The sequence below is a fragment of the Peromyscus eremicus genome, chromosome 5 (assembly GCF_949786415.1).
Source record: "Peromyscus eremicus chromosome 5, PerEre_H2_v1, whole genome shotgun sequence".
NCBI classification, from domain to species: domain Eukaryota; kingdom Metazoa; phylum Chordata; class Mammalia; order Rodentia; family Cricetidae; genus Peromyscus; species Peromyscus eremicus.
Genome location: NC_081420.1, coordinates 76299814 through 76443992, shown reverse-complemented (window position 1 = coordinate 76443992; position 144179 = coordinate 76299814). Strand labels below are relative to the sequence as shown.

Here is a 144179-nt window from a genome sequence, read left to right as displayed (position 1 = left end):
TGAGTTCAATTCCCAGCAACCACATGGTGGCTCACAACCACTTGTAATGAGATCTGGTGCCCTCTTCTGGCCTGCAGGGACACATGCAGGCAGAATACTGTATACATAATAGATAAATAAATAAATCTTTTAAAAAAAAAAAAAAAAAAAAAAAAAAAAAGAAAAGAAAAGAAAGAGAAAGCTGTCACTTAAAATTAGATTGGCACGAATATTCTTGCCATTAAAATACATCATATCTAAATTTCTTCAAAGGAATTAAGCTTCTTTGTAATTAATGGCATTCTTGTCTTCCTCATCATGTGGAATTCCTGCTCACTGAGCCACACATAATTCTTCTGGCTCTGCAGGTGATGAGTTACATAATCTTGGGCAAGCTGTTTATCCACTCAAGGCCTCAGTTTCTCCATCTGCCAGAGGGAAATGGTTATAGCATCTGCTTCTGCCTGTGTCATCAGAGTTCAAAGAGTTTCTGCAAGTGCTCAGAGCAGTGACTGTCACTCAGGGAACGCTCAATGCATGTCAACATTTACTATTAACATTTGCCAGCGTGCAGTCTGTGTTTAACACCAAATGACCCATTCTTACACTTCCCTCTCACACATTGCTTTTTGGGTAATCCAGTCTGTTAAATGATACTAAGAAAAGTAAACTAAATTCAGGATTATCCTCTACAGTACATAATCAGTGGTACATAGTTTCCCAGATTATTAACAATCTCTGCTAATATAAATGGGAAGTCGAAGATTTATGACAAAAGAGCAACAATAACTTTTCAAAATACATTATTTTTTTGGAGACAGGGTCTCACTGTGTAGCTTTGGCTATATAAATCAGATTGGCCTCAAAGTTAAAGATCCACCTGGCCTCTGCTTCCTGAATGCTGGGATTAAAGGCGTGTGCCACCATGCTTGGCTCAAAATAAATTCTTAAAATTTCTTCCCCAGATATAAATAAGTTTTTTAGGCTAAATGTGGTGGTGCATGCCTATAATCCCAACCTTTGGGAGACAGAGGCTGGAGGATCAGGAGCTGAAGCCATATTTGGCTACCCAGCAAGTCTGAAGCCGGCTTGGGTTACGTTAGATTCTGTTTCAAAAAGCAAAAGAAAATAAGCTCTCTTTTCAATTGATGATTGGAGTAATAAGTATTTTTTTCTATGTGAATTCTAACAACAACCTGTACATGGATAACATATACTCTGCCAGGAACTACCTTAAGGAAGTTGTTAAATCCTCAGATAACCCATGAGATCAGAACTGTATTATCCACACCTTAAAGATCAGGCCACAGCTGGCTAAACAATGGAAGAGCTGAAATAAGAGCTTTTGTCTGGAACCAGCGTCTGTCCTCCCGAGACTCCACGAGCATAAATAAACAACAGCCGGACAAAGACACAGGCATCCTGCTTAAAGGTTTGCTCCCTTGGGATTCCTTCACGTTTATTTAACACCGAAACTATCATTTTCATTATTACTGTGAACTTGCTGGTAATATCCCAGTTCAGCGATTTATTGGTAACTGAGATAGTTAAGTTCTCAGTTGCATCCAAGTTAGCAACATATGCTCTTTCTAAAAGAACATGTTGCACCAAATTTAAAAATCATGATATAAAGAGTGGGATATCAGTGAAAGAGTGGAATGGGAAGCCTGAAATACTGCTCACCCATGGAGACACTGTCTTCAGATATACGGAAACCCCAGAAATCAGTCAAGAGCCAAAAGCATCTAGGTTAGAGTGCAAAGCCACAGATAACTCCATCAACTGAGGAAGAAGCCTAGCTGTGCTATTAGATGCTTATATCCCAGCATCCAGGAGGACACAGCGCCAGCCATCTTCGTCGGCATGGCAAGTTTGAGGTCAGCCCAGGCTATTTCAGACCCTATCTCAAACAATACAAACAAAATGAAAAAAGCAGGTAGGAAAGTGTATGGAATTTTGTCCCCACTAACTTCTGGAATGATCCAGAGAAAATCCTTACTCCTGGCTTCTCCCTCAGAGGGAAGAAAAGACTGGAAAATGCGCATGTGATGGTAAGGTACCCAGAGGAGTGGCGCCCATCTGACTCAGATGCTGATGGAGACAGCGGCACAGTTTGGGTGCTCACTGAAGGGCTCGTGAAAACAAAGGTGCCACCAGGGAGACTAAAGCACCATGGAGAGACATCAGGGGAAGGAAGGACTCTCATGCTCAGGACAGAAAAGAGAGGCAAACAACGTCTTTAACTTGAAAATTGAACACACAAACCCAGAAAACAGCTGGGCTTGGTGGTACCTACTTGTAAAGCCCACACTCAAGAGGTGGAAGCTGGAGCATGGAGAGTTCAAGTCCACCCTTGGCTATGTAGTGAGTTCAGGGCCAGCTTGGGCTACATAAGAGCCTATCTCAAAGTACAAACAAACAAACAGAACACTATAGAAAACATGCATCCCAAGAAAAAAGTTTAAAATGCCACAGACAGACAGACAGGCAGGCAGGCAGGCAATAGTACGCTGCATCTCTGAAGAGAGAAATCAGGGTCCTGTGGCAGCAGTGGGGATCTGTTGTCACACTTTCTCAGGATGAGTAGGTTTTACAGCGGCAGCCTATAGCCGGTTCCCCGGTTCCCAGGCAGGAGGCGGGGAAGGGGTGGGAACTGGAAGTGTGGCTTTGGTGAGAGTTTCTGGCACTGAACAGTCAGTTCACAGGGCCTCACAGTGTCTTAGTGTGGTTCCTGTCAGGGATCTGTGGTTGGAGGCTGCAGGTACCATGACCTGCGTGGCTGGATCCCAACACTACGCTCTTCCAAAGGATTACTGCATGAAGCCAATCTCTAGAGACCCAAAGAGACAGTGAAATCCATGTGCCCAGATTTCAGCGGAAGATTACAAGGCATACAAAGACAGCCAGACACAGAGAAACCCAAGAAACAGAGAAATCTCCAGAAGTCATTGCTAAGGAAATAGAGATTTCTGAATTAACTCAACGAAGAATTAAAAATACCCATAATGTTGATGGACAGTCAGCTGAAGGAGAATGCTGTCCATAGAAGTCAACAAAATGATTCATGAGGGTGGCAAAATGGCTCAGTGGGTAGTGCTTGTAGTACTAGCTGGACAGCATGTGTTCAGGTCCCCAGAACCCATGTAGCGCCAGACAACCCTCTGACCTCTAGCATGACCCTGTCTGTTTGTCTGAGACATCAGACGGCTGACAGTCTGTTGTAGTTCCAGCACCAGAGAATCAAACATCCTTCCTGTCCACAGCTCCATGCACAAGGGCATACTCACACACAGACACATAGATTAAAAAAAAAAAAAGCTTGATGGGCTGGAGAAATGGCTCAGCCATTAAGAGCAGTGGCTGCTCTTCCAGGGGACCCGGGTTCAATTCCCGGCACCCACACGGCAACTCATAACTGTGGGTAACTCCAGTTTCAGGGCATCCAACACCTTCACACAGACATACATGCAGGCAAAATACAAATGTGCATGAAGTAAAAATAAATAAATTATTTTAAAAAATATGGTTTGAGGTTTTTTTGTTTTTGTTTTGTTTTGTTTTGTGTGTGTGTGTGTGTGTGTGTGTGTGTGTGTGTGTGTGTGGTTTTTGATTTTTGGTTTGTTTGGGTTTTTTGTTGGCTTGTTTGTTTTTTAAGATGTTAAATGGCACACACACTTAATTCCAGCAGTTGGGAGGCAGAGCCAGGCAGATCTCTGAGTTTGAGGCCAACCTGGTCTATAGTTGATTTCAGGACAACCAGGGCTACACAGAGAAATCTTTTCTCACCTATCCACCACCACTACCAAAAAAGAAAAAAAAGAAAAAAAAAAAAGAAAGAAAGTAAAGTGGCATTCTTTAAATTGAAATGCAAAACTTTGGGTCCTATTCAAGACACTCTCAAATGGGATCTTGCCAATCCCTGGAGTGCAGGCTGGGTCTTAAACTTTTGTTAAAGCCCTGTCAATGCTCAGGTCACTAACAGTGCCCTAGAGAGTTGGCTCAGAGCTTAAGAACACCCGCTGCTCTTGCAGAGGACCTGGTTTCAGTCTCCAGTACTCACATAGTGGCTCACAACCATCTGGAACATCAGTTCCAGGGAGTCTGATGATATGTTTCTGGCTTTAGTGGACACCTGCGCATATGCATGTGGTACACATCATACACTCAGGACACACACATACACAGAAAATGAATGAACAAATAAGTAAGTCTTTAAAACATCATTAATGTGTTGATGATGAGTAAGTTTTTAAAGTCAGCACTCCTAATGTTCTGTAAATAAAAAATGATTTTGAGGGCTGGAGAGATGGCTCAGAGGTTAAGAGCACCAACTGCTCTTCCAGAGGTCCTGAGTTCAATTCCCAGCAAACACATGGTGGCTCACAGCCACCTGTAATGAGATCTGGCACCCTCTTCTGTATACATAATAAATAAATAAATCTTAAAAAAAATGATGTTGGGAGAGCAATTTGACTCCCTAATTGGCAACTGCTGGACTCTCCTTTGCTGTACTGACTGCTTTAAAGGCCCTGCAGTTGAACAGCCAGTGAGACCACCCTTGGACCAATACAGCCACTCCAAACACGCCGCAGATGCCTTGAAAAAGTACACAATGGTCAAAGCCTATTGGTGCGGGCACTGCATGCACGGTCACACATGCAGGCAAAGTCCTCATAAGCAAAAGGAAAAGATGAATCTTCACAAATGAGTGTTTAATAAAGGAATACCATGTGTGGTGGTGAATGCCTTTAATCCCAGCACTTCAGGCAGCAGAGGTAGGAGGGTCTCTGAGTTTGAGGCCAGCCTGGTCTACATAGTAAGTTCCAGGACAGCCAGATCTACCCAGTGAGACTTTGACTTTGAAAAAAATTATCTATATCTATATCTATCTATCTATCTATCTATATCTATCTCTCTCTCTCTCTCTCTCTCTCTATATATATATATATATATATATAGAGAGAGAGAGAGAGAGAGACAGAGACAGAGAGACAGAGAGTCAGAAAAAGAAAGACAGAGAGGCCTTTCATTACAAAGGAAAATAACCAATGAGCAACATTCTCATCAGAAGACTGCTAGCTTACTATACATTATCAGGGTACAAAAATTCAAAGGCATACCCAAGGAAGCTAGGAAGAATTAGTCAGTCAAATCCCAAGAGCATTTTCAGGCAGAGGAGCATGGCAGATGTCAATCCTTGTGACCCCACTTCCTGCATTTGCTCCACCTATATGGAGCTTCCACAGGATAACAGCATCGTGGCTCTCCCTGTGGTCTCTTTGGAAAAGCGTGGCTGTGGTGTATCCAGTCCTCTCTAAATTCACGCTGAAATTTAACCTTTGGTGCAGCGACACTGACATCCGGCCTTCAGTAGGAGAGTAGTAGCTGGGCTCTATCTTGTGGATAAGATACAAAGGACACCCTTATGAAGGGGCTTGAGGCTGGCTGGAATGCTCTCTTCTGTCCCTTCTCTCAGGTGAGAGGAGAGCATTCCTCCTTTCCAAAGGGTACAACAGCAAAGTGTCATCATGGAAGCCAGAGAGCAGCCCTTAGCAAATACCAAAGATGCCAGCGCTCTGATATCGGACTCCCAGCTACCTTAACTAGAGAAATAAATTTCTATCATTTATAAACTAGCCAGTCTACAGTGTTCTGTGATAGTAACGCACAGGGATTAAGAAAAGTACTAATCTGATTCACAAGGGCATGAATCTTGAATTTGGGGTAATTATAATACCTTGAAATAAAGCTTGCCATTTCACATTCCTCACTGAACTACATGGATCTTGTAGGCAGATGATGTTCATCAAGTGTGGGAATCTAGGGTCATTATATTGAGTGTCATTCCTCTCCTAGAACTCTGCTCACACATACACTGTAGTGCTGTTGTTGCCCTGAATTCTGCTCAATTCTGTCTTGAAGTCTTTCTTCTCCATGTGCTTTATTTTGGGTGACTTATTGTGATGGACTCGAATTCACTCTCTTCTCTGCTGTGGTAGCCATCTGCCGTTGATCCTATCCAATGAGGTTTTTGTTTTTAAATTTGCCATATTCAGGAGTTTATTGTGGACCAGTAGCATCTCTGTATCTGTGTCATGGTTCTGTAATTATGTGGAGTGCATCTGTAACAACTACATTGATGCCTTCATCTACCCGTTCTATCACGTGTCATTTCCATGTCTGTTTCTATGGACTAACTTTTCTTGTCACTATGGGATATAGCCCCGTGCTTCTTTGAATGCTATGGTTCATTTGGATACTGAACCTTATGAGTTTTGTATTTCCAGGTAGACTGTTGTTTGGTATTCCTACATGTTATGACCTTTGTCCTAAGTACAATTAACTAACTTTGCTATAACTTTATCTTTTTATTAAAAAAAAAAAAATAGGTCCAGTGAGATGGCTCAGAGAGTAAAGGGGCTTGCCATCAGGTCTTACAACCCGAGTTCAAACACTAGGACCCATATGGAGGAGGGAGAGAACTGACTCCCACAAGTTGTCCTCCGAACTTCATGCTCACTCCATGGCATTTGTGTGCACATACACACACACACACGTAAACAAACAAATATAAACGTAAAATACAATTTTCAATTACACTCATTGTGTGTATGCTCACACATGCCATGGTGCACACGTGGAGGTCCAGAGGGCAACTTTTAGAAATCAGTTCTCTTCTTCTATCATGGGGGTTCAGGGATTGGACTGAGGTTGTCAAGCTTGGTGGCAAGAGCCTTAACACACTGAGCCATCTTGTTGGCCCTAATTTTATCTTTTCCAGGCTCATGGTTAATGTTCATTGGGACCCATCAGTAGTTAGCTGGTACTAATCTAGTCTCTTTAAATGGCAATACCCAGAGCTGGAGAGATGGCTCAGAGGTGAAGAACACTGGCTGATCTTGCGGAAGACCCAGATTCAATTCATGACACCCACATGATGACTCACAACCATCTGTAGCTCTAGTTCCAAGGGATCCTGTGGGAGGCCAGCTGGGAGACAGCTCCCACATTTTGCCCCAGGGTACTCTTGAGGAGAAAGGGATAAGAGATTTAGATAAAAGGAGACAGGGGAGAGAAACAGATAGAAACACAGGATAGCCTCAGGAAGGCCTAGATCCTTATCCACCAGTCCCTTCTGTCTCTTCTAAAGGGCTATTTATAGGAATGCCAAGGGGTGGAGCAAAAGACCTCCCCATAGCTCAGCCAAGTGTAGACCTTTCCAATCACTTTGTAACCATGCACATGGTCAAGCAATCATCTAATGCAGCTCTGCTGGGTAAAGCAATCTCAGATCTCACTAGGAAACCTTTGTGGGCCTCCACAGGATCCAACACCCTCTTCCGGCCTCTGTGGGCACTGCACACATGCTGTGTACATACATATTTATACGCTTAAAATACATTGAATAAAAATAAAAATTTAAAAAGCTATTGAATGGGAATACCATTCTAAGTACTTTATTCAATGTTCCATAGTTATGAGGTCTTTCGTTCAGAGAACACAAGTTATTCCTCGCTGTTAAGGTTTGAAAATAAAATGCTCCCACTGGCTAAGGATTTAAACACTTGTTTCCCAGAGAGGGATCTACTACGGAAGGCCATGAAACCTTCAGGAGGAAGGGTCTAGCTATCTGGTGAAGTACTTCCCAAGGGGCACACCTTTGAAAGTTCAGTGTTTCCCTCTGCTTCCTGTTCTCCAGGGATGTGACCAACCTCCTGCGGATGCTCCTGTCACCACTGAGATGCTTTCCTGTTGTGGCTTCCTGCCAAAATGGAACAAAACCCTCTAAAACCATGAATCAAAATAAATCTTCCTTCCCAAAGATGTTTCTGCCAAAAATTATGATCACAGAGACTGGAAAACTAATATAAGAGAAGTGGGGCCTCTTCCCCAAGCCACACTTGATCCTGTGGCTCTTTGGCCTTTGGAACTAGTTTGGGAAGGGAGTTTGGATTAGTAGGCTGAAAAGCCCTAAACAGAGCTTAAAGGGCAAAAGACCAGAAAGTCAATAGAAATATTGACCATAAAGAGAGCGATCAAAAGGTTTCAGGTGGAAAGAAGAACTCTAGTGGGCACTGAACTACAGCCCAGTTGTGTCACAATCTGGCAAATAATTTGGCTACATTTTGCCTGTGTCCTTAAAAATGGAGTGAGACTGAATTCACAAGTCACAGACTAGGCAATTTGCTAATTTCTTTTCTTTTTTAAAAGATTTATTTATTATGTATACAGCATGTATGACTGCAGGTCAGAAGAGGGCCCAAGATCTCATTACCGAGATTTGTGAGCCACCATGTGGTTGTTGGGAACTGAACTCAGGACCTCTGGAAGAGCAGCCAGTGCTCTTAACCTCTGAGCCATCTCTCCAGCCCCACAATTTGCTAATTTCCAGAGAGGAAATTTCAAGAGAGAATAGAATCCAGGCCGGGGCATGGTTATTGCTGGCGGCCTTTAGCCAGGTTTACTGTGAGAAAGATGGGAAAACACAATTTGGTCAGAAAAGAAGTACATTTAAAGTTGTGAGCAGTAAATAAGAAGAAAGTACAATATCACAGATGTATGAGAATGCCATAAGGAAACATTAGTTGGTGCGCTGTGGCAGTTTGAATGAGAAATGTCCCCAATAGGTTCAGGCTTTTGAACACGTGATCGCCAGCTGGCAGTGCTGTTTGGGGGGTTATGGAATTTCAGGATGTGTGTGGGCTTTGAGAATTTGTAGCTTTGCCCCACCCTCTCCACTTCCTGTGTGTGGTTGACGTGTAAACTTTTGGCTTTCTGCCGCCAGGAATTTTCCCACCATTATCAACATCCAGTCTCTGGACACACAAGCCAAAACAAACTCTTTTTCAAGTTGTCTTTGGACATGGTATTTTATCACAGCAACAAAGTAATGAATACACATGCTAACTGAAGAACTAAATAAAAAAGCTGGAGAGAAAGAAAGTAGAGTTGTCTAAAGAGATTATTTGGGGGCTCATAAGATGGCTCAGTGGCTAAGGTACTGACTGTCAGGCCCGACAATCTGAGTTTAATGTCCAGAGCCTGAATGGTAGAAAGAGAGAAAACTGACATATACACACAACAAATAAATACATTTGAAAGGGGCGGAGGAAGATTATTAGCTCCATTAAAGGAAAGCCATGCACTTTGCAATGGGACAACAGGAAAGGTACCTTGAAGACATTTTAAGAATTAACAAGGGGCTGGAGAGATGGCTCAGCAGTTAAGAGCACTGGCTGTTCTTCCAGAGGTCATGAGTTCAATTCCCAGCAACCACATGGTGGCTCACAACCATCTGTAATGAGATCTGGCGTCCTCTTCTGGCATGCAGGCAGAACACTGTATACATAATAAATAAATAAATCTTTAAAAAAAAAAAAAGAATTAACAAGATCCCATCTATTGCCGGCTGTAAAGTGTAAAGCTATAAACCCATTTAAGGGGTAGTCTTTTAAAGAGAGGGTGCTCCCCCTGCATTCTGCTGTGTCTTCACAGGTTCAGCCACCCTGGCACTCAGAAGGCACTGCAGATATTGTCCAAGAGGGCCCCAGCAGGAGTTGGCATCACCTATGTGGTACTGTTTTTGCGGTTGTGAAAAATACAAGAGTCACAGGATCCTGAAGGCTTCTTCCGAGATTCCAGAGAAGCGCCTATGAGAACAGGCATTGTGTGGCAATGTTGGATTCCCAGCAGGGAGCTCCTGACAGGCAGTGCAAAATTGCAAGAGTGAGGCCTAAATTGTACTGGAGAATCTATAATGTTGGAGATGCCTGCTAAGAAAAGCCAGGCCAGAAAAGGAGTCCTGTGGGCTACAATCGGCAAGGCCAAGGAGGTGAAACTGCCCGTGTCTGTTGGAGCTCCGATGATGCCATACCGGCTCAAATATCAGGTATGAGCTACAGAGTTAAATGTATATCTGTTAGTTTCCGTCACATTTTGGTTTCCTCCCTTTTATAGTAGGGATGTTTAGTCAGCCCATTGTATATCAGATGTATTCAGCTTTTAAAATTATTTTATAGAGATTCAAAATTTAAAGACTGCCTTGTGCCTCCAGGCATGGTGGAACACAACTTTAATCCCAGCACTCGGGAGGCAGAGGCAGGCCTGTGAGTTTGGGGCTAGCCTAGTCTACAACTATATAGTGAGTTCCAGGACAGCCAGTGCTATGTAGAGAGACTGTCTTTAAAAAAAAAAAAAAGCCTTGTCTATTAATATAGACTTTGCCCTTAGTCTTTTGAACAACACTAGACTGTTAAGACTTTGAGACTTTTAAAGTTGGATTAAATGCTTTCTGCATTATTTGATGCCCCATGAATCTTTGGAGTTCAGGGGTAGATTTTGTGGTTTAAATCTGAAATACGGGGGCTGGAAAGATGGCTCAGCACTGGCTGATCTTCCAGACTTCCTGAGTTCGCTTCCCAACAACCACATGGTGGCTCACTACCATCTGTAATGAGATCTGGTGCCGCCTTCTGGAATTCAAGTGTACATGCAGGCAGAACACTGTATACATAATAAATAAATCTTTAAAAAAAAATCTGAAATATACACCCCAACATACCTTGTGTTTTGAATAGCTGACCTTCCCCTGGTGATGTTTGGGAGTCTGTGGAGCCTTTGGGAACATCTTGGGATTTCCACTGGCGATCAAATTTAGTCCTCACGGCTTCACATCTCATCTTATCAGGGGCTCCCGGAGGGAATCCAGCACCACCTCACAATGCCTCATCTCACAGGCTTTTCTCTGCATCTGCGTGGATGCCTCCATGATCCTTCAGGAAATGGGACCTAGCTGATACCAGTAGGTCACTGGGGTGGGCCTCTGGAGGTTATACCTGGCCCTCCTGGTCCACTGTGATGTGAACAGCCTTTGCCACATGTTCCTGCAGCCATGAACTGATGCACTTCTTCTGTGCCTGCCCCACCATGAGGGACTGAAAGCCTTTCAAAGTGTGAGCCAGAGTAAATAAAGCTCTTCCTCTCTCGGTTGCTTCTGTCAGGCATTTGGTCACAGCGATACAAGGAGGACACCTGCCCAAGGCAGTCTCCAGTGACGGTGTCGCTTCCTCTCTCCTGGTGGGACACTTCCCACTCTCAGCTGATTACTTCACAGGTGTGTGCTGATCTGTACTCAGGTGAAGACCTGAGAGAAAGTTCCATGAAGTTGTCTTTCTATACAATTCTTTCCTCTCCAGTACTACAAATTCTACTTTTTCGTTTGTTTCTGAGACAGGGTCTCATTATGTAGCCCTGGCTGGCCAGGAACTCACAATGTAGACTAGATTAGTCCTGAAGTTACAGAGATCCACCTGCCTCTGCTTCCTTCGTGTTGGGATTACAGGAATGTGCCTGGTTTTGTACTACAGTTTCTCATTGTGTTCACTCCAACTCAGTCATTTTCGACTCCATCTTCTCAACCCAGGGGATCCAGGAGAGCCTGTTTGTGTTTGCCTCTCCAGGAGCCAAACAAAGCCCAGATGCTCCTCTTCAGAGAGTAAGCTGGGACCAGGGGAGGTCTCGGCCCGTTTGCTTTTCTTCTTCCGGGGATCACTGTCCGGAGTGAATGCTGGTCACTGTGTGGAAACCTGTGCTTCATTCATGTTCAGTCTCTTGGTTAAAAGTCAGACAGTAACCTCAAGTCTTGTCTCACCATGGATGGAAGCAGAAACTACTTAATGCTTTCTGGTCCCACTAAGTGACCTCCTTATGGACTGCCAACTGGCAATACAGTAATGGGTCTACAATTAGAGCAAAAGTTGAGCCCATTTTCATCCTCATTAGTGATAGTTTTTCGGATTCTAAGGACTGAAACCAGACCTCATTTTTGGTAAGTACTCTAGCACCTAACTGCACCCCCAGCCCAGTGATAACTGCAATATGTGTGAGGAACCACACCCACTCTTGAGAACTTTGTGAAGACCCCTAAGTTACCTATCTTTTCCTCTCCCTTTTTTGTCTTTTTTGTCCCCTTCTTTTCTTTTCTTTCTTTTTTTTTTTTTTTTTTTTTTTTGGTTTTTTCGAGACAGGGTTTCTCTGTGTAGCTTTGCGCCTTTCCTGGGACTCACTTGGTAGCCCAGGCTGGCCTTGAACTCACAGACATCCGCCTGCCTCTGCCTCCCGAGTGCTGGGATTAAAGGCGTGCACCACCACCGCCCGGCTCCCTTCTTTTCTTTTTGAGGCAAGGTCTTCCTAAGTAGTCTAGGCTAGCATCCACTTGGTTCCTATGCATTGGGATTTTAGGCATGTGCTTCGAAGCTCGGTCCTCACAACCTTTTATTTAGGAAAAAAATGTGAAGATTATGTGAAATTGTATTTTATTTATTTTTGTTTGTTTTGAGATAGAGTCTCACAATATAAAGCTCTGGCTAGCCTGAAACTGACTAGGTAGACTAGGCTGGCCTCAAAACCACAAAGATCCAACTGCCTCTGTTTCTTGAGTGCTGGAATTAAACACAGGTACCACCACACCTGGCCTTACGTCAACTTTTAAAACACTGACCAGTGAATACGCGCATAGTCTTTGGATTCACTAACTTTTAGTATTTTACCACAAATACTTTATGTCCTTTAAAAATTTTTCAGTCAGTTGAAAGAAAGATTATCCTGCATCTTCAAGAAGAGAACGTTCTCTTATAAAGTCACAACATTAGTCTACCTAAGAAACATTACAATATACACCTTCATATAATACAGACACAACAGTACTAGCCAGTACAGGACTGAGTGATAGCTCAGTCAATGTAGTGCTTGCCTTGCAAGCATAAGGGGCCAAGTTCGATTCCCAGTGTCTACATAAAAGTGCTAGGGGTGATGGCACATGCTTGTGATCCCAGGGCTGGGGATGCAGACACGGGCCGTTCCCCGGGGCTTTCCGGCTAGCTAGGATAGACTAATTGGTGAGTTCACGACCAGGCGAGAGATCTTGTCTCAGAAAACAAGATGGACAGTGCCTGAAACAACAGCCGAGGCTCCACACGCACTCACAACTGTCCACACCCTACCTCCAAGCACACGTGTACACGTGAAAACCACCAGCTACTATGTCGTTCATGTGCAAATTTTCCCAGCTCTCTCTTAGAGTTTTGCTTTTTTAATAGATTACAGTCCAACCAAGAATCATTCACTGTGTTTAGTAACTACCTATCTTATCTTTTAAAACAGGGTCTGGATATTTAGTCTAGGCTGACTTCCAACTCCCGATTCTCCAGCCTTAGTCTCGGGAGTGCTGGAATTATAGGCAGGTACCACCCTGCCAAGCTCACTCGACTGTATTTTTTTATAGCAGCCTGAACATTCCGTCCTGTTTCTAGTGGAACAATCTTGAGCAACTCACACCTGCTATCTTGTTGCTGTTGATTGTGAAGAACTGTGACAGCGCTAGCAAATTCTGTGACAACTCAGGAAAGAGAAATTCCTCATTGCATTAGACTAACATTTATCTTGTCACTCTGAAAAATGTTAAATGCTGAACACAAATAAACGTCAATTTACAAACCACTGTGCCCTAGAATTGCTCAGGGACTCAAGTGTGCTATTATAGAATTTAGCAGCAGGATTTTTCCCCCCCTCAGCAAAAGGCGAGGTAGCAGAAGGATTTCAGCTCTGTTTTATTTTGTCATTTTGTTTTAGGATCACAGTTACATAAAAACATGGTCCAACTTTTTCGTAAGTATTACTCTTCTGTGGAAAATACATCTGTCATCTGTTCGGCCACCGAACCTGCTAATACTTCCCTATGTGAAATAGAGCAAAAGATCTCTTACTTTGGAACTCCAGGACATCCAGGAGAGAAATAAACACGTTTTTTCCCTCAGGAAGGACTACTTGCTACATAAATTTCAAAACTACCTTCTGGTGGCCAACCCTGTTTTTCCAGCAGATGGCAACAATCCACAAAGGGTGAGCAGGGTGAATGGACAGCACACAACATGCAGGGTATGCATATTACCGGGGCATGAGCTCCAAGTGAGAGGGCAATGATGAGCACCAAGGCAAGACAGGATACAACGCACAGTTGCACCCAGCATGCTTGCAACACGTCTCATGAAAAGGGGCCGCGCCTTTCATTTTTGATCTATAAGTTAAGAGCAAGAAGTGCTGTACCATTTTGTCACTTTGTTTGTTTGTTTGTTTTGTTTTGTTTCTCGAGACAGGGTTTCTCTGTGTAACAATCCTGGCTGTCATGGAACTTGCTTTGTAGACCAGGCTGGCCTTGAACTCACTGAGATCGGCCTGCCTCTACCTCCCAAGTGCTGGGATTAAAGGCGTGCACCACTACCCGCCCGGCCCATTTTGTCAGTTTTAAACTTTTGTTTTCCGAACCACATATTACAGAACAGCTGTTAAAGGGTGGAGGAGCGGTTGATATTCAAATTGAACTAATTACATTCAGTACCCAAAAGATAGTGTGTGTTCCTACCAGAAGCAGCGAATTCCGAGAGGAAGTGCTTGGGGACAGAAGAGGAGAAAAGCAAAGCTGAGGTGCCGCTCGCTCATGGAAGTGTGGGCTCTGCCTGCCAGGAGCTGACACTTGACATTTCTCTTTCAGAATGTGTTGTGAGTGGCCTACCATGGTGGCACCGGCCGGGCCTGCAGTATCAGCACGCAAGGAAAGGCAGGACTTGAAGTTCCGGGCTAGCCTGGGGTATGGGGCGGTGGAACAAGTATAGAAAGAGATATGAATGACTCCCTGGCTTGAAGTGAATGCGGGTCAACTGGGCTGTTCTCACTGTGTGCTAGGGAATGTCCTGACCCAGGCTTGTTGGCTTGGCAGGGTTTGAGACCAGGAAGTAGGCCTCAAATGCTGACAGGGATTCTATAACACCCATCATCCTACTTGTCAAGCAACTTCCCTGAATTTCTAGAGGAAATATAAAAAAAATAGGGATAATAATCGTTCTTCTCACCCAGTGATTTTTTTTTTGCAGTATTTTAATTCCTCCACTGCTATGAAAACTACCTGACCAAAGCAACTTAAGGAAGACAGGGTTTATTTCAGCTTACTATTGGAAAAGAAGTCTTAGTCATGCAGAAGGCACTGGTCATATTGTATTTGTGTCAGGAGACACAAAGTCACAAATGTGGGTGCTCAGCTAGCTTTTTTGTTTTATGAATCTGGAATGTAATGGTGCTGCCCACATTCTTGATGGGTTTACCTACCTCAAGGAACCTAATCTAGAAATCCCTCAAAGATATGCCCTGAGAACCATTTCCAAAGTGGATTTAGATCCTATAAAGTTGACCATTGATATAAACCATCACACAGTGTTAGTGACTGAACCCAAGGCGTTTCACATGCTGGGCCAAGAGCTTTACTACTGAGTCACATCTCCAGTCCCCAAAGGTTATGTTATAATGATGCTCAAGTATGACAGCAAACACTCATGCAACTGAAGTACTATTAGGTAAAGGATTCCATATTATTTTTCCTCCTCTCTCTATAGCTCTGACTAGCCTGAAATTTCTGCCTCAGCTTCCTTGAGTCTGGGATTATAGGCATGCAGTACCATGCTTTCTCTCTCTTTCCTATGAAACATTTAAGAAAGATAGGAAACCAATAAAAGCAATCTCTACTAAAGATGGGAAGGATCTGTGTGCATGGTGGCATTGGGAGTCTGTGGTAGAAGACCTCTGAGTTCAGGACCAGCCTGGACTACATAGGGAATCCCAGGACAGCCTGGGCTATAGTCTTAAAAGGAAAAAAAATCTACTTCAAATAGGCTAAAAAAATATAGATATAAGATTTTCTGACAATAAAATGTGAATGTACGTTAACAAAATGTCATATGTCTAAAACTTTGAGAAATAAGTATCAAAGAGCAGATGTTAATCAAGCCAAGCCTCTCCAGAGTCATATTTCAGGCTAATACCATTCTCTATCAGCCAGCGTATACTGCAAACACGCAGGACGAAGGTCACTGAAATGAGGTGGAACCAGTTTGACAGAGAGTGTGCAATCTTGTTTCAACAGATTGGCTAATATGAGAAAAAAATAATAAAATGGATAACACCAAGGAGGCAAGCTCTGGGGTGACTTCAGAGGAGTGGCTAATATGAGAAAAAAATAATAAAATGGATAACACCGAGGAGGCAAGCTCTGGGGTGACTTCAGAGGAGTACTTCTTCTCAGGCCTGTCAGTGGGAGCGACTCCAGAGATACATGGGTTGGAAAGGAGCTTCAGAGTCAATAGATGGAGGCACTATTGACAAAAGATAGGGAGAGGGTGAGCAAGGTGCTTTATTTGAATGGAATTGTGGGAAATTGTACATTAGTAGATACTTTTAAGCATCTGATTGGGACCTTATAGGCAGATGGAGAGCTGCCAGAGAACTTAGCGAAACCAAGAGTGAAGGTTTTCTTCTTTTCCTCATTTTCTTCTACTAGTTCACAATTTCTATGTTCCTTCATATATTTCACCCAATCTAAATAATATATAATAAATATTGAGCTGTACAAAATTCTTCCTTTCACCGCAAACACACATTCAAGAAATGTAAAAATGTACTGAATAGAAAAATAGAGCTGGGTGTGGGATACAGGCCCGGAGCCCGAGTACCTGGGGGGACAGGAGGGTTGCCTCCACTGTGACAAAAAGTCAACAGAGAAGTCAGTGAGCAAGTTCTACGCTTCAGTAACTTTCCTGGCACGTTTCCAACACAGCCAAATTATTTGCCTACTTTTATTTCTTCTGTTAAAATGAATCTTTTGAGTGTGGTGTGGGAGTGCATGCCTGTAATTCCAATGCTTGGGAGAGTTACTAAAGCAGAACCACTGCTGTGAGTGAGTTCAAGGCCAGCCTGAGCTACATAGTAAGTACCAGGCCCGTGGCAACACAGCAAAAGTCCAAACAAAACAAAACAATTAAACAATCAATAAACGCAAAGCAGACTGGAGAGAGGGCTCCATGGGTAAGAGTGTGCTGCTCTTGAATCCAGCACACTGCGGAGAATAATGTCCAAACCGCAGTTCCTGCTGATTTCTCTCATTGTGGGGAACACACAAGTCCCAGGAGCTGTCCCACACTCCCGCTGTGAATCTGGTGGTCCTGGGGATTCCGGTCTATGATGTAGTACCAGGAAATGAACACCAACAACATCTCACTTTAGCCATTACTTTCAATCTCTTTTCTCACTTGCCTTCAAGTAAAAGCAGAAAGGCAGTAACAGAGCTGTTTTACATCCCTACCAACCTTGTCCCGAAAAGGAAAGCGACATGTTGTGATTTGACCGAAAGATCTAAGACAGGAAATAAAGACCCTGTGTCAGGATAAAGTGTAAACTCAACCAGTGGGGCTTACTTTAGAGGCAGATGATCGAAGTGAGCACTTGGCTCTTGTGCAAAGTGTCATGGATCACACAGTGGCTTCATTTTATACCCCCTGAAAGGGTGCCTCTGGCAATGCTGAGGGAGGACGCGGGTGCCTTCCTGACTCAGAGGCAGGAGTGTGCCACCCGCTGACTCACCCTCCTCACTTCCTGGGATGCCTGGGTGTTCCAAGACACTCATGGAGGATTAAATGAAGGTTGCCATGACAGCTATGTAAATGCTCTCAGGATAATATCCACAGACTTTGCTCCGTCTGCCCTGGAAGTTGAATTCTCTCACTTCTGAAACACTTATCACCTTTAGTTGTATTTCTTCAATTACTAAACAACATTGATTTACAGAATGATAAATTCTGCGGCCCCACCCTCCACCCCCGCTTTTTTTTTTAACCTAACTGAAAAAAAAAACCCCTCTAAGATTAGCAAACAGAGCACTAACATTTATCTTCTTGACTGTGGCTCCTCGTTCCCTTAAATACTCAGAAGAGACTTGCTAGGACAGGAGATACCTATTAGCCAAATCCTTTATGTTCAACCGAGGTCTTCGTTAACTTCATTTGTCTGCCAGATTCACTTTACTCTACCCCTTTGTGCTATTGTTAATACTAATCTTTGTTTTTCTTCCATGTCTATAATACATTCTAATCACTTTACTCCTACCCACTAGTCATCAGTGGGGATACAACTGAAGCCAGCGAGCACCTCCTTCTCTGAATCTGTCCGTAGCAAATGCTTCAGCAGGAGGTGACCCCTGAACCCTCCTCCACTGGTGCCCCCTGACTACCGACGGCCCATTCTTATGCAGATCCAGTAGAGGCCTGCGGAGCGGCTGTGAATTCCGGGATGCAGAAGATGACCCTTCGCATCTCTTCCTCCTTTCTCTAGTCTAGTTCCCTCCTTTCTCTAGTCTAGTTCCCTCTTCTGCAATGGTCCCTGAGCCTCAGAGGGATGCACAATCCTAATCTCTTGTTTTAATCTTGCCAAAGTTTTACCTAAAAATGAGACCCTAAATTTCGAGAATATGTCTAGGCTAATGTGCACCCCGCCCCCATGACTGCTTAAATTGCTGGCAAATGGGAGGGCAGAGCTTGTTGGGGAGCGGGCCTCCCCGATTTCATTCTCCAAGTAACGGCTCAGGTGCTACCTCCTGGCAATCTCCATCCTAATCAGAGGGACCATTCCAGGCACTGATGACAACTCCCCAGATAATGAGGATGAGAGCCAAGGGCATTCCCAAGGGTGTGGCTTTTTTTTTTTTTTTTAATTATTATTAAAGGAATTCTGGTTGTTGGAGAGTTAAAAGAAGGTTGGGTCCTAGCTAGAAACTGGCATAGCCTGCAGTGAGTACTTCAACAACCTTCCCATGCTCAGGCTGTTGGAGGCCAACCAGAGTCCCTTGCTTAATGTGACTTCACTGCATTGGGTCCCCCTCTGGTGTGCAGGGCAGTGTCTGTGCTGTGACAGTTCCACACGGTGTACTTGGGTAAATATTTCCAGCGGAGAGGAAGAGGAAGCTTTCAAACTTTCAAACCGGCTAATTTCCATAGAGGGGGTAACTTCAAATGGTCCTTTCAGATGAGGAAGCGCCAATGTCTCAGCTGTTTTCAGCTGGCTGCGCCCCTCTTCCACGGTTCTTCCCTGCTCTTTCCTTCCCTCACTGGGGCTAAGCCTCTGGCTTCTCTTTAAGACTATTCTGTGCTGTTTTAACATTTGCGGATATGACACATCCTCCAGAATGTTAAGACCTCAAGAGTCTGGGCTGAGCTAACCAGGAGTCAGAACCAATGTAATCCAAGAGACTTTGGTTTAGAACAAACAGGTACTTGGTGCCCCCTCATTAGCAAGTGACTTCAGTTTCTCAAATGGTACCAGCATCAAGGATCATTTCTTTCTTTAAATTCTTTTAAACATTTTTTTGGATGTGTGTTTTGTGGGCATGTATGTCTGTGTACCACTTGCAAGCCCGATGCTTCAGGAAACCAGAAGAGGGCATCGAATTCCCTGGAACTGGAGGTACAGACAACTGTGAATAGCCATGTGGAATGGAACCTGGGTCCTCTGGAAGATCAGCCAGTGCTTTTAATCAGAGTCATCTCCCCAGCCCTCCCGGCTTAAAAACATTGTTCCATTTGTTCATTCATTTTGTGGGGTGAGGGGCCCCATGTGCTATGTAGCTCTTGTGAGGAGGTCGAAGGACAGTTTGTGGGACCGGCTCTCTTTTTATCACATGGATCTCAAGGACTGAACTCCCTGTCAAGCTTGGTGACAAGTGCCTTTACCTGCTGAACCATTTCACTAGCCCTTGGCATCCAAAGCTCTGATACAGCATCAGATGAGCCAGCCACTCTGATGCTGTCATGGTACATAACTGCCTTGACCACCAATGCTATCTGCCAAAAGGCTCCCAGCAAAAGGGGAAGTGCGGGGGGCTCAGCGGTTAAGAACACTTGCTGTTCTTCCAGAGAATCCAAATTCAGTCTCCAGCACCCACATCAGGCAACTTGTAATTGCATGTAACTCCCAATTTCAGGGGATCTGATGCACTCTTTTGACATCTGCAGGCACCTGCACACATGGAGTTCACACCACACACACACACACACACACACACACACACACACTATAATACAAAACATTTTAAAACAATAGAAAAAGCCAGGCAGTGGTGGCACATGCCTTTAATCCCAGCACTAGGGAGGCAGAGGCAGGCGGATCTCTGTGAGTTCGAGGCCAGCTGGAGGCAGGAGGCTCAGGAAATCATTGTCACCTGTTGCTATCTAGAGAATTCAAAGCTTGCCTGGCCTACATAAGATAGAAAGAGGGAGATGGAAAGGAAGAGAAAAAAGCAGACTGATCCCAAGAAAGGTTTCAAGTGGAAATGACCCTAAATTCATAATGGAGACAGGCAGGCATTTTTCTGGGGTGTGTGGTGTATGACATTCTATTCCAGGAAGAACCACAAAGCTTTGGGGGCCTTTCTCTGGGCACTTTCATGTTTTAGCTGTGTGATCCACAGCATGGTCTCCCTCAGTCTCACCTCACCATACTCTCTCATTTTGCTACCAAGCACTGGCTAGCAAGCTGTGATCTGCAATCCACAGTCAGGACCTGCACCCTTCATAAGTCTGGAATTTTCTGTGTGCAAGCCTCCTCTTCCCACCATTCAGGGTGCACTTCTCTTCATGGTGTGCAAACTGTTCTCTCCTCTCTTCGATCCCCCGACACCCCTCCACCAATTTTTGTTGACACTGATAATTTTCAGTTGCACAAACACGTATCAAAGACTTGTTCTGTCTTAAAATGCTTCTTGTTCGGAAAACACTGAAGTCAGGCTGTTGATCAGGATGTTGTCAGGAAAAAGCCCTCTCAAGTGGACTTAATAGGAACTAATGTAAGGGGGCTGAGAGATGGCTCAGTGGTTAAGAGCTGGCTGCTCTTCCAGAGGACCCAGGTTCAATTCCTAGCAACCCCATGGTAGCTCACAACTGTCTGAAACTCCTGTTCCAGGGGATCTGACACCTTCACATCAATGTACATAAAACAAATTAAAAAAAAAGAAACTAATGTAAGGATTGAACCATGCAAAGAGGGTTGGCTAAGGCCAAATGGAACAGGTGAGGGGATAATGAGGCATCCTGAGACCACGGCGGTCTGAACCCATCTCCATCCACTCCAGGCCTCTAGGCACGAGTGGAAGGGGGAGTAGACAGCATGAAAGAATGACTGTCCAGTGCAAATGGCCTTTGTAGAGGTGAACAGCTACTTCTAGAAGCTGAGCAAGGCAGAGCACAAAGGGAGATGAAAAATTGGCTTTTCTGTCTTCTCACTGCTGCTGGCTATAAATGACTTTCCATGAACGGCAGAACAAGGAAACCTTCTTTTATTGATATAGTTCCTAGGAATGAGCCTCCAGGACACAGAGGGGTAGAGAAAGAATCTGAAAATTGGTAAAGCAAATGGAGAATAATTAGACTATGAAACATATGAGAATTTAAATTGCATACACCATAGCAACCCACCTTTTTTCTTATATTTTCTTATCCAGCTATTTGGGCAGTTGATATTGTCTTGTATCTCACTTATAGTTTTGTAATCATATTACTATATCTTTGTTTGGTTGTTTTTAAGATAGGGTTTCTCTGTGTAGCCCTGGCTGTCTTGGAACTCTCTCTGTAGACCAGGCTGGTCTTGAACCCAGAGATCCTCTTGCCTCTGCCTCTGGAGTGCTGGGACCAAAGGCACGCATGACCACACCTGGCTGATCATTACACCTTCTTATTTCTAGTTTTTGTTTGTATGTAGTACCGGGGGGGGGGGGGGCATGTGCATCTAAGACAGGGCTTTACCAGAGACAACACCTGCAGATCATATCATTATTGACACTGGGAAATGACAAGGTTATGCTTTTGTAGCAATAAAGATAACAACATGCATTTTAGTATTCTAATACTTTCACAGGACAGAGGTGGCTCAGCAGTTAAGAACACTGACTGATGTTCCAGAGGAACCATGTTTAATTCCTACCTCGTCCGGAGTCCGATCATGCCAGGATATAAATAAATAAATGAATATTTTTTAACAACTCAAAAACAATTTTTCTAAGTCTGTAATAAAAATTGCCTGAGACTGATTTCTCAACCCAATCCTGTGCACAATGGTAGGGGTGAATTGTCAGTACAAACTTTCACACAATGGAAATCTCACATCATCATCTCAAAGTAGCCCAGATCCAACTAGGATAGCTGGCTGTATCCTTTGCTCTGCATTGAAAATCCCCCACAAAGCCAAGTTCAATTTGAGCTGAGCAGGAAGCTCTAGGTTTGATCCGTGGAACCCTTCCCTTTCACCAACAAAAGAGTTAAAAAAAGGTTTCTTTCACATTTCCTGTCCTCTACCATTTGCCCATGTTTATTTCTGAAACTATTTTCTGGATCTGCTTCTGAGATTGCTGTCCTGTATTCCTCTTATCTCTTTCTCAAACCAAACCAAGGACAGATAACAAAAAGGAAGCTGTACCGGGATAAGAATGTGCTGATCTGTTATTTGGTTTGGTCCTTTACACATCCCGATATACTGATTAGACATTTAACAATGTGCTGTTTGGATGTTTTATCTATTGGGCCAAATGACAAAACTTTCCTAAAGTCTTCTCTTCAGATGGACGTATTGCTGGATATCTACTAGAGCTTCCAGGGCGATGCTGGCTAGAATTGGCAAAGGCAGATGGCCTTGCTTTGTTCCTGTATCAAGGAAACAAACCATGCTATTTCTCTCTGAGCTGTGACCCAACTGTGACAAACAGTGACAGTTTTACCTGCCATGTGAAGAGGCTTAAACAACTTTTGTTTGTTTGTAGACAGGCTCTCACTGTGTAGCTCTGGCTGTCCTGGAATTCACTGTGTACACCAGGCTGACCTCTCACAGAGATCCACCTGCTTTTGTCTCCCCATTGCTGGGATTAAAGGCGTGCTCCATTAAGCCTGGCTTTATAAAGCAAAATTTTAATGGCTGTTTAGTGCCTTTATCTGAGTTATATGTAAAACTAAAATAAGTTCACTTTTACTATAAAGAGCACAGCAGAACAATTTACCAACGAATGTATTGGAAAATTATTGACTGGCTAAGAACTGCTTAAAGTTGAAGGCCAATTACTGGTTTTCTTTTTCATTTTTGTGTGTTATTTGATTTGAGAAAGGCTGACTTGCAATCCTCCTGCTTCAGCTCCCAAGTGCTAGGATTACAGGTTACGTCCTTCTACATTGATTTTCTTTCATTAGGCAGCCCAGGCTATGTAATTTTGGAAACAAAGCTCCATATGGCAATTTACAAAGCCAATCATGTGAGTAAAAACAGTGATATTTCATAAGAAAATATTAATGTTGAAAGAAATGATGTTCTGTTAATTTAGTTACTATTGTACCCACAATTACATCTGAGGTTTTTAGAAATAAGCAGAATCAAATATGAAACATCTCAGCTAGCACTGCTTACAGGGCATCTGTGGTAACCCACGGACACAAAAGGCAGTCGATGTTACTAAGTGGGCGAGAGAACAGACTCACAAAGAAATACACGGCCTTGGAGTTTTTCCTAAAGTAGTTTTTTCTTGACCTTAATTAGCAGACCAAAAAATGGTCTGTGAAATTTTAATTTTAATGTTTACACTAGAGGAGCCAAGCAATTAAAACTTGTTTAAACAAGGATCTACTTAAAACACTTCTGAAAATGTACAGGGGCCAGAATCGTAGCACAATGCCAGTGTCCTGGCCTTCCTTGCATGGAGTCTTGTGCTCAATCCCCCAGTAGTGGGAAGGAAACCAAGAAAGGGACAGACCTGGAGTTAAGCCAACTCTCTGGTAGGCAGACAGTTAGGGAGAGGGACCATGGCTGGGTAAGAAGGGGGACAGTTCCCAAGACGGCCAGCTTCTTCCTCAACCTCTGTCTTAGATAGGGTTTCTATTGTTGTGGCTATGAAACACTATGACCGAAAGCAAGCTGGGGAGGAAAGCTTATACTTCCACACCTTAGTCCCTTACTGAAGGAAGCCGGGACAGGAACTCAAACAGGGCTGGAACCTGGAGGCAGGAGCTGATGCAGAGCCCATGGAGGAGTGCTGCCTATTGGCTTGTTGGTCTTTATGCTTGCTCAGCCTGCTTTCTTATAGATCCCAAGACCAGCAGCCCAGGGATGGCACCATCCACAATGGGCTGGGCCCTCCCCATCCATCGCTGATTAAGAAAATGCCCTACAGCTGGATCTCATGGAGGCATTTTCTCAGTTGAGGTCCCTCCTCTCTGATGACTTAGTTTGTGTCAAGTTGATACAAAACTAGCCTGTACAACCTCCTCTCAGCTTTTGTTCCTCCACTAGCAGGCCCCTGCTGACAGACTCACTCAACAAGTTCAAGGCCTGATCAGGACAGATCACACATAGTTGGACCATCAACAATCCTGTCTTCAAACTGACCAACCCTATATTAGGGGAGAAAGATTCTTCAGAGGTTGTAAAACCCCCAGGCCTCAAGAAAAGACTGGAGTTTCGGTTTTCTGAGTCCCCCCTCTGCCTTGTAGAGGGTCTTCTCTGGGTGTCTGCTGTGTGCATGTTTCCTCACCCCAATAAATGGCTTCCTTCAACTGCTGATTCTGTTTGCGGTGCTTGAGATTTCTCTGTAGCCACCTGTTGCACTTCAGAGTTTTCCTGCCTTTTGATTCTTTTTTTTCCCCGTTTTTCGAGACAGGGTTTCTTCTTCTTCTTTCTTCTTCTTCTCCTTCTCCTTCTCCTCCTCCTCCTCCTCCTCCTCCTCCTCCTCCTCCTCCTCCTCCTCCTCCTCCTCCTCCTTCTCCTTCTTCTTCTTCTTTGACAGGGTTTCTCTGTGGAGCTTTGCGCCTTTCCTGGAACTCACTCTGTAGACCAGGCTGGTCTTGAACTCACAGAGATCTGCCTGCCTCTGCCTCCTGAGTGCAGGGATTTAAGGCGTGCGCCACCACCGCCCGGCGCGCCTTTTAAATCTTTTTTTTTTTTTTTTTTTTTTTTTGGTTTTTCAAGACAGGGTTTCTCTGTGTAGCTTTGTGCCTTTCCTGGAACTCACTTTGGAGACCAGGCTGGCCTCGAACTCACAGAGATCCGCCTGGCTCTGCCTCCCGAGTGCTGGGATTAAAGGCGTGCGCCACCACCGCCCGGCTGCCTTTTAAATCTTTAACTGGCAGAAAAAAACAAACCTTATCAAGACCCCTAGACTCCATCATTTCTAGACTGTATTAGAAGGAAGATAAAATTACATTTATTTGTTAAAGAACATACCTAGTCTCAAAACTAATTGTAGTTTGTTTTCTGTTTACTCAGTTAGCATACCCCAAATAAGCTAATTCATAAACTAGATTATTTCTGCATTTTCACTCAAAAACTTAAAATCTTAATATTGAACCAGAAAGAGCTTTCTCTTTCAGTTCCTAGTTACACAACATAAAGCAGTATCATAACTGATTTAGTGTTCTACTGATGTACATCTATGTTGTAGCCAATATTTTGCTATTCTCTACAATAGTACATGTCAGTTTTTCATTACTATAACAAAATACAAGAGACAAGTAACCTTCGAATCAAAAAGGTTTGTTTTTGTTGCCAGTGTTGAAGATGAGTGCATGATTGATTTGGTCCTGCTGCTTTGAACTTGTGATCAGGCAGCACATCCTGGTTGGAATGTGTGTTGGTGCAAAAAGCTGTTTGTTCTTATGTATAGAAATGTGTCTTTCCAAATTCATGTGCATTTGTAATTTTGATTCTGCCAGTTCCTGTTTTGCTCTAGCCTCGCCAAAGTAGCGATGCTACATATATGTTAATGCTTTTCAGTTAGAAATATGCCAAGTAAGTAGGTTTCTCATTAAAGAACTAGAAAGTAGGACAAGTATATTCAGCAATGCACAGTTAATTTTCACTCAAAAATACATTCAACAGGAATTTCTTTTGAACCTATCCCATGTCAAGAGCTTTTAGGCTATATATATATATATATATATATATATATATATATATATATATATACAGCCCAACAATTCAAACTCATATCTCTGTCTGTGTATGGAACTTACACTTGAGTTCTACAGTTTGAAACTCTTCGTTGCTTCCTAAGAAGCCAGTTAAATGTCAAAATCCTGAAAAGGATCTGTTGAGATTCTCCACATGGGAGCCAGACATATGCTACAAAGTGTTATTTAAAAACCAACTAGGGGCAATGTTGCCCATGATTTCACCACTCTGTCAGGTACTCTTCCAACAACATACCAACCAGAGAGCTCTTTTTATCCGCCTCCATCTGCTGTTGGTAGTGATCAGCATACTGTGGGCACTGTGGTATCAGCTGAGATTAGGTTGTGAAATAGGAAGTGGAGTTACAAGCAGATTTGCAAGTGTATGCAAACTGTTCCCTGCTATCACTTGCTGAAACTCTGGGTACCCACTTCAGGCTTGGGAGGAGGCAAGACAGGGCCATCAGCACATTCTTATCAAGGCACAGTTTCCTTTTTGCACACTGTCCTTGTTTTGGTTTTTGGAAAGAGATCAAAAGGGAATTCTGTGGAAAGTAGTTTCAGAGGCACACAACCTTACAATGTATGCCGAACAATGGCATATTTTGTATATCCTGAACAAGGGTATGGAAAAGGGAACATGTTAGAAACTGGGGGAGATCAGAAACATGATGAAAGCCAATGAAAGGGAATAGCAAGTGCAAAGATACAGTACAGTCTTCTATTTTTAAATTCTCTTCTTGAGCATCTAAGAGGAGAGTTTCTTAGAACATTAGCCGGGTTAGATTTAATAAGGATGAGAGACAGCTGTTAGAAACCTTGCCAACATCCCAGTGGGATTTATTTATTATCACTTAACAAACAATTCAGAGTTCAGCTTGTGCTAAGCTAGACATTGCTGGATCTTTATGGATGAAACCAGAAAAGAGCTATTTCCAGAACCTGGCTCTTGAACCCTATGCGGCTTTCCCGTCTACTCTGGTGTTATTGAAATCTGATCTGGGCATCTTAAGAGGCACAACCAACAAGTGCCTAATGAATAATTTCTGAATTCCCGATACTTAATATTTTTTTTCAAAGTCTTTCGATTTTAGCGCCGGAAGATTTTAAGCCAACAGTCTTCACGTGATAGTGGAGGTGCAGAAGGTTAAGTGACAATCGCAGAAGCCAGGCCTCTGCGGATTTTCATTCTAGTAACTCTCACCACAGGATCACCACCCAAACCCTTCACTGTGGGCCACTTCCGGGTTCCACGCTGCCACACCGCAAACTTTGGACAATGACATCCTGGCCCACAGTGATCACACAGCAGCAGGCTCCATGGACTCAAAGAGCAGCCACGCCGCTCCTGTGTACTGCTCGTCCAGCACCCTACGCAAGGCTGAGGCCACCACTAGCTCCGCATAGACCTAGTAGCTCAAGATCACCAGAGCTCCATTTCGTGCCAACATAAGTGCGGCATGTAACCCGACTAGCAGGGGGTTGCCAGCCTGTGGACCCGTGACCTAGGGCGCCATTAAGCCCTAGACCGCAGATTCCTTGCTGCCGTAGTACTTTCATCTCTCCATCCCCGCCCCCCATTCCCACTAGCGTTTTCCCAACACTTCCCACTAGATGTTTACAAAGTGTTGACACCCACTCGGCCGCCAGCTTCCGCTCCCTCCCTAATTCCTCCGCACCCCCCAACCTGCCTAACCAACCTCCCGGCACCCCGCCCATCTGGAACTCTGCGGCCATCTCCCCTGCCCGCCCTTTGCTGCTAGGAGCTTGGAGCCCCGCCCACTCCAGCGGTCACGTGAGCCGCCCGCGCTTCACAGCGCCATCGCCCCGCCACCATACACGTGACCCCCATCATCCCCCGCCCATCGACAACACCTGCCACGCCCCCGCCCATCACGTGGGCCCCTCCGCCCCGCCCCTCAGAAGCAACTCGCCACGCCCTCCTCCACACGTGATCCAATCACCACGCCCTCTCCAGCGACCGCCCCGCCCCTTTCATCACGTGGCAGAAACGCCCCGCCCTCTCCTTAGTGCCCACCCCGCCCCGCCCCGCCCCCGCGCCGGCGCGCTCCGACGTGCCCTGGAACTTACCCTCCCTCAGAGACCAGCCTGCGGGGACGCCCGGCGGTGGCGGCCCCCGAGTGATCGCTCTTCAGGCGGTCTCTCCGTCGCTCGGCCCAGCGCCGACGGAGGAGGGAGCTGCCCGTCGCTAAGTCTCCGACCCTTGGTAAGAAGGCCGGGCGCGGGTTCCCGCGGAACGCACAAAGGCGCTCGGGGGCGCGGGCTATGCCCGCTGAAGGCTGCGCCGGGGAGGGCGGCGGCCGCCTGGCCCACGGGGCGAGCAGGTTTACATGACCCGGGTCTCAGCCTGGGCTCCCGGGCTTCCTGCCTGCGGGCAGCGGGCCCTCGGGAGGGCGGGAGGGCCGGCCCGCCCCCCGCGGCTGCTGCCGGTGGACACACCTGCCACCTGGGCCGCGGCGGGGACGGTGGACGCGAACGGCCGGCTCTCCCCGGCCCCGGAGGAGTGCGTCTGCTGCCTCCAGCTCTGATCCGAGGAGTCTTCCGAGCCCTTGAATCCGTCAGAAACAACAGACCCCGCTGCCAGCGCGCTGCCTGCCTCCCGTCTCGGGCGCTTGTTTTGTCTTTCCGGAAAGGCTGCCCTTGACACGTTGTGTCTTAAGTTACTGCAGACCCTCGCAGACAGAATGGCCACAAGGTGGTCATTAGGGAGAAAGGCACGCCCTTCAGTTTCAGAGGCGGGTGATGTTTTCCTTTTTTTTTTTTTCTTTTTTCTTTTTTTTTTGTGCCTGCAGCAGCAGTTTAAAATGCTTTGCATAGGCGAAAGCTAAATGTTTCTAGTATACCGTTTTTTAAAAGTTGGAATGCCATTCCCAGTGAAGTGCCACGGGTAAAGGTTTTTAACACTGGTTACAAGGTTGGCCGTGTGGGGTTCATGTTGACACGCGGAAGTAGATTTTATTGACCATTTAGGCACACATTCCTAAAGGGAGGTACATTGGAGGAAGGAGCATTAAGGAGTCACCCGGGTTCTGGTTCAGATTCTGCTGTCCGACTTAAAGAGGTGAGACCTTGGAAGACTCGAGTGTTGCAGTGAGAAATTGTTCAGAGTAGCTAGCCCGTAGCAGGGCTTCTTTTGTACTTAAAGCTGAGAAATGGTGCCTGGAGGTGTTTATTTGCTCACGTCCGGTTTTTCTTACCTGATCTCTAAGAGGGTGTACTGTGGAATGGATCCTCTTTCCGTTTCTGCACTTCTCTGAGTCTGGCTGCAGGTGCACTATTTTCTATTTTAAAATTGAACTGGAAGCCTTTCAGAACAGTTTTTGGAACCTCAAACTAGACGGGTTCGTGAAGGTATGTATGATTTTGCCATGCCATCGAAGAGTTAGGCCACAGGCCGAACATAACTTTCCACCTTTCTGAGGTGTTTTTCTATCCAGGAAACAAAGCATAATGCTGTGTGTGTGTGTGTGTGTGTGTGTGTGTGTGTGTGTGTGTGTTCGTTCGTTCGTGTGTTCCTTAGTATTTATTCTGTCCAGGAAACAAAGCATAATGCTGTGTGTGTGTGTAAGTCCTTAGTATTTATTGACAATCTCCTGTTTTTTGTTTTTTGTTTTTTTTTAATCAACCATGGAATTGGAGATTGCTCATTGAATCATAGGATGCCGCTTGTGTAGATAGTTGTGCTTATATAATTATCAATCTTTTAGTTTTTTAATATACTCCAGTTGTGAGGCATAAATGAAATATGTAAATGCTGCAGAACAGATTATTAATTGAATTATTTGACTTTTTTAAATCAGAAAATATTTATTCAATACTTTAAAAAAATGGCCTGGTTAAAAAAATGAGCTTTGCTAATATAAGCCCTGAAAGTACAAATGACATTACTGGGATTAAGGGTAATAATTTTATTTATTTATGTACTTTTTTTCGAGATAGGGTCTCACTTTGTAGCCCGAGCTGGCCTAAAACTCACTGCATAAGACCGGGCTGGCCTTGAACTGACAGAGATCTCCCTCCCCCAAGAACTGGGATTAAAGGTGTGCACCCATCATGTCCAACTAAGAATAATAGTTTTAAACTGATTAAAGTGAGCTAGTGATCTATAAAGTCACTAAATAGTAGTAGTACTATTTGAGAAAATGGATGTTGTAATTTTGTAATAGAGAAAAGTGAAATTAAATCCTTTCCACACTTTGTATTTACAGTTTTAATCTTATTTAGGAGTGTGTGCTACTGGAAATCAAACCCCAGGGCCTTGACATGCTAGGTGAACGTTTTTTTCTAATAAAAACAACAACCCAATAAATATTTGTTATAATTATAAATATGTTCTATTCTGTAGAATAAGTCAGATGTGGAAATGAATCTTTGTAACAGGGATTCATTGTACTTCAACTTCCCTTTGGTTGAAGACCCAAATATTGGGCTACCATCTTTGTGACTCCACTTCTCTTTGGTTAACTGGTCTAATTGTGCCAGAACCACGTTGCTCCCATAGACCCAGTGAATGTCCTGTGGTGTCAGTTTGTAGATGATTTGAACTGAGCCCACAAATGCTGCTGCTTCGTCTGGAAGCTCCTCACCTCTGTTGACAGTCTGGGGCTTCTCTTACCCTGAAGTACAGGGGGAATCACTCTTCTAATGAGCCCCCAGGTCACATGTATACTGTTGCATCCAGACCACTGACAACTGGAGTATCCTAGAAACGCATTGCCAGCTACCTGGTGATTTTAATTTCTAGTACTCGTGTTACAAAAAATACCAAGTGAGCGAACTACATAACATAAATCTATTTAACCTCGTATATTAAAAATACATAATTATCATGAAAATTACTCTCATTTTTTGATTAACTTTTTGATTGTGTAGCTTATACTTAGAGCACATTGTTTTTTCTGCCTGTGTTTCAAATTTTCATATCAACAGTGGCTATTGTGTTATCCTGTATATTGTTGGCTAGTCTGAATTTTTTTTTTTAATTTTCAATTTTATTTATTTTTATTTTATGTGCATTGGTGTTTTGCCTGTATGTCTGTGTGAGGGTGTTGAATCCACTGGAACTGGAGTCACAGACAGTTGTGAGCTGCCATGTGGATGCTGGGAACTGAACCTGGGTTCTCTGGAAGAGCAGCCAGTGCTCGTAACTGCTGAGCCATCTTTCTAGCCCCTAGTCTGAATTCTTGATACACTGTTCTAAGTATGTTTGCAGATTATCACAGTGGCAGCCCTTGGCAATGTGTTGATTTTGAAGTGTAGATTTTGGGGCCTCAGTTTCATTCTGTCATTAAAATTTCTAGAACTGGGACTCATACCCCTTGGTTTAAAAACTCTTCAGAATATGATTATGGAATGTCTGTCTAGATGGGATCCTAGATGAGAAAGGTGGGGGTGGGGGCAGTAGGGAAGAGCTAAGAAAATCTGAACCAAGCATGAACATTGTTATGCATCATTTGATTTTGATTTTGATTTATAGACTAAGAAAAGTGTGCCAAGTGTAACGTTTAATGAGGCAAATCGGGTCTTAGGCACCTGGGAACCCTTCTGAACTATTATTGTAATAATTCTTTTTGAAACAAGGTCTTATGTAGCACAGGCTGACCTTGAACTTTATATGTCGAGTGTGACCTTGAATTTAAGATACTCTTGCCTTCACCTCCCAAGTGCTGGGATCATAGGTGTTTGCCACCACATACAGTTTATGCTATGCTGGGAGTAGAACTCAGGGTCTCTTGTATGCTGAGCAGCACTCTACCTAAGCTATATACCAGCTCTTATTCTTTTTTTTTTTTTTTTTTTTTTTTTTCGAGACAGGGTTTCTCTGTGTAGTTTTGGAGCCTGTCCTGGATCTCACTCTGTAGACCAGGCTGGCCTCCAACTCACAGAGATCCGCCTGCCTCTGCCTCCCGAGTGCCGGGATTAAAGATGTGTGCCACTACTCCCACCACTTCTTTTTCTTTGGTGTGTGTGGGGGAGTTCTGTAAATCTTAAACTTTTCTAAAATAAGAACTGTATTTAAAAAAAAAATAGATGATCCAGGTGATGCCATTGCTCCAAGTATGAGAATCAGTGCTCTGAGTCACCAGTGACTTGCCCTTTGGTTGGCCGAATGGAATTTAGTATTGAGTATTTTTGCCAGAGGAGATAAAATTTAGGAGGGACTTACTGTATTAAATACCTATTCATAAAATCAGGGGAAATGGCACATGCCTTTAATCCAGCACTTGGTAGGCAGAGGTAAGTGGATCTCTGAATTTGAGGCCAGCCTGGTCTGCAGAGTGAGTTCCAGGACAACCAGAGCTGTTACACAGAGAAACCCTGTCTTGGAACCCCACCTCCTTCTCTCCCCCCCAAAAGGTACCTGTACCTTTAATTCTCCCAGTATGTGGTACGTGTTACTAAGCAGCCTGATGTGCAGTGGGAAACAAAGGGGCTTGGAGAGGTTCAGTGCCTTCCCTTAGATCACGTAGCCAATGAGACAGGGACTAGTTTCACTGTATTGTGTTTCTCTACTCACAACTTTTGCTTCCTAGGTATATAGTGATTAATATGGATACTGTGTATCATGTTTTCATTGACAAAGTTCTCCTTTTTTCTCTCTCACAGGAATCTTTTGAGGTTTGAATTTTTTTTTCTTTTTTTCAGAGCTGAGGACCAAACCCAGGGCCTTGCACTTGCTAGGCAAGCCCTCTACCACTGAGCTAAATCCCCAACACTGAATTTTTTTTTTTTTAAACTGATACGATACCCAAGGAACTGAAATGGCACAGCCCAGTTTTAAACCTTAGGTCTCTGACCTTGAGTTCTGTGCTTTTTCTCTTCTACGACACAGAATTTAGGATATCTTTTTTTTCCCCCCCTTTTTCCTTTCTTTTCTTTTTCCCCTTTCTCGAGACAGGGTTTCTCTATGTAACGCCTTGGCCATCCTGTAACTTGCTCTATAGACTAACCTGTGTCCTATTCTATAGACCAAGTCACAAATGGAAAGGAATAATTGTAACACCAAGACTCATTGTACTTGATGTCATCTTCGGTTCAGGACCCATGGGGCTGCCGTCTTTCTCACTTGACTCTTCTTGGGTCAACTGGTGTAATTGTGGTAGATCCTAGTGATTGAGCTGTTTCCTTGTTGCTTTCGTTGAGCTGACTGATACCATGTAGTTTCAGTTCATAGGTGATTTGCTTCGTAGTTGAACTGCTAAAAAAGTACTGAAGTCTTGAAGGCTCTCTGCCTTGTTGCTAATCTAGGGTTTCTCCAACCTTAATGAACAGGGGAATCACCTGCACTTTTAGTAGGTCCCAGGTTGTGTGTATAATGTTCCTCTGCCCAAATTTAAGCTTTTATTGAGGTGTAGTATATACATGCATTGGAAATACACTAATGCTTAATAAAAATGAGTAAACTCCTATGAATAAATACGTATAACAACACAGATGTACTTCAGAAGCATTATTCTAAATGATACAAATGAAACACAGAAGGCTGTTTGATCCCCTGTGATTTCTTTCTTTCTTTTTTTTTTCTATCACAACTCTTGAATCCTTGGGCAAGCAGTGACTAACGGGATACTGTCTACCACGCTTTTTAAATTAGTAGATACATTAGTACACATTTTATCTTTCTCTTATCTCAAAAACCTTTCAGGGTTTGTGTTTACTCTTTTACAGAGAGGTGTACCAGAGTTTGTTTAGGCATTCGCTGGCAGGTGCTGCTTCTCTTGGGTGGGTTACCAGTTTACACAGTAAGCATATCTTACTTTTATTAGGAATGGACAAGTTGTTTTCTAGAATAGCTGTGTCATTTTGCGTTCTTACAATGATGAATGTAGATTCCACTTGCTGCTGTTCTTATCCTAAAGAGTACTTTTTTAAAAGTTATTTTTGCTAAGTTTGGTGGAACACCTTTTCTCCCAGCACTCAGGAGGCAGAGGCAGGGAGAACTCTGTGAATTCAAGGTCTGCATTGTCTACACAGTTTTAAGCCAGCCAGGGCTGTACAGTGAAATCTTGTCTTTAAAAAAAATGGTAAATGCCGGGTGGTGGTGGTGCACACCTTTAGTCTCAGCACTTGGGAGGCAGAGGCATGCGGATCTTTGTGAGTTCGAGGCCAGCCTAGTCTACAGAGTGAGATCCAGGAAAGGCGCAAAGCTACATAGAGAAACCCTGTCTCGAAAAACCAAAAAAAAAAAAAAAAAAAAAAAAAAAAAAGTAAATAAGTAGTAATGTCTAGCTGTTTGACTTAAAATGTGCAGTTTGATGAGCTTAGTAATATATATGTACCTGTAAACATGCTGTAGTTGGAACATGATTTGAGTTTGTTTGTGTGTTGGAGCTTGCTTCTCAGGGTGGTGGTGTTTCAGGGTGATTCAGAGTTTCCAGTATGTCCAACAAGGTCTGAATTGTACCTCCAAAAAGAAGAACTATGGTAATCCCAGCACTCAGCAGGCAGAGGTGGGCAGATCTCTGAGTTTGAGAACTATCTCATCTACAGAGTGAGTTCCAGGACAGCAAGGGCTACATAGATAAACCCTGTCTCAAACCCCCCTCCCCCCAAAAAAAGCTATAAAGGTGGCCCCAAACGAAATTGTAGTCTAACTTAAAAACAAGATGCTTTTGGGTGTGTGGTTTTAAAAATTCAGTCACTAAGTTATTGAGTGTGACTTTTGCAGATGACAGCATCTTCTTGCAGTGATGAAAGATCAAACAAGCCAGTGAGAGGTAAGGCCTATGTGGAAATTACGAGGCTATTGAGTGCACCTCCTTCAGGAGGAATTTGTGCATTCTCTTTGGATCTGGCTAGTTTTAGAGAGAGGGTTGTTGGTAAGAGAGCTAGCCTGGCTTCTCCTTGTCAGCGCTTTGTCAGCTGCTCTGTGGTCCCCCTTCTCTGTTGTCCTTTCACCACTTTGAAGCTGTTTGTTATGCATTCTCACCACAGCCTAGGCAGTGCCAGCACCATATCATTTAAACTCCAGAACCACAAGCTAAGTACCCGGCTTCAGTTATTATTGTATGTAAATCCAATACAGAAGGCATCACCATTATCAAGACGTGAGTGCACCTGACACTCCATCACCCCCAAATCTCTTGAGTTCTTTTCCTGTTTTCTGGCATCAGCTCATCTGTTTTATGTCATTATAAGTTAGTTTACATGTGGTGATACATTGTGTACCCTAATAAACTTGCCTGAGGATCAGAGGACAGAGCCAACCATCTGCACGAGGGACCTCAAGAAAGTGGCTAACTCCTATGTTTTTTTTTTCCGAGCCAAAAAAACCTATGGAGTTTGCTGCAGAGAGGCTGCAACAAAAACTTAGCCAGCAGGTTAGGGACTCCGGCCCACGTGGGGTGGAGACTCTGGCCACGTGCAGCTCAGGCCTGAGCTGGGGCCTGTGAGGCCATAGGCAAGTGGCTTTTTTTTTCTGTAAATTCATGCCCCACATTGGGTGCCTAATGTTGTTCGAATCTTAGATGGTCTTTTAATAAAAAATCTAGAGCCAGGGTGAAAGCTGAAAGATCAGAGAAGCAGAACAGCCAGCCACTAGTTCTTACCTATACGAAATCATCAGCCTAAAGAGAGTTCCTGTTTCCTCACACCTTATATATCTTTCTCTGCCCTGCCATATTACTTCCTGGGATTAATGGCATGTGTGCTTCCCAAGCAGAGGCATGAGATCTCAAGTGCTGGGATTAAAGGTGTGTGCCACCATGCCTGGCTCTGTTTTCTCTCCTACACTGGATCAGTCTCATGTAGCCCAGTGTGGCCTTGAACTTACAGAGATCCAGATGGATCTCTACCTCCTGAGTGATAGGATTGGTGTGCCACCATTGCCTGACCTCTATGTCTAATTTAGTGGCTGGCTCTGTTCTTTGATCCTCAGGCAAGTTTATTAGGGTACACAATATATCACCACATTTACATTTCCTAGAATTTTGTGCGGATGAACTCTCATGCACTGCCTTGGGGTTATCTCCATAAAATTATTTGAGATTTAATTTGTCGTGACATTAGTTCATTCCTTTTTATTATTGAATAATGGTGTTTCTTAGGTGGGTATACTGAAGTCAGTCTGTCCATAAATTTATTGGCTGATCCTGGGCAATCAGCTGTTAAGAAACCTACTGTTGTTAAATGGAAACTATGCTTTCATTTTTCTTTGGTGAATCCCTAAAAGAATTTTTGTCATGTGACGTAGTTAAATTTTTAAGTATTTGATAAGTGTAATCAAATATTTTTTCTTTTTCTTTCTTCCTTCTTTTTTTGACCATTTTACATCCTTACATGCAATGAGTTCTAGTTGTTCCATATTCCCAGAAACATGAGTATGATGTGGCTTATTATCTTAGTTTAGGTTTTCAGTGCTGTGAAGAGATACCATGACCATGGCAACACTTATCAGGAAAACATTTAATTGGGGTGGCTTGCTTACGGGTAAGGAGGTTCAGTCCATTATCATCATGAAGGGGAGCATGGCAGCATGCAGGCAGATGTGGTGCTGGAGCTGAGAGTGCTACATCTTGCAGGCAACAGGAAGTCGACTGACTGTCACACTGAGTAAAGCTTGAGAAAAAGACCTCAAAGCCTGTCCCCAGAGTGACACACTTCCTCCAGGAAGATCACACCTCCTAATAGTGCCATTCCCTTGGGGGCCATTTTCTTTCAAACCACCACACTTAGCCATAGTAGGTGTATGGTGGCATTGTTTTTTTGTTTTTCATTTCACTATAGTGAAACCAGCTGTTTCTTGTCGGAGGCATTTTGCCATTGGGAATTAAGACCTCTTAAACTGGTAGACTGGAAGCCAAACATAGGTGAGTTTTAAAGTAAAATAAGGAGAGCAACATTCAGTCTGTGGAGCATCCTCTAGGTTAGTGGCCTGATGCTACAAGGGATGAACTACAGATAAAGTCTTCTCTCTTTCTTTTTTTTTTTTTTTTTTTTTTTTTTTTATTTTTCAAGACAGGGTTTCTCTGTGTAGCTTTGCGCCTTTCCTGGAACTCGCTTTGGAGACCAGGCTGGCCTCGAACTCACAGAGATCCACCTGCCTCTGCCTCCTGAGTGCTGGAATTAAAGGCGTGCGCCACCACCGCCTGGCCAGATAAAGTCTTGATGATATACCAGAAGAGAAGGAAAGGGTTGCATTAAGCCTATTACTTCACATGAAACAAAGTGAACTTGGCTAGTTTTGAGGGCAGTTAGCATCTTTCCAACTCATGCCTTTGTTGCCACATGCTGAGGAACCCCAAAGGAGCTTGGTGAAATCCAGTTTGAATATTTGCCTTTTTTTTTTTTTTTTTTAATTTTTTTGGTTGTTGTTCATTAGAAGAAACCATTGACAAAGCTGAGTGTGATTGTGAATGCCTGTAATTCCAGTAGTTGAGAGGCTAAGGATGGTGAGTTTGAGGTCAGCTGGGCTTCATGGTGAGACCTTGTCTGGAAAATAAATAAATAAATAAACAAACCTTTGCCAAACCAATAATCACTAATATCTTCCTGGCCATAAGCTTTTAAAAGTCTGTTTTCTGTGAAGTATATGGTATAAGAATGCTATATGAATGTTGAATTTTTACTGTTTGTTGACAATGTCAGACTATGGATATGACTCAGCAGGTAAAGGTGTTTGCTTTCAAGCCTGACAACCTGAGGTGGATCCCTAGGATCCATTATGAACATTCCCACACCAGACCAGAGTGGTTTGCTTGTTTCTCCGTTCCTCCGTCCTTCCCTCTCTCTCTCTCTCTGTCTTTCTGTCTTTCTGTCTTTCTGTCTGTCTGTCTGTCAGCCTCTCTCTCTCTCTCTCTCTCTCTAGATAGATAGATAGATAGATAGATACAGATATAGCTTTGGCTGTCTTGGAACTCATGTAGCCCAGGCTGGCTTCTTGGAACATAGAGATGCTCCTGCCTCTGCCTTTGAGTGCTGGGATTAAAGGTGTGGGCCATCAAGCCCAGTGGTATATTTCTTAAAAATCAGTGAGCCTGCATTGTTATCCCTGAATGGTAATTTATACAAATGGAGTTTGAGTTTAGTGGTGTACATTATATGAGTTTGTGTATCCAGTGTTACAATAAGATGCACAGTATTTCCACTACAAAAGTCCCAGGTTTTGCGGACTACATTGTTTATCTTCCCGTCTCATAGCCCGTGACAATCCCCAATTGCCTTTCTGATCTTTTTCACTGTCTTTGTAGTTTGCCCTTTTCAGGGTGTTATACAGTTGGAATCATACAGCATATTTCATTTTCAGACTGGCTTCTTTTACTTGGTCATACGTTTCCTCCATGTCTTTTTATGGCTTAATAACTTTTTTTGTGTGTGCTAAAATTACATTGTACTAAATTACTCATGAGGGTGAAGCAGAAGGATGGAGAATTTGAGGTCAGCCTGTGCTAAATAGGAGGATTCAGTCTCAACAAAACAAAACAAATTACATTTTGGATGTCTCAGAGTTTATGCATTTGCCTACTGAAAGATATCTTAGTTGCTCCTAGATTTTAGTAATTATAGACAGCATTGTGGTTATCACCTGTATGCAGGTTTTTGTGCAGACTTCAGATTTTATCTTCTGTAGGTAAAAATCTAGGAGCTATCAGGGCAGTGGTGACTCACGCTTTTAATCCCAGCACTTGAGGCAGAGGCAGGTGTATCTCTTAAGTTCGAGGCCAGCCTGGTCTATAGAATAAGTTCTAGGACAGCCAGGGCTATACAGAGAAACCCTGTGTCTAAAAACAAAAACAACAACAACAAAAATCAACAAAACAAAACCCCAGGAGCACAATTGCTGCAGCATGTGCTAAAAGTATACATGTTTAGTTTTGAAAGAAACTTCCAGTGTCTTCAATAGTGGCTGTACCATTTCACATTCCCACCAACGATGAAGAAGTACCTGGAACTTCATCCTGGCTGGTACTTGGTGCTGTCAATATTCTGGACATTGCTCTTCTAATAAGTATGCAGTAGCATCTCATTGTTGTTTTAATTTGCATTTCCTTGATGGCATATGGTATGAATAGTTTGATCTCTCCCTGGCCCCTCAACTGTCCTGGAACTTGCTATGTAGACCAGGCTGGCCTTGAACTCAGAGATCGCCTGCTTCTGCCTCTCAAGTGCTGGGATAAAAGGCATGGGTTACCAGGGCCCTGCCGCCAGTCTTTTTTGATAAGTTTATATGGTATCTGTGTGTCATCTTTGGTGAGGTATCTGTTAAGGTCTTTGGCTCTTTTTTTTTAAAGATTAATTTTTAATTTTGTGTTATCTGTGTTTGCACATTGAGTGTAGGTACCTGTGGAGGCTTGTGCATTGGATTTCTTAGAGCTGAAGTGATAGCTGGTTGTGGGCTGCCTGGCATGGGTGCTAGGTACTGAACTTGCGACCTCTGCAAGAGCAGTAAGTGCTCTTACCTACTGAACCATCTCCAGCCCTGACCTATTTTTTTTTTTAAAATAGAATTTTTCATTAAATAGATGGGTTTAAAATTTGTTATTATTTTATTAAATGTGTTTGGTGTTTGCTTGCATGTATATCTGGATACCATTTGTGAGCCAAGTGCCTGAGGAGGCTAGAAGGCAGCTTTAGGATCCTCTAGAAATGGAATTAAATCGTTTAGCCACCATGTGGGTGCTGGGAGTTAGTTGAACCTGGGTTCTCTGAAAGAACAGCTGGTGCAGTGCTGTTAACTTGTGAGCTATTTCTCCAGCCCACATTGTTTTTTTTTTTTTTAAATGATCAACTTTGTACTGTTCTCAGACTTGATACATTATGATTTGAAAATATTGTTGGAAGGTAAGCATGATGGTTGGTGCGTGCCTGAATCTCAGAACTTGGAAGGTGGAGTCAGGAAGATTAAGAGTTTGGGGTCAGTAGGCATAGGCAGTTCACGGCTGGTTTGGGCTACATGAGATGATGGAGGGTAAGGGGGTCCAGTTTGTTACAGTTAGATTAGCAATTTTTGTATCTATATTCTGGAATGATACTGGTTAGCATCAGTTTTTCCTCTCTCAGCATTTTTTGATGTTGCTATAAGTATAATGCTAACTTCATAGAATGAGTTAGATTTTTTCACATTCATCTTTTCACCGAGGTTTTTGTAGAAATAAGGTTTTTCCCTTAATTTTGAGTAAAATTCACCTGCCGAACCATTTCAGCTAGGAGTTCCCTTTGTGGATAGTTTTTAATATTTTTTTTGTGTATGTCATGCATGTGTGCTTGCATATGTGTGGGCATGTGTGTGGAGGCCAGAGGTCCCACTTCTTTGTTTGTTTGAGACTGAGTTTCTCTGGACTGGAGCACATTGATCAGTAGGCTGGCTGCCCTTCGAGCCCTAGGGATCCTGCTGTCTCCAGCCTCGGGTTGTAAGTGTGGACCATCATGTTAGGTTTTCTACACGGGTTCTGGGAATGTAACGCAGGTCACATTGTTTGCTTGTGGGGCAAGCACTTTACCAGCTGAACAATCTTGACAGCCCGTGGCTAGTTTTTAAATAATCAGTCATTTTGTTGCATAAACCTAAGAGTATTCAGTTATCTATGTCTCTTTGAGCAAGTTCTGGTAATTTTTATCTTTTAAAACTTTTGTTCTATCTTACTTATCAAATTTATTGGCATAAAGTTTATAATTCTTTGATTTTTCTCTCAGTGTTTTAGAACCTGTAAGTATATTTATTCCTAAGATCTTTTTTTTGACCCTGGTAATTTGTGTCTCTCTTCTGCTCTTGAATAGTGTGATCGTAAGATACCAGTTTCCTGATCTAGAAGAACCAGATCTGGTTTTACTGATTTCTTCTAACATTTTCCTGTTTTCTATTACTAATTTTTGCTCTGCTTTTTATCAAATACCTCTGTTAATTTTGTATTCCGTTAGTTTCTCAGGGTGTCATTTAGTAGAGATTTAAAAATGTTTTTCTTTGTAATAATATTAAATAGTGTAAATGTTGAGTACTATTTTTACTTTGTGTACCATTGAGTTCAGGCTTTCTGTCTGATTTCTTCCTTGACTGCGTTTCTTCCTTGACTGCGTTATTTGGAAGTGTATTGTCTTAATAGCAACGATTTTACTTTTTTGTTTGTTCGTTTGTTTTGTTTTCGAGACAGGGATTCTCTGTGTAGTTTTGGTGCCTGTCCTGGATCTTGCTCTATAGATCAGGCTGGTCTCGAACTCCCAGAGAACCACCTGGCTCTGCCTCCTGAGTGCTGGGACAAAAGGCATGCGCCTTCACAGCCTAGCTACATTTTTGTTTTGTTTTGTTTTGTTTTTTTTTTTTTGAGTAAAAATTATGATCTTTAGAGTAATTTTTTTTTTAATTTATTTTATGAACATTGGTGTTTTGCCTGCATGTATGTCTATGTGAGGGTGCCAGATCCCCTGGAACTGGAGTTACAGACATTTGTGAGCTGCCATGTAGATGCTGGATATTGAATCTAGGTTCTTCAGAAGAGTAGTCAGTGCTCTTAACCACTGAGCCATCTCTCCAGCCCCTGTGGAGTAGTTCTTTGTGTGTGTTTGTGAACGTGTATGTTACAGCTAGAGACTGACTCAAATGTCTTCATTGTTCTTCACCTTTTGTGACAAATAATCTGTCTGTGAATCCCAGGGATCCTTCTGAATCTACCTCCTCAGTGCTGGTACTACAGGTATATGCCATTGTGTGTGGCTTTTTTATATGGGTTCTGTGGGACCAAACTCAGGTTCACATGCTTGCATGGAACACCAACTGAGTTGTCTCTCCAGTCCAGTATTTTCTTTAAAAATGTTTTTTGAATTAAAAATTTATTTGTATGTGTGTTTTGCTTGCATGTGTTTATGTGCCTGCAGAAGCCAGAAGGTGGTGTCTGATTCCCTGGAACTGGAGATGCAGATGGTTGTGAGCCACCATATAGGTGCTGAGAATCAAACCCAGGTTCTCTGCAAGAGCAGCTCTTACCTGCTGAGCTATATTTCCCTCCAGCCTATATTTCCTCTCTCTCTCTCTTTTTAAATTTTACTCCCCCCGCCTCCCAAGGTTTCTCTGTGTAGCTCTGGCTGTCCTAGAACTGGCTCTGTAGGCCAACATGGCCTGGAACTCACAGAGATCCGCCTGCCTCAGCCTCCTGAGTGCTGGGATTAAAGGTGTTTGCTACCACCACCTGGCTTTTATTTCCTCTTTAAAAAATAGAGGACAGAAAGGTCTAGGGCTTTGGGAATAATAATTGATTGCTTGTGTGCTACTGAAATGCTACTTTTCAGTTTTCTGAAAGTCTGTATGTCTGCTTTTTAAATATTTTACTTTGGAAATAACTATATGAGTAGGTGAGTGATTTAAATTGTACTCTGTAGCTAGAATTTTCCTGGCTGGCCCACAGTCAGGACAAATCTCTGTCACCCGCCAGTCCTGCAGCCTCTCAGACCCAACCAAGTAAACACAGAGATTTATATTGGTTACAAACTGTATGACCGTGGCAGGCTTCTTGCTAACTGTTCTTATATCTTAAATTAATCCATTTCCATTAATCTATACCTTGCCACATGGCTCGTGGCTTACCAGCATCTTCACATGCTGTTTGTCATCATGGTGGCTGGCAGTGTCTCTGACTCAGCCTTCCACTTCCCAGCTTTATTCTCCTTCTTGTCCAGCCTATACTTCCTGCCTAGCCACTGGCCAATCAGTGATTTATTTATTGACCAATCAGCAATACACTTGACATACAGACCATCCCACAGCAGTACTCTGTAGCCACTCTTTTTTTTTCTATCACCAAGCTGTATTTTAACCCTGTAATCACTCTTCTTTTTTTTTTTTTTTTTTTTTTTTTTGGTTTTTCGAGACAAGGTTTCTCTGTGTAGCTTTGCGCCTTTCCTGGAACTCACTTGGTAGTCCAGGCTGGCCTCGAACTCACAGAGATCCACCTGCTCTGCCTCCCGAGTGCTGGAATTAAAGGTGTGGGCCACCACTGCCCAGCGTAATCACTCTTCTTAAGTTACAATGGCCCCATGCATGCTAGGCAGGCACTATACCACTGAGCTACACCTCTAACCCCATTTTAACCATTTTTATGTGTACCTGTCAGTGGCATCTAGTAAATTTGCATTGCTGTACATTCATTACTATTATCTTGTTCCTCATCACAAACTGAAATTCTATACCCATTCAACAGTAATTCTTTATGGTCTCGCTGTCCCTTGATAACTGCCATTCTCCATTCTGTTTCTATGCATTTGACTACTTAGGTACCTCATGTAAGTGGAATCATGAATGACATCTTCAAAGTGCATCCTCATTGTACTGTGTCAAACGTTTTTTGTTAAAGACTGAGTACTCAGGGCTGGAGAGATGGCTCAAAGGTTAAGAGGCCTGGCTGCTCTTCCAGAGGTCCTGAGTTCAATTCCCAGCAATCATGTGGTGGCTCACAACCATCTGTAATGAGATCTGGTGCCCTCTTCTGGTGTGCAGGCATACATGCCAGAACTCTGCATACATAATAAAGTAAATCTTAAAAAAAAAAAAAGAAAAAGAAAAAGAAAAAAAAAAAGACTGCCTGGCGGTGGTGGTGCACACCTTTAATCCCAGCACTTGGGAGGCAGAGCCAGTCAGATCTCTGTGAGTTTGAGGGCAGCCTGGGCTACAGAGCGAGATCCAGGACAGGCACCAAAACTACACAGAGAAATCCTGTCTTGAAAAAAACCGAGGTGGGGGGGAAAGACTAAGTACTCATTGTGGGTGTATACTACATCTTATCTTTTCCAGTGGTTGTGGGTATTTGGTTTCTGTGCACTTTGGTTACTGTAAATCATGCTGCTGTGAGGATGTGCAAATACCTGACTGAGTCTCTGTTTTCAGTTCTTTTGGACTTGTATCCAGAGTGGGATTGTTGGGTAATGGTAATTGTAATTTTATTTTTGGAGGAGGTATCACACTGTTTTCCCTACTGTTTCCACTTCTCCCAACAGTGTATAACACTACTGATCGTCTTGCTTCACCACCCAACTGTTTATATGTTTTCTTCTTTTTTTTTTTTTTTTTAAGATTTATTTATTTATTTATTTATTATGTATATAGTGTTTTGCCTATATACATAATACAGAAGAGGGCACCAGATCTCATTACAGATGGTTGTGAGCTACCATGTAGTTGCTGGGAATTGAACTCAGGACCTCTGGAAGAGCAGCCAGTGCTCTCAACCCCTGAGCCATCTCTCCAGCTCCTGTTTATATATTTTCAAAAAATGTTGTTACATTGTGTGGTTGTGTGGGGACATATACCATGGAGCACATGTAGAGGTCAGAAGTGGGTTCTAGAACAGCAGTTCTCAACCTGTGGTTCATAACCCCTTGGAGGGTCACTTATCATATATCCTGCTTACTAAATATTTACATTATGATTCATAACAGTAGAAAAATTAGTTATGAAGTAGCAATGAAATAATTTTATGGTTGGAGGTCATCACAACATGAGGAACTGTATTAAAGGGGTCTCAGCATTAGGAAGGTTGAGAACCTCTACTCTAGGTACTTTCCCTATCCTGCTCTCTCCTGACTTCCCCAACCTCTGGTAACTGCTGTTCTTCTCTCAACTTCATATAAGTGAGATCATACAGGATTTGCCTTTTTTTATTTCTGGCTTTTTAAACATATGTCCTGTGAGTTCTATTCATGTTGTCACAAGTGATAGAATTCCATCCTTTTTTATGGCCAGCTACTTTATTGTGTATACTCAACATTTTTGTCATTCATCTGTTGGTGGAAACAGGTTGATTCCATTTCTTGGCTGTTGTAAATAGAGCTGTAATAAAAATGGAATTGCAGCTGCTTCTTCAGCATGCTGATTTGAAGAAGTTTTTAATTTTAGTGAAGTCCAGTTTTTTTCTTCCTCATGGATTATGAATTTGTTATATGTTACAATTCATTGCCAAATCCAAGCTTGTAGTTCTGGTTTCTGTTTTGTATTGAAGCACCACCCCGCTTCCTCCATGTGTACACTAAACCTTGCACATGCTGGGTACTGCTGATTATAACTCCAGCCCGTGAACTACAGTACTTTCTACATTCATTCCTGGGAAAAGTCATTGAGATGGCCCCATTTCTGTCATTTATGGCATGTGGTCTGCAGATACCCTGTGCAAATTTTCTTTCTAAAAATTTTAATTACATTTTATATTTATTTTTTTTGAGACATAGTCTCACTATACTCTGGATAACCTGGAAATTAACTGTGTAGACCAGGCTGGCCTTTTAATTCAGATCCTCCTGCCTCTGTCTTTTGAGTGCTGGGGTTAAATGCCTGGTTTACAAATTTCCTTTTTATTAGAATATGCTCACTTCCCCACATGCTTCTTTCGCTATTTCCTCATTTTTGTTTCAGACTGAATGAAGTCTTGAGTTTGCATGTCCTCACTTGGTTCTCTTTGTTGCCTCCTCTACTGCTCTACAGCTGTCAGCTTTTTTCCTGTGTTCTGTTTTTGCTCTTTCTTTACAGCCGGACTGGTTTCTGATATTTGCCTTTCCTTCTGCTTCACATAGCCTGTTTCAGTTCAGAGAAGTATTTTATATTGTGTGTCTGTTCATTCTTAGAAAACAGGGATTATTCATTAAGAAAAAACTTGAAGTGCTTACTACTGCCTAATGATTATAAATGTATAACTTTGAAAGCTAGTTGGTGGATTTTTATTGTTGTGCTCATTAAATTTGATTTTATTTATTAGGTGCCTGTTTAGGGATTTTTATTCTTATTTTTTTCCCTTTTGTGGTGCTAAGGTATGTACTAGGCAAGCAAGCATGCTACCAACTAAGCTACATCTCCAGTTATTGTTGTTTTTAAAGAAATATTGATTTTACTCTTTGACAATTTTGTATATGCATGTATTTCTGGTCATACTTATCCTCCACTTTTTTATCCCCATACCACCTCCACTAACTCCTCATCTCCAGTTATTTTATTCTTTTTTGTTTTGGGGCCTCATACATGTTAGAGAGTGCTCTACCACTGAGCTATGGCGTCATTTTTTTTATTATTAATTGTAAGCAATATTAAAAAAAATCTATGTGAACATAGTGCCAAGAATTAGTGAGTTAGCTGTAATATTTTTATATTGCTTAATATTTACAAGTTTGAGGCATATTATCATTTTATGTTCTAAGTACTAGAGTATTGGAATTACTGCATGTGATGTGCATACCTAGATTAGTCTTAAATTATAAACCTTTAATTATGGATGTCCTTACTTAAGTTTTTGTTTCTCTTTAAGATTTTATTTTCTTGTTTATTTTGTTTTGGATATATCTAGTAAGATGTAGTTGGTTAGAGCAGATGTCCTGGGGGAGGAAGATAACATTTGCTGAGCTGTATAATTTGTGGTAGGCTTCTTAGTAATTTACATGAGAAAGACAATTAAAAAACATAACAGATGGGAAAAAGAGGTTATCAGATGATAAAGTACTGTGATAGAAAATTCCAAGTCTGAGTTGAGGGTAGAGCAGTAGTAGATGTGATAGGGCTCATCAAATGGCTCAGTTGGGAAAACTTGAGTTTGGTCCACAGAACTCACATAAAAAGCCAGGCATAATGGCACGTGATTGTAATCCCAGCCCTGGGGAGATGGAGACCTGGTACATCCTTGGGGCTTGCTGGTCAGCCAGCCTGGACTAAGTGGTGCATTCCAACCAGTGAGAGTTCCTGTCTCAAAAAACAGAAAGAACTCCAACAAAACAAAGCCTGGTATGGTGGCTCACATATTTAATCCTAGGCAGAGGTAGGAGGATCTCTGTGAGTTTGAGGCCAGCCTGATCTATATAGCCAGTTCCAAGACAGTCAGAGCTACTTAGTAAGACTCTGTCTTAAAACAAAACAAACAAAACCCAAATTAAAACAAAAATAAAAATAAAAAATAGCAAGGTGGATGGCACCTGAGAATACCTGAGGTTGGTATGGCAAGGTGGATCACACACACACACACACACACACACACACACACACACACACACAGCTTCTCACCCCCCCATATACATACAGAAGATGTAAGTAGGTGCTTATGTGTGTGTCTGTGTTTGCTGAAACATAAGGAAGAAGTGCTTGCAACAAGGAAGGAAGACTGGCAAGAGACCTGAAAGTCTCATGTGGACATTTAAAAAATTGCTGAGAAAAGCAGGGGGTGTTCGAGCAGTAGAGATGCAAAAACTGAATGTTCTGGTGATTGGGTGCTTAGCAATTTGTGTTTGGGATGAACACAGACAGAGGCATGTGGTAATAAGTACTGAATAGATTTTATTTCAGGAGTGTTCTGGTGAGAGAGTTCTCTAGTTAAATAAGCAAAAGCCTGTCTAAAGTTATCAGAATAAACAGCTTTTGACCTAATCTAAGGAGAAGAGGAAGAAATAAATCCAAATCAAAGTAAGCTTTCATTTTAATATAGCTTGTTCTTACACAAAATAGAATAAATGATTCACACAGTTGTATATAATTCTCACATAAATCTGTTTTTAGAGCTATCCCATGAATACCTCAATCTTTCAATAGTTTATAATAAGACTTTTCTTTCATTTTATCGGATTTTCTTGAAATTGTTTATAGTGTATAATCTTCTATGTAGCTTTTTAGATGTTTATGACTTTAACAACTTTCTTAGGGCTTTCCAGTTCCATTCCCTACCTCTTACCTCTGTTTAGACTAATAATCTATGTGTAGCTTCTATTCCCTGTTTCCATTGTGTTGTCTTGCTCATTTCATTCACTTCATCCTCCTTGATAGGAGAATACCTTTCTATATAGATTATGTCATTTAACTGCCACATTTGCCTTGCCTTTTCACATCTTACTGCCTTTATCTAAAGCTGTAGATTGAATGTTTCATGTTGAACTAGTGACATTGACTCCCTTGTATAATCCTTCTCTTTCTGTTTGTGCGTACTTGTCTTTGTAGTTACTAGGGTGGATCATAAGGCCTGGCAGTAGAGGGAACATGGCTTGGCCTGTAATCCACTGCTGTTCTCCAGTGCTACAACCTCTCTATACTAGCATGAAGCAATCACTGTCTGAGCAGTCTTGATGTTTCTAAGCTACAGTAGCCTTGTGAAAAGTAGCTGCATTTTCCTATTTATCTCTGTGTCTTCAAAGGTACTTTTTATTTTCTGTTTCCCTGGGCGGGGGATCCTAAGTCACCCCAGAATAAAGTACAGTATGTTTCATTTAACAGTAGAATTGTGAGAATCTGTCATTGGCTGATTCCTTCATTGTTGGACCATCAGTGTGTTTACACAGACTGGACAGTCACTTACTTCATGTGCCTTATTGATGCAGTCAGTGGGTGATGTAGTAAACACACAGTGTTTGATGGTGCTGCCAGCATTACATGGCCAGACTGTTGTAGGAACTTTTTAAAAAACAAGTATATGTATTAGATCATAGTTTCTAAAATATCAATAAAATACAGTATAGAAATACAACTACAACAGTCATTTATTATCATCAAGTGCTATGTTCTGCATTTAATTGTTTATATTATGCCTTTTATACTCCTGCACCTTGGGAGTTGTGTGTACATCAGTATTACTACAAACATGACTAATGTGTTACACTAGGATGTTAGGATGCCATGACAACAATTTTCAGCTTTATCGACAACTTAGGGACCACTGTTGTATTTATTGTCTGCCTCTGTTTTTTTGTACTGCACATGTATATGATTCAGTATGAACTTTCTGGGCTTTATTTTGTTTTTTCCAGACAGGGTTTCTCTATGTAGTCCTGGCTATCCTGAACTCACTCTGTAGACCAGGCTGGCCTCGCACTCAAGATATATGCCTGCCTCTGCCTCCCAAGTACTGGGATTAAAGGTGTGCACACCACCCAGCTGTTTTTTTTTTTAAATGATGTGTGTGTGTGTGTGTGTGTGTGTGTGTGTCTTACATCTCTCTGTATGTGTGTGGGGGGTGGCATGATGGAAACCAGAAGAGTTCATTGGATTCCCTGGACTTGGAGTTCCGTATAGCTGTGAGTGTGGGTGCTAGGATCTGAACTCAGGTCCTCTGGAAGAGCAGCAGGTGCTCTTAATTGCTGAGCCATCTCTGCTGCCCTCAGGGTGGACTTTTGAAAACTTGTGAAAAATGTATGTGGGATTAAAACACAGAGTGACCAATGTCCAGTCATGTATGAAAGCAGAGATGAACATTTCAAAGGTTGGAAGCTCTCTTTACTGTGATGAGCAGATGCGACAGGATAGGGGTGGTATAGAGATAGGAAGTAGATTTTGGATGTGGTAAATTTTAGGTACTTCTAACCAAACAGTTTTACTTATAGAAATGTCTGATCTTGAGGAGTCTCTTCCCTTTTTTAGTTTTCATGACACTGACTCTTTGAAGAGTTTAGTTCTGTTGTCTAATGGAATACTTTGCCTTCTGGATTTGTGTGTAACCATTGCATGAGGTGAAACACAGTACAGGTGACAGTCTGCACTTTAAATGTGTCTTATTTAGGTATTCACTGTTGATTGATAGATTTGATCGTTTGGTTTAAAACTCTTGATTGAAAAGAAGCATTATGATGTCTATTTCCCTTTTTGTAAAAAGTAATCTGTGGTGAAAAATGTGTTAACTTTAAACACATATTATTATCTATTCCCACTGAATACCATGAACTTGGAGAAACAATTATCTTAGCAATTTTACCAAATTTGTTTATCATAAATCAAAAATTTAAAAAAAATTGCTGTTTGTCAGAATAAAGTAAGGGATGCTGAAATAGCAATAGCAACAAGCGAAGGTAGTGGCCACACCAATCTCAGTGGCCCGAGTGGTTTTGTTGGAGCATGGCACTGAGAAATCATATAATATTCCCTTATGTTCCTATCACTATCATAAAATTTATGCTTCAGAATTATACACAACATTATGTTCCTTTAAGGAATCTTAGTTAGAGATAATAAACAATTTTATTTATTTTTATAGGTTTAAATGAAACACCAGATGTTTACAGCCTTCTAAGGTAAGTTTAATTTTTTTTTTAAACAGTGTTACTGTATTTATTAACTCAAGTAGCTTGTCTAGAAATAAATCGCAGGTGCTGAAATTGTGTTGGTAATCAGTTTACTTACCACCTCAGCTTATTGGCTTTATCTTAGAGATGATAAACAACCTTAGGAGAATGGTTGTTTCTACATACAGTGTACAGTAACACTTGCATCTGTGTTCAAGCTGTGACCCATCACTTGGGAACAGGCATGGAATTTCCCATTGGGCCATATCAGTGTGCAAAAAGTTTCAAATTTTTTAAATTTTGGGTCAGTGACACTGTACTGTAAATGGGTGGTTTTTAAACAGTGACGTTAATCTCTGCAGTGGGGAGGCTGAAGCAGGCAGACGAGGCCTGCCTGGGCTACATGATGAGAACCTTTATCCAAACGTTTCCAAGTATCGGTATTGGCAGTGTGCTTGTCCTCTACGGACTTTAGAGAAGATCCTGCTTTGCTTCATCACAGCGTCTTGTGCTTGCTGGGAATCCTTGATGCTCTGCCACTTTCTGCCTTTGTCTTCTTTTTGACGCTTCTGTTTTGTTTCTCTCTGTCCTTCTTTCTTTGCTTCTTTCCTTCCTCCCTTCCTTCCTCTTTTCTTTCCTTTTTTTTTTTTTTTTTAAGACAGGTCTCTCATAAATCCAGGCTGACCACAAACTTTCTGTGTAGCCTAGGATGTGAATAAAGATGAGGACATGACCACTTCTAGATATGGTTGAGGAGAAGGATTTTTATTGTGGATATGAGGGAGAGACATCTGGAAGGGTCCACACTGAACTGGGCCATGAGAGAAGCGGGGGGCAAGAGAGCAAGAGAAGAGAGGGCAAGCAGACCAAGAGAGAAGAACAGGAGGTCGAGGGGTCAAAGTGGCAGGTTTATACAGGAATGAGAAGCTGGAGGAAGGGAAGTGAAGCCTAACCCCTGGGCTAGAGGAGTTTAGGGTGGTAGGGGCGGGGTGAGAAGTTCTGGGAAGAGCCACAGGTACTGAGCAGAGTCCAGGCCTTCATGCATGCTATTCAAGCACACTACCAACTCAACTACCTCTTCCTCTCCCATCTCTGTTTCTAAATGTCTCCTTCCTTTTTAAAGATGTGGGAAGAGGCACAGCTGGAGGGTTGGGCAAAGGCTTATCTGGTAAAATGCTTACTACACAAGTCTGAGGACTAAAGTTCAGATCCCTAGCTCATAGGCGGTGCTGGATGGGTGTGGCAGCCTGCCTATAATTCCATCACATAGCAGGTGTAGACCGAATCCTCAGAGCTAGCTAGCCAGCCAAACTATCCAAACCTCTAGGTTTAGCAAGATACCCTGGAGAGTAATAGAGGGAAATACTTGGAGCCTCCACATGGACATGCACACACGTGTGCTCAAACACACACACACACACACACACACACACACACACACACACACACACATATATGAGAACACACACACACACACACACACACACACACACACACACACACACCATATAGTAATATAACAAAAAGATAGTGACACAGGGACTTTAGGACATTCTAATCAAATATGACTGTCTTAGGGTTTTTATTGCGGTGAAGAGACACCTTGACCATGGCAACTCTTACTTTTTTTTTTTAAAGATTTTATTTTTTTATTATGTATACAGTATATATGACAGCAGGCCAGAAGAGGGCACCAGATCTCATTACAGATGGTTGTGAGCCACCATGTGGTTGCTGGGAATTGAACTCAGGACCTCTGGAAGAGCAGTCAGTGCTCTTAACCTCTGAGCCATCTCTCCAGCCCCCATGGCAACTCTTATAAAGGAAACCATTTTATTGGGATTGGCTAACATTTTAGAGATTTAGTTCATTATCATGATGGGAAGCATGGTGGCCCACAAGCAGACGTGGTGCTGGAAAAGTAGCTGAGAGTTCTTCATCTGGATGGGCAGGCAGCAGGAAGAGAGAGTGAGCTACTGGACCTGGCTTGAGCATCTGAAAAGTCAAAGCCTACCCTCAGTGACACATTTTCTCCATTAAGGCCATATCTACTCCAGCAAGGCCATATATCCTAATTCTTTCAAATAATGACATTCCCTATGTGCCTATATAGGGGCCATTTTCATTCAAACCACCACAGTGATCTTGTCTTACCTTTCATCTGCAAAGATCCTATTTCCAGATTAGATCACCTTTAGAAGTCCTGGGGTGAGGACTTGGCAGTCCCATCTGTGGGACACGGTTTATACCAGTGTAGCAGTGTTTACTCTTCCTCTTGGATCCTAAATAACCGAAGAACTAGAATGAGAGTGTCGTAAATGTAGGATGAGACATATGCTTTTAGACATGTTTACTTTATAGCGCTTGAGCTTTGAAGGTAATCATCTTTAAATGGTATGTACAATGTTTATAAATATCAAATCTAGATTATGTTAATTTTTTTCTTTACTCTCTTTCTCCATTTGAAGTGTTATATTAATGCAGCAAGGCACAAGGCATAATGTGGCATACCATCAGTTTTGAGAGTGAGTTTTACTGAGTAAAAATGGCTGAGAGAAGTGGGAAGAGTGCTGCAGGACAAGTGTATATTGAGGTGGAATATGATTATGAGTATGAAGCCAAGGACAGGAAGATTGTCATCAGACAAGGGGAGCGGTACCTCTTAGTGAAGAAGACCAACGATGACTGGTGGCAGGTCAGGCTGGACGAGAATTCCAAAGCGTTTTATGTGCCAGCGCAGTATGTCAAGGAGGTCACCCGCAAAGCGCTGATGCCACCTGTGAAGCAGGCAGCTGGATTGCCAAATAACTCTATGAAGCCGATACAGAGTCTGCATCTCCAGAGATCGACAGAAAATGTGAACAAAATGCCTGAGCTTTCAAGTTTTGGAAAGCCACCGTCATCTGTTCAAGGAACAGGTCTTATTCGTGATGCCAATCAGAATTTTGGATCCAATTATAATTCAGGCCAGACTCTCAATCTAAGCCTGGACCTGACCCATAATAACGGAAAATTTAACAGTGACTCACATTCTCCCAAAGTTTCCAGCCAGAATAGGACACGCTTATTTGGTCACTTTCCCGGGCCAGAGTTCTTGGACGTAGAGAAGACTAGCTTTTCTCAGGAGCAGTCTTGTGACTCAGCTGGAGAAGGCTCTGAAAGAACACACCAGGATTCCGAGTCTGGAGACGAGCTTAGCAGCAGCTCTACTGAGCAGATGAGGGTAAGAGAGAAGTCGAGTGAAATGCGAGCTCGCTTCAATAAAAATGGCACTTTAATTAAAACCATAGTGTTAAGAGTTGGATGTTTGGCTTTATATGTTGAGAACACACGAATTCTATCCTGATTTAAATAGAGAAAAAAATGTGAAATAGTTTGTGACATTCTCAGAGGGTTCCTCTGTGGTATTCCTAGTTCTTACATTTCTGTGGGCTAGAGCTACTTTGAGCATGAGAGTATTTTTCTCCCTACTGATGTGCATTGCATTAGGCAGGAAGCTCTCCCTTTAATGGTGGGTGATGCTTATTTTGGTAGAGAATGTGTTCTGTTTTCTGGTTGTACTCACTTTAATTTGTTTCTAGCAAGTGCTCAGGTGTAATGCATGGCTGTATGAGCAAAGGTACCACTGGCATGTAGGTGGCTGACTTCTTCATCGAGACTTGCTACCCTGTAATACCAAGCAGCATAGAGTGGATAACCCTCTTTCCGGTCATTTGCTTGTGTCTTAGCTGTTTCCCCTTGATGGCACTCAATACTGGCTGGGAAAGAAATGTGTTCCTAGTTTGGTTTGTACTTTCTCCCCTACCTGGCTTTCTTTTCAGATTGTGTATGCTGGTTTATTTTTCAAATGAAGTCATTTTAAAAGCTCATGTATGAAATTGAAACCTCATGTATTTTGGCAATTCTAATTTTTTAAGTAAATTTTTTTATTTCTGGTTTAAAATAAATTTAAATGTAACTTTTTGGTCTGAAGTTGTGCTGCCTTCTGGGTTGTTTCTTTGTTTGAGAGTGAAGAGAACCTTCCTCTAACTCCTTTTCCCTTTTTTTTTTTTTTTTTTTTTTTTTGGTGCTGGGAACTTAACTCTAGGTCTTGGGCTTAATAGGTAAGCACTCTGCTGCTGAGCTAACCTCTTCTAACCCTTGTAATAAAATTATTCAGGGTCAAGTCAGTTAATAATTAGGCTGCTCTTAGATATGGTCCAGTTGTACAAGTTGTAACGCTGTTTAGAGCATTTTTGAGTGGATATAGGGAATGAGAGACTTCTGTAGAGAAACTTCCAGTGTCTGAGATCAAGGCATGAAGTAGCGCCACCGCCGTCGTCGTCATCATCATCATCGTCTTCCATGGGCTCTTCAGTGTTAGTGTGATACTCTGATGTAGACTATATAGTGTTTGCGGGGGCTGAATGTGGTGGCACGCCTTTCATCCTAGCACTCACGAGGCCAGGCAGATCTCTGAGTTGAAGCCAGGATGTCTGTATAGCAAGTTCCATACCGGACAGAACTACATAGTGAGACCTTGTCTTTAAAATACATGTATATGTTTGCATATACATGCATATATATGGAGAGAGAGATTTCTGAAATTTTTGTGTGCATTGTTCTTTATGGAGCCTGGAGGGCTAGGGAAAGATGTGTTTTCTATTCCATCCAGTCCCAATCACTGTTTCACAGCTAAAGTTGTACTTTATGTTTGTGTTCACAAACAACCCTATGTTCTTTTGGTTGTGATAGTCTTCAGTCCCCTGCACTGGAAGTTGGTGGCTCCTGTTCTTCTGTGCCGCAGCACTGTTTGAGAGTCTTAGGAGGAGTTCTTTGGCAGGCTCTTAACTCACCATGGCAATGGTCTCAAATCTTTTGCATTTTCTTCTTTTCGCTGAATCACTTGTACTTTGCTCTGCTCTTATCAGATCACTTTGCCTTATATTTCACAGCAAAAAATAAATCCCCAAACAACACACAAAAAAGCCGTGGTATAGAAATAGGGAGCACATTTGCGCAGTAGTCAATAATGCTGACTTTCGAACTGTGGACTGGTGGCTGTGGAGCCCCCATGGGACTGGACTAGGCCCTCAGGATACGGAAGACGGTTGTTTGGCTCGAACTGTTTGGGGGACACGTAGACAGGGGGATCGGGATCCGTCCCTGGTGCATGGGCAGGCTTTTGGGAATCTGGTGCCTGTGGTGTGATGCCTTGCTCAGCCTTGGTGCAGTGGGAAAGGGCTTGGACCTGCCTAGGCTCAGTAAGCTGGTCTCCTATGGGAGACCTCGATTTGGGGGATGTGGGGATGTGGGATGGCTTGGGAAAGAGGGCTGGGAGGTGGGAGGAGGGGGGGTCTGTGGATAGCATGAGGAGTGAGTAGAAAATTTCTTAATAAAGAAAAATAAAATAAAATAAAAAATAATGCTGGCTTTCATTTTTAATCTGATTTTAGCATTTTCCAGCTGTGTGATAATTAGGGGAAATTTACTCATTTTGTAATGCTGTGGGTGAACCCTGGGCCTTGGTGCATGCTAGGCAAACACTCTACCACCGAGCTCATCCCAAATCTAAGGAAATTTCATTGATTTTATGTGTGAGTGTTTTGCCTGCCTGCATGAATGTGCACCATGTGTGTGCCTGGTGCCTGCAGAGGTCAGAAGAGACAGTGGCAGATTGCCTGGAACTGGAGTTAGGTATGGGTGTGAGCTACCGTGTGTGCACTGGGAACCAAACCCTGGGTCCCCTGCAAGAGCTCATAATTCACCTCTCTGGCTCTGGCCCTGGCCCTGAGGGGAAATTTCCTTAACCTGTGTTAAGGAATAGTCACAGGGATGTTGAGGCACATAATAAGGGCATTGGGTATCTGTTGCTGCTTTTAATTAACTACCAAGTTTATCAGCTTAAAACAGTACATCAGTTGAAGTTTAGGGTCTTTTAAAGTTGTAATCTTAGGCAAACTAAGCTAAGATGAGGGATTACTTGTAATGGTGCCTTGCTTACAGTGTTGCTAGCTAAGCCTCCTCACAGCTGTTTGAATATAGCAAGTAGTGAGAGCATGGTAGAAGCTCCACCATCTTCAGTTCCTGATCTTGGAAATCCCACTGCTGTATCCTGTTGATGATGTAGCTCATTCCTCTTTTCTGTTGGAGACTGCACAGGAGTATGAGTGACAGGTTTTGAGGATTAGTGAAGGAACACCTTGATGGTTGTCTGTGAACAGATACTCAGTAAAACACACTTGCCACGAAGATTGCCATTTCTACTGTTATTTTTACCATCAAATCTATACGTACATCTGTGTTGGCAGTTGCCTTTCTCTTGATACAGTGCAAACATTTCTTGTTCTGTTAAAGTGTACTTTCTTCATATTTGCTCTTTTTACTTTTCTCCTAGCTTCTGCAAATAGGGTGTTAAGTTCATGGCTTCAGACTCACTGTCAAGTCTTTTCTATTAGTGATATATATATATATGGTGTGTGTGTATATTATATATATGGATGTGTATATATATTATATATATGGGCGTGTATAATATATATTTGTGTGTGTGTGTGTGTGTGTGTGTGTGTGTGTGTGTGACCCACATGCAAGTCAGAGGACAACCCCAGGTGTTTTGCCTTCCACCTTGTTTTTGAGCCATGGCCTCTTTGTTTGCCACTGCGCTGTGTATTCAAGGCTAGCTGACCTGTGAACGTCTGAGGAGTTCTCTTGTCTCTGCCTCCCATCTTGCCAAAGAGTGTGCTGGCATAATAGATGCTGCTACAGCATCCAGCTTTTTGTTTGTTTCTTTTTTTCCAGACAGGGTTTCTCTGTGTAGTCCTGGCTGTCCTGAAACTCACTCTGTAGACGAGGCTGGCTTCGAACTCACAGAGCTCGATCTGCCTCTGCCTCCCAAGTGCTGGGATTAAATGAGTGCACCACCACTTTGAGTGCATCCAGCTTTTTACGTGGGTTCAAAGGATTCAAACTCCAGTCATCAGGCACTCTGGTAGTCAGCATTTTTACCTGCTGAGCCATCTTCCCTAGAATTTAGATTTGCTTGTATTTTCCCCATTTAGTAAAAGTGTGTAAATCTGCTTTTCCTGTGTTGCGTCATTACTCCTTCCTTTACCAACTGAGCCATCTCCCCAGTCCCCTCACCACCTCCCGTTTAAAAGGGAATTTGAGAGTTCTTAATAATCTGGAATACTAGTCATCTGTCATAAATAGATGGCTTGCAAATATTTTATCCTGTTGTGTAACTTTTCTTTTTATCCTTTTGGTTGACTCTTTCCCAGAACCAGTGTTTCATTTCCATGAACTCCAATTTATCAATTCCTTATGTGGATTGCTTTGTCAAGTCTGGGAGCTCATAGCATAGCAATTTTAGGTATATTTGAAGAAACAGAATCACTAGGGTGTGTGTGTGTGTGTGTGTGTGTGTGTGTGTGTGTGTATTAAAGTACACACATACGCAAGGTGGGGGTGTATTTTAAGCACTTGGTTGCATAAGCATGCAGACTTGCAAATTCAGAATCCATGGATTTCCTGGCAGGCTGATGCTCCAGGAAAACAGTGTTGTTCTGGTACTTTTGTTGTTGTATCCAAGAATCCATCGCCATATCTGAGGTTGTGAAGATTTATTCTGTGCCTTCTGACAGTTTTATAGTTTAAGATTTTAATCTTTTTGAGTTACTTTTTAAATAAAGTGTGAAATGAGTGTCTAACACATCCCTTGTCCCCCAAACAGAGTTTCTTTGTATAGCCCTGGCTGTCCTGGAACTTGTTTTGTAGACCAGGCTAGCCTCAAACTTGGAAATCTGCTTGCCTCTGCCTCCCAAGAGCTGGGATTAAGGGTGTACATCATCATGTCTGCCCTCCAATTAATTTCCTTTTAAAGGTGACTGTCTAGTCCTTCTAGTGCAGTTTGTTTCATCTGCTTCATCAGGTAGCTTAGCACTCCTTGTTGAAAATCAGTTGACCGCAGACACAGTGGCTTGTTTCAGGATGTTTAGTGCCTGCCTGTTAATTTATTCACTTACACCTGTAGGGACAGTCTTGAGTGCTCTTGTTTTGTAGTATTTTCAAACTGTGAAGTGTTAGCCTTCTTCCTTTTTTTTTTTTTCCCTAAGAGTTGCATCTTTTCTGGTTCCTTTAACTTCCGTGTCAGTATTAGAATTAGCTTGTCAGTTCCTAGAAATAAACTAGCTGAGATCTTGGTAGGGATTGTCTTTGAGGCTGTACAACAATTTGTAGTATCCATTTCTGTTCCTCTTACTCCCCTCAGGCTGAAATCTTCAGATTTATTGGCTCAAGGAAAAGTTATGGCCTGGAGGGTGGTTGAATAGGTAAGAATGCATATTGCTCTTGCAGAGGATCTGAGTTCAGTTCCCAGAATGATATCAGGTGGCTCACACTTACTTGCATCTCCAGCTTCCGGGGATATGACAGCTCTGGCCTCCATCGGCGCCTGTACACACATGCACATACCTACACACAGATACACATATACATAATTAAGATGAAATTTAAAAAGAAAGTATTTATGCTTCATGTTGATATATAATTTTCTAGGTACAGAAATCTTTTTTTTTTTTTTGTTTAGTTTTGTTATTTTTTTTCAAACTTTTCTCTCTTTTTTAGCATGGTTTCTGGAGAGAAGTATAATTCTTGTCTTTGTTCTTTTATAAAGATTTTTTTTTTCTCTGCTATCCTTCAAGATTTCCTTTCATTTTGGATTTTGTAGCTTGAATATGATATGCTTATGTGTAGGTTTTTTGGTTCTCATCCTATTTCCAGTTTGGAAAACTTGGATTGGGATATCGTCAAACAGATTCTACTCCCAGCCATGTCCAGTCTGCTGTTCATACCATCAAATCACCTTGTATTTATGTTACAGTTTTTTAACTTCTTGCTTGCATTTTGATTCTTTGGTGGGATTTTAAAAAATCTGTTCCTATGACTCATCTGTCTTTGCATATTGTCCACTTTTTCCTTGATAACATTAAACATATTAACAGTATCTTAAGTTCTCTGTCTTGGTAATTCTAGCATCTTTACTGCATCCAAGTTTGATTGTGTTACTTGCTTTCCTTAATGTGTTTTGTTACCTTTCAGCATGCCTTGCAATTTTTGGTTGAAAGTCAGATATATATCAAGTAATAGTAACTGAATTAAATAGGCCTGAGTGTGAGGTGTTAGGCTAATTTGGCCAGAAATTGGTCTGTGGTTAATGTTTGTTGTAGTTGTATATACTAGATTCTTGAAATTCAAGTATCTGTGAGTTTGGCTCAGTTGCTTTGGGGATTTTTGAGGTTTTTTTTTTTTTTTTAAACAGTCTCAATGTAGCCCACACTGGCCTCAAACTTGCACGACTGACCTATAACTTCCTCCTGCTTCCCTCTCCCAAATGGTAGGATGACAAGTGTGTGGCACTGTGCTAGTCTCTTCTAAGAGCTTAGGTACTTACTTCTTGAAGTCTCTCTCTGTGGTCCACTGGAGCCCACAGTGGGGAGGTGTTGCAGTATTCTGTAATCCCGTGGTTAGTCTCAGGCTTTCACTGTTTGCTATTGGGCTGTGAATTTCTGTCTCTTAGTTTTCCCTTTTCCCTTAGGGAAGACCAGAGCCTCTTCTGAGGGCTTTGGAGTATGGGGACCATTTTCTCCAGACTGGATAAACTCTGCTGAAGTTTTTTTTTTCCCCTCAGACAGCCCATCTGTATTAGCAGGACTCCCTGGACTTAGATCACTGGGTTACCTTTTCTCCTCTTATCAGAGCCATGAAAATGTTTTTGTTAAAACTTTACTGAAGGAACCTGGTGGTGGCTTTGGAACTAAACCCCACCAAAGTCCAGGGTCTCTCAGAGAAGCTAGTCCCTCTAGTTTGTCCATTAATTCATCATGCTTCTATTAGGGTTCCAACAAGTTTATAACTCTAGTAGTTTCTGTTTAGCTGCATCTCCTCTGCATCTCTGGATTTACCCTTCCAAATGTTGGGGCAGTAGTTTGCCATGAGAGGTTGTCTGATGGATGCCAGAAATCATGAATTGTTTGATTTTTGGTTTTGTCTTGATGTTAAGGGAGTGATGACTTTGATATTTTTGCAAGTTAGGACTAAAATTGGAAGTCGATAGGATTATGAGTTTAAAAAAAAATTAAAATGAATATGTGTGTTGAGTGAGGGTGTGCATGTGAAGGTCACCTGGATTTTCTCCTGCCACTGTTCTAAGGATCAAATTCAGGCAGTCTCTTGTGGCAAGAACTTATCCACTGAGCCATCTTGTGGTTTTGTTGCTGTTTAGCTTATTAATGTATAATATATTGGTTGGTTTTTTAATACTGACCATCCTTCTTAGCTAATACTATTTTGGTCATGGTCACATGAATGGTCTAACTGGGTCAATGATCTTAGGTATTGCTGAAATCCATCTATTAAGTTTTCTTTTGCATTTGTACTAAAAAGATGTTGGTTTGCTTTTTTGGTACGTGGTCTGTTGCTCATTAATCAGGATATCAATGAAATGAGTGGGGAAGTACTCCGTCTTTGTGCTTAGTGAGAGGATGTGTAGTTTTGATAGTGTTTTCCTTTGAATCATCCTGGGTGTCACCTTTGCTTTCTTTAATAATGTTAGAAACAAAGAATAATGATAGTATGGGACGCGGAAACATAGGAAAAGTAAATGTAGCTTGGCAAGGCAATGTCTTTTTGTAAAAAGGGTGCACCAGAACCCATTGAGGCTAGCAAGCACACTTGAAAAGATGATTTCTATCTTTTTATCCCTGATGTAGGTGGTGCCTGCAGTTCATCCCATTGGTGGAACTTGACTTCACAACTTGATTAGATTGGCGAATCAGTGTCAAGGGGAAGGTTCAAGAACTGTGAGCCCTGCCGGGTTAGTTACTTTTCATAGGAAAAAAAAAAGCACATTTCTTAAAATAGTTATTGAGGTATTAAAAATTATCATTTCATTTTTGGGGAGATTAGGACACCATGGAATTGGTAGGTTTCATTGAAGTTATCAAATTTATCCTGGCAGTGTTCTTTTCTTGCCATTTCCCTATGTACGGTGTCTTCATTTATGTTTCTAGTTCATTCACCATGTTTGTTTTTCTTTTCTCTCACTTTTCTTTGTTGGTGTTGTAAGGGGTTTGTAAGTTATTGATCTTTTCAAGTAGTGCAGTACTTGTTTCATTGATTTTCTTTATTTTCCTGCGATAAATTTCACTGATTTCTCTTCATTGTTTGTTTTGTCTTGTTTTTGAGGCAGGGTTTCTTGTAGCCCAACTTAGCTTTGAACTGAGCAGTAAGATGACCTTGAACTCCCAATCCTTCTAGGAGAATCAAGGCATTTCTTACCATGCCTAGCTATGTTTTTTCTTTGTTTTTGTTTTTGTTTTTTGAGACAGTGTTTCTCTGTGTTAACAGCCCCAGCTGTCCTGGAACTTGCTTTGTAGACCAGGTTGACCTCAAATTCAGAGATCCACGGGCTTCTCCCTCCTAAGTGATGGCATTAAAGGTATGCGTCATCATGCCTAGCCGCTAGCTGTGATTCTTTTTCATTGGTGTGCTCCTCTTCTACGCCAGCTTCTGGAAGTGGGAGCTTAGTTAATTGGTTTGAAACTTTCCCCATTTCCTAATAATGAACATGTAAATCCAGCAAATGTGCTGTCTTTTGTCTTCACACTGTTGAATTCAGTGCATTTTAAAATTCTCAAGACTTGCTTTTATGCTCTTGGGATGCTTGGGGAAGTATCTTGTTTAGTTTCCAAGTGTCTGGAGATTTTTTTTTTTTTAATTTTGTATTACTGGTTTTATGGTTTGGTTCCTTTGGGTTTGGGTAACAATCTGTGATTCAATTTTTAAAAAAATTTGTTGAGAGTTGTTTAATGTCCAGGAAAGGATCTTGGAATATATTCTATAGACACTAAAATAGTGTATTATGTTGTTGGTCTATAATTTTGATGAGACCCTTTAGTTTGAGAGTGCTGAGTCTTTTGTAGTCTTGCTGATGCCAGCTTGCTGGAAGAGTCCTGCTGGTAGGTGGCTCTGTCTTCTCAAGTCTTTCTGCTTGGGGGGTTCATATATTTTCATCATCATTTCCTGTGGCATACTTTGGTACATACACTTTTCCAGATTATTATGCTTTCCTGTACATTTGATGTCTTTATAAATATTCATAGTCTGTTTCTGGCAGTTTTCTTTGCTCTGAGATCTACTTTATCTGCTCTTATAAAAACATATAGGTAGGCCTTTTAAATTCTTCCTCTTCAGTCTGTTCTGCCAATCTTTGTCTTTCAAGGGCACAGACTGTTGAAATTTAAATAATTATTGATAGCTAACCCTTAAGTCTGCCATTTTACATTTTGTTTTCTGTTTCTTCTTACACTGGCTTTCTTGGGGCATTTTTCAGAGTTCCCTTTTGGATGCTTTCATTTGTGTGGTTTTTAGAGCTCGCTCCACGCATTGTGTATATGGGCATGGGCTGTCATTCTGCTGGTGTCATATTGCCAGTTTATGAGTTCATGCTCCCTGGATTGTTTTTATTCTACCAGTTGTAACTGTCCTGTTCTAAACACAAAAGCCCTTACACTGTATTTTTGTTGTTGTTGTTGTTGTTGTTGCAACTACTAAACATAGTCTAGAAGCTCTAGAGGTGAACTCAGAATTCTTTCTTCTTCCTTTTCCTTCCAGATCCCTCCTTTCATCATTTCTATCTTGCCTAGAGAAACAGCAAGCTTAATTATTCATTTAGGGTTAGCTCTTCAAAAACACTCATACCTTCTGACTTCTATGGTTTTTGATGAGAAGCCTTTTGTTGTTGTTGTTGTTTTAATTTTCTTTTATAAATGAGCCCTGTTTCTCTTGTAACTGCTTTTATATTTGTCTTGTTGTTCAGTTTGACTGTGGTGATTTTAGAGTGGATCTCTGTGGGTTTATCCTGTTTGTAGTTTCCTCTGTCCTCCCCACCCCCATCCCGTTTGCTAAGTTTCTGACATTCTACAATTTTTTATTTCAGCCCTCCACTCTCTCACTCTCTCTCCCCTGCTCTCTCTTTTTGGGACTTTGATGATATGAATGAATGTTAGATCACTTATTACGGTTTCATGGGTATTTGAGGCTCTGTTTATTTTTATCTTCTACTTTCTTTTTGTTGATGGGATTGGCTAATTATTGTTAATCCTCAGAATGATCTAGAACTTGAGGCCAGCCTGGGCTGCATAGCTAGGTTCTGTCACAGAAAGCAAGTACTTCAAGTGGGCTCTTCATCTTCCTATCACTCCATTCTCATGTTGAACATTCTGTGTATTGCTTTCGTGATTTTCAGTTCTAAAGTGTCTGTTTCCATTTCTCTCCATATACATATTGTTCTAGTTAGCTTTTTGTTCCTATGATAAAGCACCATGATCAAAAGTAACTTGGGAAGGGAAGGGTTTATTTGGCTTATAGGTTACAGCCCATCATGAGGGGAAGCCAAGGCAGGAGCTCTCAGGGCAGGAACTTATTACAGCCCATCATGAGGGGAAGCCAAGGCAGGAGCTCTCAGGGCAGGAACTTAAAGCAGAAACCACAGAAGAGTGAGGTTGCTGGCTTGTTTCCCTGGCCTACTCAGCTACCTTTCTTATATACAGCCCAGGCCTTCCTGCTTGCCTAGCGATGGCACCACTTATAGTGGTTTGGGCCCTCCTACACCAATTAGCAGTTCAAGTATACCGTACAGACATGTCCACAGGTTAATCTGATGGAGTCAATTCCTCAATCGAGGGTCTGTCTTCCTGGGTGTGTCAGGTGGTCACATATATATTTTCTTTTTATGTTTTTTTAAATTTAATACTATTTTTGCAGATTTGGGTGTCAAACCAAGGGCCTTGCAGATGCTAAGCAAACACTTTTGTCAGTGAGGGACATTCCCCGCCCTTCTAGATTAGCTGCCTTACTCTGACAGCAGATATTTCCTTATTATTACACGGTGAAGGAGGTAGTTCTACTTGTCAGGTTTTGGCATGCCATGTATTTGACCATGTGACTTTTATTACTGCTGGTGCTAATAAGAGTTCTACTCTCTGCAAGGCCTTCTCTCTAGTCCACCAAAGAGTGGGAAGAGCTGCTCTTTACTGTCAAATTGGAAATGTAGTCTGGACATGTATGTGTGAGTGAGTGCAATAGATGCCTTACTATTGACCTGCATTGGTTATTCTGGTTCCTGCCTCTGCCTTTCTGACACAAGTCTGGCATTGGTTGGGGTACTTGATTAGAGCCTGGTGAGTGTAGAAGTCTTTGTCTACTTAGACATTTTGGTAAGGTATGGGTGAGGCTGATTTTTTCCTCCATTCCTTTGTGGCATTTTGCCTGGAGTAGAGTGTTTATATGTGAAGGCTTTTATTTAGCTAGAACATCTATTTTTTGGTCTTCGTCTGATAGGGCAGGGGTTTGTTTCAGGGACTTTTGTGTCTTCTATGTCTGTTGGTGTTGCTGACTTCTTCCTTTCCAAGTCTTGGATGTAGGAAACCAAGAGTAAATGAAGATGACTATAGTAGGAAGCAGAAACAGAAAAATGGCATCTCCAGGATGTTATTCAGAGAGAAAGGCACAATTGTCTACATGTGGTTTGCTTAATCTCACTTAGGTTGGTTTATAAACCAACATCGGTCAAATGAATAACAAAAAAGGAACATTGACTTTTTTTACTCTCAGATTTCACTAAAATACCACTCAAGTAAGATTCAATTTAAATAGAACCAGCTCTTCATTGCATAGAAACCGTGAGCATTCTTGTGAAATATTATGGATCTTTTTTTTCCATCTTACTCCCCCATTAATATTTTCTGTGAACAAAGCAAGGGCAGTAGAGACAATGGAATGGAATTAAAATGTCAATCATTCACATTAACTCAGAGATGCAGTTAAAGAACAATAAAAAATGACTGAAGAAAATACTAAAAGCTTATTATGATTATTCCCTCTTCAGACTGCACATGAATACTTTTATTTTTCTATAGGCAGGCATCAGTAAAGACTACTACATATATCTTCAATTTCATATCCTTTCATTCTTATTCTGATTATTTTATCTTTTTAGTATTTAAAATTAATGCTATGACTGGGGAAATGGCCCAGTGGGTAAGGGCATTTCCGCCAAGCCTCATGACCTGAGTTTGATCTCCAGGACCGGCATGGTTGAAGTGTTAGACCCTCAATTAACCTGTAAGCCCCACCTGCCCAAGGACCAGCTAACTTCCTGGGGTTCTGGGAGTTGTGGTTCTTGGAAAATAATTGCATAGTCTCATGGGAAAGTACGGTGACCTATGAGTTTTGTCCATATAAGCTCCACCAATATGTGTCTGGAGGCCACTCACCTGGCAGATTTCCAGGTGATGGTCCTGACCAAGTTCCATTTTGGTCAGTATTCAACACTTTAATAAATACCTGCTTTAATTTGGCCAAAATGGTGGAACTTGTTTTTCTCTGGCGAATTTCAGGATTGATAGAAGGAGAGAACCATTCCTGCAAGTTGTCCTCTGCCCACCGTATGTGCCGTGCACATGGTGTGCTCCCCAGACCCACACACAAACAAATGTATGTTCTTTTTTTTATAAACTGAATGCTAGTTCTACTTTCCAGCTCTTCTAGTTTGACTTTCTAAAGATACAAGTCACATGCTAAACCATTCACGACTGTCTCAAACTAAGTTTTTCTACCTTTTAAAGAACTAACTGCACGGGTGCTGGCGGCTGCGGCGGTGCACACCTTTAATCCCAGCACTTGGGAGGCAGAGGCAGGAGGATCTCTGTGAGTTGGAGGCCAGCCTGGTCTACAGAGTGAGATCCAGGACAGCCAGAGAAACCTTGTCTTGGAAAACAAACAAACAAACAAACAAAAAAAAAAAAAAAAAGAAAGAAAGCTAAGTATAGTTATCACGATTTAATACATTCTAGGCAAGGGGGCAACAGTATAGCTATCCTGCAAGCCACAGAAGACTATGTGCAGCATCAGTTAACCTGGACTCTGCCAGCAAACATCACCTTTTTTGAGTGATCTTCCCTCAGTTTCTGTACAGAAAGTACATCAGACACCAGAATCTATCAGTCCTAATTAAGGGTGTAATGTGAAGCTTGCTTTGGCACTTAAGTACCACCTTCTACTGTCTAAAATATTCTGAGTGATGTGGTAGTGTTTTAAACTTCAGTAATCCTGTAAAATGATAGAAAATGGTGCAGTGGGACCTTGACACTCACTTGTGCTTCGTCCTTATGATCTCCAACACCATAGGGTATGCACATTGATAAGTAGTAAATAGAACTAACATTTTATGCCACTTGGCTCCTCCTGTGCCAGACTCAGAGGTAATTTTGTATATACACCAGGTCCCATTTCAACCTAGCAACAATCGAAAAACTTGAGGCTTAGAGATTAAATGGCCTGTCCAAAGTCATATATCAAAGCAGATGACAGTCAAAGCCTACATCTGTCCTAACTCAAATTCAAACATCATTCTGTCTTAAATTTAAAAGAAAGAAAATTAAACAGCAGTTATACTTGTGCTCAACAGATAGTTGTAGTCTACAAACAGGTTGCTTCCTAAGTATGACAATTAGAACTTAAACAACATAAATTAACAACAGCAATCCACCGTATCCATGCCAGGCTTGGGTCTTCAAACAAACTCATCAAATAGGCCGAGATCTGCTCCAGGAGTGCTACGGACTAGTACTGAAGCAGCCCTCTCCCTAAAACTAAGACTTCTGACTTCACACTGGTTCCAAGCAATGAAGCATCATTAAGTAGGAAGTTTGTGGAAGGCCAGGCGGATGTCAAGGCACATATCACTAAGCTGTGGGAAAGCCAAGAGTCTCCACTGAGCCCAATACCCTGGTGGGGAGGACCTAAGAAAAAGATCAGCAGAGAAGAGGATTGGGATGTATGGTAGTTTGAAAGAAAATGGCCTCCAAAGGGAGTGACACTATTAGGAGGTATGGCCTTGTTGGAGGAAATATTTCACTGTGGAGGTGGGCTTTGAGGTCTCTCTTGCTCAAGCTTTCCTCAGTGGGACTTTTCAGTCGACTTCCTGTTGCCTGCAAAGACTCTGAGCTGTTTCTCCAGCGCTGCATCTGCCTTCATGCTGCCATGTTCCCTGCCATGTTCAAATTGTGGAGTCTCTACATTCAATTACAACTTCTTTCAATTCCCATCTAATGTTCTTCTTTAAAGGTTGTGTTCTATCAGGTAGACGAGATGGCTTAGTCACTAATGGCACATGGACCAGACCTAACAACTGGTGTTCCATCCCCAGGATCCATGTTGTGGAAGTAAAACAATCAATCAATTCCCACAAGTTGTCTTGTGGTCTCCACATGTGTACTGTGGCACATACATACAATAAGTAACGAAGGAAATAAGTGTTCATAATAGTACTGTTTTCCAAACAGAAGCAAACAGCATTCATCTAGATCTCTTAATCTATGTATTGGTAGCTGGGCAGTTGCAGCATATGCCTTTAATCCCAGTAGTCAGGAGGCAGAGGCAAGTGGACTTCTGTGAGTTCAAGGCCAGCCTGGCCTACAGATCTGAGTTCTAGGACAGGAGGGGCTGTACAAAGAAACCCTGCCTGTGTTTGTGGTTTAGTATATCTGTTCTACAACAGATAATGCCAGGTACTACACTAAGCAACATATATACTCAGATAACCAAGTATGGCCTGGAGATTTCAAACTAGTAGAAGAAAGAGAAAACAGTCACAACTGTGATGTGCACAGCAGAGGGAAACCACAGGTAGAATGGAAGCTTGCTGAGGAAGGGTGTACTGTAGAAGCTGGGGATAAGCAAGCTTGTTAAGAGACCCCCCCCCACACACACAACTTTAGCTCCGGGGGACATAGCACCCTTTTTTGGCCTTTACAAGCATGCACACATGTGTACATACATTCATGCACAAATAAAAATAAGTCCTTAAAAGAAAGGTTAAATTTTTGGATTTGCCGGGCGGTGGTGGCGCACGCCTTTAATCCCAGCACTTGGGAGGCAGAGGCAGGTGGATCTCCGTGAGTTCGAGGCCAGCCTGGGCTACCAAGTGAGTTCCAGGAAAGGAGCAAAGCTACACATAGAAACCCTGTCTCGAAAAACCAAAAAAAAAAAAAAAAAAAAAAATTTTTTTTGGATTTAAGCAGTAGTGTCACATGCCTTTAATTCTAGTGCTTGGGAGGCAGAGACAGACGAATGAATCTCTGTGAGTTTGAAGCCAGGCTGAGTCCCAGGACAGCCAGGGCGTTTACATAGAGAAACGCTTCTCAAACAAAACAAAACAAATTTATATTTTAAATAGACGATTTCCAATTTCAGGAAGAATAAATGTACTTTTTCCTATTTCCCATTAAACACAACTATAAACTTTGAGATTAACAGATGATACAAACCCACAAATTCTTTTGATAGGAAGAAGACAGACAAAACAGTGACATGGGAAAAATTGTTCATTTGACCAATTTTTGGTTTATAAACCAACCTAAGTGAGTGAGATTAAGCAAACCACATGTAGAAACTGTGCCTTCCTCTCTGAATAACATCCTGGAGATGCCATGTTCTGTTTCTGCTTCCTGCTGTAGTCATCTCCTTGTCAGATCTTGCTAAAACAGGAAAGAACAGTAATTCTTAGATTTTTATTTGACTGTGTATTCAGAAACTTCATGAAAACTGTGAACTTCTTTCTTAGGAAAGTCATATTTATATCCAATTTTACTATAGTTTCAAGGTATCCAGAGACCCAAATTAGAGTGGTTTGGACCAAGTAATTACAGAATAAAAAACAGCACAAGAAAATGGAGGCATAGATGAGTAGGTGGAAGAAAGTTTGGGAGTGAAATAAGACAAACTTGAAATTACATTTGTATGAATCTGAAAGGCGAAGCTGACTCAGCTGGGAAGAGTGATCTCTTTCTTTTGGCAACACTTCCCTGCCCCAGGAAGATAACAACTGGGGTCTTTCCACAAGAACTTGTTGATACTAGAACACAAATACTTTAGCCAGCTCCCCCGGAGCAAAAAGCTCCCTTTATTTGGAGATAGCTCTGTTCCTAAGGCTCCTTCCTCACTTAGTTGTGACCTTTTTAAGGATCTAGCACAAAGCTGTGGATTGTCTTCTAAGAGAATGACTCTGTGTGTGTGTCTGTTCACACATACAGTTTTATTAGCTCACAGGCCACATGAAAGCCCTCTATTCTCTCCTACCTCTTCACATTGTGTCAGTGGTCCTTGCTTTTATCTTTCCTTAACATTTTCCCCTCTATCCCTTCTTTTCCTTTTTTGGAGACAGAATTTCACAGGATAGTCCTGGTTGGCCTTGAACCTGTGATCCTTCTGCCTCCACCTCCCAAGTGCTGGAATTATAGGCATGCACCATGCCCAATTCATTATCTCTTTGCTGAGCAAACTGGGCTGTTTTATCTTCTAAATTGTACTTGCCCTTTTTCCTTATGATTCCTAGATATAGTTAGTTTTATTTTTACATTTGTTTGTTCCCCCACACCCTCTTTTATATTTGTGTGTTAGTCAGAGTGCTTACTAAGTACTAGAAACTTGTTCATGAGTAGTTTAGGGAGAAGAACTTCCTGGTTTCTGAACATGAACTGAGGAATGGGTTTCTTCACCTGTCAGTAGAAGGATCAGAACAGGGACCTGTACACGGTGAGGATTCTCCGTGCTCTTAGCGATGGTTGTCTGTCTATGATGTTGTTGTTTCATCCCCCTGACTAGAGGCAAGTTACCAACAACCGACAGGTATACCCTTAGTTTTTCTGTTCAACAATCTAGTTTTCTTTCCTTAGTTCTAATGGAGCAAACTTTGGAGGAGTCTGGCTTGGCTTGATTTGAGGCAATGCTTGTACTGTTTTTAACAGCCAGAGGTTTGACTTATGTCCAGGGGCATGACTGAAGCGGATCCAAACTGCATAGCTAGAATTTGAAAAAGAGTTCCGCCAAAGAAGCTTGTAGATAGGCTGTTTGCAGAATAAGGGAGTGGGGCCAGGCAGACAAAGTAATATTGCCTGCACTTCCTAGGTCTTCCCACATTATACTTACTCTGTGCCAGGATGGCAGTTGACACCAACTGCTATAAAGGCCAGGGGAGAGTATAGGAAGGAAGTAAAGTTCCCAAACTTACTCTGGGCCGAATAGGAAATTTTGAAGATACGAGAGTTTAAGTGATATAAAGTAAAAAGAATAAAATACCTTTGAATGAATATGTGCATGTCTGACTCCGCAAGTTACAAATTTCTCAATGCCAAAGATTTTGTCTTTTTGATAATGACTATTACAGAATATATCGATTAGCAACACTCAATTTAAAACAACAACAACAAACAGCCCATAGGGCTGAGGAAGTGGTCAGTTGTTAAAATTTGTGTTGCAAGCATGAGGACTTGAGCTCAGTCCCCAGAGCACAGGAAAGAAAGCCAAGTGTGGTGGTGCATTTGTAATCTCAGCTCTGGGGAGCTGGAGAGAGGTAGATTGCAGGGGCCAGCGGGCCAGCTGGCCAGTACCAGGCCAGTGGAAAACTGTTTGCAAAAAACAAAACAAAAAATAAGAGGTGAATGGTGCCTGAGTAATGACACTTGAGTTGTTCCCTAGCCACCACATATAGGCATACATATGTGTACACATACATACCTACATACACAAACATGCACATGCATACACATGCAAAGCATCTTAGTATGGTTTGTGTACAGTTGACAGCAAATAAACTTGTGATAGTTTTATGTGCTGACTCATCCAGTCGGCACTGCCCAGATATTTTGATTCATTATTATTCTAGACATGTCTGTGAAGACGTCTCTTGTATGAGAGTAACCTGTATTTAGATTTTCAGTAAAGCATATTACCCTCCATAATGTTTGGGCATCATCCAGTTCTACCCAGAATTCTTGGATAGAACAAAGACTGATTGGGTAAGAAGGAATTCTCTGGACTGTAACTACCCTTATATTCCCTGGATCTCATCCTGTTTGCAATGGATCTGCTAAGATTTTGATCGTGTAAGTCAAATCCTTAAATCCCCTTCCCGGTTGTGTATGTAACATACACATACACTCTCCTTGTTTGGTATATTTCTCTGGAAACTCTACCTAATAAGTAGAGTATAGCTGTTGCACACCCTTAAGTTTTTACCACCACAGTTAGGTGCTCAAGAAAGGACCGAAGTTCACTTGTAGAATCGTTTGCAGAGACTCCCTATCCTGGTTGATGATGTTACTCTGGTAGACTAGATGAGCACTCAGGAGGGTGTGAGGTATGCAGGACAGTGTCATTAGCAGTGCTAATGAACTGTGTCAGTTTGGGGAGAGAGCAGATAACCAGAGGAAGGAGTGTGGGCATGGTACCTGTGCAAAAATGATGTGTGTTCATAATAGCACAGTTTTGTGTTTTGCTATGCATTCAGCTACATCTAACATTCAGAATATAGATAGAACCAATATATTCATTATATATTAGAGTTCTTGGATATCTTATAAAATGATGACATATAAATTTCCTTCACATTCTGATAGATTGGAATAGTCATTGCTTAAACCTGCAATTTAAAAAGTCTAAGATGCTATATTTAAAGGTTGGTTAAAATCACAGTGTCAGCTGAAGTTTGAGAAATTTCTCATGCACACTCATGTGTTATTAGAGAGCAGCGTTACATCCAGAGTGTTTAGTGTTGTCTACCTGCCTTCTTCCTGTCTAGGTGACTTGGATCAGCAGAAGCAAACCTCAGGTATGCACAGAATAACTTCTGCAGTTCTTCGGTAAAGCCAGCCAGATAGTGGAACTTGAATGATCACTTAGATAACATGACTGCTGTAGTGCATCCAACACTTCAGGTCTGAGTGTTGCAAAGTGATGAGTGAAATCAGCTGTATAGGAACTGGCTTCTGAGTCAGAGCAGTTGGGTCTCTGGCCAGTGTGCAGTACGGGCACTTGACTTTTGAAACCTTGTCACCTGTGGTTGAACACCAGTTGTTGATTCTGTTTTTTGTCTCGTATCTGAGTTCAGTGACTTAAAGTCATTGGGAGCTGGATGTGGTAGTGCAAGATTGTAATCCCAGCATCTGAGAAGCTGCGGCAGCAGGAACATTGCTGTGAGTTTGAGGCTACATACTGAGTACTAGGCCAGTCAATGCTGCATAGCAAAACTATCTCCCACTTCCCCCTCAAAAGCCTACAAAACAAACGAACCAACCAAAAAGGGCAGCTGGGTTCTGAAGCAAACACTGAACATCTTGAGTTGTGGCTTCTCAGCTGCTGTGGAGGGAGAGGGAGACATTGGTTTGTTTTTACATTGAATGACAGCTCCTGTTCCCAGTTCAGAAGTCAAGAGACTTCTACAACATTAACGCTCTTGTTTGTGTGAACCCTGAGCTGAGCCAGCTACTTTATCCATAGAATTGCCAGTTCTACCTGACTGAATGACAGCAGCACATTGAACATTTTCTCAAAAGTAAAATATAACTGCCACTTCAAAGAAAATAGTTCACTTTTGTTAAAATTATAAGATTCAAAGTTTGAGTGGAAAAGTAGAATTTTTTTAAAATTTTTATTTATTTATTTTTTTAAAGACAGGATTTTACTTTGTAGCCCCAGCTGGCCTGGAACTTAATATGTAGATCAGATTGGCCTCAAATTTGCAGTGATCTGCTTGCCTCTGCCTACCAAATACTGGGATTAAAGTCCTGTACTACCAATGCCTAGCAGAAAGTAGAACTTTTTAAAGAAAGATTGTATGTGTGTATGTCACGTTGCAGGTACCCGTGATGGTCAAAGGCCTCAGAGCCCCTGGAGCTGAGGTACTCCTGAGCCCCCAACATGGGTGCTACAGACCTACTAAACTTCTCTGGAGAAGGAGCGAGTGCTCTTAATGCTGAACTGTCTCCAGTCCCCAAAATAGAATTTTGAAAACTTGTATTTGCTGCCATATTTGTAAAGCTTTTCTGATGAAAAAGTGTGATTTTTTTTTAAAGGGTTTTTTTTTTTTTTTTTTTTGGGTCTCTTTATTGTTTTGGATAGTGAAATTTTAGCAAGTGTGCAGTTTTAATGTGACTGTATACAGATATTTAGTTTTTATGATTTTAGATTCCACCAATCCTTAGGAAACTAAGAATGCTCACAATTCTATGAAATGGCAAATAAGATACATTCACATGAGAATATAAGGCTATTTTTTTTTTTATATACTTGAGCTCAGGCAACATACTCCAACAGTTGGAATGTAGAAACAGATATGAGAATCCAGGTGACAAGGAAACACAAACAGGGCCATTATTATTGTAGAGGGAGATGGCCATTTCAAAATATGCTATTATAAACTATCCAGTGGTGTCACACACCTTTGATTCCAGCAACTGGGAGGTGGAGGCAGAGACAGGCTGATCTCTGAGTTCAAGGCCAGCATGGTCTACAGAGCGAGTTCCAGGACAGCCAAGGCTACACAAAGAAACCTTGTTTTGGAAAAACCAAGAGGAAAGTACAGTGTATAAGAATATTCAGTTCATGATGTGAAATGAAGGACGAGAAGTGAAAGACTCATGTCTTTGGTGAGGAAGACAGAAAGAGAAGACTGAACAATCTCTGTGCTGGTGTTGGAAGTTGGAAAACTTAAGAAAACGTACTGTATTGGTTTCTTCACCAACTTCCTGTGCAGTGAGGGACGGGGTAGCCAGTGGATAGACTTTCTCCACATAATGTGAATTTCTTTTCTTTTATTAATTTATTGAACAAAAATTTGAAGCAAGTTTAGGTAGTGATTTAGTTATATAAGCCTTAAAGGACTAAATAGTTTTTATTTTTAAAAAAAAAAATATATATATATATAAACTATATGTCTATGGGGTATATACTGTGATGTTTTGGTTGATACATTTGTTAATTGTATGATGTTTGAATCAGGTAAGTACACCTACTAAAATATCTGCCATTTCTTTGTGATGAAAGCATTGCTAATCCTTTGTTCTAGTTCCCCCTCCCCCCAATAATTTATTTTTGTGTGGGCGTGGGTGTACAATTGTGTGGAGGTCAGAGGTCATTAGGAGGTCAGTTACTTCTCTCCTTGCATCATGTGTTCCAGAGATTGAACTCAGGTTGTCATACTTGGCAACAAGTGCTTTTACCTACTGGCCCATCTTCCCAGCACCCCCTGCCGCCCCCAATCTTCTTTCCTCGCTCCCTTTTTGAAGTATACAGTGCATTGTTATGTCAATCACTCCACAGTGGGACACAAACTTCTCTTTCTGAGTTAATACTCAATGTAAGCTTTCCCCTCCCCCTTGTTTCTACTGGCCCCAGCCTGGGTAAATACTATTCTAGTCTCAACTTTTATCAGGTAAATTTTGTAATAAATTATTTACTTACTTATTTTTTTGCACATACGTATGTGCATTGTGTGTGCATGACATAGCTTGTATGTGGAGGTCAAAGGGCAGCTTGCAGGAAAGAGTCACTTTTCTCCTTCTACCATGTATGGGGTTCCAGGAATTGAACTCAGGTTATCAGGCTTGGCAACATGTCTGTTTACATGTTGATCCATCTTACTGGCCTGAGAAAAGCTTAAAAACAAAACAAAACAAAACCCTAGATATGACTGAGATCAAGTAATATTTACCCTTCTGGATAGCTTATTTCACTGAACATAATGTCCTCCAGTCTCATGTATGTTGCTATACAAATGATAGGATTTCCTTTTTATGGCTGAATAAAAATGATGCATATTCACTATATTTTTCAAGGATGAGTTGTATTTCACCACACATAATTTATCTTATTTTCTTTATCCATTTTATCTGTTACTGGACACTGGTTAATTATATTGGCTATTATGACTGATATTAAACACGATAGTGAAGATATTTCTTCAACTTCCTGAAGTGTGATTGCTGAGTCATGTGGTTGAGGAGTTTCCATATAGTAGCACTCCTCTGGACTGTGTGTTAGCATTGCTGATTCCTGTCCTCTCACCAGCAGGGCCTACCTGTTTGGTTATGGCTGTGTGTTAGCATTGCTGATTCCTGTCCTCTCAACCAGCAGGGCCTACCTGTTTGGTTATGTCTCAGTGTAGCTTTAGTTTGCATTTGTCCTGTGATTAGGGTCACTCAGCATTCTTCGGTAAACCTATCCACTTTAAAATTTTTTATTTTTTGAGAATTTCATACAATGTGTGTTGAGCATATTTATCTCCAGCTCCCAGATTTCCTTTTCATTCTTGTTTGTTTTGCGTGCAGTTTTTTAGTTTTATATAGTCCCTCCTGTGTAAGGCCATTTATTCCCGTGTTCTGAGTGTTTTCTACAGTGTCTCCTTGTATGACTCAGTTTCAGGTCTCGAACATCTCTAATATATTTTAAATTGGTTTTGTAATTGACAAGAGATAGGATCCTTCTGACTGGATATCCATGGTTGCCAGTACTGTGATTTGAAGGCTGTCCTTCCGTCCTGTGTTCTTCCCACTCCTGACAAAGACCTGTTATGGCTGGCTTACTTCCAGATCTTCTCTTGTCCTGTTTCAGGCTAATGCTGTGCTCTTTGACTTATGCTGCGAGATGAGTTGTGAAGTCACATAGTGTAAAGCTTCCTGCCCCGCCCCCCGCCCCCATATTTCTTGGGTTATTGGGGTTTGTTACATGATTCTGTATGGATTTTAAGATTTTTTTTTTCCCTCCCTGGTGTTGAGAAGAATGCCACTATTTTGTTAGGCATTGAGCTGAATCTGATCACTTTGGTAGTTTGGACTTTCTGATGTACTGATTTAGTCTGCCAGCCTCTGCCCATTGTAGTCTTTTTTTCTTTTCTGTGTTCTCAAGTACTGGGCAGTTCTTGCTGTAAAAGGGGCAAACTTAACAGGTCTGTCAATTTGGGGGAGGGACAGAGCTTTTTGTGTAATAAAACAGGGATATTCAATATCTAATTTCTTTTTAAGGTTTTGTTTGTTTGTTTTGTTTTTGTCTTTTGGGTTTTTTTTTTTTTTGTTTTTTTTTTTTTTGAGATAGAGTCTCATGTAGCCCAGACTAGCTGTGGACTTCTGATCCTCTTGCTTCTAACTCTCAAGTACCAGGATTGCAGGTATGCTCCATCAGGCTTGGCTTCGCATCTACTTTATTCAGCTTTTATTGATGGCATGAGGCTGTTTCCTAGCAGACCACTTTTCTGCAGTGTTAATGATCCTGCTATTACTTTCCATAGCAAAATTAATTGGAGAGTTAGAACATGGTAGATAAAATTCTGTCTTGTCTAGAGTTTCTGCCCCAAAGAACTCGTAGTTTCATGAATTTTAGTCCACTCTAAACTTATTTTTAAAAATTTATTATGTTATTTTTGTATGTTTTTGCCTGCATGTATGTCTGTGCACTGTATGCATACAGTGTCCTTGGAGTCCAGAAGAGGGCGTCAGATCCCCTGACTGGAGTTAGCAGTTGTGAACTGTCATGTGGGTGCTGGGAATTGCTAGTGTTCTTAACCACTGAAGCATCTCTCTCTCTCTCTCTCTCTCTCTCTCTCTCTCCCTCCCCCTCCCTCCCCCTCCCTCCCTCCCTCTCCCTCTCTCTCCCTCCCTCCCTCTCCCTCTCCCTCTCTCTCTCCCTCCCTCTCCCCCCCCCCCTCTCTCTCTCTCTCTCTCTCTCTCTCTCACACACACACACACACACACACACACTCTCTCTCTCTCTCTCTCTCTCTCTCTCTCTCTCTCTCTCACACACACACACACACACACACAGGTCTATTATGGTTAGTTTGTAATGTGCTCACATATTTAATGTTACTTTGGAGAAAAACAATATACTAAGAAGTACCACTTGCCTTATGATTGCTGGCTGTTGATTAGGTGGGCTCCGCCTGACATTTTGAGTGTAGATGTAGCTGCAGAGCTTAGGTCTGGTTTTCTTATTTCCAGGCAGCAGTCTACACATCTTAGAAGCTAGCTCTTAAGCTCCAGTCCCACTGCAAGGTCCCTCCCCATCAGGAAAACTGAGCTGCTTGTGGTAGAAGGGGTTCCTGTGCCCACCTGTGCGAGAGACAGTCAGGGTTGCATGTTGTCAGAAATGTGTTTGAAACTCATTTTAAAAAGAAATTGGTGAGTCTATCTTGGCAGTTAATTTTATAATTTCTCAGTTCAAGTATTCTTTTTTTTTTTTCAGTTCAAATATTCTTGAACTGAACCATGAGAATTAATCTTGAGAATTATTTCTATCCTTTTACTAAGAACTAACTAGTGCCTCAACTAGTTAGATGTCTCCATGAGAATTAATCTTGAGAATTATTTCTATCCTTTTACTAAGAACTAACTAGTGCCTCAACTAGTTAGATGTCTCCATATTAAGGTGCCAGCAGAACACACTTGGAAAAGTGATAATCATCTTTTGTTTTGCTTACCAAAGCTAGCTATAGAAACATGTTGAATGGGAACTCCTGGCACTGATACAGGCATGTCAGCCATATTTTCCAGACAAAGATAAAAGTTGCTTTGATGACTATGAGAAGTGAGAATGTGCTTTTGGGCACAGGAGAGAATATTTGAGATATGAACTGACCTGTTGGTTGCCATGCTTACAGAAAGATCATTGCTTAATTATTTGAAATATTATTACCTATACTGTGTCAGACATGTTTGACACAGAAAAATTAAATCTTTTCAAGTCTTTACTAAAAGACAAGCTGAGCTCATGTGAAATGATATAGTACTGGTCTCTGGAGTATTTCTCTGTAACTACAGGGAAAGAAAAGTATGGGGTTTCTTGAATCCTTTACACTGTAGTGACACATGTTCTCAGCACAGTGTGAGAAGTGAATTGTGATAGTTCTGTTCTGTTTGGTGGGGCAGTGCAGGTAGTGACTAACAGTCTGGACTTTGGAATGCTTCTGTAACTTCCTCCTAAAGAGGAGTACATGCCTAGATTGTTGAGGCCGTTGACAAAATAAGTCAGTCAGATTAACCTCAGAGTAAATATTTGATAAATAACATTAACTGTTATTTATTGGTTTTGATCTGGCTAAAAGAAAAATTCAAGGCTTTATGAATTTCTCTTTGATATCTTTAAAAAAGACTTTCTAACTACTAAGCAAAAACTTTTTAAAATGTAGTTTCTAAGTTAGAATTAATTAATTCATTGTTATAGTATCAAGAATTGAGCCCAGGACCTCACATGTCAGGCCAGTATACCCCCAGAAGCTAGCCCCTGGCTCTACTCTTTATTTATTTTGCACTAGAGCTTTGCTAACTTGCCCGGGCTGGCTTAGAACTTGCAATAATCCTCCTGCCTCAGCTTCTTGAGTAGCTTACAGGCTCTGCTTGTTAGTTTTTAACATGCTATTGTCACATTGTGTTTGACGATGAACTCTTTGTCAGACTTTGTATTTTATGAGAATGATAAACGCACTTGGAAACTTACCATGTGAAGTTTGGGAAGATCTCTTGGTTGCTCGAAAAGCTTCTCAAGGACAGGCCTTGGGTCTATTACTTCATTCTTAAATTCAAGCAGTGTTGTAATGGACATTTTCCAAATTAGAGAGAAAGTGAGTGAATGAATGAATGAATGAATGAATGAATGAATGAATAAATATTAAAAAAACCACTAGTAAAGTCAAAAGACCCAAACTGTATTTTTCTTCCCATAATAAGGCATACTCAAACAGGAGGGTTGTTTTATTTTCTGCCTGAAATATTTCTGCTTTTTATGGTCTAATCTGTGGTTTTCTGAAGAATTTTTAATTGTGGTATGGTTTACTTCTTATAGCTTATAATATTACCTTTTCTAATCACTGTTAATTTTTATATTAAATTCATAGCTTTAATAAACTGTTCATCCTTCAGTAAGTGTAGCATATGGAAGATGGGGGACACAGATTCTGAAGTCAGGTGGCCTGAGTTCCGAGTCTGGATGAATCATTTTCCAGTTTTCTGTCCCTAGGCAAGTAGCTGAACTTTTCTCAACTATTTTTTCCTATCTGTATAATGGGGTTAAGTAGTGACATCCATACAGTGATCTAGAAACTGCCCTTTTCCTGTGATTAACACCATTACCAAAAACAACACGTGGCAGAAAGGGGTTATTTCATCTTACACTTCCAGATAACAGCCCATCACCGAGGGTGTCAGGACAGGAGCTTGAGGCAGGAACTGAAGCAAAGGCTGTGGAGGTATTCTGCTTACTGGTTTGCTCCCTGTGGCTTGCTCAGCCTGCTTTCTTTTTTTTCTTCCTTTCCTTTCCTTCCTCCCTCCTTCCCTCCCTTCCCCTCTTCCCCTCTTTTTTCTTTCTTCCTTCCTTGCTTTCTTCCCCCTTTTCTTTTTCTCTTTTTGGTTTTTCTAGACAGAATTTCTCTGTGTAACAGCCCTGGGTGTCCTGGAATTCACTTTGTAGACCAGGCTGGCCTCCAACTCACAGAGATCCACCTGCCTCTGCTTCCCAAGTGCTGGGACTAAAGGCGTGCACCACCATCCTTGGCTCATCCTGATTTTTTATACACCCCAGAACCACATGCCCAGGGGCAGCACCACACACAGTGGGCTGGGCCCGCCCACATCAATTATTAATTAAGAAAATGCCCTATAGACTTACACACAGGCCAGTCTAATAGAGACCGTTTCTCAGTTGAGGTCTTCTTCCCTGATTGCTCTAATTTGTATTCAGTTGACAAAAACTGAATAGCACATACAGTTTATGAACACTAAGTAATAGCAGCTTTTAAAATGGTGGGCAGTTGACAAAATATGCTATGTAAAGCCTGCCTATGCTCTTGTTTGATATATATATATATATATATATATATATATATATATATATATATATATATATATATATATATATATAGTAATGGAATTCAAGCCATGCAGGCAGCACTAAGATATTATGTGATATTTTTTGTTTTATTTTTGACATTTTAATTAAGAATAAAGGAAAAATAGCTAAACTGTGTTTTAGTATTTACTGAGAAAGTAAAACTTAGGTTAGTTAGGCTTTAAACCTGGGGTCTTTGCCCTGGAGGAAATGGGAATGGGGGGTCGGCTGGGGAGAAGTGGGGGGAAGGGACAGGAGGGGGGAGAGCAAGGGAATCCTTGGCTGATATGTAAAATTAAATTAAAAGAGAAAAAAAAAAGGCTAACTGAGGTGCCATTAACATATCAAAGTACATCCTGGCCATCAGGTCTCCCTGCATCCTTCAGTCCTCACCCATTACAGGGTATGGCTGGTACACTACACTCCCTACCCTAAACTTCTCTAGTCCAGGGGCTGGGCTGCCCTTACCCCAGCTACTCTTTCCTATATAGTCGAGCTGTTTTGGTTACCTGGCCCTTGGCCCATCTCTTGGCCTGTGCTGCCCCTCTTGATGAGTGGCTCCTCTCCTCTCTCCCTTACCTTAACCCCGCTCCTCACATGGCCTGCCTCAAGGTCATGTCCACTCTGGACTTTCTCAGATGTCCCTGCCTCTGGCTATGCTCTCCCTTTTATCTACAGTAAACTTTCTCCTCCTTTTTATTTCTTTTCTTTTTTTCATTCAAAGTGAGCTTATGAATGTAAAAGTTACAGGATTGTGGTTTGTATCTCATTGATGTAATAGCAGGGACACTCAGGATTTGGTGGTTTCACATTAAGAACTGTGAGACTGTTGTCTTAAGGATCTTTCTAGTGATGTGTATTACAAGACAGTATTGAAATAGAATCTGCACTCTCCTGTATTTCAGAAAAGTTTGAACCTATTAGTGAAACAGTTTTTTTGTTTGCTTGTGTTTGGAATTCACAATCTATTGAGTGCTAGGATTATCTGTATGCTCTACCATGCCTAGCAGGAAGCAAAAATTTTGAACACATAATGTGAACCAAAGGCTTTAAAAGACTGTTAGTTTGTTTTCCTTATATTTGTTAAATATTTTAATGATTTTTTTATATTTGGAAAGGAAAAGGAAAATAAAGCATAAGCTGACTTCAGATTTACTTAAATAATTCATTCATAAATTCATTACATAAATATCTATTGAATATCAGCTATGTATTTTGTGGCTTTTTTATTTTTTTGTGAGACAGGGTTTTCACTGTATAGCTCTAGCTGGCCTTCTCCTAATTGTGGTCATCCTGTCCCTACTCCTAGTGCTGGGCTTACTGTTGTGGACCGTCAAGGTTAGGAATAGTATTACATTTTGTTTAGGTTTATTTTATATTGTGTATATGAGTGTTTCACCTGCATGTATGTATGTATGACACATGTCTGCCTATAGATCTGCATGGGTACCAGGAAACCAACCCTGGTCTTCTTCAAAGTTAGTAAGCACTCTAACCACTGAGCTATCTCTCCAGACCCAAGATTAGCATATTTTTTAAGAGGTGCTGTGTTGTGAGTAAATCGTGCCTTTAGTAAAGCAGACAGCGAGTGGCTCACGGGTGCATAGTCTGGTATTAGGAAATTCTATAGAGGCAAGTGCTGTAATGATTTTTTTTGGGGGGAGGGAGGTGTTGGGTGTCCTGATTTTTATATCTTAGAAAGTATAAAACAAAACAAAATATCCCAAGTGCAAAACTGCCAAATTGCTGTCACACAGATAGATGGTACCTTGAGACATCTGCACTGGAAGTCCTGCTGCTGTCCTGCTTGTACTATGGAAGGAGCTTTGGGAGTTTCACTATGAAATTCTAAAAGGCAAACTGAAAGTCAGCTGTTCTGTGTGAAAGGTCACCTGAATCAACTGTGATTACCTTGTCATTTAAGATAGCTACAGAAGTTATACTTGCGTGATGGATTTCTGCATTTCTTCCCTTGAGTTCTCTGTATTGGCTAACTTACTTTACCCATTGTATTTATATTTCATAATTTAAAGGGGAATGTTCTAGGTAGCTAATATATCATTTTTCTAGTGATGCAATTGTGGCTTTAAATTTTGTTTACTTTTATTTAGATATCTTCTTTAAGCATGCTGGATTTTCTTTTATTTATTTTGAATGCTAATGGGGCTGCAGAAACAGCTCGGTGGTTAAGAATGAACGCTCCTTTTGCAGAAGACTGGAGTTCGATTCCCAGCACCCACATGGGACAGCTCACAATCCTCTGTAAGCTGAGCTCCAGAGGTTCCAGTGCCCTTTTTGTCCTCTGTAGGCACCTGCATGCACACGGGTGCACACATGGAGACACAAAGAAAAATGGATTTTGACTGCTTGCTTTGAGAGACCTTGTCATAGCTAGTTTTGATGAGCATTCAGGATGTGTCCACCCAGGGCTAGAGTGTCAGGGAAGGAGAACCTGCACTTCACTTGTCAGCTAACTTCTTCCGTAAAGCTTTGTTAGTATATTCTTAATGAGAAGTCTTTTAAGTAGGGTCAGCTTTAAAAATAAAATCCAACAGGAAGGAATGTGATCTTATGATTTAATGCTGTAAGTTTAAAGACAAAGGGAATTGGTAGATGTTAGTATCAACTTAGTAATTGGCACTCACATGGGACTAGTGCCTGCAGTTTTCTGCTGGCACATATTTTCATATTAGTACTGTCACTGGAGACTGCACAGACTTGTTCTTTCCTGTGAGTGATACTTTCTTCCTTGAAAAGGAACCAGGTGTTTTCATGCTTCTCAGTATTCTTCATGCCAAAGAGCAATGGCAGACCAAAACGAAATCCTGGGCAAGAAGTGTATCTTAGCTGAATGTAAATCTCTGTGCAAGTTTGCCATTCATGGTGTCTGTGTGTTCAAGTAACATGTGTGCGTATGGACACACAACTTGGGTACCTTGGAAAAAGACAGTCTTTAATTTGACTTATAAGATGGATGTTTTTTGTATTTTGGAATGTTTCTCAACAAGCCTGAGTTGGGTCAGGCGTTACCTTTAATCCCAGCACTTGGGAGGCAGAGGCAAGCTGATCTCTGAGTTGGAGGCCAGCGTGGTCTACAAAGCTGATGCCAGGACTGTTACATAGAGAAACACTGTCTCAAAACCACAAAAACAAAACAGAAGAAAAAAAGAGGCAAACCTGAGTTGAGACCAGTTTTTGATGAAAAAGGAAGCTTGTAATAGTCTTAAAAAGATACTAAAGGTCTTGGAAAACAAGTTGCAGTTTTGATCAGATATGACTCTTTATGAAGAGTGGAACATATTTGTTAAATGCACCTGTGTTTCCTGCACTTTTTAATTTCAGTAAGGGTACATGAAGAAGTAGAGAGAAACGACTTAAGTTGCTACGTGTGTGTTAGCAGGGGAGGTTGGAGTGATGCATGTGTGGAAGTATGTTCACCCATGTATGTGTGGTGGCCAGAAATTAACACACCAGGTTTCTTCCTCTATTTTTTTTTTTTTTAAAGATTTTCAAGACAGCTTTAGGAAATCCCACTTTAAGAGTATTAACTACACATTCAGTGTGGAATTAATAGATTATCTAAGCAGCTGTGGTCTAGAGTGCTTAAGCAGACTTGTTAATGAATTGGTACATGTGGTATTCTAAAAAGCTATTTATTAAAGCTTGAAGTAACAGTTTATAAATTCTTTTCCTTAAGCCGTATGATTGAACATTTTTTGTTGGTTTCAGAATATTTTCATAAAACAAAAGAGATATTCTGTGGACAGAAAAGAAAAGGAATTTTTGCATGTCTGGAATTTAAACACATAATATAAAACTGTAGGCTAATTTAGGGATTTATAAAATTCTGGGTCTGTCAGAACCCCCAACTTTTAAACGTAGACTTATACATATAGTATGTGTTCAACAAGTAAGTCACAGAAGCCCTTTTTTCCAAATCTGCAATTAACCTTTTAAAAAAAGATTTTTTTATTATACTTGTTTTGTATGTGTGTTTGCGTATGTGTGTGTCTGTGTTAATACAATGTGTGTGCAAGTGCCCAGGGAGGGCAGAAGACGGTGTTGGATCCTCTGGAACCAGAGGTTACAGGTTCTTGTGAACCACTTGCTATGGGTTCTGGGGACCAGACTCAGATCCTCTAGAAAGAGCAGTAAGTGCTCTTTACCACAAAGCCATCTTCCAGCCCCCACTATTAGCTTTTAATCCCTAGAAATGTTAGAACAAAGTATCTTTAGTCATTCTCTGAATGCTGATGATGGAGTTACATTCAAGTCCCTTGGGAGGGAGATTTGTAATTGTGAATGGCAGAGGACCAGGTCATTGTCCACTGCTTCATCAGCATAAAATAGCAGCTAAGTCTTGCTACCTCAGCATAATGTCCTGTTGGAGAATTGTGTGTGCTTTGCGGATGAACAAAGACAAACTTATCTGGATGGTTATTAATTTATTTTTAGCTTATCAATAATGACATGTCATTCAGTATATATTTGCTTCTTATAGCCATCTCCTTTGCTTTTATTTTTTTAAATACTCCACGGATTTAGAAAACAGTCAAGGAGAAAATATGATTCACTAAAGTCTGTTACTTATTTTTGTGTATGTGTACACATGGTTGTGTGAGGGTGTACACATCAGAGCACACATGTGGAGGCTAGAGGATAAACTCATTCAGTGTGGATGTGAACAGATGGTCAGGCTTGCTCAGTGGATGATTTTACCCACTGAGTCATCTTCTGGCCCCCAGCTTAAATTTTAAATTTTACTTAATATAAGTTCATTTGTTGGAAAGTTAAGAATTTTGATTAATTCGAGTATGTTGTATTTTCAACTATAAGTTTTATGAAACAGAAATATAAGTCATAATGAATCTTTAGGACCTAAATTGAAATATCCTATAAGATGTACACTAAGTTTTAAAAACATAAGTTTAAAAGAAACTGGATATATTTTATGTTGAATATGTAAGGAAATGATAATATTTTGGATATGCTAGAGTAAATATATTATTAGTATCTTTCATTTTAACCTTTTTAATGTGGCTACTGAAAATTTTAAATTTCATACCTGGCTCTTGGTATATATTTCTATTCGTGTTGTTTCAGATGCACAAGAAACCTGTGTGAATTCTGCTTCTGGAAACAGAGAGTGGCTCGGAGAGTTTGAGCCGGCTTTTTATTTGATTGTCTCCAACCCCAGGGATTTTAGGTTGTTATAGAAACCAGAGCCCCGGGCAGGTGATATGAAAAACCCTGGGTGGCAGGACATCCTGCAGCTGTATCCAGTTAGGTGAACAGAAGGAAATGAAAGAAATGCATTCTGCAGTGAGCCATACCCCGAGCTTTGTAGTTTATGTAGAGATGGCTCAAGAGGTTAAGAGCCCTGGCTGCTCTTCCAGAGGTCCTGAGTTCAATTCCCAGCAACCACATGATGCCTCACAACCATCTATAATGAGATCTGGTGTCCTCTTCTGGCATTCAGGCATATATGCAGACAGAACACTGTATATATAATGAATAAATAAATAAATCTTTAAAAAAAAAGATTTCAAGATACAGAAGAGTAGCATGGGCTTGCTCGTAGGACTGAGTAGCGAGGGGCGTAAAGCATCGAACAGAGAGCACTGCAGTGGGTGGAGGCAGCATGGAATGGGAGTGCTTAAGAGCTTTAACTCTTGTAGTGGGATTTGGACTTAGTTAAGCCCGTGAGGAAGAAGGAGCGCGTTTCTAGAAATTGGAAATCTAATTTCTTGAGATTAGCTAGTGGTACTAAGGAGATTGGACAAGACAGAGAAATGGGGTCAGTAGACACCTCACTGCAGGCAGTTGTAGTCATTCTAGCAGAAGGAAGAGGCCTAGACTAGGTAGTTACTTTGGGTAGAGGTGGGAAGAATTGAACTGTTATAATGGGAAAATAGTAAAGCTGTTAGTCACAGAATGGCTTCAGGCAATGAGGTTATGTGGTTGACAAGTGCAGTGAAGTAGGATTCTGTGGAAGAGGGTGAGGCAGAGTACACAGTGAGTGTGCAGTATGTGTAAACTGTCAGCCATAGTGTGTCTTCAGACTACTTACCTGTGGCTTAGGAAGAGAGATGTGTTGGAGGGAAAGATGTTGGTCTTGCTGAAGAAATGGTGATAGGTAAGATTTCCCCTGAAGACTGTAAAGACAGGAAGAGGAATTGATTTTAGACTCTGATTTCCACTGTAGCTTCCTAGTTTAACAGCTTTCTTAGTTGTGTAAAAGTAGCTTTCACCTAGGAACTTGACGAATGCTTATCTGCATAGATGCTAGGCTTTGAAGATGAAGGGATAAGCCAGGCCGACGCTCTGACTTAGAGGTAATGAGTTCTGGAGGGAAAAGCAGACAAGGAAATCTGGGCTGAGAGTGGTATATTAAGCGCCCTTACAGTCAGCTACAGAGCAGCGAAGCTGGGGCAAAGGTGCGTGTGAGGGCAGTAGGAGCGCCCGGTGTGTCTTGATCTGAAGGGAGAGTTTTCTTTCATTCCTTTCAGTTAATCTGACTGGATAAGCTTCCTGACTGGAAGCTGACAGGCGGTGATGTCTTGGTCACTAACACCTAGGACTTGCACAACCACTTCCCCGGGCTTTGGTTTCTGTTGTGGCATGTTGACAGTGTTAGTAATTTGCACCTGTTACTGGGGGTTAATAGCACATAAATGGCTTCATTAGTTTGTTGTAGGATTTCTAGAAATGAGCATTTGTTGGGTTTCGGAATTTCTCCTTGGGACCTCTTTGTTAATGGTGCTTAAATATTAAATAAGTAAACATCAAGAATAGCCGTGTGCTGTGTAGAGCTTGGAGCCTCGGTGAGGCTGTACTTTTAAGATAGTGTTTGGATTTATAAGTTTATATTTCAGAATCATTAAATGGGTACTATGCTGTTTTTTCTAATAGTTGCCTTAGGTGAAAAACTTTGCTTTGGTGTTAAAGTTGATAGGTGATTTTTAGTTTTGAAACAAAAACAGGTTTAGCCATGTTTTTACTGTTGGCTGCTTAGTATGTTTTGTTTTGTTGCCCATTGTCCTGTTAACTGGCCCAGTGTAAAAATAAACAGTTATAGCAAAAAAAGACAAAAAACAAAACTTGTTTAAGTAATATTTCAATAGTGTCTCACTGTGTAATCCTGGCTCTCCTGAAGCTCAGTATGAGGACTAGGCTGGCCTTGGATTTGGGGGTATTCCTCTTGCCCTTGTGCTGGGATTATAAGTCTGTGCCGCTTTTCCTGGTGCGCGCACACATGCACATGCACACACATGTTTTTGTTGCATGAATTAGAGTTAAAAAATAATTTAAATTCAGTTTTGGAGCCTAGTCCTTACCTCCCTCACCCCCATTCTAAATCAATATGATTATTGGCTATAAGGATTTATTCCACTCAGTAGTCTACTCTGCATTTCTAGTAAGGTAAAGATTTAAGGATTATGCTGAGTAGCATATATTGTTTAATAAATGAGGTGTTTCTCCTTGGCTGACTTGGATTCTGCTATTCTCTGAAGTTTATTGTAATACAGTTCTTAAGCTGACGTCAGAGGTACAAAGACAAATAGTACTTCCTGCATTGAAATAGAACTTGAGACGAGTTTAAGTTTAGAGCTGCCTTTAGATGTGCTTCCCAGAGTTCCTTCCTGGAGATCCTTTGAGGATGAAGTAGGACAGGCCAAGTCTTTTTTAAAATATAAAATCGGGTCATGAGCAGTGGTACTAGTCCCAATTCAGTTGTTAATTAACGGCAGATATAGCATACACAATTAACTCTGGTTTTTTGTTCTCCTTTTAAAGGTTGATTTTTTTCCTTGCATGAAAAATTTACCTTTGTTTGTTGATGACAATATACAAACAAGGTTTTTCTTATAAATGTTAGAAAACTAATCTTACTTTGATTCATATATTCTAAATGATTGTTAATTCTTGCTTTGATTCCTGTGTAGGAAGAGGCAGCTAGAGTGTAGACTGAAGATTTGTGCTTAAATACTTGCTTTTTAGATCAAGGGGACTGAGTCCACTGATTGAGTTTAATCAGCCTTCTGAACAGTGTCGTATATGATAATTTATACATGTATACTCTTTACTACTCCCACCACTGTTTGCAGTTCTGTGATCCAGCACAAGAATTGAACACCCCTAAGTGACTGATACAGATGCTGCATTGACTGCCCGTAGGAAACTCTAGTTGTTAATGTGTTAATCCTGACCCAGCAGGTGCTTGTGTCCCTAGACTCTGGTTCCTAAGCACATGTGGAAGTCAGAGCACAGTTTTGTGGAGTTAGTTCACACTCCAGGTATCAAACTTAGACTTGCTAGGTTCACGCAGCAAACACTCTACCCCCTGAGCTGAGCCATCTGTCTTGAAGTTCTTGAAGCATCCTGCCCAGCTGCTTCCAAAGTGTTTTTGTACCTACATAGTCATAGAAGAGAACCAGTCCCTGAAGGTTGTCCTCTGACCTCCACGGCACAAGCACATTCAAACACACAAATAAGTAAAATTAAATGTGTGTGTGTGTGTGTGTGTGTGTGTGTGTGTTCGCTAGACAAAATAGTACGTTATTAATCCTTGCTGTAACTAATACTTGTTTTGGGTACATAACGAAGAATTATTTTGATATTTTATACTAAGTATTTATACCAAGAATTTATTTTTTCAGGAGTTATCAAAATAGTTTGGATGATTTAAAGGATGGTAATTCCTTTAAATTTTCCTATTATTTTAGGAAGTTGATAGCAAATATATGTAGTTCTTTGAGACTCAGAATTACACAAATTCTGGGTTCTGTTCTTTTTCTATACACTCTGAAAACTGAAGACTTAAGCCTAGTGTGGTGGCACATGCCTCTTATCTCAGTACTCTGGGAGACTGAGGCAGGAGGATTGCTGTGAGTTCAAGACTATGCAGGGCTACATAGTTCAGTTCAAGACCATTGTGGACACACAGTGAAATACCACTTCAAAAACTGAAACTAGGGGCTGGAGAGATGCTCAGCAGTTATAGGGCTTGCTGTAGAATCATGAGGACCTAAATTCTGATCTTAACATCCACATAAGCTGGATACACATAGATAGCCCCAGTTCTAAGGTAGGCAGAAACATGAGAATTTCTGGGACTTGTTGGCTTCCAGGCTAGCCAATAAAATGTGAGCTCCAGGTTTAGGGAGAGGTTGCCTCAAAGAACTGGGCAAGTGAATAGTGGAGGACACTCAATACTGTCTGATATCCTTTACACCTAAGTACGGATGCATGCACCCTACCTCCATTCATGTTATGCATATATACTCACCCCCACAATAAATGAATGAGTAATCTTAAAAGAGCAAGTAGATTATGAATATGGAATAAACTGATTAAACAGGGCTAATATTTCTCCTAGAAACTGTGTGTGTGGGGTATGCATGTGTGTTATATGCATGTGCACTTGTCTGTGTGGGTCCATGTGAAGACCAGAGGTTGGCACTGAAATCTCTCTCAATCATCTCTCCATCTTATTTTGAGACAGGTTCGAAGTGATCCTAGAAGCTCACTGCTTAGGCTAAGCTTACTGCCTGTAAGCCCCAGATCCACCTGTCTCTGATCCACAGTGATGAGGTTACATGTGTGCTTTCACCTTTCATGTGGGGCTGGGGACCTGAACTTAGGTCCTCATACTTAGGTCCACTTGCTCTGAGAGTGGTAGGCCAGATGCTCCAGGCTGATAGCTGACTCTTTGTAATATGTTGATTGCTGAGCCTGGTGACTTCCAGCCCTGCATGTTAAGGTCTATGGGTTTGACACTGTGGAACATCCTTAAGAAGCTCCTTCTTTGGCTTTCCAGTGCAGCATTTTGCTGTAGAAGTCCCTTACACCTTATCCCCCCTCACTGGATCCTTTTGCCAGGTCTCATCTGTTACTAGAAGTTACTACCCCTTAGACCATTGATAGCTTTGAACTTGAATTTGAATAGCCTGTGCTCGCTTGTTCCTGTCTTCTCAGTTTTCTGTGGTTCTCTTGTATGTGCTCCTAACTTACTGACCTAGTATCTTCACATTTATAATTTTTGTTCGATTTTGCCCTCAGTTCCCAGTTGATGTATCTAGTCTGAGCATTTCCAGTTAGACATTTATATAATTCAAGGAATGTCTCCTTTTCTTTCCTCCTGCTTTACTGTTCTCCATTGTGACATTAATTTATAATTTAAAAATGTAAAGCAAACTATTTCACATAAATGTAACATCTGCATGATTTTTTTTTTTTTTTTTTGAGACAGGGTTTCTCTGTGTAGCTTTACGCCTTTTCCTGGAACTCACTTGGTAGCCCAGGCTGGCCTCGAACTCACAGAGATCCTCCTGGCTCTGCCTCCCGAGTGCTGGGATTAAAGGTGTGCGCCACCACCACCCTGCATGATAATTTAACCTGGTTATATCTGGACTCTAGATCCACTTGTGCGTTCCCACCATTTTTATTGCAGTTCTCCTCATCTTCTTTCTGTGCTATTGGTACCCATCTTCCAGCTTATCTCCTGAGAGGGATGTGGGGGAGGGAGACACTGTCTCTCTCCTTCCTCCTTTCCCTTTGATAGGGTTGTCCAGGCTGAATTTGAACTTGCTATGTAGCTGCGGATAACTTTGAACTCTTGAACCTGCCTTCTCCTCCCAACTGCTGAGATTACAGGCATACATCACCACATTTGATTCTGTGTTGTACTGGGAATCAAATCCAGGGCTTTGTGTATGCTAGGCAAGCACTCTGCCATTGAGGTACATCCAATATTTGCATTCCTTTTAATGTTATAATAGTTTAGAATGTTCTTTCTGGCTTAAAGCCTTGGTAATTCCTAAATACCATATTGGATGGCATCTATGGTAATTCTTCTTTCTCTTCAAGGGGACTATACTGAGAGTTGAACTCACAGATTTGTGCATGCTAGACAAGTACTTTTGAGTTACACCATTAGCAACATTAATGCTTTTAAACATGGCACATAGGGTTATCTTTATTCTTGTTCTCCTTAGGTCTTCCCCTTGTTACTCTTGTCACACTCATTGTGGGTTGGTATGAATCTGTGACAGGTGCCATGCTGCCCTCACCCCACCCCCCGCCCCTGCCTGCCTTTTTTTTTTTTTTTTTTTTTTTTTTTTTTGTCCTGGAACTCATTGTGTAGATCAAGCTGCCCTCAAACTCACAGAGATCCCCCTACCTCCTTCTCCTGAATTCTGGGATCAAGGTAAGTGCCACTGCACCTGGCTTCCTGCCATACTGTTTTCTTCACCTGTTTCTGCTGCCCCCCAGGCAGCTCCCTTTAATTTTTTTCATCCCAAAGACCTACTCACTCATGCTCAGGATGCTTGTTTTTGCTCCCATAAGTATCTGTCCCCCGTGTAGTCTCAACATTGTCTATTATTCATTCAGATGATTAGTTTCACTGTTCTTTACTCTGTTCTGAGATCCTAGAAGACAGAATTTTTATTTGTGTTTGTACATGTTTTTGGAGATGTTTCTCAGATAGGGGCATAGCTGGTCATCCTTCTCCTCAATCTAGAAATGATTGCTCTGTCACCTAAGCAGTTCCAGTTCCCTAGTTTTGGGTTTATTTGGACATTGTTCAGATAATTTTGTTATCTGCTGAGCACTAATGTAATAACCATACTACCCTCTGAGATTGTATATTAATTTGTAGAGAATTACGTGTAACTGAGTTTGAAATAGGAACAGGGTTTGTGTCTGTTTATGTTTCTGTGTGCTTAGGAATGAGTGTGTGGTTTTGTGATTGTAAGCACACACTGTATACCACTGAGCCTGTCCTTGGAGGAAAGTTTTCTGTGTATTCTCATTTGGTTTTAAGGTTGGTTTCTAAGTAGTTAACTCTTTGTTTTCCTACAGTGATGGGTGTTTCTTTTTCCAATTACATTTTTCAATTACATTCTAATTATTTATTGAATTGAGAGTGATTAGATTATCATGTATCTGACTAAGACTATAAAAATATAGTTTAAAAACTGTCTAGGAGCTGGAGAGGTGGTCTTCCAGAGGACTCACTCATTTCTCACCACCTTCACTGGGCAGCCCACAACACTTGTAACCTCAGCTTCAGGGAGTCCGACACCTCCTTCTAGCATCATGTAGCATACATTCACACAGACATGTACATACACAGAAATAAATCTTAATTGCCTAAAAATCTTAGAAATTTAGAGCCAAAGGAAACCTTAGTGGCTTAGTCCCATCCTTTCATTTATGGGTTAAATATTTCACTTTTGGATAGGTGAAGTGGTCTTACCCAGTGTAAGAACCTTCTGTTCAACAGATCTTGAATAGAGCCTACAGCTGTCAGTTAATTAACTATTGCTTTCAACGGGAGGGGGATCTGTCAAACACACTTTGGATTCTGTTTGAAGGTACTTACATTTTAAATCTGGCTGTGAATATTAAATCATAGCACTTATGCCCATGCTTTTATATATTTTCATTTTTCCTTTAAATTTCTTGGTCATTTTCATGTATTGTTTTGAAATACTTACTTGCTCATTTATTTTGTAGTGCTGACAATTCGACCTTGAGCATTCTGGGCAAAGAGCATATCACAGAGCTACACCCCCAGCTCTTGATATTTTTCCCAAGTTTTGAAATACAGTAGTATAGTTATAAGTCTCTTAATGTCATTTCAATTTGTAAAATGTTATGCCATTTTAAACATGAAATTTAAATTTTATTTTACAGGCAACCACACCCCCTAATCAAGGCAGGCCAGATTCTCCAGTATATGCTAACCTGCAGGAACTGAAAATATCACAGTCTGCTCTCCCTCCACTTCCTGGGAGCCCAGCAATTCAAGTTAATGGAGAATGGGAAACTCACAAAGACAGTTCAGGCCGTTGCTACTACTATAATCGTGCAACCCAGGAGCGAACCTGGAAACCACCCCGATGGGCTCGGGATCCTGGCACAAGCCGAGATTTCCAGAGCCCAGGAGAGCAAGAGGTATGAGTAAAGCAGAGTCACCCAGTAAGGCTCCCAGTTTTTTGTTCATTATTCAGAAATAAAAGAAGGGGCTTGGTTTCTTGGTGTCAGTGTGGTGGAACACTTTTATCTCTAGATACCAAACCTGTTCCCAAGCTTCTTTTTAACCTCTAACTGTTGTACAGATGCTGGGTTGAAGGAGCATTCGATGGTTCCTGGTTTAGGGTAGAGCCGTCCTCTGCCTGGTCCTCTCTTCACTGCATCAGGAGGCACCAGCACAGCAGATGTGGGCACTTGGGCCCACAGTCAGGGCCAGTCCTGGCTGCATATCAGGTTTGAGGCTGGACCTCTCAATAGCTCCCTCACCCCCAAAAGGATGCTTATTGCATAAGTCAATAAAAAAGAAAGAACATACATGGCTAGACCTAGCCAGAGGGGTAAAAACAAAGTTACTTATCAAAGCAATCACCTTCTTTTCCTTGTTAGTTTTCTGTGACCATCAAACTCCTTCATGTTTTTTTTTTGTCAGTGGGATACAAGGTGACCTTTTAATTCTGATTAAGGGAAGTAATAATTCCCTTGTTGTGGTAGGGTTTGTCGAGTGTGGGGATAATTCCCTCACAACCCCTTTCTCCTAGGGTAGATGACTTCCTTCTCCTGCTTTCCTCTCCCCTCGCCACAGGCTCTTAAGAGAGACGTGACTAGTTCACGTTTTAGCAAAGTACTCGTTTTTTGTAGCTTAGATATGTAGGTAAAAGGTGGCTGAAATTGGTGGGATGCAGTGAAGCCCTGCCATTTTGTGCCGGGCCATCCACAGGGACACCAGGTCTCACAGCTAGCTACAGGGGTAAGTGCAGAGCTCCAGGAAGGAGCTGGGTCACCTGTCCTGCATTTAGCAGAACCTAAGAGCTTTGTAGCTAGTCTTCCCCTTCTTGTCCTACTTTTCAATTGGCTATTCATAGTTCTCTCTCATGGTGACTTGCACTTTTAATGTCCACAAATGAGAATAAAAATAGAAAAACCATAGCAAAAATGTTCATCTATACTGAGAAAGCTAGGAAACTTGTGTCTGGATTATAGCTCTAGAAAGATTTGAAAAGAAACCATCTTGTATATCAATAGTGAAATCTTTATAATTATTAAAGAAAGGTTAAATTACAGAATAGTAGAAAAAAATTAGATATACACAGGAAATGTCTATGCATTTCTTGCCTTTCTAATTACATAAATGAAAATAATTTGTCTAGCAGGGTCTCAACTTAAACTTTCAGTGTAAGAATAGATATTTTCAGAGTTTCTGGAGCATATCTTTTATCACCTCCCTAGAAAAGGGTGCTCATGGAGGAAAAAATGAGACTGTGTATCTGAAAATGTCTTGTTCTGCTTTTGTATTTAACTAATCAAAGGCCCGAGTATAGAATTATAGGTTGGAAATGATTTTCTTTCTCAATTACAAGGTGATGTGAACTTCACTTGAATTGGATATCTATATCAATTGCTTTCTCCCCTGTTAGACAGACCCTTTGGGTCTTCCCTGTGGGCTGACTGGTCTCCATAGAGGTCTTCAGTTATTTTGCCTACAACATGAGGGCTTCCAGGGTGTCCACGTCAGCATTCAGTTCTCAGATACTTCCTTAGTCTCTGCATCTATGGCTTGACTATGTTTTGCTTTGCAACTGAGGATCTTACTGATTTCCCTCTTGAGGGGATTAACTCCCATAGTTCTGTGGGGAGCATGCCTAGAGGACAGGCATGAAGAAAGTGATTCTGGCACCTTTAGCCCTCTTGTCTTTAGTACCCTGACCTTCACCCCAGTTCTAGTGCTGTTGGTTCCTGAACCATCTCCAAATCCTGCTGAGGAAGCTCACTGTTCTCCGCTGCCCCCACTCCCTTGCCTGCCTGTTTAGACCCTGCTCTCTTCTGCATGGCTAGTTGAGGTGTTTTATCTGCAGATTCTGCTCTCCCTGTTCTTGTGGGTGTGTATCTTTGTAGACATAATTCACTGCAGTTATTTTTGTAAAATTTGAAAGGAAGTAAGTGATCACGCCTCTGTCTTACTTCAGAGCAGTGGTTCTCAACCTTCCTAATGTTGCCATCCTTTAATACAGTTCCTCATGTTGTAGTGACCCCCAACCATAAAACTATTTTCATTGCTAATTCATAACTGTATTTTTCTGTTATGAATCATAATGTAAATATCTGATATGCAGGATATCTAATATACGACTCCCCCCCACCAAGGGGTCACAACCTGCAGGTTGAGAACCGCTGGTTTAGAAGCTTATCTAGTGGTTTTCTTAGAACAGTGGTTCTTACTTGGTGACAGTGCTTTGCAGAGCAGATGTGCTTTCCAGAACCTTGGCAGTGTTTGTGGACTGACTATCACGGTGAGGGAAGTGCTGCTGTGCAGAGGCCAGAGGTGCTGCTGCTGTCTAACAGCACATGGCAGCTGTTCACAGCACAAGCTTCTGGCCTGAGGACAGCAGTGCTGCTGCCCACCGCCGCCCCGGACATCCACCATGTCTGCTTTATCACGGTCGGACCTTTATGTCCCCCGCCCTTAAAGCCAGCTGTTAAATGCTCCTGATGCTGCGTATTTTATTTCTGTTTGTAGTTTCTCTATTGTGTGTTACAACTCAGCAATTCATTCTCAAATTTTATTTTTTTCCCTCAAATTTCTTCTGCTTTTAGTACATGCTTTTAAATTCCCTTGTGAGCTTTTCTTAGTGATAGAATTTTTCATTTTCATTTTTTTTTGGGGGGGGGTCTAGAAATTGTGTGTATGTATGGGTGTGTGTGTGTGTATAATTTTTTTTTTATTGGCATGTGTTTAGCAGACACAGTGTTGAGTTACTTTTATTTAAAGGACTTCTACAGTTCCATGTTGGCTGTTGACTTGGTTAATTTTGGTTTGGTTTGATTTGCTAATTTCATTGTTCTCATGTTTTCTGGCTTCCTTTGTTGATACTGAAAACTCAGCTGTCATTTTATCCTAGAAAGAGTAGTCTGTCTTCTCTTGCTAGTTGCTCAGATTTACTTTTCTGTCATCTCACTAGGATGTGAATAGTGAAGATACCGTTGATAACCATCTTTCTGTCGTGACACCACACTGCAGAAAACCAGACCAAAGCGGGGAGGGGTTGTTTGGGCTCCTGTTTTCAGTCTGGTCAGTTGGGTCCGTCGGTTCTGGCTGTTTGTGGGGAGACTACCGTAGTAGAAAGATGTAGAGCGAGAGAGCTGCGAGGGAAGAGAGGAGGAGGAGGAGGAGGAGGGGAGACAGTGAGGAGCGAGGACAGCTACACCCTTCAGATGCACACTGCCTGTTCCCCGTTTGCTCAAGCCAGTCCTACCTTTTCATAGCTCATTCAGCCTTAACCTGGGGATGGATATCTTTAATCTGCATGGTTAGCATCCTCTCAGTGGCACCAAGAGCTGAGAACCAAGCCTTTCACACATAAAAGCCTTTCAGGCTGTTCTGTGTCTAAATGTAACTATTTTTATTTCCTGTCAGAGCTTTTTCCATGATTGCATTAATATGATCAAATAACTTACCATTATTAATTTTACCTCCCTACTTATAATGTACTAAAGACAATTTATTTTGAAAATTAAATATTTGAATATTAGTATATTCAAGATATCCTAGTATTTTTAGTCAAGTAAATTCAGTCTTTTTAGAGTCTCACTTACTGCATATTTGTATTGAAAGAAGAAAAACCCTTGTGTTTCTGACTGTTTGTAGCCTTTTTCATCAGAAGAAAACTACTACAGCAGTTGTTACAGCCAGTCAGATAGTCAGTGTGGTTCTCCTCCAAGGGGTTGGTCAGAAGAGTTGGATGAACGTGGGCATACCTTATATACCAGTGACTATACTAAGGAAAAGGTACTTTTCTTTTTCTTCTTTTTCTTATCTAGTATACCTTGGCAGAATCCTCTCATGAGATAATTGTGTGCTGAGTTTTAATAGCAATAAAATAAATTCATAAGTTGGTAAGGAGGTACATGTTTATAATCCAGTGCTTGGGAGGCAGAGATGGTGGTGAGGGGTTGAGTTTGATGTTAGTCTGGATTGATCAGCAAGGCTCTTTCTTCAGAAAATCTCATGGGAAGTATTCCTCATGGTAATTTTACAATAGAGTACTTAGTAGTATTAATACTACTGATTCATGGTTTTGTTTGTGTGGCTGGGGATGGAATACTGGACTTCACACATGATAAGCACTCTACCACCGAGTTACACTATGATCCCTGTTTGTTTGTTTATTTTTGGTTTTTTTGAGACAGGGTTTCTCTGTGTAGTTTTGGTGCTTGTCCTGGAACTCGCTCTGTAGCCCAGGCTGGCCTCGAACTCACAGAGATCCCCCTGCCTCTGCCTCCTGAGTGCTGGGATTAAAGGCGTGCGTCACCACCGCCGGCTGGCTTCTTCCCAGTTTAAATGGGCTACAGCAATGGTGATGTTGTGGCACTGACAACCCATCCGGATGGATCTTTGAGGGCAGGCCTGCTGTCGTTTGCTTAGGCTTCTTCAATAAAGCTATTTCTTTGTATTTCTCTTGGGAAAGTTGAGGGTTTTTTTTTTTTTTTTTTCAATGATTTTTCTCAACCTGCGGTTATTACACACTTTCATACTGGTTATATTCCTTTTTCCATTAGGACCAAATCTGTAAAACAAAAACCATGAATCTAGTATTTTGGGATTAATTAGTTTATGAATGAATGACAAATTTTATTTCTCACCTGTGAAGTCATTTTAAATGGTAGCTAACTGGTTTGCTAGTTAAGGGTAGGGGTAGGCAAATAGCTCTCTTCCTTGCTTCACTGACTTAGCTCCAGAATACATAGAAGCTAGTGTTGTAGTCTTCTATAGTAAGAAAGATTATACAGTCATGTCAGCAGTAGTCTTTTTCCCTTCATGTTCTGTATTAGATTGTGTGCAGTTCTCTTGTTGTTGTTACTTAAAGTGCATTGAGTACAATGCATTGGCTAAGGGAAATAATGAGGATTTGTGTAAAATAAGGCTTAAGTTGTAAAATTTTATATCTAAATATTGAAAACAATTTTTTAATGTTTCAAACCTGTTTTCAAGATGGATTGTACTGTATGCTAGCAGATGTGTGTCTCAATGTATCTTTATGTCATATGTTTCTTATTATGTTGTTAAGTGATATTTGAATTACTACCTAACATTTGAGGAAGGAGAAATCGATAATATAGTGAGTATTATACTCACCGAACTTAAGTGCAGTTTGTTAATGTGATAAGCTTGTTGAGTTCATTCATTTACTTATTAGTTTGTTGCAAATAGGATGAAATTCCTGAGAATAATATCTAATAACTCTTATAGTAGCCATTTAAAGTAGCCTTTATTTAAAATAAATAAAAACCTGTTGTGTTTTTATAGTGGCTCAAGCATGTTGATGATCAAGGTAGACAGTATTACTACAGTGCAGATGGATCTCGGTCAGAATGGGAACTGCCAAAGGTAAGAAGCTTAATGTTGACCTTATGTGCATAATGAATGTCTGAAGACAGTTGCTCTGGACTCAGTTTACCTTTTACTCTGTAGCTTAGGCTTGTCTGAAGCTCCCTGTGTAGACTAGAGTAGCTTTAGACTTTGCAGATTCATTCTTCACTTTGTTTTCTTCATTAAAAAGCAGCTAGACTGGTCTTTGAGTTCATCTGCAACCCTGTGATTCCCTAACGTTGTCAGAGATGCACATTTATCACTTCCTCATCCTGGTTATTCTCACTCAGGAAATCTTCTGATTTAGCTTGAAACTGGTCTCTTATCCCTAGAAATAAGAGTTCTGCTTAGTGCCAGTAGTGCTAGCCTGTGTCTAGTTATCTGAGGTTCTTATGTGGAATTGGCCTTGTATTTAGTTCTTTTTAGGAGAAAGGACAGTGATGTTATTCAAGATTGTCATGAGTGAAGGTGTCTATAAGTGAATCAGTCACTTACCTCTCTCTCTTTCCCTTCTCCCCTTTCACCCCCCCCCCACATTTGCCACTGCCAGGTATTGATGAACATAGGATGTTGTACAGTGTGTCACATTTTGCTGCAGTATTATAAATTGGTATTAATATGTCAAACATGTCCATGGTAACACAAAGGCAAACTGTACAGTATATTATGTGTGTAATGTGTTATAACATAAGTAAAAACATTCAAGATCAATTTTTAAAAAAAGATTTAAGTATGTGTGAAACGATCTGCTTATCTACATGGGCATTATGGGTTTTTTTTGTTGTTTTTTTTTTGTTTGTTTGTTTTGTTTTGGTTTGGTTTTTTGAGACAGGGTTTCTCTGTGTAGCTTTGTGCCTTTTCCTGGATCTTGCTCTGTAGACCAGGCTGGCCTCGAACTCACAAAGATCCACCTGCCTCTGCCTCCCGAGTGCTGGGATTAAAGACGTGCGCCACCACCGCCCGGCTGGGCATTATGTTTTGAGTATTGTCTGTGGAGGCCAGAAGAGGGTGCTGGATCTCTATAATTACAGGCCATGGCAAGCTCCTCCATATGGGTACTGGGAACTGAACCTGGGCCATCTACAAGCACCCTTAACCCCTGAGCCATCTCTCCAGCTCCTTGAGATAGATTTTTTTAAAGCAGTATGAAAAGTTAAAAAAAAAATCAATTTAAAGAATGATAATTATATTATATAAAATATTGAAACTTAAAAATATATCAATACTAAGATTTTTATCAAAATGAGATACATGGGGATGATGAACATTGAGTTCATCATATAGTATAGCTAAGGAGAGAAGGAGAGACCTGGTATCTGGAAGTTGTATTCAGAAGGCATCAAATGTGTGTTCCTCTTACTGTGTTTCTTTAGAAAAATCACTAGAAACAAGTATCTTTTGTTAAAATGGTAAAACTCAGTGCTAGGTTCTTTTTTTTTTATTTTGTTTTGATTTTATGTGATTTGGTGTTTTATATGTGTGTCTGTGTGAGGGAGTCCAATCCCCAGAAACTGGAGTTATGGACGGAAGAGCAGCCAGAGCTCTTAACTGCTGAGCCATCTCTCCAGCCACTAGGTTCTTATTATAGTCTATTTTTATGTGTCTGTTTAGAATAAGTCACAATAAGATTTTAGTTGAGGTTTTAAATTTTTTTTTTTTTAAAGACTTATTTATTTATTATGTATACAGCATGTATCCCTGTAGGCCAGAAGAGGGCACCAAATCTCACTACAGATGGTTGTGAGCCACCATGTGGTTGCTGGGAATTGAACTCAGGACCTCTGGAAGAGCAGTCAGTGCTCTTAACCTCTGAGCCATCTCTCCAGCCCCTAAATTTTTTTTTTTTTAATGAGAATTAGAAACATGTTAAAGTTTGGCCATCTTTTTAAACTAAGGGTGTTTAAATTGTGGGGTTTCTCTTGTGTTTTTCTTTGATATGTGTACTTTATCATCATCGAACATTTCATTGTGCTATTTGCTCCTGTGACTATTTTGCACCTAGTAAATTGTGAGCACATTTAAAATTATGATTATTACCCATATTAATTTTACATTATTTTTGTTGCCACTTAGAAAGACTTACCTAAATTGTAGTAATTACAAGCTCAAAAGCTAGGCAAGGTCCTGTGAAATTTCGTATACAAGTTTACACACAACCACACAGTGATTGCTAGTGATGACTGTGTTTCAGAGAAGCCCTGTGTGACAGTTGGGTCCCCTTACATTTGAAATGTCTGGCACGGGATTTTGGTGGCCTTTCGGCAGCATCATTGTTTAGTCTAGAAATGATAGTCTGAAAACTGCTGTTTGTCAGAAAAGGCTGACTTGAAAACAAACACCCATATGTGTTGACAGCTTTGCCCAATTTCAGTGTGAAGAAAGAGTAACAGCTTTGTTAGATGGCTTGTATGCATTCAGTTTGGAGAGTCAACAATAACATACTGTGCAGAGAAAACATACTCCAAATATAATTGTTGAAATCATAATCAAAGCCATTAAAAGCTAAGGTTTGCTGGACTATTTTTAGGGCCGAGGGGAGTGATATAAAGTTTCCTTCAGTTTCAGGAAAAGAATACACGTATTTAGAAGTTGACTGCTATTGTTATTTTATTACAACTTAAAGCATTTAAGTTGCCTACATAAGATAGCACAATGCTCAAAGCTTTATAGTTCTCCATCTTTCTGTGTGCTCTGCGTAACTTTCCAGATTCCTCCATGGTTTACTACTGCACTGAGAACACATTAACTTCACATGAAGTTTTCTTTTGGCAGCGATTGCCTGTCCTGTTCTTTCTACACAATTAGTATGTTCAGATCTCTGTGAGTTTGAGGCTAGACTGGTCTACAAAGTGAGATCCAGATACAGAGCCAGGACAGGCACCAAAACTACACAGAGAAACCCTGTCTCGAAAAACCAAAACCAAACAAACAAATAAATAAATAAATGATAAAAATAAAAAAAACCTTCTTTAACCCTTATGATAATTATGGTAGTGTTTAGGAAGAACCAGGTGTTTCTACTTCATTTGCTCTTAGAGCAACTCTGGGAGGTGACGGGTCTGCTCTGTCTTTTTTTGCAACTGAAGATCAGTTTATGGGGAGCAAATATTTTACAAAAGATAACAGCAGCTGCGTGTATCCAGCTGTAGAATCTAGAATCTCAGTCATGTCACAAGGCTGCTCAGTAAGGAAACTGAGACCAGACAATTCTTAGTAGTGTTCACTTGAACATTGCCTAAGTGCTCATGTGTCATTAGGAGACACTGTAGATTCACGTTTGTATCTTTTACTTATGGAATGTGTTTTGTTTTCTTTAGTACAATGCTTCATCCCAGCAACAAAGAGAAATAATTAAAAGTAGGAGCTTGGACAGGCGGCTGCAAGAACCAATAGTGTTAACAAAGTGGAGACATAGCACCATAGTGTTGGACACCAATGACAAGGTAAGAGCTTGGAGAAAATGTGTTGAGAAGTTCGGCAAGGGTTTTGGGAATTACATTGTTCACAGTGAGTTCTAGCCATTTGTACTCATGTTTATATAGTATTTTGCTGTTGTTAAGTACAATTCTTGGCGAAATATCGACTTCCTTTGAGTACAAGTTAATGTTGTTTTATTTTTCCACTATTTTATATATAATGTACTTTGCTTATATCGCCCCCTTACTAGCCTTTCTTGTACTGTTCCCACTGAATCCCTTCTCAACAAATCTCCCTACTTTCATTTGTTTGCTTTTACAGCCTGCTACATTTAATTAGGGTTTCCTGAATGAGCTTGAGTGATACTTACTTGGGCAAGGGCAACTTATCAGTGGCTACACCCCTGAGGACTATGATACTTCCTCACCCCCAGCCATTAGCTGCCCATATTCCCTCAGTGAGGGGTGAGACTTCATGGATTGATGCCTAGTCTTGTCAAGACTTTATGCAGACACTCACTAGTGCTTTGAGTTTTTGGATGCAACAGCCACTTCATATCCAGAAGTTTCATATCAGTTCTCCCCATCCTCTGGCTCTGAGTTCTTTCTGTCCTCTCTTCCCTGATGTTCCCTGAGCTTTGGAGGAGTGGTACAGTTATTCTGTTTAGGACAGAGTACTCAATAGTCATTAAATTCTTGCATGCAAGTTAGTGTTTTTGTCAACATGCACTGTGAAAATTTTTTCTTCTTAACTAAATGGCGTGTATTTGTATTTAGCATCAGCTTATTATGTAGTAGTTTTTGGTTTATAGTATTCTCAGATTTTGTATAGTAGACCAAATTTTTGAGACCTTCTGAGGTCTGATGTATGCACTTGACACATTTGAGCTAGTGTATATTTGTGTGTGTATATGAGTATATACATATACACTCATACTATACTACATATGTGCTCATACATTACACTATACATATGCACACACTCTTACAGTATTTTAAAGCCACTTTTGCTATCTTTGATCTCTAGGAAGGTTCATACAGTAAAGATTTCATTTTCTCTGTCCCTGGAAAGGCTAAGATCTACTTGCTTTATTTTCTCACATAGTATTGCTTTTATCAATCTGAGAAGTGATGTTCTTTGTTTCTAAGAGGGGATGAATTTTGATGCAGGTTTCAGAAAGGATACTTTTTAAACTTCTTCAGTTACACATAGAATATGGTTTCCTTTCAGGGCGTGGTGGACATTGATTGTGCATTTGTAGAACATCAGCCATACCCCTGTTAGAAGATGATGGAAATGATAACATTTTAAACTGAAACACGTTACCTTGAAAAGATCTCAGTCACTGGGGACTCTCTTCTCTCTCTGTAAAGCCACCATCACTTTTCTCTTGTAGAATGATGAACAGGTTTTCCACGGTTTTGCTCCTTTTCTTTCTTTTGATGCAGGGTCTTTCTCTGTAGCATAGACTGACTTGGAACTTGGTGACTATCTTAGTATTGCTGTGAAGAGACACCATGATGAAGGCAACCTTATAAAAGAAAGCATTTAATTTAGGGGCTCACGATTAAGAGAGCTATATTCTATGATCATCAAGCTGGGGAGCATGGCAGCAGGCAGCAAACATGCTGGAGCAGTAGCTGAGAACTTACAACTGATCTACAAGCACAAGGCAGAGAGAGAGAGAGTGGGTGGGAGGGACAGAGAGAAAGGAGGGGGGGGAGAGAGAGAGAAAGAGGGTGGGTGGTAGGGAGGGAGGGACCAACAGACCTACTGGCAGTAACACACCTCCTCCAGTGAGGCCACATCTCCTAGTCTTTCCCAAACACTTCAGCCTCCTGGGGACCAAGCTTTTAAATATATGATCATGCCCACGAGGGTAGATTTCATTCAAGGCCCCACGGTGACCCTTCTGCCTTTGCCTCCAGAGTGCTAAGATTGTAGGTGTACACCACTATGCTTGGCTAAAATGAACTTTGTTGGTACTTTCCCCCATGTTTGGCTACTTTTAGTCTTAAATCCTTTTATAAACAATGTGATTTCATTCAGTTCAAAACAAGAGGTTGTGTTAATGCAATTGAGTGTAAATTAGTCTTTGTATGTAAAGCAAGGTAGATTTTTAAAGTGGTGTACACACTTTCTATATTTATAATATGGACTTACAGAATAATAATGAAAGTAGACCAATTTCTGGTTTTTATTTTCAAGAATATTTTATAACTAAATGCAGAAGTCTAGAAGACACATTAAATAAATCATATTTTTAGAATCAGTGTTGCTGAAGATGTATTTGAAAATTTATTAGTATTGAGATTGGCCTAGGCAAGTAAGATTTCCTAGAGTTGTTTACTGGAAAATACAATCAACTCCAGGAACTGGATTGTATTTCTAGGTCTATAGAAAACTCGTTGACAAAAGCCATTGTTGAACTTCCTCCACTACCTCTTCCAGTGAGAATAAAAATAAATATTTTGGTAAGATATACTTAGAGTTCCTATTTTCAAATATTCTGACATATTCAAGGGTGTGTGTGCACACAGGCATACACATTTCTGTGAGGTTCAGCTTTAATCTGATCCTTGAAGTCACCTTCACCAAGTATTACTTCATGTCCTTTTTCATAATTGCCCTCAGGCAGCAGCAATGTGACTGTCCTGAGAACAGACGTTTACTTATTTTTAGTAGAAATCTCTCTCTTCCAGTCTGCCCTTTGAAATAGATTCACAGCTAATTGCTTCATCAAGTAAATATTTCCATTTCTTTTTATCACCCTAAATATTCCTTCTTAAAATAGGGCAGTCTTTGAGGTTATGAAAAAGGACTGCACTAGAACAAGCGTGTACATAATGGGCATATGTAACTTACATTGAATAAACCCACTATTGTGTGGCAAATGTTGTTACAACGACATGGATCCTAGTTCAGCTGGCAGAAAACCTTGAAAAAGGTAGTTGTGGGTATGACTATGTTTAGTACATCCAAGTGGATTGCCTTGATTCTGCTTATGTATGGTTCTTACTAAAACTTTTCATGGATGTGAAAGATGTATGTATACATATATACTTACAAAGGTACATAAGTGTACACTTGCTTCTTTACTGTAGTTATAATTATATATTATTACTCATATTTGTGGATTTTATGTATGTAGGACCTATATTGCTTTTCTTCATTTGTTTTATAGTTTATGGTTCATTAAATCTTTACTTTTTCAGGCTGTTTTAATACACATAGAAGTAATATGACTGAAGTCAGAAAAATTACTCAAATGAGGTTGAACTGAAATTGGATAAGCTTAGTTTGTTTTTCTAGAATTTGGGATAGGATTTGAATATTTTGTCCATTAGTGGTGTTAGCTTTGGTTGTTTGGTTGTAAGAGTGTCCTTTCAAAGGTTCCCTGTCAGTCTTGATTGCTGCATAGCTTCTGTGTATATAAATTGTACCAGGTGCAAACTGAAGATGTTTTTCTAAGTGAATGAGTGTTGAGAACAGAGTTTTGCATTGTTACTTACATTCCTAGGTTTGTTGTCAGAATCTTCTAGTTTTATAAGTATAGACATTGGGATGAACAAATGTGGAGATGAATGTTCAGAGCCATTGTTTGGTTGGATTGGAAATTAGTAAGAGATATTGGCATGACTTTTCTCATTCTCTTTTCCTCAAATTATTGAAAGCATCTAGGAGAATGAAGAAAATTTAAGTAGAAGTAGGTATTGATACAAAAACTACTTTTCAGTCTTATCCTTCATCAGAAATACTTACCTTTTAGTTTTGACCCTCTTGCTCATTTGCTCTTCGGATATTCTTATAAACTTAAACATGAAAACATTCTCCCTAGTGTATCACTAATCTTTAAATGCTAGATTTCTATGGTGTATATTTTTATCTTTATATATAATTATTGGAAAGTAACTATAAATTCCTTGAAATACGGATAACAATTAAATTTATTTTCTGATTACTTTAAACTTAAAAATTCCATTGTGTCAGTTACACGTAATTCTTGTTTCTAGCACAGCTCTCAATAATTATGTCTGTCATACTAGTAGCATGTTATATGGTGACTAGTGCATAAGTAATTTTAAATAGGGTTAATTAAAAGTGATACACTATTTTAGTCAACATAGTTGTGATAAAACATGCCATAGTTTCAACTTTTAATAAAATCTGTAGTGTTCAGCTCAGTGCTATCCTACTTTCAGAGCTGAGATAGAATAACAAGGAAACAGTTATTTTGTTTGCCTTGCTAAGCTTTCCCACTGTGAAACAGGCAGAAACAGACATGTTTAAAATAGAGTAACGTTTTTCATTACTTATTTCTTGTAGGATTCTCCAACTACCACAAAACTCTGCTTACCTGAAAATGAATCTTCTCCTACCTCATCAAAGCATCAAGATCCAGTTAGTATATTAGAAACATACAAAATAAATAGCCTAGTGTTTTCAATCACTTTCAGTAAAGTAATTTTTTAAAAATATAATGTTGAATTATTTCTTGTGCCTTTATTAAATTTTATTGGCCTTTTAGAAAAATATAATTTAAGTAGTTTTAAGAATCAAATTTTAATTTGTTTTAAAGCCCCTTTTGTGCAAAATACAGTATTATATGCCATATTTCTAAGAGACAAATTTATACTTGATTTTTAAAAATAAAAATTTCCAATCCTGGCAGTAGTGGCACATGCCTTAAACCCAGCACTCGGGAGACAGAGGCAGGTGGATCTCTGTGAGTTCGAGGTTTTGGTCTACAGAATGAGTTCCAGGACAGCCAGGGCTATACAGAGAAATCTGTCTTGAAAAAAACAAAAACAAACAACAACAACAGAAAATATTACAATTACACTTCACTTTCTTTCCCAGGCCAGCAGTCTAAAGGTAAGACATACGTCCTTCCTTCTGAGCAGCATGGCTGCCCTTGTGTGTCTGTGATGTGGAAGGCCTTATCAGTGTGGCCAGGGAACACTGGAGATAAGTCGCCTGACTGGAAACCTCCGAGCAGCTCTTCTAACAGTGTACCTGGTCTCCACCTGATGTTCACACTCTCTGGCTCTTCCTGTCACACTGATCTGCTGTTGGCCTGCACCGCTGTCCCTTACTGGGTGACCTTTAACACTTTTAAGGACAGGACAGCCAGACTACATGCTTGGGCTCCTGGCTGTGTCCCTAGCTCATGCTTCCTGTGTCTTCTTCCCCCACACTACAAGACACTTTGGTTAGTCTCTCAACCTTTCCTCCGCCACTGAGACTCCTCCACACCTCTACCTGGCACCCTGTGCGTATTCACCCGAGTGAAGTTCAAACATCACTTCCACAGAGAATGTAGGCCAATCCCCTGGGCTAGGTGAGGTTTCTCTGTGATACTCTTCATAGCATGAGTTCAATTTACTTATTTCGTAAAATGAAGAGCAGTATGACACCCTCTGTGATCAGCTCTGTCTCTGACTGTCTTCCCCACCGAGGGGCGCTACTGGCAGAACCGGGAATACCCATTCCTGCTGCATAGCCACGTGGTCACTGCTCAGCAAATGCTTGCCGAATTAATAAATGCAGCTTTAACATTTTAAAAATACAAACTTTCATCTCCACTATTTGATGGAAATTATGTTGATTCTGTAGAGGCCTGGATTTCCAGACATGCCTCACTACTTCCCAATCATTCTGACCTTTGTTTTTCCCTTTTCTACATATGTATGTGGAAATATATGCATGTTTTTTAATTGTTGTTCTCTTTTTTATATTTTATGGTTCCCATCATGTTGTGTATACTTCCTTTTTATTTTTTTTTCTTTTTTATTTTTAATTAGCACTAAGTAAGCTAAGAGATAAGGATGTAAAAGCAGAACATTGTCTTTGAACCTGTTTTTAAATGTAGGTAATACACAGTTCACAGAAACTTCCTCATAGACTATGTTTTAATGGAAACCAATTTCTAAGTAATTATAGAAAAAAGAGTTTGTAAATCTACATACAGTTTCAAAGCACTGTTTGCCAATTTTCTCCCTGTCCATTTGACATCCATTAACCTGTCCTGGGTGCAGGGTGCCCTCTGGTGGCCACCATAGGAACTGCCTCGCCAGTGTGCCTTCTGTTGGAATCCTCTGTTAACACAGAACAGCTGTGTTGACTCTGCCAGGACCACTGTGTTTCCACATAAACAGGGTGCTGCTTTCCTTCCCTGTGCGCTCTTCTGCTCTCTTGCCTCCCACCGAGACTGTTACCCCTTTGACCTCTCACCTGGGTGTCTACTCTCAAGGCCCCTCCTCCTCTGCCTGCCCTGCTTTAAGTCCTACCTGCCTGTCTCTTCTGTTCATGCCTAGGAACTACAAAGCTGTTTTCCCCTTCTCCCTCTATGTGAGTTAAAATCTTGGTGTAAATGTTTAGTGGAAATGAAGGTACAGTTTAGGAGGTTTTCTGAAAACATGACATTGAAACAGATTCTGCTGTCTACCTAGGTGTTTAAATGTGGCACTTTCCCTGGTGGCCTCCATTTCCCTTGTGCGTCATCCCTGTCCCCTCACGTCCTGTGTCTCTCTGGAATGTAACCTCTTTCTCACTACTCTTGGTCGAGCCCAGAACCTTGGCATTTCTTAGAGTGTCAGGAGATGGGTGTGTCTTTCTCAGCCACACCGCAGACTCTTCATGCCTCTCTTCTTGCTGCATAATTGGAGGGCCCTGGGGTGTGCTCTTTGCTTTTAATTTTTACCTCCTGTCTCCATCTTGTTGACTGCACTTGTTAGTTCAAGGGGCGGCTCCTCTAGGAGGCTGCTCTGATTCTGTTCTTTCTCTTCCAGGGTGAATTCAGTTCTTTTGTCCAGGTTGAGATAGGTGTCCATTTCTCATAACACTCAACATATTGTGTGATGATTGGTTTGGGGCACTTTCTATACAGTTGGATGTAGCAAGTTTTGTTCTTTTATAGTCCAGTGAGAGTGCTTAGTACTTAGAGCATCAGTACTTCTGTCCTACTCCCTGTGGAAATTTGCTGGAAGCTCTGACCCCTTTTGAACAGCGCCTAAACAAATGCAGCTTTTTGTTTGTCTGTTTTGTTTCTAGTCAGTTTAATCCATCTGTTGACTCTGGTAGGAATCCCTGATTTTGTTCTTTCGCGTTCCTGCACATACACTGTCTGTCTCTATTGCTGTTCATTTTCCCTCTTTATTTTCATACCTGTGTCTGTCTGTCCTGCTGCTGCTGCTGCTTTTGTGCTATTCCAGCTGTGGCTTTAAAAACTGTCCCAGACTCTCTTCTGTCAGTTCACATTAAGTGGCCCATTCAGAAGGGTTAATGTTGTCACTCTCATTCTTTGGAAAATTTCTCCCTGTATCTGATGAAAGGACAATAAATTCCGAAGGCTCTTATTTAATACCTTACACATACTTAAAATTGCATTTATGTAATATCTTGTACATACTTAATTAAAATTGTACCATTGACATTCTGGTTGAAAGGCAAGAGGATTCTTATCAAATTTGCATATCTGAGATCAAACAGAGTTATGCATTGTAAAATGATTGAGGTAAAATTATGACTACATTATTTCCAAGTTTTCAATATGCCAAAAATAGAAGTTGACAAGTTTTCAGCTAGAGATGCAAAGTTTCAAACATCTTGTAAACATTGCAAAGATATTCAATATTATGTTTATTTGCCATATAAAAAAGATTCATATTTTGAATTTGCTGAGGAATCAGTCAAATAGAAATAAATTTTGGGGCTGGAGAGATGGCTCAGTGGTTAGGGTTGCTTGCTGCTTATGCAGAGGACCTGAGTTTGGTTCCCAGCACTCATATCAGGCAGTTCACACTGCCTGTGATTCCAGCACCAAGGGACCTGAAACCCACTGCTGGCCTCTGCAGGCCTCTGCTCCTGTGTGCACATACCCACAAACAGACACATATGCATAATTGGAAATAAAAGAAATTTTTTAAAAAAGAAATTCTGAATTCATTTTCTCTGTATATGTATTTCAGTTGAGTTATATGATTGCTTGTTGTCTCATGTACATATTTGGAGTGTTAATAATTATAATAGCCACCAACTCATTTTGATTAATTCCATTTATATAGGAAACTAATACGGTGAGAAAGTATTACTTCATTTTTATCTGCAAGACTTTTAAGATAACATCAACTAGTGATGGTTAATGATAAAGCTTGTGTCACTTTTTCTGGCAAATAAATCTAGTGTTTTCAGGGCCCAGATCACATGGTAATATGTTTAATGAAGTACATACTGGCGCTTCTTCTTAGCACATTAAAGTCTATGTAGCATACTAGGTACTTTTGAGTAATTTATCAGTCCCTTCATTTGTTCTGCCTAGTCATTATTTATGTTCTGACAAGAGTAGTACATTATTTTTCATATGTTAATTTTTGTACTATTTATCATCATAACATCACATTCTTTGAACAGGAAAATGTAAACTCTTTTTCTGGTAATTATTTATGAAACTCTTCATTGCTAGCAAAGTATCTGATGGCTGCTGTGACTTAGGAGAAAAAGATGTTTTGCCGGATGTGGTTGGGCATGTCTATGATCCCCTACTACCTGTGAATGGTAGAGGAAGGAGGGGCAGGCATTCAAGGCTAGGCTTGGGTTTATAGCAAATTACAGGCCAGCTTGGGCTGCAGGAGCCCTTTCTCAAAAAAAAAGGTCTTTTATTATAAATTACTGACAATACATTAGAAAAATGTGAAATGATTAAAGCACTTTAATAATAGGTGTGTTATATACTAACTGATCTTTTAAGTTTTTAGACTGAAAGACCATTCGGATTCCATTGATTATTATAATTTGAATATTATTGTCTGTATGAATGCCTCAAAAGGTATCATTTTGTTCCATAGGGTCAGGAGAAATATGGATTGTTAAATGTAACAAAAATTACTGAAAATGGCAAAAAGGTTCGGTAAGTATAAAGTCTTTAATATTCTTGATGTTTATCTGATTGAAGTAAATGAACATTCTAGTAGAACTGATAAAATGGGTTAGAACAATTTTCAATCATGTGTTTTCTAGTTTTTTCCATAAAATATTTTCTTTGTTAACATCTTTAAAAAGTAATATTCAGAAACAAGAGGACCCTGAAGAAACATTTGCTTTCTTTAGGTTTTTTTTTTCTTTTAACAGGCAGTTAGTGGTGGTACATAATAAAAAACAAAGATACAGCCAGGCGGTGGTGGCGCACGCCTTTAATCCCAGCGCTTGGGAGGCAGAGGCAGGAGGATCTCTGTGAGTTCAAGGCCAGCCTGGTCTATAGAGTGAATTCCAGGACAGGCTCCAAAGCTACACAGAGAAACCCTGTCTCAAACAACCAACCAACCAAAGACACACTGAGCACTGTAGGAAAAGCCTTCACCGGCTGTGTTCCCGTCTCAGGTCCCCTGAGCAGTAGTGCTTTCTTCCAGAGAGGATTTACATGTGGATGTTTGTATGCACTTAGATGACATTACTAAACGTGCTGTTTTACATTTGTCTTGGAGATGGTTCTGCTTCATTGCATCAGAGCTGGCACAGCATGTGCTGCTGCGGTATAGTTAATCACTAGCGAGTTAATCATTATTTATCTGCAAGAATGTAACTAGGCCTGCTGTTGGCAGACATTTAGGGTGCTTACAGTTTTTGCTGTTACACGCAGTATCACATTGAGTGTTTTGCATAGATAATTTTGAAAGTATATAAATTGTTCAGTGGGTAGAAGTGCTTGCTTTGCAAATACCAAGTTCAAATACCCACTACCCATATACAAAAGCCAGATGGGACCATGTGGTGGTGGTGGCCCCACATGCCTTTAATCCCAGCACTCAGGAGGCAGAGGCAGGCCTGGCTTACAGAGTGAGTTCCAGACAGCCAGGCCTACACAGAGAAACCCTGTCTTGGAAAAACAAAACAAAAAAGCCAGGTGGGGCTGCATGTACCTGGCTCCCCCAGCATTACAGGGGTTGGGAATAGGCAGATCCCAAGGTCTCACTGGTCAGATAACCAGTATGGCCAACATGAGTTCCTGTTCAGTGAGGCATCCTGTCTCAAGACAGTGAGGCAGAGAGTGGTGAAAGAAGTCACTCAGTGTCAGGCTCTGGCTTCTGCATGTGTGTACATAGTCGTGTGCACCTGTACACTTGCATGTAAGTACCATACACACACACACATACACACACACACACACACAGCGTTCCCTCCCTCCCTCCTTTTTCTCCCTTCATTCCTTCTTCCTCCCTTCTTCTCTCCCTCTCTCTTTCTTTTTTTTCTGTCCTACAACTGGCTCTGTAGACCAGACTGGCCTTGAACTCAGAGATCCACCGCCTCTGCCTCCCAAGTGCTGGGATTAAAGGTGTGTGCCACCACCATTGGGCACATATAACATTTTTTTAAAGAAAGGAAAATAATTCTCCCATTACAGCTAAAGTTGGAAAGGGAGAAAAACATCTTAGTAGAGAAGGGAGGCCAGTAGATGACATGCAAAGAAGTAGAAGCTCCAGTATGAAACAGGCTCACAAATCAATGAAAGCCCCTCAAAACAGCATAAAAGAGTTCCACACAAAATGAAATCGAAAGCAAATTTTAATGAACAGTGCTAGAATCTGCACTATATCTAACATACACATAGACTATTTGGATTTACTAAAACAGTGAGTTCTCAGATTGAAAGACAGGACTGTGTTTAAAAACAGCCTAAAGTGATTTAGAACTATGAGCAGGGATGTTAAACTGTGGAAAATAAAGTAGGCGTAGGAACCCAGTAAAGGGGAAGAGCATTTGAAGCATTACAAACACGGATACTGTAAAACGGCAAAGCAAGGAGCCAGAGAGGTGGCTCAGTGGGTGCGAGTGCTTCTTGCACAACCCCGAGGACCTGAGTTTGAATCCCAGCACCCTGTAACAAGCCAAGCATGGTCTCACCACATACCCGTAACCCCTGTGCAATAGGGCCAGAGACAGGAGGATCACTAGGATTTGCTGCCTGCCAGCCTAGCCCCAAACAAGAGCTTCAGGTTTAGGGAGAGACCTTGCCCCAGAGGAATAAAATGGAGTGTGATATATCATATGATAGAGTGTGATCCTCTCTTCTAGTCTGTGGATGTGCACAGGTGCATGCACTTACACACGTGTACATATGCTATACTTATATATGCATATGCATACATGTGTACATAAAATAACAGCTTTGTGAACCGGTTCATGGTTCATGAGTAATTACCATTGATGGGCTAGGGATATAGCTCAGTTGTAGTGTGTATTCCACATACACAAAGCTCTGGGTTTAATCCCCAGCACACAGGTGGAGAGAGGATCAGAATAAAGTTCAAGGTTGTCCTTGGCTACATGTTGAGTTTAATTCCAGCCCTGGGACACATTACACTTTATTACGATTAATTATACTTTATTGAGGGAAAAAAGTTGTGTATAACTACAGGAAATAAATGGAAAAGTAAAAAACTTCATCTATGAAATTCAAGTATGTATAAAAAGTAATAAAGTAGATCTCATTGATAGGTATTGAATTCTACATTCCGAAAAGTAAGCCAGCGTGCGTCCTTGCAGAGTTCCCACAGAACTGGCTGTGTGTAACTGGAAGGGGAGGGAAGCCATACTAAATCTATAGCACTTGGAGTTAACATTCTTTCTACCTCCTCCAGCAACTGAATTCTCTTAAAATTTTATCTTCTTATTTGCAAATACTGATCTATGTTTGCTATTTGAAAAGGAATTCTAGGCTTGAAGTAGATACAAAAGTAAATTCTGAAGTAATGTAAGACTCACTCCAATGGGAGAAACATGTAAGCAAAAAATCTTTATTGGAAAATTTAAGATAACAAAGCAAGGAAGTTGAGTTAATTCTGACCAGAATATAACATCAGTCACCTTTAAAGTTATTAGTAGCAACATTAGTTGTATTACACATGTTTATTGTGAACCTTACCTGTGTATCTGGAGATAGGACTGTAAATCAGTGGATAGTTTCTTTTAAATTTTTTATTTTATCTTAGGAGCATTTTGTCAGCATGTATATATGTGCACTGTGTGCATACTGATGTCCAAGGATGTCAGGAGAGGACGCTGGGTCCTCTGGAACTGGGGTTACAGATGGTCATGAACCACTGTGTGGTTAGTGGGAATTGAACCTAGGTCTTCTGCAAGAACAAAAAATGCTTTTAACCAAGAGCCATTTCTTCAGTTTCCGGTGGACAGTGTGTTTAAAAGACCCATATACAGGGCTAGCTAGATGACTGGCAGGTGAACGTGCTCGCTGCCAAAGCCTGGCAACTTGAGTTGGACTCCTAGGACCTGCATGAAGGTGGAAGCAGAGAACCAACTCCAGAGATATCCTCTCACCGCCATACATACAAGCACACAGTAATAATACATAACACTTAAGAAAGAAGACCCCTATACACAAAACACTTAATATTGGTTACCTTTGGAATGTGGATTGGAAGAGAAATGGGAGCCTTTTCCTTTACACCAGTGGCTTTCAGCCTTCTAATGCTGCGACCCTTTAATACAATTCCTCATGTTGTGGTGACCCCCATACATAACATTATTTTCGTTACCACTTCATTAACAGTAATTTTGCCACTGTCAAGCATTGTAATAGAAATATCTGTGTTTTCCCATGGTCTTAGGCAACCTTTATGAAAGGGTTGAGAACCACTGCCTTACACATTTTAATAGTGTGCACATAGAGGTTGGAGAATTGTGGGAATTTTCTCTTTATAATGTGTGGGTCCAAGGGATTGAGCTCAGGTCATGGAGCTTAGCAGGTGTCTTTACCTGATGAGCCATCTCACTAAGCTGCCCTTTACACATCATTTATTTATTTATTTATTTATTTATTTATTTATTTATTTATTCATTCATTCATTCATTCATTCATTTATTCATTTATTTATTTATTTATCTGGAGCTGAGGCTCAAACCCAGGGCCTTGCGCTTGCTAGGCAAAGCGCTCTACCACTAAGCTAAATGCCCAACCCCTACACATTTTTTATATTCAGAGTTTTTACATATATGTGTTGCCTTTGTAATTTAGAAATTTTTAAAATTTTCATCTTAGTGAGGAATCAGTCAGTAATTATGTACTTTTAATGTATTTGATACACTGCCTGTTGTTCCAAGTATGTTTCATCTGTGTGAAAACAGTTGGGTATTTTGGTTATAGGTATTTTGATTATTTACATTTTTGACTAACCTCATTTGTTTGGGGGGTGCTATATGTCAGATTGAGGCACTAAAATGACTATAGATGCCATTAGAATCATCTATCTGGTATAAGTAGTTAAGTACTAATCACTAAATTGTGGATAATAGTGGTGAGTGCTGAGTCGGTTTTGGTTTCTGATGTTTGATTGACAGTGTTCTTTTCATCTGTATAATTGCAGAAAGAACTGGCTGTCGTCTTGGGCAGTGTTGCAGGGTTCATCTTTACTTTTTACCAAAACTCAAGGAAGTAGTACAAGCTGGGTAAGTATTTCTCCTCTGTATACATGTTATACACTTAAATTATGTGAGCGTATAATATCTAAATGTCAAGAGTCTGAATTTCCGAAGTCTTTGAAGCGCATGTGCATATAAAAATGAAAGACATTTTCCTAAAGATGCATTTTGACTTGCAGGAGACATTAGAAAAGTCTGTCTGGCTGTGTTAAATTCAGCAGTTGGCTTTGTCATTTGAACCAACACCTCGCAACTTCAGCATTGCAGAATATTGACTCCTCTTTAGGATGTGAAAGCTTTTCTGTTTATAATTATTATTTCAGATCCTTATTTGGAAAGTGGGTAGTCATATGCTGGGCCCACCTTTGCTTGTCTGACCCTTTATAACTAGGGGGTGACTCAGATGTCCATGTCTATGTAAGTCAGGCAGCTTTTAGGAGACAGAGAAACAGGCTTTCTTTGTGAGTTGTTGACACTTTTTATTTTAGTGTTTTATTACTGTTGTTACTCAGTTACATCCAGTGCTACCAAGTTGTGACATAAATTGTTAATGTTGAATATTGGCGTGGGTCAGCTGTTCTAAATGCAAAGGGTTGTGTGTGTCTTGTCCTCTACTCCTAGACAGCCGTTTCTCTTGTTCTTTTTTCCCATCATAGGTGAGAAATCAAGGTATCAAACATTCAAGTAACTTTAAGACTTTACAAACACTAAGCCACAAATCTGGGTTTAGAACATTGGAATTGGCTCCAGAGTTCACACTCTGGATATTTCTATGACTCTTGGTAATTGCAATTAAAGTATCAATATCCAAGTAAAATAAAATTGAAAAATGAAATTATCCTAAATGTTTCTGGAGTGTGTTATATCCAACACTGACCAGCATTTTCTGACAAATACTGATTGTTTTTTTCAAATTAGTATAGGATCAGCTTTTCGTTTTGTACATCTGTGATGCAGCCATTTAGAGCTGTGCTGACCCTGCTAAGCTGCAAGTCCCCAAGCTTGTTAGTTCTCAGCCTCTCTAATGGTGCGCTCTAGAAATCCAAATCAGTTGTGCAGGAATGTGAGCATTCTAGAATATTTCTTCTTTTTGTGCCTCACTAACCCTTGAATTTGTTCTCTGTTTACCGGGAAATGTTGGTTTGACCTGTCTTTCTTGCAGTAGGTTGATAATTACGTCTTCCTCCTTTTCCCACTGAAATAAAGTGCTCTCTGTGTTAATGCATTTCTGAGGAATTGTGTAATTATTATCTTTTTTTGTACTTGTGGCTCAACTTTATTAGAAACTGACGGAAGAAAACGAATGAATGAAAGAAGTGGAGAAGCAGTTAAGAGTAAGAAGTAATAACCTAGTGCCTGAAACAAGTTGCATAACATCCATTTATTTGACAGTTAAGTGAGGCTTAACTGTGGAAGGCTGTGGTAGATAAGGTGCAAGTGGACAGGCCAGTGTGGTGGTGGAGGTCATTTAGACAGGTGTGTTCATGTATGATAAAGTTTTTCTTTTTGAAAGAGAGAGAGCGCAAGCATATGGGTGCCATAATTTGAATGTGGCACCCGAGGACAGCCTTGTGGAATTGGCTACCAGGCTTGTGCTGCAGTCCCACTGAGCCATCTCATCAACCTTTATGTGATTTTTTACAAAAATGTAAACAACTTTGGAAATGACATGTCAGGTGAACACAACAGCACACAGTCATTCATTCATGGGATACTTGTATTTTGTTTGAAGTTTTTGCTACAGAACACTTTTACACAATTCAGAATTCGTTATTAACATGTGTTAATACTGGCAAATGCAGGTGTGGGATGGATACAATTCATATACTAAGAGAATAAAAACAGAGTTAAAGTGGTCCAGTAAATACAAGTAATCATATTTAAATAAGAAGTATATGAGTCTGTATAATGTACTTTGCAAAAGCTTCATAAATAGCAAGGTTTGGCAGGATATGCAAAATACCTCTTAGGATTACTGGACGTGACTTGAAAGAATTGTAGTTTTGTTTCTCTGCTCAGTCAGCAAGTAGAGTGAACATGGGAAAATGTGTCCCTTTCTTCAGCGGAATCGCGCCTACCTGAGATGAGAGTCTGAGACTGGAAAGGGCCCAAGAGACAGTGACAGGAATGGTGGAAACAGCTTCTCAGTGCCTCTTAGAAGGTGCAGTGCTGGAGCCGAGCTCTGTCACAGCCATCTGCAGTTCCCCATTGCTGCTTTACGTTGAGTTTGAGGTGTATGTAAAGGGTTTGCGTTGGAAGAGTACAGGTCTTTACAAGATCTAACCGTTCTAAAATCCCAAGACATCACTGGAAGAAACAGCAGGCTCTCAAACTTACACTCATCCAGACTCAGGCTCACCCACACTCTTTACATTTCTTCTTTTTAAACCATCATGCTCTTAATTTTTTTCATAGAGTAGTTACAGTTGAATAAATGAAATACACGCATTCCACCTCAATTGAGAAAGCTGCACACATACACACAAATAATAGACCCCGCAAATATCAGTAGTTACTGAAGCATTCTTTTAAAAATTATTTGGGAGGGAGACTGACTATGAGAATGTAGGTGCACATGGAGGGCAGAGTTCTGGGGACCGAACTCTGGTTGTCAGGCCTACACAGCAAGCACTTTCATTCACTGAGCTATCTCACTAGCCCGTGAACCATTCTTTTGTACTTTAAAAATTTCCCAAAGTAGAGCCGTTTTAGGACATGCATTTCTGTTGTGAATGACTGTCCTATAAACTGAGGTGTTAGCAGATGATTGGCACCTCCACTTCTCTCTAGGACTTGACATGGTCAGCTGTCTCACAGAGGACAAAGGTCACTTTTGTCCTGGTATTGTAGAGAAAGGGGAAGGCAAACTGCATAAGACCACATGCAGGAGCTGACTTGGAAGGGGCCACAGGACATTGGCAAGTAGTCCTCAGGAGGAAGGCCAGGGGTTTCTGAGCAGAGAGGCTGGCAAGGTGGCAAAGAGCCAGATGTGAGTCCTTTCTATTAACTCCTACATGTTCTGTTGTGATGGACCTACTTATGATAAATTATGTAAACGATTCATTTTAAAAACAAACACAATCTCTGTAATTACAAAATCCTCTAAGTTTGAGGTCTTTGACAAACATATTTGGGAGTTTAGCTATGCTAGTAAAGTGTCTGCTTATAGGATTGGATTCTTAGGGTTCCATTGTGCTCTTTCTTGTGTGTGCCATTACCCTGTTGAGTGTTGTTAGGAAATCACTTCCTTTCCCTGCCCCATCAAGTCCTTCTGCCGACGGTTCAGTCTAGGAGTTCTTGCTTTCTTCTTGGAAAAGATCTGTTCATCATCAGATGTGCAGTCGGATTCTGTCACTGTTTGTGTTCTAGTTGTGACCCTTACACTGGTTGGGGTTTTGTTTATTTTGTTTTTGGTGCCCTAAATACATTGACAGGGAGGTGATTTCAATAAAGTGGTACTGTGTTTTGAAAAAGAATGAGAAGAATATGTTGCCAAACATACAGATTCTATTTTTCATCTCACTGTTACATTTAACTTTTTATTTATATGTGATCTTAAATCATCCTCATCATCTATAAAACATACTAGCAACTGATTAAATAACTGGTTTTGTTTTACTAACTATATTCAAGCTCTACAACATTTAGGATTTCTCAGTTCTGTCTTGAATGTCTGTTGTAGCTTTATGGTGGATTGTTTGAGTTATAAAGGTAGAAATGTTAAAAATAAAAGTTAACCTTATTTTTGTTTTAGTGATTTCAGTAATAAATTCCATTTGGTCCCTATTTCTTGTTTTGTTATAACAAGCACATTTATATAAGTCTGTATTTCTTACTGAAAAACAGAAGAAAAATGAAATAGTTGAAGTCTGATCATTTCTCCGGTGCTAAGCTGTTAAGTAGAGGACTGCTGTTACAGCAGTCGGTATCTACCACAGTGGGTGGGCATGTTCCAAAGGCAAGTACAAACTGACATGACAACTTTGAACAAATGAAACTTCTTCTATAAATTCAGGAAATATCTATAAGCTTTATTACTTGTAGATTGTAGTTCTTAAGTTTTAAAGTAACAAACCATTGCAGTACCATAAGTATACTGGTTTTCTATTCTTACGTAGCAGACTAGGAATTTTAATTTATCAGAGGCATGTCAACAGAATAAGTATGTATTTAATGCATATTTTATTTCTGCTAATCCTTTCTTGCTTAGTTAACAAAACATAATAAATAGCTAAGTGCTTTTTTCCTAACTACCCATGCTACCTGTTTTCCTGTTCTTTTCACAGATCTTATTACATTGCTAGAGGCTTTTCAGCATCTGACTTATAATTTCTAGCAAAATCTTGAGTAAATGATGTGGCTTATGGTTTTATGTTTTTGTAAGTCATTAGTTATTGGCAACATAAATAATTGATAAGGAGGTGAGTCTTGAAAGCACAAAACAGGATTAGGGGATGTTTCTTAGAAAATGTGCCTGGCATCTGCTTGTGACTTACATGTGTGAGAGTCTGGCATTGACTTTCAAACATAATCTTTTATATAGCCACATAGGGTCTGGCATAGTTCCAAGAAATAGAACTGTGAAGCTGCAGTATACCTATGTCCGCCTGTTTACAAATAACAGCATTACCCGAGTTCCTTCTCTAGGAGTTACCGTGATCAGAGATTGGAGCTGAGGGCCTATTAGTTTACAGGTTCATCAGATTTGGATATACTTAAACTTTTTTTTTTTTTTTTTTTGGTTTTTTGAGACAGGGTTTCTCTGTGTAGCTTTGCGCCTTTCCTGGAACTCTCTTTGGAGACCAGGCTGGCCTCGAACTCACAGAGATCCGCCTGGCTCTGCCTCCCGAGTGCTGGGATTAAAGGCGTGCGCCACCACCGCCCGGCTAATTAAACTTTTTTTAAATCTGAAAAGAGAAGGATTTAAGATTATCTGTTTATTATATATGTTAGTCTTCTTTTTAAATACATATACATATGCATGTATATCACATAGTCTTTTCTCTTTTTTCTAAAATGAAGTTTGGGAGTAATCAGTCAAAACCAGAATTCACAGTGGACCTGAAGGGGGCAACAATTGAGATGGCATCCAAGGACAAATCCAGCAAGAAGAATGTATTTGAGGTAATACATTGTTTCCTAAATAACTCACATTCTTGGCTTTAGTATGTATGCTTTGTTTTAGTGTTTTGCTGTGACAAATTTAGGCAGAGTTTGTAACTAAGTCATCTGTAACATAATGCTGTAAGAGCTCTGTGTGTGTGTGTGTGTGTGTGTGTGTGTGTGTGAGAAATCAGCTTCATTTGCATGTTACAGGAAGTGAGGGTTTCAGGCCTTTGTTTCACAGATTTTTCTCTTTACTCGTAGTAACAAAAGGACGTGATTCCCTAATATTAGAAAATAACTTTAGGGAGTTATTTCTTGGAGAGCTGTGTAAGTGTGTATATATGTGTGTATGTATGTATATGTATGTGTGTGTGTATGTATGTATATGTATGTGTGTGTATGTGTGGGGCATCTCGTGCCGCCTTCTTAGTGTTGCTGTGGCCCTAGAACTGCTCTACAGAAGTGAAGCCTCTCTCCCTTGTTGCCCCAGCCCTTCCACTGCAGTTCGTGGTCTTGTATCAGTTATCACAGTATGGCAGAGCACTCCAAAGCTCGACAGCTTTGCAGAAGGCCCCCACGCTTGCAGTTAGTTGGGGATGAGAGAATGGCTGTTGTGCTCTCACCCTGGACTGTTCCTGAGACTCGGAGAGAGTGGTAGTTAGTGCTGACCTCATTTATTGGCTATAGCTAATGGAAGGCTTCCTCCTCCCTAAGACCTCTCTCTTTTTCAAGAAAGCTTACACAGGCTTCTCCACATGCAGTCAGGGTTCCAGTAGAGTGAGAGATGACCAGGCTTCTCAAAGCCTAGACTTGGAAGTCGACCTACCTTCAGTGTACTCTTCTAACACGGCTCAGAAGTCTAGCTCCTATTCAGGGCCCTGGGTACTAAGAGTTCACCTGGGATGGGAACAGTGAAGTCCGTCCCATTGCAGAAGGCTGGAGGAAATCTGGATGTGTCTATAAGCTGTCTTGTAGCTCCCGTCCTTTATAGCCTTCCATGCGTTGTAGACCAGGCACTTTGGCTTCGTCAGTGTTTTCCAAGGAGAACCTACCTGGTGATTACTCTTTCTTGTCATGTGTTGGGTCATGGGTACTAACCCACACCGACCTCTGCCTCTCAAATGCAGTGTATCCAAGACTCAAAACAAATGCTACAACAATGATGCTACTTTAAAAAAACAAAACCTTAAATTTGTATTTTAGTATACTTTGCCTTTAGCATCATTTGTAAATTGTCCTAGATTATATCAATCTTTAGATTATTAAAGTGGTTAGCTTTGTTTTGCTTTTAAGAAACGATTTTTAACTTTGATTAGGAACCCCCTCCCCTGTCTGTAGCAGCATACATTCAGTGTGTGGGAGGGAGAAGGCTGGGGAAGAGGGGTGCTGGCTTGACCACCTGTCTAGAAACATGCATGAGAGGATATCCTTACTTCCTGAACCAGCTGTGCAGTTTCAGAGTGAATAAAGGATCCATGGCGAAATACATTTTGGAAATAGTATGTATTTATCCCTCTTTTAGACAATTTCAGTGTTCTCTAGATTGTCAAGTTCCTGAGAACTCTTAAAGGAGAGCATCTTGTTAGACTTCTTTAATCCAGCACTTCCCAGGTTAATATTTCATCATATTTTAAGTTTAGTTTTTGAGGAATAGCTTTATTAAATATTACTTGGGAAATTATGGGGGAAATGATTCTTAGAACATTGTTGGGAAGGAAATTGCCAAATGTTCCTCTAGAAAAACAAACTCAGTTACTAGCCAGGAAATGTGAGGGATATATAAAATAATGGATATCCATACTTCAGTCCATGATTGGACAGTTGGTAATATTTCTGCTCAGAAGGGGTGTGAAGGATGTTGAGCTAGCTGAACAGGTAAAGGCACTTGCTGCCAAGCCTGATGACGTGAGTTCAGTCCCTGGGACTGGCATGGTGGAGGAAGGAACCGACTGGTTGTCCTCTCACCTTCATACGCAGGCCACGATACACATGTGAACACGCACAATAAATAAATGAGTTAAATTAATAGATGTATAAAATTTGATGTATACATTTTTAAAGGGATATGACATCATTTCATTTGTGCCTTGTCTTCATACTCAGTCATCATTGTCTGTTAAGTAGGAAATACTGAAAACCTAACATTTATATAGTCTTTTTCTATATTTATATTCAAAACCAGACCAAAACAAATCTCAGGCTATGAAAAAATTCTTAAGCTGTGTGAACTACCACAGAATTCTATTTCTTTGCAGATGTTTCAGTTTTTATTGTAAATGCATTACTTTGGTACTTGTGTTTATTTTTAAATGATAAACTATATTACTTTGGGATCCTGAATTACTAGATTTTTTATTCAGAAATTATTACAAAAATCAACCCCATGCTCTAAAACAGTTAGACTGGCATTCCTAGCTGCCTAGGTACCTCTGTTGCTGTCAGTGTGAGACCTAGTGCACCGGAGACTGAGCAAGCCTTGAAGTACATGTTTTCACTTGTTGTGTTGAAAGCACTCATGTGTTCTCCCCTCACCCTTCTTTTCTCTAAAGCTGAAAACTCGCCAAGGAACAGAACTGCTAATTCAGTCTGATAATGATGCTGTTATTAATGATTGGTTTAAAGTTCTTAGTAGTACTATCAGTAACCAGGTATGTATTTGATTTAAGTAAAATGTTTTTTCCGTAATTTTTATTACATTTATTTATGGGAAGTGAGCTTGCTGCGGCACTCTTTCTTTTAAATGTGCATTGGTGTTTGGCCTGCGTGTATGTCTGTAAGGATGTCAGGTCCCTTGGAACTGGAGTTACAGACAGTTGTCAGCTGCCATGTGGGTGCTGGGAAGTGAACCCAGGTCTTTTGGAAGAGCAGTCAGTGCTCTTAACTGCTGAGTCATCTCTCCAGCCCCTAAGTAAAATTTTTATTGCAGAGCCAGGTGTGGTAGCACATGCCTTTAATCCTAGCATTTGGGAGGCAGAGGCAGGTGGATCTCTGAATTTGAGGCTAGCCTGGTCTATATGGAGAGTTCCAGGATAGCCAGAGCTACATTGTGAGACCCTTTCTCAATTTTTTTCTTTCTTTCTTTCTTTTTTTTTTTTTTTTTTTTTTTAGATAGGGTTTCCCTGTGTAGCTTAGGAGCCTTTCCTGGAACTCACTCTGTAGCCCAGGCTGGCCTTGAACTCACAGAGATCCGCCTGCCTCTGCCTCCCAAGTGCTGGGATTAAAGGCATGTGCCACCACCGCCCAGCTCTCAATTTTCTTTAATTGCATAGCTGTTTTGTAATTGCTTATTGTATATGCAAATTTCAGTTTACAGATGGAAAGACTGAATGTGTGCATGTATGTGCTAACCCAGGTGGGAAAGGCAAACTTTAGCAATCTGTGTCTAGTGATGTGATTAAACATTCTCACTTATAAAACATTTGTGGATTTGCAGCAGTATTTATATTAGGCATTGGTTCATGAAGAAAGGGACTAACAGCGCTTAGTGCATAGTACTTACTCAGTTCCAGAGTTGTTGGAAGGGATACTGTTTGATGGAGAGAGGCCAGAGGTCAAGTTTGGAAGTGTATGCAGCAGTAGCCTCATCAGTGTGTTTCTAGTGATGTTTTGTCTGCCTTTCTGCTCCTTCTCTTCTGAGGGTGTTCCTTGTTTCCACATTGGGCTGCCAAGGACTGTGTGTTCCCTGCATTCTGAACCACCTCTCACTTTGAGGGTCATCTAGCTGAGAGAAATGCAAGATAACACTTACTAAGGGAGAGGTTAGCTTTTCTAGCAGATAGATCATGAACTATATATAATGTAATATTGTGTAATGTATAATGTTTTTACTTTTATACCTTTCTATTTGTCTCTGAAACCATGACTGACTTTTATTTTAATACCAAAATAAGAATAACCTAAATCTTTTTCCTAATTTAACATACTGATCTTTTTGTCTGTCTCTGGGTTTGCTATGCTTGTTTTTGGTAGTGTGGATCAGCCTAGGGCCTGTGTATGCTTCCACGGAGCTCACCCTTAAAGTCTAAATGTTTTTGGTGGCCAGTGGTTCATTCCTAGGAACCTCCTATGACCTTCATTAAAATCTAGCAGCTTGAGCCCTGTCTCCATCTACTTGGGTATGTCCTTTTCTCTAGCCCATGTAGGTTCAATTGTAACCACAGTACATGCATCCTTGCGTTTAGTAAGTACATGCATGCTCTTGTACTAGGCAGCAAGCAGTACTGTAACACAACTTTCTCTGCCAAAGTTACAAGCAAAGACAGAATAACCAAAGAGGGTAACTGTACATGCAGTCATATGTGATGTACTGTAGTGATGAGGGAGTGTAGCATATTACACAAACATGAAGAAGGGCTAGTCTAGGAAGGCACTGCAGGGCAGTGCTGTGTGTGTTTTTGTTTTGTAGTTGAGATCTCCAGAAACAGGGAATGAGGCAAGGGAAGAGAGAAGAGCATATGTATTTACCGTGAAATGGGAAAGTACCTGCTGTTTTTATAGTGCCAGAAAATAAAGAAGAGCAAATGCGGCTTGTTTCTGGAATCCCAGCCCTTGGAGTGAGGCAGGGAGGCTGCCATGAGTGCAGGCCCAGCCGGGGAGAGAGCTGATCTGAAGAAACACTTATAATGTCACTGAGAGACACTGAGTCCAGAAGACTCAATGATGTAAAGATGTGTTTCCTAAACGATTTCTAGATTGGAGAATTTTGATTCTCATTAAAATTCCAAGTTTTTCTGGTAGAATTTAGAATCTGGTAGATTCTAAAATTCCTTTAGAGATGAAAAAAAGGGCTAAAAATATGTAAGACTTACTTGAAGAAGAAGACCTGATGTATTGCAGATTAGGACTTGATACACCTGTATTAAACAATGAAGCTGCCTGTTTAAGTAGGGGTAGATATACAGATCCGTGGAACAGAGTAAAGTGCCAGATACAGCATTGTGGAGTATATGCTTTGTAGTAAACAGTACTGGTGCAGCTGGGTATCCAAGAAGAAAAGGGAGCTATTCCTTATATCATAAACAGAAACAGATCAGTGGAATAGACCCCAGTGAGAAGGACGAGACAAAGTCCTTAGCTTTGGGAATTCAGTCCACTCTTTCATGCTATACAAATTACATTAGTGAGGTCCTAGAAGAGTACTGGGTGCTTTTCAGCACCTAATACCTATGAGCATTAAGTCTGTCTTCCAGTTGTTTCCACAGTGTAATAATGTGCTCTTAAACTGTTGTCACAGGCAACATGGCTGTCACGGCCAGGAGTGTAAGTCTGCTTTGTCTTTTCTCGCCCCGACTTCTAACTGCTGTTTGTGCCACCCACATGTAATGTCAAGTGAGGCAGGTATACCTAGCGTTCTGTGAGTTACCACTGCTAATTTTTTTTAGAAGTGAAAGTTAATGTCATTAAAGGAAAACATACTGATCAAATACCTAAATCATACATACTACATACTGTTTCCTAAAATCACTGGTAAGAGTCAATTATGGCTCATTCTGAAAATTAAGCCATTCAGCTACAGCAGTACTAGAAGTGACGTGTGTGTGTGTGTGGAAAACCTCTCACCAACAGGCAGCAGCAGAGGCTGATGAAGCAGTTGAAGAGGAGGCACCAGATTCGCCGGGCGTAGAAAAGCAGGATAAAGAAAAGGACCAGAAGGAGCTTAAAAAACTGCGCTGTAAGCTGTTCCCTCATTTGCTGGTGGTGGATCCTAGGTTTTAAATAAATGCCCATATAAAAATGCAGTTTTCAAGTATTAGAAAAGTGACAGGGCCAAGTACTGTCTTGTTGTTCTTCATTGTTTTTAACCACAGTGTTCATCCATATGATGTCCTCATATTCTACAGTACACTTCTCTTGAAGCCTCTAGGAAGCTGGGCTTTGTTAAGTTAAAAATACATAGCGCACACCTTTAATCCCAGCACTCGGGAGGCAGAGCCAGGCGGATCTCTGTGAGTTCGAGGCCAGCCTGGGCTACCAAGTGAGTTCCAGGAGAGGCGCAAAGCTACACAGAGAAACCCTGTCTCGAAAAACCAAAAAAAAAAAAAAAAAAAAAAAAAAAACCATAGTTTTGCATAGAGTCTTAGGCATTTGGAAGCCCAAAGTCAAGGGAAAATTGTTCCACCCCTACCCCAGGCACCAGGCAGCCCACTGTCATGTGCTTATGCACACAGCCATGCGCTCAGATCTCCAGAGCACAGACAGGCGAGAGCAGAGCTAGGCCAGTAGTTTTAAGAAGGACAGTTTTGAGCTCAGAAGTATATTATTGATGTTGGCCATTAGCTGTGACTCCACACCTTTTCCAGTTTCTCTTAACTAATCCATGTGCTTAACTAAGGATTTCCTGACCTCCTAATTAAATGATTAGAAAGCCAGTTCTACTTTTGTTTTCCAACAATATAATGAAGATTTTACACACACACCATCACCACCACACAGCAATGTTAACACAAAATTTTGTGATTTGTAAGGGCTTCTATGTGGTCCAGGCTGTCGTTAAGCTCCCTGTGAAGCCAAGACTGGCCTTGAGCTCTTGATCCTCCTGCCTCCATGTCTCATAGAGGGGATTATAGGCATATGTCACCAAGCCTGTCTTAAAATTTTTATTCTTGATTGATATATTCTTTACCGTTAATGTTCTCTAAGCATAATTATTTTTTAACAAATTTCATGTTAGTGTAGCTCATAAATCAGGATCAAAGGTATTATAGAACAGGCTTTGTGTGCTCCATTCTTATGTAAGAGTACAGATAATTATAAAAGCATTAGATACAAATATGTGGACTTTTCAGACTCTTAAGCAGTTCACTAGAATAGGAATTTTGGTTTATGTTGTGAATTTTGCGTGTGTGGTCTTTTACCTCTGATACTGATGGAAAAGTAAAATCACTTGTTAAGATCTTGACTCATACCAAAGAAAGTATAGGTGTAGCCTGCTTTTAGTGATAAAAATGATAATTTTGCTTAAAATTAAAATAACCATTTCTTCTGTGATGTTTGTTGGTTTGTTTGTTTGTTTAATTTTTGGGCCATGGATCGACATATTTTGAGTCATCTGTAGAAAAACTTTTACTAGAAAAGTTTCCTGAAATAACCTAGTATCTGTTTGTCTAAAGCAATGAAAGGATCCAGCATGGATTCTTCAGAGCAGAAGAAAACTAAGAAAAACTTAAAGAAGTTTCTTACCCGACGCCCCACATTGCAAGCTGTTCGTGAGAAAGGTTATATCAAAGGTATGTACAAGAAGTGGTATTTACAATAGTGAATGTTAGCTGAATCAGAAATAAGGTGTTTGAAGTTAAAACTGAACATTTTTAACATTTTCATTTTTTATCCCTTAAGTTTTCAACTACACAGATGAAGGTATTTGAATAATTACCATTGATTTTTTTTTTAAATGCGCGTGTAAAGTGTAGCTAAAACATGGAACCAGGCATAAATCCCAAACTACATTTTTGAAGCCCTTTATCAGAGAAGAACAGATGAGATGTGTGCTGGGTGGGCATTGGAGTTCTTAGATGTCATGAAAATTTTTGATTTTGCGTTGCCAAGATCAGAAGTTAGAAATGTGACAGACAACCACAAACAGCATGAGCGCAAACAGGACGCCTAGTTCTGTTCCTGATTGTTTGCTCTTAGTCTAATTTAAGGGAATTTTAAAATTGGTAAAAGATGTTTCCCCCAATTGTATGTTTCGTAATTCATTTATGATCACTGTAATGCACCAGCAAGTAGGAAAGTGTTTCTTAAATGCACATATGTCTTCGTATATCTACAGTTCTTATAACTGTGTTTAACACCGAAGATTACAATTTTAAATTTGTGACTCATGTCACTGGCATTTATTCAGAAGTAAAGGTGAAGGTAATATATAATGTGCATGTATGAGTCTGGTTATGAGGTTTGTAACAGAGACTCTCACCGGAAATCTGTTTGCAAAGCATCTTCTCAGTTGAAAAGCAAAGATGAGTCTCATTAAGGATAGATATAAGACTTCTAAAATATGCAAGAATTGACTGATTCACATTAGCAACTGTGCCTGGGTTTAGTGGAACACATCTATATTCCTAGTGCTTGGGAGGTGAAAGCATATAGATCAGAAGTTCAAGGTTATCCTCAGCTGTATAACTCAGCATGGGTTGAGATCATGTTTCAAAAAACAGACAAGCAAAAACAGAAAAATGTGGCTCAAGAGATGAGTCAGTGGTTAAGAATGTGTACTGCTCCTGCAGAGGACCACTGTTTTGTTCCCAGCACCCTAGGGGGCTTACAACCTCCTGTAACTACAGCTCCAGGGGATCCAGTGCCTTTGACCTCCATGGACACATGCCCATACCCATGCATAGACATAAAATAAAAATAATTAAAACCTCAACAAAACAAAACGAAGTAACAATCTGTCTTAGTGTTTCTATTGCTGTGGAGAGACACCATGACCACAGTAACTCTTATAAAGGAAAACGTTTTAATTGGGGATGGCTTACAGTGTTAGAGGTTTAGTCTGTTATCTTCATGGTGGTGGGACATGGTACTATACAGGCAGACATGGTGCTAGAGAAGGAGCTGAGAGTTCTACATCCTGATCTGCAGGAGCAGAAGGAGAGACTGCCACACTGGGTGTGGCTTGAACATATATGAGACCTCAAAGCCCACCTTGATAGTGACACACTTCTTCCAACAAGGTCACACCTCCTAATAGTGCTACTCTGTATGGGCCGAGCATTCAAACACATGAGTCTGTGGGGACCATACCTATTCAAACCATCATACAATCTTAGGGGTTACAAATAAGTACTAATGGATAAAGCATGTAGGTTGGTTTGTTGGTTAGAGCCTTCAAAAAAGAGACAGGAGGGTCATAGAAACAACTAAGTTCATCAGGCTTTCTCACTGAGAAATACTGAGTTGTCACCTTGTGGAGGTACAGCACTTCAGACGTTTTATTATCGTCAATACTTAGCATATATATGCAAGGTCTAAACTGTTTGTTTAAAAGATTAATGGAACAGCTTTTGAAACACATTTTGTGGAATTGAGTGTCAGCACAAGAAGAGTACATAGCTTGTTTTGGTAGTTTTTAAATTATTTGGGTATTTTCTAAGTGCTATGCATGAGCATAGGAGCCGTGAGCACTTGCTGGTAAGAACTGCAAGGTTCTTGCCCTCAGCATTTACTGGAGTGGCAGGCAGACAGGGTAATAATATGAACAGTGGTGAATACTGTGAGCCTTTTCCAGTAATCCAGTAGAAAGTGATTGGAATTGGTTTTTTTAGGAAAGGATAGTTGGATTTTTCTAAGGAGGTGATTTTTGCCTGAGACCAGGGTTAAAGAAAGGGAACCAACCGTATTTAGGGACCATGCTCTCTCTGCAGGAGGAATAAAAACACAAAGCCTTCTCGGCAAGAGTGAATTGTAGTCTTAGAGTTTATTCGGAAAGATTGATGTGAGGTTGGAGGAGGCACATGTGTGCACGCTGAAGAACTTAGCCGTTTTCTGAACTGACATTCAGCAGTGTGATACATTTAAAAAATCTCTTTCAGATCAGGTGTTTGGATCTAATCTTGCTAATCTGTGTCAGAGAGAGAATGGGACAGTGCCAAAATTTGTGAAGTTATGCATTGAGCACGTCGAAGAACATGGTAAGAGGATGCTTCCAAGTTTTGTTTTTCACGTTAAGCAAAACAGATTGTTTCAGCACCAGAATCCCTAGGGCTGGGCCAGCAAGGCGACTCAGAGGTAAAGTGCTAGCCACCAGGCTGAGGACCTGAGAGAGAGAAAAAGAACCATTTTCTACAAGGTCCTTTGACCTTCACACAAGTACTGTGGCACCCCTCGCACGTACGCATAGTAAATAAGTGTAACAAAAGCTCTTAGAAGATTTTATGATTTTTGAGTGAGGCAACTAGAAGTTCCTTATGGTCCTGAAAGTATAAAAAGAAATGAAGCATTTGTGTGCAGAAATATTACATAATTTCACCTGTTTTAAATTATGGCCTTCAGGCATCATTCAGTGTTTGATATGTCACTATGGTGTCACCCCAAGTCTTTTGGAGTTACCAGTGCTTAAATGAAGGCAGTGGTGACTGAAGCTAAGTTCAGGGACTGATGTGCTGGTGGGGTTGCTCCAAGGATGCTGTTCACTCAATGAGAGAATGCTTGTGTAGGATAGAAAGGAGAGTTCAACTATAGAGTGTCGGGATGCATACATCCTTATAGGTCATTGCCTGAGAGTACGGCTAACTAATTAGTATTTTATTTCACTTTGACATATACTTAGTCTAGCTCCTTCTGTCTTATGACTGACAGTGTATTGGTTGTAGTCACAGCATCTGTGTGTATCAGAAGCATCTGGCACAGTTAGCAGCTTGTGTTACTTCATTTGGAACTTCTGCCAGTTTTGGATCTTTGGCCCATTGACTCTGTCAATGTGACAGTCAAGGCTTCACACTGTTTACTTGCTTTATTTGAGGCTAAATAATTAATAGTTACTATAAATATGCTTTGTTTGGTATGTACAGCTTTGTTATTTAATAAATACTATTTTTTTTGGTTTAATTATATGAGTTTCAAATGATTCTGGCCATACATGAAAGAATAAGTATTATCACATGATTTGTTCTCTATAGAACCACTAGTTACGAGCTTTTGGTAAGTCTGCCATAAGCAAGTGGTGTGACAGACACTGGAAAAGAGTGCCGGTTCTTTCGTATATGCATTTACATTTTCAAGTTGTGTACAAAAATGGATCAAACATTTACTTTTTAAACCATCCTCAGTTTATCTCAGCTGTTGGTATTTTGAGTTTTGTGAGATGTTTTGCATGAGCAAAGCTACAGTGTACTTGATAAACAGAATTTCTGGTGTTTATTAAACAGAATTCATAGTAAATTGCCACCTCATTCCCCTGCCAAGAGTCTAAAAAGCCATTTAGAGAAAGAGACTATTTGTCCGTTTCATTTTCAGCTAATGCTGAGATTAAGACTTCTGAAGCTGGATACAGTGTGTCTGTAGCTCCAACTGCTTGGGCAGCTGAAGCAGAGGACTGCTTGAGCCCAGGATATTGAGGCCAGCCTGGTCAACATTGTAAAATCCCCAAATGGAGACATTTATGCATCTTTAGAAGCAGCAATGAGTTTCTTTCAAACATGAACTATTACTTCCTTGTAGGTTTAGATGTTGATGGTATCTACAGAGTAAGTGGCAACCTTGCAGTCATCCAGAAGCTGAGATTTGCAGTCAATCATGGTAAGAGGGCACACCCTACTGTTACGTCCACCAGCACTGCCCAGAGCTTTAAGAACTGGTTCAAAGCAGCTTTTAAAATGTCTTGTTCCCCCGTTTTCAGATGAGAAATTGGATCTGAGTGACAGTAAATGGGAAGACATTCATGTCGTCACTGGAGCACTCAAAATGTTTTTTCGAGAATTACCAGAACCCCTTTTTACATTCAATCATTTCAATGATTTTGTGAATGCAATTAGTAAGTATGTTGTTTACTCAGTTTTTTTTTTCCCCCCTTAATACTGAAAATCATTTTACAAATTAAGCTGTTGGATGGTTTGGTCTTTTTTAAACAAGTTTTTCAGTGGGTTGTATAACTCCAGAGATTTTAAATGTGACCACCAGATGTCACTGTGTATCACCAAACACCAGCTTCCCAACTGTGTCACTGCCTTTCATTCTACTTCCTACTGTTTTAGAACAAGACCCAAGGCAGCGTGTCACTGCCGTTAAGGACCTAATCAGACAGTTGCCAAAGCCAAATCAGGATACAATGCAGATTCTGTTTAGACACCTCAAAAGGTAAGAGACTGTACGGGTAGGAAGTGTGGGGTAGTACAGTGGAGGAGAGCCCGAGGGGCAGGAGCACCCAGACCCCATTCCGTTCCTAGATGGGTCACTTGCTGTCATTGTAAGTTTTTAAAAGAAACTCAGCTTGTAGCATTTATTTCTTCTAGTAAAAAGCGTTAGTGTGAAGACTTGGTTCAAGTTGGTATTTTCTGTAAAGTGTTTATATAATGCTCACCCCACAGTAGGTGTTCTGACAAGTCTGAGGTTAATTAACACCAAGATGAGATGAGATGGTCTAAGTGAGGCATGTTACATTGTTTTAAAACAGAGCTTTCGTGGCCCTGGATTACTGCTTCACAGCTACTTTAATACGTGGTTTTGTTCATGTTTGGAACATGGAAATAGTAAAGCAGGGCTGGCGAGATGGCTCAGCATGGAAAGGCTTGTGCCAGTGAATCTGAGGGTCTGTGTTCAGTCCCCAGCCCCACACGGTAGGAGGAGATAACTGGCTCTCACAAGTTGTCCTCCTAACTTCCACATGTGCCCTGTGGCTCATGTACACACACACACACACACACACACACACACACACACACACACACACTAAATAAGCGTGAAAATAATAAAATATTAAAGTACCAATTAGAGACAATTTTTTAATAATATTAAATTGAAACTTGTGATTTTTATTCCCCGATGAAGTACCCTCCCCATGTAGAAGGTAGATCACTCTTACCTGAATTACAACACATATTTAAGTCTATATCCTATTCTGAAAACGAAGCTAAAATACCACACATTTAAAGTTTGCCACAGTATGTATAATGCTGATCTTTCAGCTGTTAGTTAAGAACCTGGCTCCATGTAGCAGCCAGGTTGAAGTTACATGGTTAAGCCCTGCCTGTCTCTCTTTCTAAATGCAGACTATTGGGTTTGTAATACAATTCAAAGTTCTCCTCTGTTTTTTAAACACGTTTGTTTTCTCTCTCTAGGGTTATAGAAAATGGAGAAAAAAACCGAATGACCTATCAGAGTATAGCAATTGTTTTTGGCCCCACTCTGCTAAAGCCAGAAAGAGAGACTGGTAATATAGCGGTTCATACTGTGTATCAAAACCAGATTGTAGAGCTGATTCTCCTGGAATTAAGCACTGTCTTTGGACGCTGACTCATGAGAAACAACTGTGGTATAGAAGCTGGATTCCAGAGATTTCAAGTCTTATCCATGGTGTGTTTCATTTTGGACCAAGCAGAGACTGATTTTGCACTTTTCTGAGGGTCAGAGAGGAAGAGGAGAGTGGAGATGCCAGCGGGGCCCTCATTTGCTGCTTAGTTGCAAGCAAACAGCAAGCTATGACTGTGTGTAATTTTGGGTTCATTTTATCCTGGATGCTTGCATTTCATACTCTGAATATCAATGAAAATCAAAACTCAGAATTCTAACCAGTCATATACACTGGATAATTTGGTAAGGAAAACTGTGTGGGTCCCTGTGTTGTTGCCCTTGCTGTCCCCAAACTGGATAATGTAGATTCCTTCTCATGCTCTGTAAGCTCTTTACTTGGTACAATGATAGTCACTGTCATTTTAAAAAACGCTCCTGGGCGTTGAAAACAAATGAAGTTGATCCATTTGAGACCTGTGTACTGCCTTTTTCAGGGTTTCTGCGTGAGTGCTGAAGCTCATAACCCAGGTAGAATCCCTGGGTGAAGGTTTGCTGTCTGATTTTGCTGTCTCACAGTATCCTTGCTGGAACCTTAGTTGCTTGTTGGGACAGCACACTGACAGTACTTAAAACACTGTGATATACTGGAGTTCTGGTTAGTCTAAGTCAAATCAGGGTATTTGGTACCTGTCTTGCTGTTCTGAATTATAGCTAACAATCCTGATTATATTTAGTGCCATATTGAGTACTTGGTATGACCCTGTGGAAACAGATGTTGTTTGATGTAAATATGGGCTAAGGACTTAATATAATTTAGCTTATGTATATACCTGTGTTGTCTAGGCTCAGAGTACATCTAACCCAATGTTTCTAATCATGACATTGGTAACCGTTTCCATGAATATTAGGCTTTCTCCAGAAATAGGCCATTATTTGGGAAAGTTAAACCGTGCACTTTTAGGTTTTAATTACATTTACAGGCAGATCACTGCAGTGAGAATGGTACTGGGAAATACTGACTGAGTAGACTTGCTAAATAGTGAACACACTACAAGAGGAGCATTTTAGGTTATTTAATATGTACAGAAGACATTAGGAAAATCATTATAGAATTCTAACCCCCACTTGAATAGTGGAAACCTGTGTAAATTAGATGGATGTTGGATAGAAAATGACACTGCGAAATTTGAGTATTTTCTTTTTACATTACTAATGTAGATTGATTTGTATAATAAAACAGGGTTTGGAAGGTTTTGTTACAGGGAGGCATGGTCTGTTGAAGATTTTTAAATGTATTTTTCTAGATTAACTGCTGTATATGAAATGTCTAATCTAATAAAGGAAACTATAATATGCTTAGAGTTTTTTTTCCATTGGAGATGTGCATTTTGGTTCTTAATTTTTTGTTGTTGTTTTATTTACTGACATACTTTTATACCTCATTTCAGAAAATCAACCAAATCCATATTTCCTGTGGCAGATCGACTTTCCCTACTCCTCTGTTTTCTGTTCTTTCTGTACCAACAGCTCCCTAACACCACACACTTCTTCATCAGCGTTTGGAAGGAAATGATTTGTGACCATGATTCTTTTTATAATTTCCAGATTGCCTTCCTGGGGAACAATTTATGTGTGTGTGTACGATCTGTGCAGAACCTTTTTCCTAAGTCTTGTGGCTAAGATACGTCTGTGCTGTAATCTTCTTAAATATACAACAGGCTAAGCTGCTTGCCAGTGGACACAGATTGCTTCGGGTGGGGAGAAGTTCCAGATCAGCACGTGCAGAACTGCAGGTGCCGTTAATAATGCATTGTGCTTTAGGGCTCTTGTGTCTTGACTATGTACCAGGAAACCAGTTAGACTTAAGTCTGTGATCTGTGGTGTTCTTTCTCTTGGTGGTCATGAACATGTCAAAGGGTTAAAATTGTCCTGTGTTTCTTGTTTCAAAGTACATGTGTGTATGCAAAGTCCTTAATGTTGTATTGGTCTACCACTAATAATTGTATTGTAATAGTAGTGTATGTACAATGAGATCAGTGTCTTGTGTTTTCATCCTTTGTGAATTAAAAATTATCAATTGTTTTTGTAATAACAAAACCAGTAATATTTTCCTGTCTTGACAACTCGATTTTTTAGCAGAAAATATATTAAAAGCTAAAAATAAATGTTATCAGTGGAATTTCATTTACTAACAGGCCTTTCTTCAAGATATCACAAAAGAGACAATGGAAAGAAAAAGTGTATTCAAATCACTATTAAAATTCTAGTTGAAAAATACTTCCTTAAATTTTGTATCAATGAGGTATTTTACCTTTTACTCTGAAGAATATGAAATATCTCTGAAAAGATGTTGTTTTAGGTAGTGGTGAATCCAATTAATTTTTTTTTCTTTTGTGAAGACTATAAATAAAATAATGAATTCAGCCCAACTTCAGACTTAATGGCCGAGAGGCCATGTTCATAGAAATACATCCACACATAAGTATGTATATAGTTTTTGCCCATGGACGTGAAACTCACTAAAACTAGTAGTGACTGATGCCTGGAGACCCGTGACTGTTCTGATGGCAGCACTTACACTTTGAAAGCCACATACTGGATAGTAAGTCTGCAGCAGCAGAAAAAGTACTCTGTACTTGTGCCAAGAATGTTTTTTCTACCTAGTGAGAGAGAGAAGCTTCTAACAAAAGTAAGTGTGGAATTTCCTAGGAGTTAGTACTCCTCAGACGTCTGTATAGGAGTATACAGCAGTGTCCAGAGTACTTAGAGGACAGCCTGCTCTCACTGGTCTAGGAAAAATCACATGTTCTAATACTGCCCTCGGACAGACGTGTGGAAGTGCTTAGAAAGTAGGATTTTGTGTAGTTCACTTTGTGTCTAAACTCTAGCCCTCAGCCCTGATCTGATGGTTCTCATTCAGGAAGTGCACCTCCAGACTAGAAAAGGTATTTAATATGCCCGATGTTCAGTTTATGTCATTAGTGTGGGAAATGGAGCGCATTTTTTAAAAACATTTTCTAGTACAACTAATAGAGTCCTCTTAACTGTGACTTTTAGTTTGAAATAAAAGAAAAAAAATAAGCAAATGGGTACAGAAAACGAGCAGACTTATAACAGTGGTGTATTGAAGTCTCCTGGAAATCCATGAGCTTTAAAGTCAGGCCGAACCAAGCCAGACTGCTTAGTGGAGAAAGGGGAGGCACGGGATGCCTGATGAGATGGTCTCTAACTGCCAGGGCAAGTGAGTCTCCTGAAGAATCCCAATGAGTCTTCTCCATGCAGCTCTGTAGACCAAGGGTGGTGGTGAGTATATTCAGCTTGGTTGCACTTTCTCACATTACCCTTATGTGGGTCTGGCACTTGAGTGAACCCTTTGATTTCCTTTTGCTGCCCTTCTCCCATGGCACCATGTGAGCAGAAGCATTTTCAGTGCTCACATACGGCAGTTGCAGAACAAGGTAATGACTGGACAAACCACAATATACACTTAGCGAAGTCTGATTTCTTTTCCTTCCTACACGCTCCCTCCCGTTATTTTACTTCCTGCCAGTGTACCCAGATAAGCATGCTTTGGTAAAGATGTTTAATTACTGAGGCTGGTAGTCAGCGCTTCTAAGTAGTTCTGATACTTGTGGTTCATGGCAAGTGACACTGACGCTTGTCCTGAGCCATACACTACTGATGAAAAAACATCAGAATGACATGCAATGCTGAGCAGCTCTAGCAGCAGGCCCTTCCAGGGGAAGAAGTGGCTCAGGGACCTGGAGGTTCTGCATAACATTCAAAGCCTTTGATCCCTTTGGGGCATTTTGAAAGTTCACATTTAGGCAAGAGCAATGGGAAACTGTTTTGAACTGATAAATGAAAGGCTAGTAGGAGCCTTCATAGCCATAGGGGATTTGTTTTAACAGGCCTGGATTGCTTATGAATGCCCCAAATTACAAGCATACTCATTAACTAAAGCCTGAGGCTGAAAGGAACTAGTTCCCCCTATCAATAAAAATCTATTAAGTATATTAATAAATTCTGGGCTGTTTGATCAAAGTTATTTTTATTAACATTTTCATTATATGATATATTTTGATCATGTTTTTCTATTCCAGATTCTCCCTGCTTCCCTACACACCAAACTTCCTTATCTCAAAAAAGAACAAAACAAAAAGATGAAAATCAAAACAACCAATAAGACAAAAAAATGACAAAATAAAATTTTTAAAAAAAAGCCACAAAACAAATAGACAAAAGTACCACATGGAGTTCATTTTGTGTTGGCCAGTTTCTCTTGGGCATGGGACGTGCTCTGATATGAGCTTGCTATGCCCAGTGAGACTCCATTGGAGAAAACTGGTTCTTCCTTTGTCAGTGGATAGCAATTGCAGACAGCTTCTTAGTACAGGGTTGAAGCCTGTGTCTGTTGTCCCTGCACCCCATTTCAATGCTGGGACCCCATCTGGCTTGAACACATGTAGGTCTTATTTAGGCTGCTACAGTCTCTGCGAGTTGATATGTGTATCAGCCCCGTTGTGTCTGACACTTGAAGTTACCCACCACCTCTGGCTCTTAGAATCTTCTCTTCTGCATAGATCCTGAGCCCTGAGGGGAGGGGTTTGATGAAGATGTTTCCTTTAGGACTGAGTGCTCCAAGGTTTCTCCCTCTCTTTACATTGTCCAGTTGCGTATCTCTTGATTTCCTTCTAATGGAAGAAGCAGCTTCTCTGATGAGGGTTGAGCAATGCACTGAACTATGGGTAAAGCAACAAGTCATTAGGAGGCATCTTATTGCTCTGAGGAGCTACTTTCGATTGTCAGTTTAACATCAATTTGAGTTGTGCCTTATTCATAAATGATCACCTTGGGGATGCCTAAAGCCTTGGACAGTACCAAACTAATTATTCCTATCTGTATTTGTCCATCCATTTATATATATTTGTTTCTTCTTATGTGTGGGCTCTGTATTTGTGGATTCAGCCCATCAGCGATCAAAAATATCCAGCATAGCAAATATTACGTTTTTGTAAGTGATCAAGATGACTTAAATTATATGGGAACATGCGTAGGCTCAAAACTGTAATACAGTAAATACTGTAGCTTTAAGGCTTCTGTGGATTTTAGTATCTGCTAGGGAAGACAGTCTTAGAACTGAGAGATCAAGGCACTGTTTTTCCAGTGTAGCCTGCAACATTGTCAGGGACAACCAGCATTAATCTGTCCTTCCATGTTTTGTTTTTATAACTTGGTGATGTCCTCACTTTGTTTTGTTTTTTCATCACTACACTTGCACTGTGGGGCCATCATTAAATAAAAGAAGTTAACTTGAAAGCAAACACTGGTTCATCTGATAGCCCCAGATAACTACCGGGTGATACAGGAAGTGTATACAGTGTGGCTTTGCCAAACAAAAGGATGATTTGTCTCAGGCAGGATAGAGATTTCATCTTTCTACTCAGAACAGTGAACAAATTTATCAACTATTTTTTGGATTTTCCATTTACTAATTTAGAACTACCACTGTACAGTTTTGTCACAAACAGCTGTAATCACAGAAAGAAAGTGCAGGAAGGGAGGGGCTATTATAAGGCACATTCCAGATCTAGATCAATATTACCATTTGGGGGGGCATAACTTGTTTCTTTTTGTTTGTTTGTTTTTTGTTTTGTTTTGTTTTGTTTTTCCAGACAGGGTTTCTCTGTGTAGTTTTGGTGCCTGTCCTGGATCTCGCTCTGTAGACCAGGCTGGCCTCAAACTCACAGAGATCACCTCCCGAGTGCTGGGATTAAAGGCATGTGCCACCGCTGCCCGGCTCATTTTGGGTCTTATTGTCAGACTAAGATAATTTTATGTGACATTGAAATTCTACTCTTTTATACATTATATAGGTGGCATGGGGTGGGGCCTGGCTTCTATCTCTTCATTCTGGCTGCATAGAAAATAAACCAGCATCTCTCTCCCGCTCCCTCCTTCCCTCCCTCCCTCCCTGGCAAAGAATTAAGACTCAAGTGTTCTTTTTGCACCCGTTGGTGTTCCTGGACAGACCATTGTGTGTATTCGTCTCTTCAGTGTGTGGACTTTCAGTTAGTTCTGTATAACAGCGCTGTCCAAATACTGTAGGTGTCAACCACATGTGAAAGTTCTTTGTGGTAAAACACAGTTAAGATTTGCTATTTTAAGCAGGTAGCTGCATGGCTGAACATGTATCGTGTGCAGCCATGTGCGCCTCCATCTCCACAACTTCACCTCACTGAGACTTGCCCTCTTACTGAACAACGACACCCACCTCCACCTCAAGCCCTTGGCCTATACATTTCTGTTTTCTGTCTCTGTAGTTGTAACTAATTCATCGAAATGGAGTCATACAGTATTTGCCTTTTTATGACTGGCTGTTCATTTCCTCGTGTCTTTAAGGTACTTTCATTTATAGTATATGATAGGGTTCCCATCCTTTTACAGGTTGAATTACATTTTTTTTTTTTTTTTTTTTTTACTTATTGTCTATCGGTAGGCAGGGTGGTTCTCACATCTTGGTCACTGTGGATAATGCTGTTAGAAGACAGTATGGATAACTATCTCTTTACATCCCAGCACTTGATGGGAAGCAGAAGCAGGAGGATCTCTGTGAGTTATCGGCCAAGCCTGTGTTACAGAATAAGAACCAGCCTTGTGAGGCCCTGATTGACAGCAGCAAAAAAGACTCTTGGCAGTGGTGTTGAATCTGACTTCAAAGATGACAAGACAAATTGACTGTCATGACATTTTGTGTTTAAAAGAAATTTTAAAAGTGGGGCAGAGGGGACCCACAAAGAGGGCTAGAATATTTACAATCATATCTGGTAAGGAACTGAGATGCAAAACTCAAAAACCCAATTCAAAACAAGCAAAGGACTTGAATATTTACTCCAAAATACATGGATAGCCATTGAGCCTGTGAAAAGAAGCCCAGTGTCTGGTCAAAGAAGTCAGTTTGGTGTTTTTGTTTTTGTTTTTTTTTTTTTTTTCCGAGACAGGGTTTCTCTGTGTAGTTTTGCGCCTTTCCTGGAACTCACTTGGTAGTCCAGGCTGGCCTCGAACTCACAGAGATCCACCTGGCTCTGCCTCCCGAGTGCTGGGATTAAAGGCGTGCGCCACCACCGCCCGGCTAGAAGTCAGTTTGGAAAGAGATTTCAGCCTCACACCCATAGGGTGGCTGCTTGCAGGAAAGATAGATGTAAGGATGTGGAGAGACTGGAATGCTTGCACCAGTTAGCAGTCCCCTGTTGAGGATGCAAAACCACTGTCATTTCAGAAGACTTGTTCTTCTCAATAACTCCTTAGTATAGTAACCTGTGGTGATATATTGTGTCCCCCAATATATTGTGCACCCTAATAAAACTTACCTGGGGTCAGAGAACAGAACAGCCACTAGATTAGACATAGAGGCCAGACTGTGGTGGCATTCACCCTTAATCCTAGCATTCCGGAGGCAGAGATCCATCTGGATCCCTGTGAGTTCAAGGCCACACTGGAAACAGAGCCAGGCATGGCGGCACACACCTTTAATCCTAGGAAGTGATGGCAGGAAGCAGAAAGGTATATAAAGCATGAGGACCAGGAACTAGAGGCTTTTAAGGTTTTAGGCTTTTTAGTAGCAATTCAGCGGAGACACTTTTGGGTGAGGACTCGGAGGCTTCCAGTCTGAAGAAACAGTATCTGATGAGGAGCTGTCAAGGTGACAAGGTGAGGGTGGCTGTGGCTTGTTCCTATTCCTCCCATCTTTCAGAATTTACCCAAATATCTGGCTCCGGGTTTGTTTTTTTTTTGTTTTTTTTTTGTTTTTTTTAATAAGACCATTTAGCAATTTGTGTTACAGTAACCACATTTCAGATGCCCAGTAGTAGTAACATCTTGTGGCCAGCATTATCTCATCCTCAGAGAACATTTCTGAAGATTGATTGTGAAGAATAAATAATTATGAAACAAAAATTTTTTACCAAGTTCTTAGGTAAAAGAACTAAGGCATAGAATGTTTGGTTGTTGCCCAAGACACTAGAGTTTAACATTAGGGAGGGAATATAGTTTCTATAGAGGGTTTCCAAGCCTGAAGACCTGTCACAGCATGGACCTACCTCTGGTAGCATTAGGGCTACCAGAGAAGGCAGAATGTAGTGTGATTTCCAGTTACAGTTCATCAAAAATGGGTTTAAAAAAAGACACATTGGAACTGTTTTAAAAGAAACCTCATTCTCGTCATAGGGGTGGGCTGTACTAAGAACCTGCTCAGAAACCGTGTTACAAACATATTTAAATGTTAGGAATTGGTGGGAAAGATTTTCTAAATCCTATTTTAGGGACTCTGTAGAACCAGTGAAAGCCTTGGGATCTGAGCTGCTTCACTCCACCCCTACAGACTTCAGGGGTGTCCTGGAGATAGCAGGGAGGTCTCTGGGTGCCTGCCTGCCATCCACCCTCTGCAGACTGCAGGGCTGTCCTGGAGGGGAGGGTGTCTCTGGGTGCCTGCCTGCCTGCCTGCCATCCACCCTCTGCAGACTGCAGGGGTGTTCTGGAGCTAGCAGGGAGGTCTCTGGGTGCCTGCCTGCCATCCACCCTCTGCAGACTGCAGGGGTGTCCTGGAGAGAGCAGGGTGGTCTCTGGGTGCCTGCCTGCCATTCACCCTCTGCAGACTGCAGGGGTGTTCTGGAGATAGCAGGGGGCGGGGGTGGTCTCTGGGTGCCTAACATCCAGGCATGAATGGAAGAATGTTGGTATTCTCGAAACAAGTCACTGGGTCTGCACGTGATTGCGTCAGCTGCCTGCTGAAGTGTGGATTAAACTTCACAGGAAGAGCCTCCAGAACAGGTGGGCAATTTGTATTTTTGTTTTTCATCAAATTACTGTTTGGTTTATTTTAAGAGTGCAGGCCACGCCCCCCCCCCCCCCCCCCGAGGTAATACTCATGCATAGTTAACAGACAATGTTCTAGTTGAAGAAGCTGTTATGGATGTATTTTTAACCTTGTTCTAAAGGCTTTCTATGAATAAGGTTCTTTAAATTCTGGAAAGGGAGTGTGGTTCCCTTCAATCCAGCTTATTGTGTTTCAGTTCAGACTGAGATCGTGGGAATTCGGCTTCTCCCTCTAGAGCAGTGGACTCACCCCTGCTTCTCACCAAGAGCCCAGGGACAGGAAGCTTCTTGTCAGCCTTCTCCCTTCCTACTCTGTTCCCATTGTTTGCTTTCACAGTTGAGTTGCTCCCCTGGAGCTGTGATAGGACTTCCTGAGGACTGTCCTATCCTTCAAGTGTCCAGCTTTTCCTGGAGAAGATGGACTCAAGTGACAAAGGCATGGGGTGGGGGGAGGCGGTGTGTGTCAAAAAAGCCAACACTACCATGTTGAGAAAGAAACTAGATCATTTCGGTCAAGCAAGAATCCTAGCATCCTTGGGTAATAGTTCTATGTGTTCTGTGAATCCCACCTTTGGTTAAAGAACCAATCTAAAGGAACATCCCTGATACACAGTTACTGACCTATAGTTAGTTACATCCTGTCTCCCGACCCACTGTTAGTCAAGCTGGTCCCCTGGGCATTGCCAGTGACCATGGCTGGGCATCCTTAGCCATCAAACTGTTTTTTGTCAATGCCCCGCTGCCATCAAATTCCACAAAACAAACATCACCCGGTATGAGGTGGCTCTTTTAAACCATGTGTCCAGAAACACCCATGGGAAGAATATGAACAACCTACCAGGAAGTCCTCCCTTACTCACTGAACAAATTCTGTGCATTTGTTGGATGTTTAGGATTATGCTGTCCTCTGGGGCTACAATCGTGACCAGAACAAACAGGGCTGCTCACACATTCACAGTCAAAATTGACGTTGGCTGCTGCATCTCGGACGTATTGAAGATGACCAGTTGCAGTAGCTCTTTTAAAAGTCCCTCAGGGCCGAGCATGGAGGTTCGTGCCTCTAAAGGATGACCAGTAACTGCAGAGTTCCAGGATGGAGCCTTGCACTAAAGAAAATGTGCTGAAAGTGAGAGTGGGATGGAGGCGGTAACCAAGCTGATGTGGATCAAAGTGGGAAAGAGAAGACACCAAAATCCATCTGCAGGGTATTTTAATAGAGGGTACAAATAGCATCAGCATGAACTCTGAAGGTGACAGGAACCTGGTCTAGTCTCGCCTCAACACTTTGGGAAAACTAATTTTGCATAAAAATAAGCAAAAATAGTATCAAGGTCACATCCGTAATGGAACAGGGAGCAGATTACCACGTGGGGAACTCAAGCATGCCAGAAACACCCAGGAAACTGCAGCTCGCAGTAGCACAGCAATGGCATGGAATATCTAGGATTAGAAACGGGCCAGTAAGATGGCTCAGCAGCAGAAACACCCGCCACTAAGCCTGATAACTGGAGTTTGATTCCCAGGATCCACTTAGTGGAAGGATCGACTCTCACAAGTTGTTCTCTGGCCTAACATGCGCCATGGCATACACCCCCACCCCTACACACACATAATAAATAAAATATTTAGAATTGGATTAAGAGAACTCAGAAAAGATTTAGAGATTAAAATTCAGAATTGCAGAGTAGAAACATAAGAGCAGGTACAATGATGCTTCAAAAGAGAAGCTGCAAAGGGGAATATGAAAACAAAACAAAACAAAACACAAGTCCCAGGGACCGCACTCTGAGGCGCTCAGAGTGGCCCAGCGTTTGGCAGACTGTCATAGGTTTCCTATGATACATCTTCTAACAAAACTTTGTTGTCCCAAACCCCTGGTCATAGGATTGTTTACCTTTATTCCAAACTTATGAGAAGGTTTATTTTGGCTCAGGATTCCGGGAGTTCTAGTCCACCATCTGGAAGCAGCTTTGGGACTCTGGCAAGGGCTGCACACCCTGCCAAGAGCATGTGAGAGAGCAAACGTCCCCCAGAGCCAAGCAGTGGAGATGGGACTCCACAGCTCCCTTCAGGGAGTACCCTAGTCACATAAGCATCTCTGCTAGGTTCCAACCCTACCCCAAAGCATCACCCTGGGGACCAGCTTTTAAACCCTGTCTGTGGAGGATACTCATCCAAATCGTAGTCCTTGAGCATGAGATATTTAATTGCTCATAGAAATAAGAACTTTATGAGGGAGAAATTATGCTACATACTGTCACAGAATTGAAAATTTTGTACTGTTTTTACAATGAATACACATTTTAAAAAAATGTTTTCAGCATCATTTGGTATCGTCTCTGTGGTGTATATTAATATGAAATTGAGCAAGTATGTTCGTGTGGGATATTTGGGTTCTATCCAGATTCTCAGAATGGAATAAAGGAGCTACAGCTGTCAAGCTAAAACAAAACTCTCGA

At 40.9% G+C, this 144179-nt stretch overlaps 1 protein-coding gene across 6 annotated transcripts; it reads left to right on the top strand.

Annotated features, from left to right (window-relative positions):
• Nucleotides 1–27872: 27872 nt before the first annotated feature.
• Arhgap12 (Rho GTPase activating protein 12) lies at nucleotides 27873–135016 on the top strand. Of its 6 annotated transcripts, none has more exons than XM_059263735.1 (19): nucleotides 27873–28056; nucleotides 49757–49793; nucleotides 52253–53007; nucleotides 92238–92498; nucleotides 96220–96360; nucleotides 97879–97959; nucleotides 101259–101384; nucleotides 105685–105759; nucleotides 110205–110266; nucleotides 114738–114819; nucleotides 119815–119916; nucleotides 122448–122546; nucleotides 125464–125569; nucleotides 127008–127124; nucleotides 129432–129530; nucleotides 131059–131136; nucleotides 131237–131371; nucleotides 131592–131694; nucleotides 132675–135016. In XM_059263735.1, the coding sequence occupies exons 3-19, from the start codon at nucleotides 52330–52332 to the stop codon at nucleotides 132847–132849; spliced, it is 2520 nt and encodes an 839-aa protein (XP_059119718.1). In that variant the 5' UTR covers nucleotides 27873–28056; nucleotides 49757–49793; nucleotides 52253–52329; the 3' UTR covers nucleotides 132850–135016. The 6 variants fall into 6 exon arrangements, with proteins under 6 accessions (XP_059119718.1, XP_059119722.1, XP_059119721.1 ...); XM_059263736.1 differs by lacking the exon at nucleotides 27873–28056 and adding an exon at nucleotides 29120–29201; XM_059263739.1 differs by lacking the exon at nucleotides 96220–96360.
• Nucleotides 135017–144179: the final 9163 nt, after the last annotated feature.

What these genes read in the sequence shown, in the direction of transcription:
- Arhgap12 (XM_059263735.1), top strand. Translation starts at nt 52,330, where the DNA reads ATGGCTGAGAGAAGTGGGAAGAGTGCTGCAGGACAAGTGTATATTGAG. An exon ending in GCTCTACTGAGCAGATGAGG is followed by an intron (nt 53,008 to 92,237) that starts GTAAGAGAGAAG and finishes TTTATTTTACAG; the next exon opens with GCAACCACACCCCCTAATCA. An exon ending in GAAAATGGCAAAAAGGTTCG is followed by an intron (nt 110,267 to 114,737) that starts GTAAGTATAAAG and finishes GTATAATTGCAG; the next exon opens with AAAGAACTGGCTGTCGTCTT.